Source organism: Streptopelia decaocto (assembly GCF_964273445.1).
Source record: "Streptopelia decaocto genome assembly, chromosome: 1".
NCBI classification, from domain to species: Eukaryota; Metazoa; Chordata; class Aves; order Columbiformes; family Columbidae; genus Streptopelia; species Streptopelia decaocto.
In genome coordinates this window covers 72,148,658-72,292,836 of record NC_138663.1, presented here as the reverse complement: position 1 = coordinate 72,292,836, position 144,179 = coordinate 72,148,658, and the positions used below count along the sequence as shown (strand labels likewise).

Sequence of the window (144,179 nt, the reverse complement as noted above, 5' to 3'; positions counted from 1 at the left end):
GGCATTTTAGCTTTGAGAAAAGGAGGCTGAGGGGAGACCTGATCACTGTCTACAACTACCTGAAAGGAGGTTGTAGCATGGAGGGTGTTGGGCTCTTCTGGTGCTGGAGTCACCATCCCTGGAGGTGTTAAAAAGGCGTTTAGACAAGGTTCTCAGGGACATGATTTAGTGCTAGAGTTAGGTTAGGTTAGGTTATGGTTGGACTCAATGATCCTGAGGGTCTCTCCCACCTGAAATTAATTGAAACCAAACAACTTCCACTTGGCTGTCTGGATGCAAGCGGGGAGAACTATGGCAAGCCAAAGACGCTTGTTTTGTGGCACCTAGATTGGTGCTTCTGATTCAGCGGATGGCTGAATTAAGAGTTCTGGTGTAGAGCATGCGGTGGTTTTAGATGCCATCTCATCAACCCGGACAGATATGAGAGGAAGCAGCATGTTTAGCGCAAGTGAGATCTTTGGGAATTTTTCCTGTTAAACTCCAGCAAGTCCCTAGCAAGGGTGCACGAGCTGAAGTTTTCAAATGTTTACAGCCTGGCTAGAAGGAAGCGGCAATATCCACTTCCTTAACAGGCCACCTCCCGTCCTAATCTCTGCTCCAAACACGGGGATGCAGGAGCTTCTCAAATAAAAGGTTTTTGTAATTTGGCGGCACGGACCAAACAGTTGATAGGCACGTTCTTGGAAAGGTCTGAGCTGTTTGGCTGCAGATTTTCAAATAAGTTATCCCTGAGGCTCACACCTGGTGAGGGAAATTTTCAGCCAAACCATTCTAAGTTTGGCAGTTTTTAAGCAACTGAAAATGCAGTCTTATAATAGGAGGCATCTGGCAATCATACCACTTGGCAGTTGGGCTGGCCCCACCTATCATATTTTGGATCACTTAATAATGTAGTGAAGATTTTTAAGGGAGTATTTTTTCCATTTGAATTTAGTAAGATGCAACTGTGCAGCTTCCTCATACTCTGAGCTACAAAGCGTAGAGGGATCATTTCAAGCAAGCATGTCAAGTTTGGAATCACCAGCTAATTCACGTAAGTGTCATAATACTGAGAAGTCTGCAATTGAACATGCATGTAAGAAATGAGAAAAAACAGACTAAAATTGTTGCTGACTTTTCCAATTTTAACACCCATAGTATACCTTTAATTATTTTTAAAACATATTTTCGCTAGTTCTAAAAAATATTTTTGAAACGAGAAATTAAGTCCTACTGATGTTCCATCCATGCAGGTCAATTTGGTTAGTATTAGCTCTGACAATGTCATGCTGCTTTAAACAAGAGAAAAGCAATAAATATACAAGAAAGCTGCTGATAAAGAATGTCTTTACATAGGCAATTTTCACTTGTTTTAACAAAATATTTGGTATCTGTTTTTGTGACTACACTTAGCAAACTTCATAAGAGAGAACAGCAAGTTTTTTTATTCATTTTAAGCCAAGTACTTATTACCATTTTTACAGGTAAAAGATTATATCCTCCAAAGAATTCTGTAGTCTCTAAAAGAAATACATACCTAAACAGTTTGGGCCTGCCTTCATAAGCCCTCATGGGCTAGGATTTGCTCGGTATGCTTTTTGTTTGTTTATTTACTTTTAGGTGCCAACTCAAATGCAAAACATTTTCTCTTTGTACTGCATGGCAGAATAGACTTTATTCTGATCTGTGAAGGGGTGAAACTTTTCTCGATGGTGGTAGTTATGGAATCATGTTGGTAAGTTGCCCAGTGTGGCTTCACATATTACAAGGATAAACAGATTACACCCAGTAAAAACTTTTAGAGAATGTTGGTAGCAGGAAGGCAAACACTAAAATTTTTCATCCCTGGTCAGACCACTGGTGTTTCAGCTCTCTCCCTAATCTCTGTCATCGGAGCAATTACCAAATGCTTTAGAGGAAATAGAGGGACTCTGCTAGATGTGTGTATGCTAATACGTAGATGGGGGAAAGTTCTTCCTAATACCAAGCATCTAGTGGGTGGTAACAGGGTCCTAAAACTGGGGCCCTGTAAATTAATTTGTTTCATTTAGCAGCGTCTCCTTTCTGTCCTTGCTCAGAACATTAATTAATATGCTGAATAATACCAATGGGATTACAGCTTGTCAGGACAAACTTGGTACCAGGTTCTGAATTGATCACACTGAGGAAATAAAGACTAACTAGCCTAGTTCATACAAGGATCAACTCAGCTTGTTGGAGCTGCCTGGCAAGAAATATCCAGAATTCATACTCTGTGAAAAAGGTTTTTAATAAGTCAAATGAACCACAGAATCAGAGAATGTTAGGGATTGGAAGGGACCTCGAAAGATCAGCTAGTCTAGTTCCTGCTGGAGCAGGAACACCCAGATGAGGTCACACGGGAATGTGTCCAGGCGGGTTTTGAATGTCTTCAGAGATGGAGACTCCACAACCTCCCTGGGCAGCCTGTTCAGTGCTCTGGCACCCTCACTGAGAAGAAGTTTCTTCTCAAGTTTAAGTGGAACCTCCCATGTTCCAGTTTGTATCCATTGCCCCTTGTCCTACCATTGGTTGTCACCGAGAAGAGCCTGGCTCCATCCTCGCCACACTCACCCTTTACATATTTGTAACCATTAATAAGGTCACCCCTCAGTCTCCTCCAAGCTAAAGAGACCCAGCTCCCTCAGCCTTTCCTCATACAGGAGATGCTCCACTCCCTTCATCATCTTTGTGGCTCTGCACTGGACTCTCTCCAGCAGGTCCCTGTCCTTCTTGAACTGAGGGGCCCAGAACTGGACACAATAATGAATATGTCCGTGGCTTAAGAAGAAGAAGATAGCTTCAGTTTAGTACATGGTCCATCTATTTTGCATGTCCCCTAGCCAAATAAAGTGCTCATCTGCAGAAAAAAAAAAAAAAAAATCATAAGGCTTTGCTTCTGCTGTGCCACACTAACTATTAATGAAGGAAATTGAGGATTAAATGGGCATGAATAACCAAACGGATGTAGATGAAACGCCGGGATAAGTGCATTTAAAACCAGGGATATAATTTTGTTAAAAAGGTTTGAAAAACGCCAGCACGGGCTGGGCAGGAGTCCGAACGGGGCCGGCGGCAGCATCCGCAGGGCCGGCAGAGCGGCGAGATGTGTTTTCCATGATGACTGACACTGCAGCCGCTGCTGCATCACGCCGGTCACGTGACCGGGGGGGTGGTGTGTGTGGTGGTGGTGCGGGGGTACCCGCAGCGGCGGGGCCGCGCTCCCGCCACGCCGGGCGCGCTCCCGGCACCATCAGCTTCCACACAGATCGGGATCGCCCCGGGCCCATCGCCCCGGGCCCACTTGCCCCAGCCTGGCGGCCGCTCCCGGCCACCCAAGGGCCACGACCGAGGGGAGATGCTCGAAGAGAAGGAGCCGGGTAGTGGGTGCGCAAGTGGCCCCTGAGCGCAGGGGCAGCTCATCGCACCCGCGCTCCGCGTCACTCACGGAGGGGCTGGTTGCTGGAACGGGGGTTGTCACAGCCGGAGTTTGCGTAGAGTGAATCTTGCAGGATATTTCGGTAACTAAATAGTAGTTAGAAATACAGCCTTTTTCCCTTTTGAGACAAAACAAACAAACCAACCCCCCAACCCAAAACAACAGCAACAACAACAAAAAACCCAAACAAAAAAAAAAAAACCAAAACACAAACAAACCCTCCCAAACAAAACAAAAACGGGAAAAAATAATAATTAAAAAAACCCAGGCATCTGTTACAGTTAGAACTGAAAAACAAGTGCTTGGGAGAAAAAAAAAAAACAGAATAATCTGAAGTTTAAGCTCTCTCTGATAGATTATTGTTAAATATTTTGATTACTGTATACAGCGTATTTATTACTTGTCTTCATTTGTGTTTGAGGATCTGAGGCTCTGCAAGTTAATCACAGCGTTTCAATGTGAAATATTTTCATAGTTTGGAGCACTTGGATTAGTTTAAATTACACATTTTACTGGATCTTAATTGCAATATTTCTTTATATAAATTACTTTGTAAATATTCTTTTAACCTCGCTGCGCGAAAATACATTAATTTGCAATGACGCTAAAATTTATAAGCAATTTTATTTTTATTTTTTTTTTCCCCCAAATGAAAAGCTAATGATGAGTGGATTGCAGCAAACTCCCTTCAATAGTTTGTGGCTATTCAGGGCCTCGCAAAAGGACTCACGTGGTTGCCTAACTACACAAAAATAGCAGAATTAATATTCACTCCGAGTTCCCAGGCACCAGCCCGGGGAGGGGGGGCATCCTGCGAGCCCCGAAGCCGTGGGAAAGAAGGAGTTAAAGCAGGGCAGCCTCTCCAGCCAGGCAGTTTGGACACACAGCGCAGGCCTTGCCTCTTTTCGCCCCTTTTTTTTTTTTTCCCCCCCTCCCTTCTTCTTCTTAATTAATCATACGCTGCTTCACAATTTAAATATGGAAATGGCGAGCCATTCGCAATTATTAATGAGCCTCCAGGCTGTCCTGTGGCGCTTCCAGACAAGCTGTGTCAGCCCGCGGGGAAGCAGCGCGGCATCGCCCTTTCTTGATGCGTGTGTGAAATTTATGTGCACAAAAGGCTCCTCCTTATCTATGCGCAGGCTAAATAAATAAATAAAGGCTTTTGTTCGCCGGGCCACTCGCACATGACTGTTTTGACTAAAAAAAAAAAAAAAAAAACGCCCGCTCCGCGTTATTTGTACATTACAGTGGCTGGAGAAGCGGGGGGGGGGGAGCGGGGTGGGGAAGGAGGGGGGCGACGTCCCTGGGCCTGCGCTACCTGCTCCGTGCGGCTGCTGCGTCCCGCTGTAACCAGCCTGCTGGGCCCGCCGGGGGAGAGGGGGCGCCTTGACGAATTAAATAAAATAAAGATACCCCCCCCCCACAAACACACATACACACGCACCCACCCACCCACACCACCCTGCGAGACAGAAATAAGAGCGCCGAACAATAAAACTTTGCCCTCGCCTGACACCCGCTTCGCTGCCAGCGCCGCCACCCGAGCCCGGCAGCCCGGGCGCTGCGGACAACATGGCCGATGCTCGGGCTCCGCGCCCCGGGACGGAGCGGAGCGGAGCGGAGCGGAGCGGAGCGGGGCGGTTCTCCAGCGCCCGGCCGGAGGGGGTGGCTCGGAGGATTCAAGCGGCAGCATCCCTATTTATTTATTTCTAACCCCTCTCTTTTCTTTTTTTTTTTTTTTTTTTCCTGCCGGTATGTCAACTCTCCATTCAATAATGCAGTGTACGACTAGGTAAAAAAAAAAAAAAAAAAAAAAAAGAAAATACACCCAAACTGTAACGGGCAACTAGTTTAATTAGCCTAGTTTTGAATTTGTTATTTATTTATTTATTTATTTGTAGAGCTTTTATAAATGAGGAGCGGCGCAAGGTGGGAGGAGGAAGCGAGGAGCGGAAGGGACAGGGAATGAATGGTGAGGGATAACAAAGAGTCAGGTGCAGTGCTGGATGGGCGTCCTCACTATTGCTCATAGAGGGACTTTTTTATTTTTTATATATATATATATATATATATATATATATTTAATCACTCCTATAGCGATTAAATGAGAAAACTGAATAGCTGTGGAAGGAAAAGCCAGGTTCCTAAACGGCAGCTATAGGCTTTGAAAGAAGCTTAAGCATTGTGTCAGGGAGAGCCTGTTCGTGTAGTGATGGAGAAGAAGGTACCATCCCGTCCTGCGGGACAGCAGTACGTACAGACACGGCTGACTTTGGTTTTCCCGCTCCAAAATAGTCCGCTGCTTCACTGGGTGAAGGTAAAAAAACCAAACCAACAAAAACCCTCTAACGCGTTTTTTGCAAGTTTGCCATGTTAGATAAGAGCGTGACTTTGATGTCTTGATGCAGTTGCAAAGCGAGACAAAGCGGGGCAAAGACAGGGATTTCAGCTGCAGCGGGGGGGTGCGGTGGGGTGTGGGGGGTGTGTGTGGGGGGGTAAGATCAGGATCTGATAAACACCGCTGAAAAATGGCAGGAGAATAATGTTTACTTTTGAATATATGGCCTGCTGCCAGGTTGGCGCTGGTTTTTAGGTTAGCAGAGGTTGGAGGAAGGGCCAGACTGAGGCGTGGCTAGCTGCTGTCAAGGAAAGGAAAAAAAAAAGGGCTGCAAATTGCTGTTCTCAGCTTTTTTTCTCTCCATCCACCTCCCTTCCTCCCCCCCCACCTCCCCTCCCCCCCCCCCGAAAAAAAAAAAAGGCAGTGCTTTCTCTTAAGGCTATTAAAAATGATGCAGAATTTTAACCATCTGCTGTACCAGTTTCTCTTTGCTGGTGCTGCAAAGCTGTATTTTTGTGAAGGGAAGAAACTGCAAAGCTTTCCAAATAGAAAGCTACTTTTTTAAGCACTTAAATATTTCACGAAATAGTGTCTTTAAAGAAAGATTCTTTTTTAATTGTGAGTTGATAAAGGGTTATGAACAGAACCGAACCGTTTTTAGCCTGTCGTGATGGGGTTTTTCTCTAAAAGGGACACAAGTGTACAGCTACAGCACGGCATCCCGCTGCTTTAGAAATGTTGCGTGGGCAATAGAAGACTCAAGAAACGGACAGTGATAGAGTCTGATAATTTTCGTAGATTATGATTTTTTTTTTTCCCCCCACAAAGCTTTTTGTGGAAGTGTGTGAGATATAGCTGAATGCAGCAAAGTCATTTCTTGCACTTGACCAGCTGTGTATGCACGAATGGCAGTGAAATTATTTAATGAGTAGCAGGGAGACTGGCAAGGGAATCTTGTAGCTGATGCGGCCCCCTGAACTCTAGTAATATGTCCAGTGCATGAAGGAAGAATATTTCTTAATAATAATAATAATAATAATAATAATAATAGATGGGAAAAATGCTTTTGAAGTGGTGAAGCTTAAAGAAGAAAATCGCAGGAATCTTTAATGTGGTATTCTTACTTCTCATAAATTAGATTAACTGTTTGAGTGCCACGAACAGCAAATTAAATCTTTCAGATATTCATAAATCAGAACTTAGTGTTTGTCTGGAGTCAGAGCTAAGAGAATTGAAGGTTATTGCCTCATAATTCATCTACATATTTAAAATCAATTAGCAAGTTATTGGAAAAAGAGATTGTAGTGAAGTATTTGAGGCATGCAGTTCCTTTGAAAATGCAGTATGGGTTTTCTCTTTTAAGATCTGTCAATACCAGATTGTTACCTAAAGCCACTGGTTATTATTTGTAACTGAGAGGGCTGTATTTTCTTTACATGAAACATCTACAATCTACGAGTATATGCTAAGGAAGGCATTTACTTTCTGAAGCCCATGTAGAGGCCCAATTAAACCTTTTCATTCAATTTTAATTAAAGAGGGGAAAAAAAGATACTATATTATAGATATGTTGTAAATTTTCTTATTTTTAAAGCTGAAGATGGAGGGCTGTATTTTGTCACCTGTTGCCTACCACAGAAAGAAAAGGGGGGGGAAACATTTGCTGATCATGCAAGCTTTTGCATGGAACTTGCTGTTTGTCATTTTATTACCGTACAGTAGAGAAAATAGCCTCTTTTTTTCCCCTATGTTCTGAGGTGCCACATAAAATTATACAACATGTTTGCTTCACATAGTGCCAGAGAAGCATAATGAGGTGTTTAGTCACAGCTTGGATGCGGTATTGGTAGAAAACAGCGCAGGAACTGTGGGCTAGATTTTCAAGGGAATAGTCCTTGTAATGCAAGGCTGCCTAAATCCCAAGCTGGTATCCAGGCAATACCAAGACACTAAATTCTCTGTTCGCTTTTTGTTAGGCTGTTGTCTGCTGATCATCTTCCTTTTCTTGATTTTGGTGTTGCTTTTTCTTTTCTTTTCCCTCTTTTCCTGTGTTAACCCTCGGATTTCTATTTGCTCCCCTTCTTGCAGAGCACCTTCATAAATACGAATGCAAACAGCCTGGAGTAAGTGTGCTTTTCTGACATGGAATATGTGGATGGGAGGGCTTTGTTGAGTGACTGTTATAAAGCAGTAAAATACTAGCGTGCTAACATTTTTTCGTACTATGTATTTGGATTTAAAAGTCAGTGTTGTGTATCGGAGCACTCCGGTATGATGAAAGGTACACATATCACCTAATATTCTGCAGTTCAGAGAAAAAAAGGTTTCTGCATGAATAAACATGTCTACAAATACTATAGTATTGATATTATTCTTCAGGTTAATTGTATTTTTCTGTCCGTGTGCAAAATATAGCACGTGGACTTTATCTAACCCTGCATTATGCAGGCTTTGAGATTTCAAAATTGTGTATTTGAAACCTCTTAGGATCTAGGATTATTTGAAACTGTGAACATCCTTACTGATAGGGTATCATTTGTTTGTAAGAGTGTTTTTCTGTGGTTGTGGGATCGTACATGAATAAACATGTAGTAGGTGCTGGGAGTACAAAATTATTTTGGCTTTGGCATTATTTAATAAACTGTCTGTAATATATGTCATCATCCCCTAACGCACATCTCAATATAACCATAACGTTTTTATTTTAATATCAATTTGCACTTTCAGCAAACATAATAATATGAGATTGTGGATTCAGGTTACATATTTAGTTCTAAATTAAAAAAAAAAAAAACAAAAAACAAAAAACAAGCAGCTTAATATTAATTTCATGGTCCTAATGACAGCTGAACAATATCTTTCTTTGTGCATTTGTTTGCAAAAAATTGAGCTTAAGTTGCCGAACCTTAAATACTGTATTTTTGCTTTGTTTTCAAATGATGGAGCTGATTATTTGAAAATAAATGGGTGTTTTTGGAGATACTGGAAAAAGTTGGTTTTATCACTTTGTATTCATATTCAATATTCTCCTGTTAAATAGAATATGAAATGTAGTATAATTACAGTGGCATTTAAATAATGAATTAAAGCCAGCAGATGATACAATATGCAAAACAGTTTATAGCAACAATCAATTTCCATATAGTTCTATGTACTGCTGAATTATTGATAAAATAAATTGTATGAAACATAGTAAGAATAAGGACATATTGGGGGATACTTGCTATGCAGTAGCATTATTAACTGTGCAAAAGATACTGTGATCCAGATAATTTGATAGTCTGGGTGAGGTTATGAGTGAGAGACATAAACTGGGAAAGTTTTACTCAAATTCTATTTTTTTAAAATTTAGTGGGGTGTTGTTTTGTTTGTTTTGGTTTTGTTTATAATAAACTCAGGGTTAAACAGATCTGCTTGAGTTTCAAATCGGTAGCACCCCACAGGCTGAAGAGAGAACCTCTGGAACATCCTTCTACGCTTGTCTTGTGTTGGCATCTGTTACTATTATAAAATACATCGGCTTGTCTGGAGATACTCTGAAAAGCCTCTGATTTGTGAATTATTCCAGTACCAGTGGAAAACATATTATATTAAATTCTAAAAAGACAGAGAGGGCTTGATTCTGTAGAACACTTTTAAATGATGTTTCCTGTGATTTGAGCAGAGAGCCGATTCCGGCCTACCCAATGTGTTAGAAATGAAATGGAAAATACAAATGTATGTGTGCAAATACATCTACTTGTTTCTAATCTGCCTAATTAAATCAGCAGTGTGGTATCTGGTGTCCATTAAAAATGTTTGTTTTTTGTTTTTTGTTTTTTTCCAGGGCCTGTCTTAGAAAGTATTTCATGGTCAGTGGGAAAAAATGAGGAAGAGGAGGGTGGGGCTGCCACATAGAGGATCTGGCCCTGCAAAAGGGCACCGGCTTGTGGAGATGCAGCCCTTCATGGTGACAGAATTAAGACTTCTTTTAGGTAAAACAATTGTTTTATTTATTTCTTTTAAATCAGAAATCAATTCAGCATGTAATCCTGTTATTTCATAATGCATATTTCTGAAGGAACGGTCAGTTGTCCTCACTGAGGCTGGCTTTATTTGCGCTTTGCTTTGCCCCAGATTTCTCATCTTTTTCACTGATCGTGACCAAACCCATGAAAACTTGTTCCAGCTGTATGCGGTTATAAGGAGAGTGGTTTGTTTTGTTTATTTTGAATGTCCAACAAGGGATTGATCCTGTAGACTCTGGAATGTATATGAACCCACTTCTTAAGTTTTACTTTCATGCAGTATGCTGAAGCTTTAGCCTCTGAAATAGAACATATACACACAGCTAGTTTAATCTACAGTTCTTTATATTATGACAGCAATTACAAGATCATAAAAGGCTGGAATGAGACTTTGAGAATATTTTCAGGTAAAAATTGTTGTGGGATGCGATTTTGACAGTATTTATCATAAAACTGTATATTTTTTTTAAGATGTAGTCTACACTTGTTACAAGAGCTATTTGTCAATAATGCTTATTTACAGTCTTAATTCTGAGTAATTTGTGTTAAAGCTTTTTTCCTCTGCTGCTGCAACTGTATTTTGAAAATGTGTGTGACTTTTACTGAGACCGTGAGTGAAGACGGAGCTGAAGAAACTTCTTCAGTAGTACATAACCACTCACAGGTGTGGTTACAGAATCTGCTCCCTCATCTCCTGTCTTATATTTGAGCTCATCATCTCTTAATTATGCACCCTTGTTTTCCTTTGAAGAGCAGCAGCATGTGGGTTGTGGTGAGGTATTATCACAGTCTGGGTGAATTGTTAGCCACAAGACTGAAGGCGAAGTATAGCAAACCACCATACGATCTGACACACATCTTGGAATCTCTTATAATTATTAAATGGCATTTGCAAATAGCGATGTGTGGATGGGGAAAAAGATAATAAAGTAAGCAAGGAAACACATTTGTATAGTAACTCAATATCTTGCAATTTAAATTCTTGCAAATGATTTGTGGGGAGGGGAAAAACAGGTGGCAAAGTAAACATGCATGTTTTTAAGTATTTTTGTGAAGTTTGAGCAATGCATTGATAGCATTGTATCAAGCACAGTAACAAGCTTAAAGTATGAATGATTTTGCTTTAGTTCAAGTGAACTTGTCTGTTTTTTTGCCATTGCTTTTGGCCACAGGAAAACATTTAAAAGTAGAAACTACTGCATTGGATCAGATCCACAGTCTAATTAATGCTAAGTCTACCCCGACAGTTCTTACAAAGGATTGATTGGTAAGAGAATGTAGGGTGAAGACAACCAACATTTGATCCTTTTGGAATACCCTGTCCTTGTCAGAAAGTGGGCCAGCCAGATCCCTTGGCCAATGCCTTTATCATGCCTTTGCGCAAAGGTCTTTACGGTCTTTCCAGCAAACAATCGCATTGAATCCTATATTTTTGTAGGCTATGAATAGAACCGTATTCTTTCAGAATCCTGCTGATGTCCCTTAATGATGGGCTGTGGCGCTGATTTTCACATGCTCAGCCTGCACATTGTAAAATAATGTATTCCCATAGTTTGAATTTGCTATTATTTAATTTAACTAAATAATCTCCCATTCAAGACCAGAAGTAGGCAAGAAAGTCAGACTGCACTTCGCAGTTCCTGACTTTCAAAGTACATATATCTGTTGTGTTCCCTGTTGCTTATGCTCTCCCTAACATGAGCACATGATTTAATGGTTTAATCTCTTTATGTCTTTGTATATGGCAGTCTTTTTGTAAGTCAAATCATTTGAGTCACTTGCCCTTGCACTCCTGTTACTTCCTTCGTTTTAATGAGGCAAGGTAAAAAGAACCATAGACGGCATTCTCCATGAAGGCATTTCCCTGGCAGGTATATATTAGAAGGGTGATGTTTTCAATACGTTATTCCGTGGTTTTTTGCATGCATCATAAAACTTGGCTTGTTTGGCATTGCTGCATATACATGAAAGCTTTCGTCAGCTTCTTATGATGACACCCAGGTCTTTTCCCTTGTCTGAGAATGTTGCAATATGATTGCCTTTTCAATTATTAAAAAAAATATATATTCTGTTTCACATTCACTCAACTTTGTTAAAACCTTCAGCAATCCAAATACGCTCCCCTCGCTTGTCAGTTTTGCCGCTCCGTTTTACAGCTGATCTTTCTAGACCGCTAACTAAAGTTAAAAGCTGATACCGGCAAGGCCTCTGCCTGCAACGAGTATTAACTTTTTATTTTTAAAACGTCTTTTTATTCCTACATTTTACTTTTGGCTGCTTAGCTCATTTTTAATCGTGACTCCAACTTTCAGTCATGATTACTCTGTTTTCTTTGTGGTCTTTATGAGTCACATTATCAAAGCCCTTTTGAAAGGCCAAATTAATAATTTCTTCTGCAGATGCACTCCAAAGTTAAAAAAGACATATTTTTCATTGTGTTAGCAGTGGTGTTTTTCTCTCCATTATGTAATCTCTGCTTAGGCATTAAAGTTATAATCTTTTAAAGTAGCCATCCAGATGGTTTACTAAATGCTAGAATTCATTGCCATGTAATCTGGATCATCATTTGTGGCTATTTTTAAGGAGTGCTACCCTTTCATTCCTGATAGGAAGGTGCATAGATTTGTTGGAAACCCTGCCTCCAACCTTGAGCTGCTTCAGAACTCCTCCTGATATGTGTATCTGGTCCTCAGAATGGCTTGCCTTTTAATTTATCCAGTTATTTCAGCACTTGCTGTTTAGGTATCTCTGCTCTTTCACCCTTTACTTGCAAAATAATAGATCAGTGGCATTTGCTGTCTAGAAAGACCAGAGGAGACAATTTGATGACTTGAATATCATGGATTTTTCCACCCGTATTGAGCCTGGCAACTTCTTTTTAAGTTAAAACGTACCTTTGGGTTTGTCTGGATTTCTAGGCATCAGTAGATAAGGAAGTATATCTGGGAAGATGAGGTAGGATCAATATTGCTCCACACCACGCTCCCCCCCCCAAAAAAATGGACTGCGTAAGAATTTTGCGTCACAAAGTCACGTTTCCTCTGTTTTCCTGTTCAAGAGAAGCGACGTCTTATTCCTTAACTTTCTAGAGTGTGGCTTTTATTTCCCATCTTGGAGGGAGAGCGTTGTTGGCCAGTGTGAAGGTGAAAAAGAACTGGAAAATACAAGACTGGGAGGTATAACCTTGAGTTTCCACTGGAAGAAGTACTGGGTATACAGCTTTTTTTTTTTTTCCTTTTTTTTTTTCTTTTAATACCACAGATCAGGAACACAGCTAAGAAGAAATGCTAATATGGCCATACAGGGAAAGAAAGGGCAAATTTACTCTTTTGCATGACCCGATATCTCAAGGTCATAATTGGCAGTTATCTTTTCTGAAGTGTTCTTCCTCCTTTTTTGGAAAGGTACGTCTTTGCCTCAACCGTTTAAAAGCTTTTCTCAGTACTCAGATTGCCCTTGTCCACCCACTTCTGTGTCTAGAGATTTTGTTACTTTTTTTCTGATGGATATGCTATGCCTGCATAATCTTTCATGCATAAAAGCAGAATGTTCCCACCAAAGTCAATGGGAAGACCTGATAAACATACAGTGTAACAATATGGCACTCTGTTTCCAGGTGCTTTTAATACCTGCCATACATTTTTGTTTTTCCCTAGGTGCTTGTTTTGCTCTGGATACGGGGTTTCCTAAACTCATCATCTGTCAAGGCTTTCTGAATCCACTGTTCTTTCTTTGACTCCTGGTATATAATAAAAAGCCAAGTACTTTTATATTAGATTTTGGAGAACAGCAATCACTGGAAATGTTATTATTAGAATTGATTGTTACAGACACAGAAGTGGACGGGTGAGAAAATGTAGAAGAGAGTTCTAACGGGTGCCAGTCTTTCAGTGCCCATCGCAGTGCAAACACATGGTTTGGAAGTTTCTTCTTTACGCATGGGCACGTTGGAATCGGTTGTGAGCGATCTGGGCTGAACCCTGTGCTCATCAGTGGGACGTGTATGCTAAGAAGGCTTTCTCCTTTGGGTTTTCCTGATGACAATAAGTTTCCCTTTCTTTGTACTGGGGTGAGGAAAGATCAGAAACCATACGAGTAAGGAACAGCAATGGCAGGTGAAGAAGGAAGTGGTTCTTCTGACAAACAGAGAGAACATGATAAGGCAAATGTTATTCTTAATGGAGTCTTGATTTCCGTTGTCTGTTCAGATCCTTTTAAAAAAAATCTGAAATGCATGAGCTCCTGCTACGGAGAAGCCTGCAAACAGGGAAAGTGACTTCTCAAATGTCCTGAAGAGGAGCGCAAAGAATCTTCCTTCCTTGTCCTGCCTGATGCTTGAGGATGCAGAGCTAGCAGAAGAGATGGGAAGGGGCAGAGCGTACCAGTGTGAAAGCAGTCTGTGTATAATGAGACCCCAGCTTCCCACGCTTTGTGCATTAATTCATGTTGCTAGAGACTAGAAAGCTGCCCGTATTATTGTGGATTGAAAAATGGCTATTTTGCACAAAGATCTGAGAATCGAAGGACAACCTCTAACTCCTGTAGTGGGCTGCTCTAGGGCCTTAGTTTTTGGAATCTGGCACTCCCGCTCCTCCTTTCAAAGTTGCTGCCATAAAGGGTGATCTAGTGCTGATTTCACCCCTTTGGAGTTTGTCTGTGGTGCTGAGCTCCCACCACCAAAGACTGTGGGCAGCTTGGACCCCTGCCTGACCTTATTTCTACTATGTTCTTCTGGGACCTCTAGCAATGTTCAGCTTCGTCACAAGTGCTACTGCCCGAGAGTAGTGAGGGGAAAATATCTTAGTCTAGACCACCTCCTTCCACATGCTCTTCTTCTCCCATCCTGGCCGTGTAACTGGTGATAACATCTACATCCCAGTGAGTGACATTGTGGCAGATGAGGAAACTGAGGCAGAAAGGAAAAGCTGGGATCATCCAGCAGGCCGGTGGATTAGAGGTGAGCATGGAAAGGAGACAATCCAGCATGCTGTCTTAGTTGGCCACATTGCCTCCCGTATGTGGCCAAAGCAGCATTAATTTAGCTGTTTCAAGAGATGCTTCTGTTAATATATTTTGTATTAATGATGTTCTAAGCTATTATTAAAAAGTTGATAGCAGAAAGCTTAACAGACAAAATAAGTGCTTATTTAGCCTGATGAAGCCTAACCATCAGCATACATGAATTCTCACATGAATTTTCACTCTGTTTTCCTTGGTTTCTTCTTTGCAAGTGAACCATTCCGAAATGAGCCATTGACTACAGCAACAGGCAACTTTTCTGCCTATCCACATGCTATAGGGTATTTTAAGATTCACATTTATGATAGTACAAAAGATTACACTTTTTAGTAACCGTTTCGAGAGCCAAACAATTTTATAAATCAACTCAGAACATTTCAGAAGAAGACATAAAGGAAAAAAAGAATGAGGTGATGGTTTTCACTTAAAATATTTTGCTACCTTTAAAAATAACTTCCAAACAGCTGGCTAGCTGTGTAGAAATTAACCCGCTTTTGGAAGGAAGACCACATAAAGTTTGTACAGACTTTCGGTCTGGAAATAATGTGCCATTGAGCCTTGGCAGCTGAAGGTGTCTCTATTTTGAAAGCTGGGGTTGGGGGGGGGGTAAGGGGGAAGTCAAATGATTTAGTGACTGAAGAGAGTTGCCACTTGCGTGAGCTCCATCCCTAGGGATATGACCTTTTTAATCCTCTTTAGTTAATGTATTGGTGATCTTTACTTAGGCAGAGTAAACAGTGCTGTTGGGAACAAAGGGGAGGTCATGCTTCCTGCATTACACTCTGACCCCGGGGTCGCGGCCTTTGTTCACTTCTCAATGGGAATTGCTCTCCGAGGGCCACCGCAAAATGGAGAACTAATTTAGGCGCGTGCGGGCAGAGAATGGCAGAGTATCGGGTTTGCCTCTACCCCAAACCTCCCAGCCCGCCGCCGGCACGGAGAGAGCCAAAGTCAATCTCCTGCAACCGGGACGTATTAGCTCGTTACTTACCAATGGCTGCGGCGCCTCGTCCCTCTTTGGACTAAATATATTGCTGGGGTCTTCCCCGCTGTGCTGACAATAGTTCAAGTTCTCCATTTTCAGCCTTTAAACTCTTTTTTTAGCCCCCTCACTGGACTGTTCCAAATGAAGAAGCGTTAGCCTAGTGAAAATTAGAGACTTTTTAAGAGAGAAACCGCACGGCAGTTGCAGCATTGAACTTGGGCCTGTGAGGTTTCAAAGTAAGCGTTGTTTCTCAGCCTGTAAGGAAACGTGGTGCTGTGTCCCAGCAGATTGTATTCGTCACCTTTTTCATAACATTTTCTTTGTGTTGCACCGAGAAAATATACAAATGGGCACACACGCAGAGCCTTGTGAAGCTGAGCGTGGTAAGTGTGGGGTACTAAGCCAAAGTGAACTAGGCCGTCCTCGCATTTAGCACTAATCTTGTGAAAAAACAATGATTTTATTTTGTTTTCTTGGCTTCAGAAGTAACTGGTGGCAGAATGTGATGCATCTCATTCTGAGTTGTTGTGACCAGGGAGCATATATAAACGTGGTAGCCAAAATAAATTATCTAGAAGACTCACATATAGGAAACATCACCTCTCACTGAAATATGTGTATTATTTTCCATTTATATACTGTTCTTTGCTCAGCATTAAAATCTATGAAATACAATATTAGATAATAAAATAATTAAACTGTAAACACATATCTTCAGTCAAAATACTGCTTTTCCACATTTCTTTGTTACATATAAAAATAAAAAGACCTTAATTGCTGATGTTGGCCAAGTTTTGTAAAACACAGCAGAGTTAAAACTGAGCACAGTATATTGGGGGAACGTACAACACTGCCATCCCCCAAATAAGTAATACTATGATAATAAGCTTGGAGGCTTCTGTGGCTGTAGACATGAACAGGATCAAGGTAAAAATGTAAATTTTAGCTCTCCAACTTGGGTATTTTTGGGCTTACTGGTTTGGTTGGTTTGTAGTTGTGGGGGTTTTTTGCCTGATCTAGAATACTGTAACTCTCTTTTGTGTACGAGACAGCAAAATTGTCTCTCCTTTTCTCTCTCTCATCCCTCCTTTTCATTTGTTTTATTTGCATTCCAGTCATTTAAGGTAAAATGTTATGCTTTTCCCTTATTTTTCTCAAAGTTGTATTGTTTAAACAAACACTTCCAATCACTTACTCTTAGATTTAAAAGGGCATTCTGTAATACAGCGAAACAAGCTATTTGAACAAAAGAAGGAGCCAAACAACTCAAACATCTTTCCCTTTTAATGAAAACTTGCATCCAAAGCTGAGCCAAACATGAACAGAAGAGAGTTGGTACATGAGCAGCAAGTGATGCTGATTACAGCAATATTGACAACAACTCTTCTGTGTCCTTTATTTGTTACTTGAGATTCCCAAAGTCCACCAGCTTTAGATTTTAATGTGAGCCAGAAGGGAAATTTATACTTACTATCCTTGTTATCCAATAAAAATAATATTGTCAGGTTAGCATATGTATATTCCTCAGTTGTGTTAATTAGTTATAATTAGTGTGTTTACTAATGAAAATACAAGGTCTATCCCCTTTCACCATGTGAAAGTAGTAGCATTGCATTTCTGTTAATCTGCAGGATTTTAAAGACTAAAGAGAGTGTGAAGGCAATGTCAGTTGTGTAATTTTTTTTCCCTTAAAGCATTGATACAGTTGTGCTTTGTTTGGAGGTGATGAGCTGTAAGAGAATTTTAAAATGTGGACAGCTGCTTAGAGAAAAAAAAGGAAAAAATAAAAGTGAAGAAAATATTCAGCCAATATTAACATTTCAAAATATTATTTTTGTTCAAAAAGATATTGTAATCTTACAATAAATACAGTGTCTGCTTGAAAGGAAAACTAATTTTTATGAGTGCATGTCAAATATTTCAATATGATAACCTAAGGTGTGGTAGTCGAAGTGCCTCTTCTGAAAGCTTCTTACTAAGTGGGGCCATTTGGAGATTTTTTGCTTTGGACGTTCCTGACTCAAAACTCTCAGGATTTTTTTTTTCTTCTTTTGTTTCACCTTTTAAAAGAGCTTTATCCCTAGCAAAGTTTGGATTAATAGATTGGGCAGAGAATGGTCTATTTTACTGCATGAACTTGATTCCTCAGCATTACTATTCCTAGCAGCGATTTCTTCAGCTATTGTACCTGGTAAAGCTTAATGGTGGTTAAGACTCTTCTCATTTCCTAGACAAAGATGTTACTGAAATTAGAAATAGGAAAGCTTGTATTGTTTTTCTAAATTTGCTTTATCAAAATTTTTTTCCAAATGTGACCCCTGCAGTGAAAACTAAATAAGAACCATTCATATTTAACAGTCTCCTCTGTTAAGCAACTGTTGTACACCTGTCTATTCCACTTTCAGCATTAAGCCATTTCTGTTACCCTGTTGATTTCCTTGATCCTTTGGACAATGATTTACAATATGTCAGTTTATCTAAGGAGAGAAAAAATGAAAAATTAAAAAATAGTCTCACAGAACATGGGTTGGGTCAGGCTTCAGATGCACTGTGGAAATTACTGAGTCTATTCTTTAATTTTTGAAGATACACATTTTTCTAAACACCGGACTGGCAAAGATATATTTAGGCCCAGTGTAACTGAGCAAAATTGATTTGAACAAAATGCTTGTTTTCCCCATTTGTCTTCTGGTAAAATCTCTTTGTCTGCCTCTTCCCATTGAATACTTGAATTATATGTGAAAGTTTAAAAACGCTACATGGATACAGATAGCTGCATCTCATCCATTTATGTGCGTGTGGTTTTAAAATTAATATTAGGGTGAGCAGAAAATGCAAGACAGACTTCAGTTGCACCTGTAAAAATAAAAATGCTACTGCTCTGTGAAACTGCTTTGCTATATTTTTCTCCGGTATGAGGATACCATCCTTATGTTTTCCACTGGCGTTATCCGCTTTGGAAAGAAAAATGCGTGACAGCCTCAAAATGGCGTTCTCTGTCAGGGAAAGGCAAAGACTGGAATAGTGTAGTAGTTCCAGCACAAAATGTCCTTTTTCCAACAGATTTCCAATAAATTTCTTAGACCGATTGAGGTTTTGGCCATTAGCTGGCCAGTAAAAACTGAATAATAATACAGTAAATCTGATATTCCTATAAAAATCTTCTCCTGCATGTCTGAGGTACCCATTTGTTATACAAGCATGTAAGTACAGTATTAAAGCAAAGTTGCGTCTTGCAAGTCCCCACAACGAATCGTAAGTATCTATTTTGCTTTCCCCTCGGTGCTGAAAACTCGGAGCACTGCCAGCTGAGGGCTGGAACAGTATTTTGGTGTGCGGGTGCGGTGCTTTATTAGACGAAATCCCTGATGTTTATTGTCAGTCTCCCAGATCGTTTCAGGTCTAATAGAGGAACAGGGTCTCACATTCAGGTGGTCACAGAGCAGTTAGTTAGTTGCATTTGTTTTCCGATTGTAGGGATGAGGTGCTATGATAATGTTAAGGGATAAATGCTGCGGTAGTGCTGTTGTGATCAGCTTCTTTTGTAAAGTTCTTACTCTGCATTTTAGATATATTAACATCTAAATGCTGTGTTTATTTGTATAACGAGAAAAAAATCAATCCTGAACCATGTCGTCCATGATTTTCCTGTTATAATTCAAATGTAACCCTTTGTTGTTAACCTTTAGGCAGCATTATTAAAATATTCTGACTTCTATTGAGCCATATTATGTAAACTGAATATTAATTTACAGTCTTACTCTAATAGTATTCATACTTACTGGGCTGTTGTAACACGAGACCATAAATGCATACATAGCTATCTCATGTATAGGTCCACTATAACGCACAGAAGTATGTGTGTGGGCATATACATGGAGAAGAGATGAAGTATGTGATTCTGTTAAAACAGTTGTTGGGGGAAGAGGGAATTGTTTAATTTTTTTACAAATAAATGTGAGAAGTCATATGGGCTTCAGATGACAACTTTGAATTTTGCTATTTGGCTTCAAAGGTTTTGAAAATCAGCTATATTTCTAATTAAGTCAGGGAGAGGTCTCGATCTTGAATCAAGTCTCACTGTCCCATTGCCAAGAGGCAAAATGTCCGCCTTTTTTTCCATGCTCGATTTTCTTATTAAATTACTTCTTAGCACTAGAAAAAAAACACTGCAGTTTTCTTGAAATTTTTGGTGGACCAAGAAAAATTAATTGGTTTCTATTTCTGTTGATGGCATTTTCTGGGACTACAAAATTAGGAGTTGAACTTATCCATTTTCAGTGCTTTTAGTATCCATCTCAAATCTCTAGTAAAACGCATTTATGTCCTAGGAAAAAAAACGGTTAAATTCGAATCTAGAAATTTCTGTGGATTAGTCACTGATATCCCCTGGGAATTTTCACTATTCTGAAAAGGAAGTGTTTTTAAACAACTGAAAAACATAGTTCACTGAAGAAGGCTGGAAGCAGTTTTCACAATTCTCTCTCCCCCCCCCTTTTTTTTTGTGATGCCAGTGTTATCATTCACACTGTACTTTATTAGTGTAGATAGCATAGTAAAAAACCTACATGTTTTCCTTATTAGAGTGTGTGTATTGGTTTTGTCAGGTTGCAATAAAAGTCATTAAAATAACCTTTATTAAATTATGGCATACATTTAACCTGCATGGATGCAGATTCATCTTTTGAAAAGCAAAATTGTTAAAAAAAAAAAAAAAAAAAAGAGATCTTTTGCAAGAAACTTCTGGTTTGCTGCCAACACCGAAATGACCCTCTCTTTTTAAAAGCCATTATACATGCAATGCAATGCAAAGGTAATATAATGTGAAAGTCTTTTCTCTCTATATGAACGGGAATGGTTTCTTTCAGAGGGGGATGCTCTGAGGCCTTGCTGCTGCTGCTGCATCTGCTTTGGAGTCCCAGGGCCGTCGCTCCACCAGTGCAGCTGCTGCTGGTGGGGTGAGTTTGAACTTGGATTTGAAAGGCACGCTGCCGAATGCCGTGCCTGCTTCACGGCCTGTGTCCAGGAGCGGGGCAGCTTCCCCTTCACATTTTCTAACATCCTTTCTGTGTGTTACACACAATCACAGAATGTTAGGGATTGGAAGGGACCTCGAAAGATCATCTAGTCCAGTCCCCCTCTGCTATTCCTGTGAAATGCGAAAACGCGTGCGTATAGATCGTGGAATGCTCGAATGTACATCTCTGTCTGTGGGAATACATCTTTCTGGACAAAGGAAATGCAGAATCACATGTGTGTGTGACATTTTGTTTACTGAAACTGAAAAGTAGCAGAATACTGTTAAAGCTGAATATGTAAATTTAGGCATCCCTTCAAAATGTAAGAAATCTAATAATGCACGTGTGACAACTTTAGTAAGTATAACATGACAGACAGGAAGAAAAAACCCAAATGATTCGCAGGAAGACACTTCATGGAACACAAATTCTGTGAAGTATTGAACTGAAGGCGGTGTTCTTTTTTCACAGCCATAATTTGTACCTGCAACTGATATAAAGAATGTAGAAAAACCTGTATTATCTGTCCAGATAAATATATTAACACATGCAGTAGGTTAATTATTCTCTTAGCATTATATTTTATGATAGAAACGATAGTGTCAATATCGTTCCTGTTAGGATTTTTTTTTTCAAGAGGAGGGATTTAGATTTACCAATGCAAATATGCTCTGTTACAGTGTGAGATTTCAGTGATATTTTAGATAGCAAAGCTAGATAGATCAATCTGAGATGCACCTTATGTACCATATATTTTAGTTTTAGAAATATTAACGTGAACAGTAAACCTGAAGGTGAATATGTGAAACAGATATGATACTAATAGTCAGCTCATTAACAGATCGTGTCCCTGTGAATTCTGTATCTGCAACCATTTTGGATTAAGTATCTCTGTGTGTACTAAATAATTGCAACTATGCTATGAATGTGTTGCCATAGTGGACATCCCTTTTTATTTTCTTACAGTTTCTGTAATTTTTTTCATCCCTAATAACATTTCACTGCCAAAAAAACGCTGAGGAATTTCTGCTGTATGTGATTCTTGTTCCCATTACAATACAATTTGTTCAGGATTGTAGCACTCTATTGTAATTAAAAAACAGAAAAACAGAAACTCTTAATATCACAGAACTTGGTCACTGGACATCTCTTGACTAGTTTAAATGCCTTTAAGTAATTTGCAATGTAAAGGTATTTTAATCCCCTTTTAGTGATATGAAATTTTCAGTTTTCCCTTACAGCTTTCGTCCCATACATTTGCTTCGTTTTTGCAGCTTATTGTTCTGTATTTTTTCTTTTTTATTTTACATTGTGGTTTTTACCATTTTGTTATTTATTTTTCTTTTCTTCTCTCACTTTTTTTTCTTCCTCCAGTAGCTATTTCTGCAGGCCGTGCCCGTTTAAATAAACGGGAGGGGGCTGCGTTTTAAAAACCCAATAGCTCGTTTTTTTAACTCTGTGCTCCGAAGTGCTAACAAGCCAAAAGCACTGCAAGGACACAGTATTTACAGCAGGAGAACTAGAAATACCAGTCACTGCTGAAGGTACAGAAATACCAGATACGAAAAAGAAGAATCTCTTTATGGTTTTAGCTTCTAAACTTCGCCTATGCAGCAGAGGGTTTTTCCCCGGGGTGGGGGACTCTGGGCAGAGGTCGAAGCGCTGCTTTGGGGGCAAAAAGCTGCAGCTTTCGCCGTGGCCGGTCGGTGCCGGGTCGTTGCGGGCCCTCCCCGCTGCCGCCGGGAGCTGCCGAGCTGCTGCCCCGGGTGGGGCTGAGGGCTCGGGCCGGCGGGGCAGCCGCCGTCGTGCACCTGGTAGGAGCGGGGCCGGGGCCGAGGCCGAGGCCGAGGCCGGGGCGGCGGCACCTGCGGCGGGGCTGGGCCGGGGCCGCCGTGAGGGAGCGAGTGATCCAGAGCTGTAATGTCAGGAAGCGACTTCCATCCTGTCAGGGGACGCCCGAGCAGTGCCAGGGGAAACCGGCTGCGTTGTAAAACTTAGTTATTACCTTTTCAGTTAAATAAAATCCGTGGTGTTTTACAGCTGAGGAGCTCGCTGCTTATCTGGCTGTAAAACCAGAGGTGACAAGTGTCACTGCTTAGTTTCCAGCTTGCACCTCTGTCGCAAACAGTTCTGTGAACCTTCAGGAACTCAGCAATGTGTTTGTGATAAATAACTAGAAGCCAGTAAATAAAATCTTGTCCTGGGCTTGCTGCTGATGTAAATTTTCATCAGTAAGCATGGTATATGAGCAAAATATTAAAACCCTCGGTTTCAAGTGTACAGCTCCGTACCAGGAAAAAAAAAAAAAAAAGGAGAAAAAATTACAGTTGCAAGATAAAATCGTGTGGTAACACCCTTTAAAAACTGCTGTTGCAATGCACTGTTTAATGCCTCCTTTCTTAAAAAAAAAAAATAAAATAAAATAAAAACAAAACACTTGTCCTACTGCCAGAGTTTCATTTGTGTTGATACCAGTTAAATGCCAAGTTTGCTATAAAACATTACAGTTAAAATACAGTGTGCTGAAGGAAGTGTTTTTGCAAAATGCTTCATTATGTTTTAAAGGGGAGAATGTATATACCCTTGTTCAGCTTGCATTTGCAGTTTGGAATCACTTACTTCAAAATTGTCTTTTATTTGGTATTTAAATGTTTTTTCCCCATAATTTGATACACCACTGATCCACTGGAATTAATGTGAGTCGTTCAACAGTAGAATGGAACTCTCCCATGTAACCCTCACAATGTGTAATTACTGTCCTTTCTATGGAGTGTACACCAGCTGTAATCCCACAGAGCACCTTCGGTCCCTTTAGGGAACGATGTGCTAGACTGCTTTGCTTTTATTTATTTTTTATTCATTATTATTTTTAATCCCTAGAGAGTGTCTTTAAAAAGAAAAGCTCTCTAAATGTTAAGGTACTATCGCTAATGTTTTAATAACTTGTACTGAAATTATTTTAATGATATGATTTAAAAAATAAAAATGTGAATTTACACTTTTCTGGATAGCTTAATGCTAAAAAAGAAATATGTTTGCTTGGATTATTTTTTTAAAAATCAGATACCTGATCATTTTTTATTAAACATTTCTGGAGGTTGGTAGGTTAGAAACCACCCCATATTGAAAATGAGCTATATTCTTTAGAAAGACAAAAATCACAAATCTGCTTAGAGCTGACCTTAGTCTTGATGACTGTATCAAGTAAAACCGAGACGAAAGAACAAGAGATACCACTCTGAGTTAAAATACAAGCAAATGAATTAGTGTACAGCAGGAGTATCTATAATGAATTTTGCACAGACAGAACTTGTGATAAGGGGAAAGAGAGAGGTTATAAAATTATGTAATAGTATAAACTGTGGTGAGAAAATATTGGCTTGCAACTATTTGCATAATTTAAATTTATTCAGGCATAATGAATCTTAAAATAATTCCTCCACTTCCCTTTTCGGAATTCCATTTCTATTAAGTGAAGCTTACAAGTTGGACTTCACTTAATTGTTTTCCTCTTTCCTGAATCCTTATTTTTTATTACTGCAGTAACCTAAAGTTAGATGGCTTTCAATCTTATTTTACAACTATGGTGACAGATATAATGCATTTATATATCTCCTTGAAGAAGGATAACTTTCAGTGAATGAATCTGAGCCATAACTGTGTAAAGGCGATGTACTTTTAACCCTCCAAATGCACCAGAATCATCCCAGTAAAGAGACAGGCAAAAGGAGAGATGAAACTCAGCTGTTTTCACATTTATACAAAAAGTGAGAAAGGAAGGGATAGGTATCGAGAGTAAAGAACAAGCAGATCTGTATTTTTGTATAAAAAGTACAAAAATAGCTAAGGAGCTAAAAATAGCGTCTGAGAAAAAAGGGGGAAAGCCATTCAGAAAACCTGTTAAATGCAAGTAAAACACTATTAAATAAGGTCTTCATATACTTGAGTCTGATCCTTCTCTAAAAAAAAAAACGGTCTGTCTTTTATATTACATTGGCATTAAAAGATGTTGAATGCACTATCGCATAGAATCTCTCCTGTGGAGGGTTAACATTCTCATCTGTGCCTGTTCTGTTAAAATAAATATTATCACAAATGTCATGCCATTATTTTTAAACAAAAATGATAAGAGTTTTAGCTGGACATTATGGCTGTCTGCTGCTAAGTCTGTTATCTAGAAATTTTGCTTGCTTTTACTTTTTATCCACACAGGATTTATGCATACACATCCTCTGCATCCACAGTCTGTATGCAATAGATATCAAAGTTATTAGAAGAGGTCAGAATTACTAGGTGTCACTTTACCAAAATAAAAATTTGTGGGAAAGTTACTGTTTAAATATCTTGTCAACTATGTCCTAATAATCTCTAGCATGCTTTTACTATAATTCCCCGAAAATAAATATTAAAAACATTTTGTGGTTTCACACCATTAAAAAAAAAAAAAAAAGTTGGTAAGCATAAACCATAAAACATATATTTGGCTTACAAAAGAATTGTTTATTCTCCTCAGAATGCCAGTGGTTGGGCATTTTCTTGAGATTTGAGGCTGCATAAAAATGTGTAACAGAGGTTCCTTAAATATGCCACTGCAGTATTTGTTGGAGATGTGGCACAGCCAGCCAGTTCCGAGAAACCCACATGTGCCACACTATGCTTAATACATGTGGCTAATACAGTGCATTTTAATAGAGTAAATCTGATTAAAGTCAGGCCTGAAAACAATGAGATGGGTCTTGATGATGTATAGGTAGAAAGTATGTTACATCAAATACCATATATGCTGTTTGTAGTAGTGCTTGCTTTTGCCAGCCTTACCGGTTAGGCAGAGTACGTACAGCTCTTGGAACGGCTGTATTACAAGCTATAATATATTGTAAATAGTGTTAAGTCTTTGTCGTTATCATTACCACAGCTGATCATCCAAATACTGCGTTTTTAAAAATCGTGTGAGTTTATGTAAGAAGGAAATAAATCTTGGAAATAACCTACGACTCTAAAAGACCTCTGGTCCATTTTGCAGGACCGTGCATTTTTAAGCAGAAGGTTGGAGAGCAGCCTCTTCGGATGGGATCTGAGAGTTGCAAGGGACAGAAACTCACATCCACCAGTTTTCTTTTTTCCATTGCATTTTTTTTTTCTATCACCTCATGATCAACATTTAGAGGAATAACATATCAATTAATGTATTTTTTTTCCTGAGGAATATTTTACAAAGCCTTAGAAACACATGGTAGTGACTTTTCCAGTTAGTTGAAACTATCTAGCTGTTTTAAAAGTACATCAGGAAAGCAATGATAGTATAAGCAAAATAAATATTAAATGAGAGGGACAACTATGACTTTCCTTAAGTAAACATATAATCCCTTTTTTTCTTATGGTAGCATATTTTCCACAAAGAAGACTCTTCAAGACTGAATCCTGTACAGTCTCCTCCCCCCCCCAACCCCCCCCACATAGGGCAAATCAAATGCTCGACAACGTTTTTTGTTAGGAAAGCACGTAAAAAAATTTGAATATACCAATAACAGAAAAAGTATATATATTTTTATTGCAACAAGGAGATTTCATTGGTTGAGTGAAATGGCGAGATGTGACGCAAAAGGACACTTGGACGGGTAGAAATGCTGATGTATGCCAAAGCAGGCGTACCAAGAAATGCTGTTGCTATGAGAGAAACAGAGGGAGAGAGAGAGAGGGAGAGAGAGATCGTGAGAGAGCAAGTTGTGGAGGCCTTATTTTTTCCTTTTTGCCTTACAGTACAGAGACTGCAACATCTCCCATTGCTAGCAGGAGGGGTTTAGAAGCTTTCGGTGGGTATTTTCATTAGACAGAGCATTTAGAGGAGGGGAGGAAGACAAGGGAGATGCAGGTCACCTTAGAGTACAAAAGCAATTGGAAAGTAGGAGGCTGTATATACTAAGCCAATGATCTGTGCTATGATAGATATACAAATTAGTACGACAGATGAAGCAGCTTAGCTCATTATCCACCTGATGGTATTAAGACTTAGAATTCAAAATGACAAAATTAAAATGCACGCACACACACACACATACACACACATAGATTTATAATGACCCCACCTTTTCAGCTTATGAATTATCCAGCTGGGATACCGACGTCTCTTGTGTAACATTCTTAAAGAGCTGCAATAAATTCACCTTGTGAGTCCATTAGCCAGAAAAGGGGGAAAAATAATTTGCAGGATTTTTTTATTATTATTATTTTTTTTGTCTCTCTTCTTCGGCAAGGGGGAGAAAAGTTTGTGCTGTGAACTTAGCCTAGCAGCTTCTGGAACGTGAGCCAAAAGGGGCAGGAAGTTGTTTTACAATAGCGTTACAGTGATCTGCCACAAATGGAAAAAGCCAAATGTTGGACTCGGCAAAGAGAAAAAATATCCTTCTCCCCCTCGTTTCCCTCCTTTTGCCCCTTAAGAGAGAAAAAAAGAGAAAGGCACGTTGAGCTAGAAGTTCTTTTTCTTTTTTAATTACTTCTGGTAAGTAATGGAAAGATTATCTTACTTGCATATTCCATGGCAAGCACGAGGGAAAGAAGTATCAAAGGGACGTTTAAAAAAATGCACTTGGTAACTAGCAACGGGACTTTTGGCACAATTCCTTGAGTTTGCTTGAGGTTATGGAGGGGGGATGGGAAGAAGAAAAGCAAGTCGACGCAGTACGTTTTCTTTAAAAAAAGGGGAGGGAGGGATGGATGGAGGAAAAACCATATAAAACTTTTTTTTTTTTTTTTTAAGGAAATGTGTGTTGATCCTCTGAAGCTGAATCCTCAGGCATTTGTGGCCCGTCTTTGCAGTCCGATATGTTTTTTTGTGAGTGTGTGTAAGCGCTCTCAATCAAACAGCAATCATGGCAGCTGTTTTTCTTCCAGCACAGCAGTTGAGCTGTCTCGCCCAAATGCTTATCAGCTTTTGACTCGGTGCCAAGATAGTTAGAAGGGCCAAGCAGCCTGAGCTTGGCTGTGCAGCTGGTTTAGAAGTAAGGGGCATGAGAAAAGAAAATCACAAAGTTTTTTTGTCACATATTTACTTTTTAAAAGATCCATTTTCAGTTCGGTGAGCTTGGGGTTGGGTTGGTTTTTTTTGGTGTGTGTGTGTCTGTGCTGCAGTTCTGTGGTCCTTGTGGACTGCTTTGCTACAGAGACACGTCTAGGTACGTGTAAATATAAAGACGAGCTCTCTTCTCTCCCGTTTTAATCCCGGAAGATATTTCCGTAGGACCTTCCTCTCTCTATTCTCCTCCTCCTCCCCCCCCCCTCCAAATTAAAGGCTTCATTAACCGCGCTGTACTGTCAAGCATATTGCCATAGCGTGGGTGCATTTACATTCCAGCGCAGCACCTTTCCCCCTAGTTGCTCTTTTTCTCCCTTGGTTCTCCCCCCGTCCCCATCCCAACCCCCGGGCTCCCTGCCCGCGGGGCGAACCCGCTCCCGCCGCGCCTGGGGCGGCCGCAGGGTGGATGGGGAGGGAAGAGGGGGCCGGGGTGGGTGTCGCCGGGGCGGGTGTCACCGGGTTGGTGGCGGTGTGTGTGTGCGCGGCTGTGTCTGTGTGTGTGTGTGTCTCTTGTTCTGCCCGTGATGGAAAACGAGCCTTCTCACGCAGGGCCGTGCCTCTCTTTCATCATCAGCTCTAGCCCTCTGCGTTTCGCTAGCTCACGTCCTCCTCCTCTTCCCTTAGCCAGATTGCTCCAGTCGCTCACAAGGGGGAGGCTGGACTCTGAGAGAGAGGAAAAAAAAAAAAAAAAGAGAAAAAAAAAAAAAAAAGGTTGCTGCTGCTGCTCGCATTCCTGCTGCAAGGGCCTCCCCTTCAGACGGCCTTCGCCAGAGCAGAACTTTTAAAGATGCTGCAAATAGGATCTTCTTTTTCTCCTCTGCTTTATTTAACCCTCCTCTCCCACCGTTTAAGAACGGGGCTCGTTTTCCGTCTCTCCTGCGCTGTGCTCGGCTGTACTGTATATCGCAATGCTGAGGTTAAAGCTCCCAAGTATTTTCCCCTCGGCTGATCCCTTTCTCTCGCTCTCCTCTCTCTCTTTTTCCTCCGTTAAAGAAATTGATTTCTTTGACTGAGCGATGAATCGGGCTTCGCTAGTTTGTATGCTGTGAGAACGAAGGCTTTTATTTGTGGTTTTTCTCTCCCGAGTATCAGTGCACAGTGCTGCTTATGGAACGAGGCTCTCGCTGGCTTTCTCTTTCTCTTTAATAGAAATATATTTTTAATGGCTTTAGGTATCTGCGCCATGTGAAATAGGGCGGATGATATCCCTCCAAACCCCCTTGTAATTTGACCATGGCTGAAATGGAAATGGGGGGTGGGGGAGAGGCAGGGGGCTGGGTGTGGGGTAGGGGGTGCACAGGCTGTTTCGTCCTTGCAAACCTCTCCCCCCTTTTTTCCTCTCTGAGGAGGGAAAAGGGGATGTGCAGTAAAATGCCGTCTCTGGGACAGGTGCCAGCTCCTAGACAAAAGAAGTAAAATAGGCGGTAAAGAGGGACGTGGAGGGGGGGGGGGGGGAAATTAATAGCCAGCAAAAATAGGAATCGAAAATCTCTGAGAGGCAGCACTGGCGACACTGATGGTGCCTGACTGGCCTTTTTGCCGAATATTTTCTTAGCGATGGGTGGAAAGGAGAAAGTTGCAGCATACTTTTTATTCTCGTCTTCTCTGCAGACGTTTTTGAAAGCGTGAAGGGAGGGTGGAGGTTGCCTTTTTTTCCTCTTTTTTTTTTTTCCTTCTTCTTTTCCCTCCTTTCTACTGAATTATTCATAGTGTCAGTGGTGAAGCCAGGACTATTAGCATGCATCAGACATGCTGTTTGTCTGTTTGCTAACATTCTTCATTCAAGACTTGTTAACTACCAGACAAGCTTAACACGATTCTCTTTTTTTTTACCCCTCCCCTCCTCTCTCCCTCCGTGTCTCTCTCTCTCTCTCCCTTCCCTCCCTCCCTCCCTCCCCTCGCTTCTCCTTTCCTTTCCCTTCCCTCCCTTTCATGCCAGCCCTCGCAGCCGCCCATTGTTGCTGCCGGGCGCTGGCAGCCGGGGGCAGTTTGTGGCAGGGGAGCGGGCGGAGGAGAAGCCGCCGCCGGTTGCTAGGTAAGGACCGCCTTTCCCCTCCTCTCCCAGGCCTGCGTGCACTTGCAAGGGCGAGAAATGCCACAGAGCTCGCTCACCGCCTATCTGCCTGCTTCTTTCCTTTTTTTTTTTTTTTTCTTTTTTTTTTTTTTTTTTTTTTCTCCTTCAGGAGACTGCAGAGCCTGCAAGGTGAACACCAACCAACCACCCAAACCACCGGCTCCCCGAGGCTGGCTTCCCAAACCCCTGCGCCCAGGGTAAGCTGCTTCCCCTTCTCGACGCGCACCAGCGTTTCGTGTTTATGTGGCCGCTGCAATGGCGTGAGCGGCGGGTAATTACCGAGTTGGGGGGGGGTGGAAAATGAAGTTTCAGAAACTACGTGGGGTATGGGCGAATTGGCTCGCGTCTGCCTATTAATTCATTATTAACCAGTAGTACGTTATCAGCCTGGCGAGGTTTAGGCTCATTCAGGGATGTTCGCTTGCTGGCTATTAGGGACGTGATATACTAATATTTGCTATTGTTGCTATTTTTTAGGTTCTCTTCTCCCTCTCTATCAAGTCTGCCCCTCCCTTTGCTAGTCTGTTTAAATCCAGCAAGCTTCATTTTCTTAGCAGACAAAGGTCGATCACAGCTTTTATTTCTGAATGCAAATGTTCTAGGACTTGTGCCAGTCTTGCCTTCATTGATTACAATATAGCTTCTCTCTTGAATGGCATTACCCCCCCTTCCCTTTAAGAAAAAAGAAAATAGAAACTCAAGAAAAGAAACAAAGTTGGGTGGTTCAAGTTTTGATATTTATTTAATATTTCGACATGTTTGGAACATTATTAAACATCCATGTGCAGTGCAGTCCTGACGCAGCTGCTAACAAGTACATAGGGTTTTATGCCATTTGTGTGTGTATACACAAGGGTATGTGTTTGCATTTCTCAACTCATATTTTCTTAAGGTAACTATGTGATGATCTTCAGTAATTGTATCTGTACATTTCCTGATTGTCTTATCGACATGAATCTGGACATAAATATTTTCAGTGTTCATACTTAAATTTAATAATACCTGGAATTGTTCGGGATTAGTTTATAATTACTATTTTTATCATATATATTTTAAAATATTATTTTGATGGCCTTTAAAGGTCCATGAGTGCAGTAAGTATATTTTCTTATTTATCTTTTAAGTGCGCGCACGGGCACATGCTCACGCACACTCCCACCCTTTCTCTTGCTTTTCGGATGTTAATGAAGGAATTTATTTTAAGTTTAATTCTTTAATATTACACTGAAGCCATTTATAGATCAAAGTAGCATGTGGATATAGATGTACTGAGGCACAATTTGGCAGACGGTTATACACTTAAGAGTTATTAACTACTATGAAATTGCCAGACCTATTATAATACTTACTCTGTATTCTTTATATAGAGAGGTGCATGTGCAAATTAAATTATCTGGAAATAAATATATTTTAAAGATACTTTATGAGAAAACTAGTCCTTTCATATATATTTGTAAAACAAAATGCTTTCCTCTACACTGAAAAAAATGGGGTGCTTATGTAAAATATTTTAATGTTTTCCTTTTAATTTTATTTATATCCAGGAATGAAAGTAAATAACAAAACAAATCCAAATAAGTTTGAGGGTTTTTTTCTCCACAAAAAAACCCCATGAAATAATTAGAAAACACGTAGTGACTTGTACAAAAGTAGTTTTTAATGCAGGCCACTGACAGCCTTGTATCAAAACCATCTCCGTATTGGCGTTGCATTTGAACTGTTTTATGACAACATAAACTGAAAAACAACTCATAACTTTAAGTAGTAAAGCAGTATTTATTGGCCAATCAAGCTCAAAGTAAGTAGAGAATGTTTTAGTGAACTGTGTAGATTAAGAAAGGAATTTAGGAATGCATGGTTTGGTGATAGCTAAAATTAATTTATTCAGAGTACTTTTTAGAGACCTGTAGTAGCTGCACGGTACAATGCAAATAAAATATTGGTTGAGGGTTTTAACTTGTAGTAGTTGTTATAAAATCACACGCTGCTAAACACTCATCATTGAGTACTCTGAAATTTCTCAGTGAGATTGCTCCTAATGATGCTGTTTATCTGAAGAAGATTTTGGTTTTTTTTCTTAGGTTGTAATACTTGTTGGGGTTGTTTTGTTAATGAGGACTGACAAAGGAATATAAAATTGCTTCTGGTCTATTAGTTCTTTATTTTGTGGTAGCCTGCTAGAAATGATCACCGTGAAAGAAGCAGAATTGCCTTATTACTGGTTTATTTCACAGTGAGGATTCCTATAAGCATGCTGAAAATGAACATAGCAGTGGGTAAAGATCATGTGTATGTTAATTGAAGAAGGATTAAAATCTGCTGATTAGATTGGCAAATTTCAGGGTTTAAATTTAAAATTATTTTTAGTCTGTAACTTGAAATATAACTGCTGATAGGAATATTCAGCCCCTCGGATGAATGCCTTCAGGAATTATGCACGTGAGCTAGAGAATTTACATTTTGCAAGTGGTTTGTGTTGAACTGCCAAGATTTTTGTACAAAATGTTTGGTGCATGGAATGAAAAATTAAAAGCGTAAACAATACTTTGCTTAATTAAAAGATTTTTTTATAGCTGGCTAGGATGAAGTTTTGCATATTTTCAGATAATGATTGAGTAAAACACGGTGGGGAAAAAAACCCCACCAAAACCTAAGGTGCACTGATTTTGCTCCAAACTCCGTCTTTTTCCCTCACCCCCATCCTCCAAATGGATTTTTAGCCTCCAAAAGGATATTTAAGGTGTTGCTGATAAATGAACAGTCTATTCTTAAACTCCCACCTATCTTGACTAAAAATATGGCTTTTACCGAATGATACTGAGGCAGAGAGAGCGGGGAACAGGAGGGAAAGGTACATCTGTTCTAGGCCTGTGAGTAATCCCGAGTGCTCAACAGAGAGCACTGTTCCGTGCAAGGCAGGGAGCAGCTTGCAGGGAGGCGAGGGGAGCGCAGTCCACACGGCGTGTAGCGCAAATATAGGTGGGTTACGACGTGATGATGACTTTCACAGATAATAAATGGGACGTGTGGCGCCCTCATTCAGGGCTGAACTTTTTGAAATTAATTGGAGTTTTGCCTGGATGGGCGCTGCCAGGTTTGGATCAGGTTAAGGGAGATTTTTATTGTGAGTAAAGGAGAGGGGAGAGGGAGGAGGTGGAGAGAAGAAAGGGAACGGAGCAGGAGTTACCACTTTCAGATGTGGGTGCAGTCCAGACTCCTTGTCTTCCTTGAATATAGAAGATAACATAAGATTCTAAGGCTGGATTATATTTTTGTATGGCTGTACTGGTACAGCACTGCTTTCTCTTAGTATGTGCCAAGTATTCATAAACATTTTGTAGCAGCTAAGGCGGCAAAATAAAAGGAGTGGAAGGAATGCCTTGTTTCATCCAGATTTCTTTTGATTTTTTTTTTTAATTACTATTTTTGGAGGGGGGGGGGGTGTGTATAATTCACCTCCACTTACTGTTTCAGCAGGTCCCTTGCAGGCAGAATTGCTTTCACTGTAATCGGCTTTCGTCCATGTGCCATATATTCCCATGGCGTGATAAACCTCGGCAGGGCCTTCTACCTCGTCCGGCAGCGTTCCAAGCCTCCTGTGCACAAGGGCGCTCAGGGCATGGGCAGGCCTGTGACGGTGACACCTTCCCTCCAGAAAATGGAAATGCGCTCTAATTAGGCGTTTTCCCTCCTAACTGCATCAGTCGCTCTCAGCTCAAAACAGGTGCAGGTAATCAGCCCTCCCTCCTCCTCCTCCTCCTCCCCTCCCCGCAATTGTGGTTGTTGTGGAGGTCTGATATATAGAACAAAGCAATACTGCCATACAGTTCTAATTCTGATTTATGGTGCCTGTACCTGTCTGAGGAGAAAAAAAATAATGATTTAGAAGCACAATTACATGTCTTTGTTTCTCAAATAAGACATGCTGTAGAACGTGTTTCTTCATAGCTGCATACGTGTTCATACGGTGTGCGTGCTTGTACGATGCATTTGATTTTTGCGAAGATACTATTAATTTATTCAATATGCATATGGCTAGCTAGACTTACGATTGCAGCCAGAAGACAAAAAAGTTGAAATCCCTGTAGCCAGCACAACAGACGTTCAGAAGTAGAGTGATCCCAGTAGATATAAAATGGCGGGGTAGAGATTTTCAAGTGCACAGGCGCTTTTGCAAGTCCTGAGTTTATACTACTGTAAACTGTCCTGGCTCTGCAAATCCGTACTTGTTTATGCATTTGACTCCGTGCCTGATCCACAATAGGATGAATTCAGCAGAGTTTGATTGGCTTTAGAGCAATCCCTCTCTACCTAGATATCCACTAACGTAGTATGAATGCACATTTGTGAAATCATTAATAAATCTGTCCTGTTTCTCACTAGCAAGCAAACCAAATTTGTGATTTTCCAAGGAACAATGCAGAACTTTGTCCACAGCTATTCCTGCACTCATGTAGAATATTTTAAATCTCCTAGTGACCCCACTACTACTAGATTTTCATTAAAATTTAACTTACCATCTCCAAACCAGAATATAATTCTGTTTAAGATGCTTTGATTCATAGGTGGATATGCAGGAATTAAATGCCCAGAATCAGCCTCTTTGCTGCTCGTCTTTTAAAGATAAATACCGTCAAATATCAGATCTCATCTTTTTGAGTTGCCCTTTGTAAATACAGCCCTTTTTTTTTTTACAGAAGATTAGTGTTACTAGTTGTTTAGTAGTTGTACATTCTTTCCTCTTGCATACTTTTGAAATTTGCTATGCCGTACCTCTGGAAACAAAGGATTTGATCCAAAGGCCTCTGAAAGCGATGGGGGGTTTTCCATCACCTTCAAATGGGGTTTGGATTAAGCCTATATACATAATATACGTAACAGTTTGCAATGATGATTTGACAGCTATAGTGGTTTTCAGGGCCTTCCACAAAACTTTTCAAAACTCTCATAAAAACTGTCCAGGCATGATACTCCAAAATACATGTGTAAGCATTGATTTTATTTATTTATTGATTTATTTTTTAAACAAGGGAGGGTGGGCTCGAAAGAGCTTCATCTTACTGATGCTCCAAATGAGACTTTTATGAATAAAAGAAGAGTGAATGTTGGTTCCATATTTGGTGTGTAGTTGATGCATCACCTTATGCATTCTTTATTTAAATTAGGCAGTCTTTCTGGAACGAGTCTGTAGGTTTAAGATGGCAACGTACTACCTATTTGTTTTTATATACGTAAGTTTAAATTAACCTCAACCGTTGTATCCTGTTGTCTGCCAAGGAAAACATTTAGCTCCTGTCCAGTCTCTCTGGAGTTTCAAAGTGATTTGCTCCTTTCAAACTTATTAAAACACAAATAGAAAAGTAAATTGCTTTGGATGCTGATTGAAGATTTTGTGAAGGGGAAGGAAGAGGACCTAAGGAAAAATTTATTATTATAATAACCAATGTACCTTTATTAAATATTAGTTAAGTCATTTTCTGTAGCCTTTTACTGATTGTGTTTGAATTGCTCGCTGATATTTTGCAACAGTTTAAATCTGAGGCACACTTAGCATGTTGCCCATGTGTTCAGATATGTTTACTGTGGCATTCATTCAGCTCTTGAAATTCTTTTGACAATATAAGCGGGCATTTTCAGAAGGCCACTTCAGTTTTAATAATTAAAGACTTCACGTGCTTTTACAAATACAGATGCAAATATTTTTAGAATGCCAAATTAAAAAAAAGTATTATTTGAAACTAGTCTTGTTCTCTTTATTTTTCTCAGTTTTAATTTTTTTCTGGCTTTAGGTAATTTCAAAAATAGGACAGTACACTGGAAACAGTTGATCTCAGGAGCTAGAAAACAAGCAGCAGCCCCATCAGGTCTATTTATTTTAGTGCTGAGGGGGGGAGGTGGTGGCACTGAGTAGCTCAGAGAAATACGTGGTAGCACTTTTGTGTTTTACAACCATGGTAGGCCAAGATACTTCACACCGAAGTTAATTCATCAGAGAGAGAGATCAGCTGGGGGTTTCTGTAAAGGTGCTACACTTCATACTGAGTTTTCAGCACAAGTTATATTATTATTTCTAATACATTGCTCACAGTAACTGGTTTTACAGAGTCGCAATAGGATGGATGATAGAAAATACTTTATTCTGGCCGGAAGATAAAGATGTAGAAGAATTCATTTACACTTTCATTTGCAAGGTACAATAGCCATAAAGAAGCTACAAATATTCACAGTGTTTTAAGATGGATAGTTACTTGTTTCAGTTCAGGAAGTACTGAGTTGGCGAACACAAAGCTTTGACATGGACTTTTAAACACATTGGCAATCTTTTGAGAATTAGTCTTGCTTTTTATTGGACTTCAGTGTGCAGAAGGGTAGGAAAGCTCTTTAATTATATCCAAGAGATTTTGATCACTGTATTTATTTTGCTACCCATATACAAAGAGCTCTGGTATATTTACTTCTACATTTGTATATACAACAGGTAGTATTTTCAAAAGATTTTACTCTCTTATAAATATTCTTTTTCCTTCTTTTTTTTTTTTATATTTGTTTTTCTCTCTGGTTGCAGGTTTTTTGTTTGTTTTGATTTGGTGTTTTTTTTGCTTTTTTTTTGTTTGTTTGTTTTTTAAAGAAGGGAGAGTTCTCATGATATTTTTGTTACCTTTGACAGATGAGATGTATTGTTTTATTTGTCTGTTAGAAGCAAAATAGTATATCCAGTCCTGAGTCAGTGGAAAGTCTCCCACAAATATCAGAGAGTTTTGGATTATGCTCTCAAGCCAAAGTAACACTAATTTAAAAACCTGATACAGGAAGCCTGAACTCAAATGACTCTTAAGATGCATTTAAAGAATGCTGCATTCTGCATGACCTTACGGACTTACTCAGTTAGTTTTTTTACCTTCTTACTTTGTCTAATTTAAACCGAGGAGTGTCAGTCTTGCTTTCTTGTTTTAACGGACACAGCACTGGTATTCTTCCTACTCTGGCATGCACTTGTGAATTGCAGGGTGCATGGGAAAAAAATTGATCATATTATCCCAAAATGGAGGGAAACTCTTTTACAGGCCCAAAGGGCACACACATACAAATTTTGCCGCAGGGTTTCGTCATGGGATTTGGTTTTGTTTTTAATGCAGTGTGAATATTGGGTTTTTTTGTTGCTTAGTTATTATGTGAATAAACCACTTACATCCTTAAATCTATTTTTATTAGTAACTGATTTTTTTAAAATAGTTTTTCCAACTCAGTCTGTTAGGGAGATAGATAGTTACCAGTTTTTTAATGGAAGGTTATACATTTCTCATTCTATAATTATTATAGAAGGAGGAATTAACATGATCACATGGAAATTTTGTTTCTTAAATGGAGATTTACATTGATGGATTGAAGGTTTAAGGTGCAGATTTACATTTAAATTACGTATTGCATGATATTTACATTTTAAATTATACTAAAACAATTATTTCTACTGTCTCCTTGGTGCCTCTTGAATGCCTCTATAAAATTATTTCATTTAAAGTATGAGCCACTCTGCAATATGTATGTTTCATGTGTGAGATTATTTGTATGGATGCATTCCTATCTGATGTAACTAAAAGGTTGCACATGTAATATTCACGTGTACACATTAAGGTACTATTTAGTGGCAGTTGCTTTCTTCTCTGTGACATAAAATGCTCTTGGGGGTTATGTTTAACAGGATAAAAAGTGGTATCCATGAGGTGCTTGTATTTTTTTGCCCCAAAATGCTTTCAGGAGTCAAAACTTACAGTGTTGCTTAAGGCGAGCAAGTAAGGAATGGCACTTGCCTGCAGATAGAGCCAGCAGGGAACAAGGTGGTCTGGAGTTTCTAGAAAAAGAGGACTGGTTTGGGAGAGAAAACCAAACTGGAAGGTCCTTGTGCCTCCTGTAAAGAACAGGCCAGTGTGGAAGTCAGGAGTGACAGCAAAAAAATAGTTGTAGCTTTATGGAGATACTTCCATACTTATGGAAGGTACTGTATGTGCATATGTATGCTTGCTGGTGAATTATTTCTTCAGTCTGTGACACTGCAGTCCGCATCTTGCAATCAGTTGTAGCAAGTTGAAGGAACTTTAAGTATGAGCATAATTCTTTTCCCAAAATAGATTTCTTTACACTGGCAGTTTATATGGCAGTTTTGCACCCATATAAGGTTCTGGGTTGGACACAGAAGCACTAAAATTCCATTATTGTCAGAATAATTGCTGCAAGCCTTTTAACTTTCGATGCCTGCCGAGCTGAATAGGTGGAAGAGTACACACCCACCTGCTGGTGCCTTGAACTTGGCCTAGAAAAGGGGCTAGAGTGAGCCAGTATCAAATCCCTGAGTTTTGTAACTTTTCTTCTCCTCCGTGTGATACAATCTAACCTAAAATACAGATTAATTGACGGTTCAGCCGGAAGAGCTAACAAGCTTTTCAATCCGTGAAAAACAAGGCCTACTCCTTAACTGTGTATTATTGAAGTTGCAAGTAGTGGAAGAACAAACAGAAAAGTCTCACGATTCAATTAACATCAAGAGATCAAGCTGAAAAATTACTTTGCTGGTGCAATTGCAGACTTCTTTGCAGCTCTAAGTATTTTTGAAAAAGGCTTATAGTGAAAACGTTTATCCAGGTGATCAGTGGCTGTGTTTCACATTGCTGTCTAGTGGGTATTACTTCTAATGGCAATTAAAAAAAAGTAAAGCTATTCTTCACAGGGTGTATTTCACCTCTTTGCAGATGACTAGTTCAAGGCCTACATGGAGTTTAAGTCCCACTCAAACCACTTCAGATAGCACACGGCTTTTTTCCTGTCCTTTATGTTCTGTGAACTGCTGCTGTAGAAGCCACTGTGAGAAATACTGGGTGCAAAGAATAATTTTTATTGTGCCATTGAAATCAATGATGTTAACTCTTTCTGATCAAGATAATCCGCAGTCCCAAGAGTTTGTCTAGTTACTCTTCTGACCTTTAATATAATATAATATAATTTAATTTGTAAATTTTGTATCTTAGGCATGCTATTGTCCAGAAACTAGGCCTTCATGAAGTATCCGTATGTGGGAGTCGTGGTGCCCTCATCTGGAAAAATGAGTAAGAAGTTGGGCGATTCTTTTACACTCAGCCTTGGTTGTAACAGTAAGAGCCTCTTCAAGTTTCCTCCTCCTTCTCTGCCTCAGCACCTCCCCTTGTGCTTTGGAGATAACTCCGACGTTGCCCACAAGGTTTCTTCTGTGAGAAACAGTTCATGTCTGAATAAGTCAGGTACAGCAAACACCTGGAGAACACTGAGCTGAAAAGGGGGAAGCTGTGAACAGTTTGGAAATGCAGTGCCTGCAGAATTTGAGGGGTTAAATACGTCTTCACACAAGTCGGCATCTCATAGTCTAGATCTGTGTTGCAGCTGCTGTTCCAGTCCTCGACTTCCTTTGATTGGAGACTTTCACTCATAGCTTTAGGAGGCGACTCCTCTGCTCCCAAAATTCGGTAGTATTCTCTACTAAAGCGGAAGGTTATGTGCTCTCATGCTTGCTTGCCGTGAGGTTTCTTTCATCAGCACCATCTTGTAAATCTGTCACTCTGTTTTATTCATTCATAAGTAATAGGAGGGATTGCAACACACACAGCATCTGCATAGATATACCCCAAATCAAAGTCTAAGTCTAATCAGACTCAATAGAAATATGCTGTGAAATTGCCTGCTCTGTTGCCCTTCCAGTTTAGGATTCTACTGTGCAAGTAATTAAAATGCAGTATGTTGATACCATCTTAAGATTGTACAGGAAAATCAATTAGATCATAGACTTAAAGAAAAAAAAGTCAAAAATCCAAACCTTTACACAATACTAGACAATGACAGTGCAAACTAAAACTTACAAATCCTAACATTTTATGTACTTCCTGCAGAATAGAAAACTGGGAGGGAACATTTTAAAATACAGACACTGACATATTTTAAATTTTTTATTTGCTGACTTTTTTTTTTTTTCCTGATAATTCCATTCTTTATATCCTATTGCTTGCCTGAATGTAGTTGAGTTTAGGATTTATTTCTTTTTACAGCAATGTATCCTCCGTTCTAAGAGTTCAGTTTCTAGAAGACAGGCAAGCGTGCCTGGTTCGTGCAGCATTGGCGTTGTGTAGCAAATTACAGTCAGCTCAAGCGAGCAGGCTTTCTCTGTCACCCTGTCTACAATTTTCATTCCCAGCAAGGGCAGAGCTGCACTGGAGGGTGCCCCAGACATGCACGTGATGCTCAGAGTTGGGAAGCAGATGAGGGTTTAACCAAGCAGAGAGAGCCACACTGGTTCCACCATGTGGACAGCTTCAAGCCAGCTAAAGCCATGCTACTTCAGTTCCTGCAGAAGGCCGGCTCCGTTTTAATGAATACTGCAAAAACTGTTTTGTTTTTTTCCCCCCACCCCACCTACATTTTAAATAAGTGTGCCTACAACAATCAAATCCTGCAGATGCTTATGCATGGGACTTTTGCACCCGCTGGTAGTTCCAGACTCTGTTGCTTCCATGTCCTCTCCCCCTCCTACCACCGTTTCCCCCTCTCCTCTGCAAATGGTAATGGCTGTGTGAAAAACAGTGCTTAGAACCAAAAGGGAAAATACAGGAAACCTACAACCAGGGTGTTCTGAAATATTTCCTGGTAATCCTCTGCCCAATGTGAGAGCTTTATAGGCTCATTATTAATGGTGCTGAAAATCTTTGCGTGAGCACCACTGGGTCCCAGGTATGTTCTAGTGCTTGTGTTTAGGTGTCTGTAGCGGGGTCCTGAGTGACGCTGGTAACCTGTGGTCTTTTATTCTCATTATCTGTGGTGTGAGGGCACTTCCAGGCCAAGCTGGATGTCGGCATCCTGAGCACTGAGGAGTGCAAGCTGGCCAGGGCAGGCAGTTTCCCTCTTAGTTTACAGTATCGTTTGAGATCAAATCGGAAACAGTAGTGTAATAAACCTGAGAATAAAAAGAGGAGGGACAAATGTTCTAGTTTGCACTGTTATGTTGGGCAGGGTTTGTAACTGTTTAATAGGAGTAAGTGCTCCAGTTTTTTCATACTGTTTGCATGAGATTTTAAAACTTGTGTTTCTTTTTTTTGGGAGGGGAGGGGGGTTTCACCACTTTTTCTTTCTTTACTCTTTAGGTTAGTTCACATCCAGTCTTTCCAAAATTACTGGTAGGCAAGGCTATGGTTGCAGGAGTTTTGGCTTGTGAATCCCCTGTGTAGTCAGTACCTGCCTTTGCCTGGTGCTCAGATCAGAGAGGAAGATAAAACGAGAAGTTCCCCTTTCCTTCAGCTCAGTAAATAATAGACTCAAAATGATGAGCAAGTTTCAGCACACTGAAGCAAAGACATGGGAACTCCTTGTGTCACAGACGAACTGACATATTTTGAATGCACTTTTTGAGAAACAGAGGTGTTGATTGCTCCAGGAGTTCATTGCCAGAGATAATGAGATCTACAAGTACATTAGAAATTTTCGCTAGGAGGAAAATCAATAGTAAAACAATGTTTCGAGCTGTAGTCTCAGTAAGTCATCTACTTCTGAAAATCTAATTCTTCTCAGAGGTGAAAAATTTTCTGGTGGTGTTTTATTGAAGCACAGTATTTGAATAGCAAGTCAGTGTTAAGAAGATTTTTGTTTTGTTTTAAGAAGTCCTTCTAAAAACTCTTTGAAGATCTTTTATTTGTGAGTGATTTTTTTAAAAATGAGAGTTTTTACAAGACACATTTAAAATTGCCTCACAATCGGTAAATGTTCCTGTTTAGCTTGGAATGTGCACATTACAGACTGTGTTTAACTGGAAGCCAACTTTTCGTTTTGAGTACGTATTTTATGAATAAATTACTGTTATTGCTTACTCTTACTGTGGATGTACTGCTGCAAATAATGTGATGACTTGTACCTCTGTAGGAGTTTTGCAGAGAGTAACACCATGAGGCATTAAACCTCTCCCTAAAAATATCTGGGCACTGAACAAGAGTAACGACATAACAAAATTTTTCTGAGAAACAGAGACAGGAAAAAGAGAAACAAGACAGCTGGCTGAAACATGCCTTTCTGTCGATTTAAGAGTTCATATTTTATTTTGTCTAGCAATCAAGATGCATTTTTTCTCTTTAGAAAATAAAAATGCATCGTTTTGCCTTCCAGTTTGAAAAAACAGAAGCCCTAAGTTTACATATTCCGCACGATTTCATTTTTCACTAGTATTTTAATTTTGCATTTGTATGTCATATTTTCAATTTTGCTGTTGAAACCAATTCCTCTTGTAAATTATCCTTTAAAAAGGAGAAAAAGATATATTTAAGTTCAGATACATAAAGTGAATGACTTGACTCCGTGGCTTTGTCTGGTCAAAGAAAAAGCACGATGCCTTCTATAACTGCAGCATCAGACCCTGAGTAGTTGTCTCTGTAGTAGCATTGCGTTAGTGCAAATATTGCCGGTGCTTGTACTTTTTAGCAGGCTTCTGTTGTGTCAAAAGGTGAGAGAGGCTGCTATAAATAACTATGATTGATCGCATGGTAGCTAGGGATTTTTTTGGAGTTGCTACAGAAGTCAGCATGCTTTGGGTTTTGCTTTTTTTTTCCCCTTCCATCTTAAATAGCATGCAATGCTATACCATTTAGTGTATACCTTTATTTAATTTGTCTCATCTGTGACACAGTCTCTTCTAAAGAGCTCAAGCTTTAGATTAAAATGTAGTTCTCAGGCAGAAAGAAACTGCAGTAAAAGTAGTTGTACTACTAGTTCGTCCTATGATTAATAGCAAGACTTGCTTAGAAGTTAGTCTTTGATTTCCTCTGTTTAATTGTAGCCCTAAGTGAAATGGGTTTTTGATTTATAGAAAATGCAAAATTGGGTACAGAAAGTTTTAAATTACAGTAACAGTAAAAAAATTCCCACAATAATCATCCCATATTGTTTCAATTCAAAAGAGCTAAGGCTTGATTTGTGTGGGAAAGAACCCATAGCAGCCAAGTTCCACATTTGAAACTGGGGAGAGGGGAGGATCAATTACCCTCTTTTGAGGGTATAAAAATATGCCTGAACTTCACTATGTAATACTTCTGTCATATATTCTCTCTCTGGAAGGGTGCATGCTAATTAATTAATTTAGAATAGCGATATCCTTTCATGGATACCATGTAAAAGTAAGTAGAAAAATTGTGTCAGGACATAAAAGCACATTGGTAAAAAAAGCAGAAGCTTTAGGAAAAGTGATGAAAATGAATCTATTTTTTAATGTAATATTTGCATTATACAGAATGGTTCAGTATACTGTTAAAGCTTTAATAACAGTAACTTTAATAACAGTAGTTTATTCTTAAACTACTTTTTGGAAGTTCTGCATGGCTGATCTTGCTTTTGCTTCGTCGTGTTTATGTTGACTTTTTCTTTCATTAGACCACAATCGCTGTACATTTTTACAGTATTAATCCTAGATGTTGAAATTTGTGATAGTTAGAGTAGATTTGGTATCATTGAAGCTATTCTGGGAAACAACTTTGCTTTAACAGAGTGAGACCAGATTCCGTGCTGTTTACAGGGGTAAATGCAGAAAAACACTGTTCTGACTCATGGAGGTTTACATGAACGTTCCTGAGAATGACTTTTGTCCTTTCATATTTGGTGTTTTGTGTACCAAAACACAGTTAAGAGTAATTTTGAAAAGAAAAATGCTGCTGTTATTCTCTTGGCCAATTTGCTGATTTTAAAAATCCTGCTTCACAGTCTCTCTTCACATGCAGTATTTATTTGGAACACACAGAGTTTACGGTTTGAATATAAAATGCTGCTTTTATTCCATTTGATTTGGCATGAGCAAAATTCAAAATCTAAACACAAAGTGCAATATTGATGCATTTCTAAGCATTTTCAAATTGTACTGCGTTTCTCAGATAATTTATTGTAGTAGCATTTTAAAGTCAGGTAAGCTCTGGTTTTGTACTTTTCTACTCTGACAGTTTAATCAAGATACAAATTTAGAAACAAATCAGCGCTGTCTTTTATATAGTGCCTCTAAATCCATGGTAATTGGTCCCAGACCTTGGTAAAAGAAGAGGATCGCCGTTTCATGCTACCAGTACCAGTGGGTGTTGCTCCACAGCTGCATCTTATAAGGACAGAAGATGCAAGAAAAATTAAAGGATCCCCACATGCATTTTTCTGTAATATACCTTTTCCAGAGTACAAGGTTGATGGAAAATTCCCTTGAATTCAGTGTGTTAGCCTGCTGTAAATAGTGCCATATGTTCTGCATGCTTTAACTCTTACCTTTTGATAGCACTGGACAATTTTTGTCAGCTTTCTTTACTTTGTAGTTTTGAAACATTAAAAGAAAAAAAAAAAAAAGCCTAAAAAGCCTGTATGTAATAAAATCAGAACAGGGAGGGTAGAAGAAAAGTTCTGCTGGTGCATTTGGCTTATATTGATGTAAAATGGCTATCTTTGGACTCTCTACAAAGGCCCATTTTGGGTAGTTTTGCCATGTCAGAACATACCTTGCTATATGAGCTGCAGTGCAGGTTGCGTTCCTGCTCTCTCCGCTTTTTGAGGATTCGTGCTCAGCTCGAGCATATACGAGCTATAGACTGAGGCTGTATGCTCTGGCAGCACAGATGGAGTATTCTGTCATTAGGACTGTTTGTTGCCTGTTGGAACACACAGCATATTTCTACCGTGGCATCAACAGTTTCTTAGAACTGAGGTCAAAATAAACAGGTTGCAGTTGGATACAGGAACAGTCTGGGAAACAACTTAAAATTCCCTGCTTTTAGGCATAAGCATATTCCTAGATACATGGATAAAAAGGCATTTTTACAGCAAGGGCTCATCTTAATTTATGCTACTGTATACAGATTAGCATAGATTTACAGAACTGTAGTTGGTAAGTTTTCTATGGATATTGGGATATGCAAAATTGACCCTATTTTAAATAAATAAGCAAAGTTAAGCACAATGATCTCGCCCTATTCTCAACAGTATTTATAGTACTTTAGCAAAGCAAGAGTCATGTCACTATGCACATTTAAAAAAATACATATTTTAATTAGGCTTCAGCCTTCTCTGCAAGCGTGGATGTCACTAATTGCACTGGTGCACACAGTCCCTTTGAAGTCGATAGGATTCTTTGCAGGAGTAAAGCTCAAGCGCTGACAGACAAGCTCTGGCAAACTCCTTGAAGTGGTTTAAGTTGCTGCTGCCCCAAACTCCCTGCTCCACCCTTTTACTAGGGATTAGTGCTTCCTCAGCAGAATCCGCAGAAGGGAACGTGTGCCCGCACCTCAGCTGCTTTGTTGCAAAACCCACAGGTTCAGCTCAAGCCCTTCGAAACGCATCGCTTTCTGCTGAGCTGCTGGAGCGTTGCCGTGGGGCCGCGTGTGCTGATTCAGCGTGGGGAGCACTAATCTCCAGCGGCCAGGTGGAGCAGACTGCTGGGAAAAGTGACTTAGCTGTGTGACAGCGAGATTCGCCAGAGCTCAAATGTCAATGCCCTTTCCATCCTGGGTAAGTATTTCCAGGATCAGCCCGTATACAGGCTCAAATTCCAGGTGAAATCCTGGCCGCAGAGAGTTGAGCAGAGTTTTAGGCAGGTATGTCAGTGAAACCAGGGTTTAATTTGCAGAGCTTTAAAAGCCAGCAAATTTTACATGACAGCACAAACACTTGTCATGATTTTGACTTGAACAGAGATGTGAATAGATTTGCTTCCTGACAGAACCAGCAACAGTCACTTCGAAAGGTTTACTCATATTTACCTAGTCACAGTTCATTTATAGCTAATGTAACTATCTCCTGTTTATTGAACTGCAAACACATAAATGCATAACAAGCTGGTAGAAGTTAGAAAATGTTCTCATGTTGGTTTTTTTTTTCGTGGGAGAGTTAAATGTAACTCAAGTTTCAGTGGTTAAAGTTAAAAAAAAAGGTTATTTTTTCATTTTCAGAAATGAAACATTATCGAGCCGTATGGCATGCATAATGGTAGATAGATAATATGGATATGTGCAGTGTCAGTAGTGAAAAGAGGTGTCAAGAGAATTGCAAAAATTTTTAAGACTAATATGGAAAGATGTGTTTAATTCTTTAAAAGACAGAGTAGAAAAGAAAGCCTCCCCACATTTTTTTTTGCTACCAGTTTACCGTCATTACCATTCCCTTGTCATAAGGAATTCAGTGGCCCACATTACAAGACTAATAGCATTATCTTCCCTTCTCACTTTCTGTGTGCACCTTCCACCACAGTGACAGGGAGAGGGCTCTTCTAGAAAACCTTTTTTATGGGCCGATCTTTTCTCCTCACCACGTTTCCTTTGTTGTTGATCTTTTCCATAGAACCCCTACGCACACTACATATAAACCAACACTTTATTCCCATCCTTTGCAATGGCAAGTCTTGTACATCCTTCATCTTAATGTGCAGTCTCCTTCCAACTCATAAGCAGCCCCTGAGTCTTTTTTTGCTGACTGTGGATGCAGCTGGGAATGCTCCCCCCCCCCCCCTACTTCTTTTAAGTTGGCTCTCAGAGCCCACCGCAGATGGTTGTACCTCATACATAATAAAGATTTTTTTGATTTTTTCCCCCCTTCTGAGGCAGGTTTCTATGAATGTAAGAGACAGACACTCTGGCAAGCTGAGGCCTGTGTTTTTATATTTCTCTTTTTCTAAGCGAGCCTTGGGGGACTTGCTTGCCATAGTTTGGAACTCCTGAATAGCTTATGGAGCTCAGTAATATCTTGGTGCCCCAAGTAGGAACCTGATTTGTCCGCTTGATCATTTCTTAGGGAAAATTATATATGTTAGCAGAAGGAAGTTAGGGCACGGCTCAACAAAAACAAACAAAAAACAAGACAGAAAAAGCACTCCAGGAACTGATGAAAATCGGTTGCTTTAGGAAGATGGTCTTCTAATAAAAGCATAGCAGGTTTGTGCTGTGTTTAGAAGTACTGCGGGGTGGCCTGTTATAACTGTGTGTTTCTTACTACTCCTACTAAATTTTCTTCCAGTGAGTTCACTCTACACTATTTTTAGACTTGGATAATGAACTCTGTGCACCAAAATGCACCCAGGACCTCATTAAAGAGCCAAACGAGCCTTTTCAGATGTCAGATAGTTGAAGTTCTAGGTAGCTCAACACTGTGGCTTCCCAGTTACTTTGCATGTTGTCATATTTATGTGTTTATGCTCGGTGTTATGGTAGTCATAAAAACAGGTACATATGTGGGGATCTGTTTCATGGGTCTTGCTGTGCATGTGCTTTGATTTTCTGCTATGTGTGGAAGCTGCCTGCTTGCTCAGGGCTGTTCTTGATCTCAGCGGTATGCTTTGGGAGCTGAAAATGTAGAACATATGCAGGAAAAAAATAGTGGAAATACATTTATAGCAGCAGTTTTAGCAGCTGATTTGACCCCATGAGAAAAGTTATGTCAAGGTCAGGTATGGGGTTGTATTTTTTGAAAAGATAAGGGAAAAGTGTCCTGAACTAAGTTGGATTTTCTTCATGATCAGGAAAAAGTTTTACAGGTATTTTGGTCCTTCTCTGTTTTTCATGTTGATACTGTGGAAGGGTTACTCATTATGTAGTAACAACTGCAGTCCAGAATCAACTCATGGATTTCTGAATATTTGCTAAAATAACTTTGGGATTCAACTGTCTGAAAGAATCATTGGCTCTTAAAGAAAACACTGGTGTCAGATAAGACACTCTTTTTGGGCCTGAAGGGTGTAAGAGTAAGGGCTCTTAGGAGTGAGGACAGCAAATAAAATCTTGAGAGAAGAGACTAGCTCCAGAAAACATGGCAGTGAGGCAGCAATGATCAGCAACACAGAGTTATCGTAGGATCGTCCTTCAGGTTAGAAGTGACCTCAGGAGGTATCTAGTCCAACCTCCTGCTCAAAGCAGGGTCAACTGTGAGATTAGGCCACATTGCTCAGAGCTTCATCCACTTGGGTCATGAAAGCCTCCAAGCATGGATACTGGGCAGCCTCTTCCATTGCTTGGCTGATCTCAAGGCAGGAGAGTCTTTCCTTATTTCCATCCTCAACCTCTCGTATTTCAACTTACGTCTGTTGTCTCTTGTTCTCCCACCACACCCCACTTAGAACAACCTGGCTCTGACTTCTCAATAACCTTCCCTCAGGAACGGAAAGGCCACCACCACCAAAACCTTCTCTTCTCCAGGCTGAACAAACTCAGTTCCCTTGGCCTCTTCTCACTGGGCTAATGCTCCAGCCCCCCCCCCCCCGACCATCTTGGGGGTTCTCCTTCTTAATCTACATTACAGTAACGTCAGCAAGCTGATGAATGACGCGGGAGGGCTATCTGGATGTGGCTGGGGCTATCACGTGCAAGTCCATGTGATAGTTGTAGCCAGGACAGGCTTGGTGGCCCCACGTGAGCCATCCTTCTCGTTCCTGGGTTAATGTTGTGGCATTACTAATCTCAGGTATTAATTTAGAAAAAATATCAGCCTGGATTCGAAAATCAGGGCATAGTTTAAATGCCGTAAGATGTTAAAATGGTGTAGAGATTCTTTTACATGGCTGGGTGTTTTTTGAGCTGCCGAGATACACATTTTAAGCGTAAAGCATGAGGGTTAGAGATATACTTAGTCTTAAAAATTGTTAAGTGTCTTGTAATTGCATAACTGCAGGAGCCAAGGCTTTAAGAACTATACTGAATATCATGAAATTTGTGATTTGATTTTAAAATTAAGCAACATTGATAAGATCAAGAGTCTGTTGCTTTTGTGAAGCAAATGTTCATCTAAGAAGGGTTTTTTCAAATAGTGAACCATATCTGTAAAGTTCTAAAATGATAACTGCTATTATGTGCTCATCTGCTTGGTGCAGTAATTAAAGCATACATTATTGCTCTAAGACACGCATTTAGAAGTATGGATTGAAATTAATCACCCTGACGCTATATAAATTGCTTGCCGAGTGCAACAGCATGTATGTTTCTATAGACAGTTGTATGTTTGTGTATTATACGTGGGTAGAGTTGAATTTGATATTTCATATATTTAATGTAATTTAAATATTAAAATAAATTTAATTTTATTAAACGTATGTTGGCGGTTATTTAGATATTTAACCCGTCCAGGACAAGCGTTTTTAAAGGTAAATCTTGCACTGCGATAACCACGAAAGATTAAATTGCCAGGATACTCAGATACCGCTCAAGGAGCCTTTGAGTTGTCCAAAAGCATCTGTGTGAGCAGGGCAGCAGGAATTCCTGTCTCTGCAAGATTTGAATCATCCGCGATGGCTCGTTTCCACATACCCAGCACAGATGGGGATGAGCCTCACAGCACACCAGGCCTGGCCCCTCTCTCGCAAACTGCAGAAGGGATTTTTACCAAGAGACTGAGCTTTGTGGAGGAGGCCCTTCTCTAGTTAGAAAAAAAAAGAAAGTGTGATATTTCTTCAGCCATTGATTATTTTTATCCGAGGTTTAAGCTTGCAGTGTTGATTCCATCTCTGGCTTCCTGAACGCTATGCAGTATCCTTAGGAAGTCTCCAGTGTGAATTTGCAGGCTGTACAGTTACAAAGTGAGGTAACATGGCTACTAGAAAACCTTTATAATAAATAATCCACAAGATGTTTGAGAAGCTGTTAATGTTACTCCTATACTGGACAATTCATCAGATCAGGTTTGCTCTGTTATTTTACAGACTACGTGACTTGTAAGTCAAAAAGCAGGTGTCTGTCCTTTTCGCGCCGCTGAAATGCGTGCGGCCTACAGTTCGAAACAATACTGCTGTCCTGCTTTACAATGCAGATAACTTCTTTTCTTTTACAGTTTGTCTCACTGTATAGAGAGCACTTGGAAATATATGTGCACGCTGCTCGATCTGTTGCTTTTTTCCTCGTGGTACAGTGCAGTCTCTTGACAAAGAGTGTCGTTCTGTGCAATGCAGTCATTAAACTAATGGATTAAGAGAGAGAAGTATCTAGCAGCACGTTGATAAAAAGGGCACAAAAAGAATTGTTGGAGAATTACTGCCCTTGCAAAGTTAAAATGCATGCACTGAAAATGTTTTGTTCTTCCCCGCCTACACTCTGGTGTAGGACCTGATTTTTAAAAACTGATATTTCTGTAAAACTTTGATTTGTAGACTTGCACTTCTGTCTGTACCTCTTTATATGTTGGAGATCTAAATGCAGTGTTGAGGCATCCTTTCTTGTACGGCTGATATTGGTGATCCCGCTCAAGAGTTACAAAAGCAGAAAAAACCCCAAACCTTGCAGACATTTGCTTCTTCACTTGTTACATATTTACATGTTTCTGCATGGTGAAAGATTTCCTCTTTTTTTTCTTAATTATTTTTTCAGTGTACCAGCCTGGATGTCGTCTCCCTGTGGTGAGTGCAAAATTTACAGCAGAAAAATTACAATTTTACACTGAAAAAGCACTTTTTCATCTGAACCATCACGCAAAATGCAGGATGAAAGTAGCTGAAGTTTTCTGTCACATCGGCTGCAGGACTCCTGGAAGATTCTTCTGAAACTTGGGGTAAGGTTTTTTAAAAATCCAAACAATTTAGCTGTAAAGTAGGAGCTGATATGAACTGTGAAGGTATAATTGTAGGGCTGAGAAGAAGATACTGTTTGTGGACTGAGCTCTGTGCTAAAATGTCTACAGGAGCAATTTCATGTAAGAAAATTTCAATGCAATATTTGTTAAAATAACGAAAACAGTAACAACAGTGAGCCCAAGTTTATTACCAAGATTAAATAGCAAACAAGTTGTTTGCTATTCAAAAATGAAACGTATTATATTTTTGGGGTGTTTTTTTTTTTCATAATCCATGCCAAAGTACAGAAATATTTAACTTTGAAAAATGAGTTTTAGTATAAGTATTGAAAGTATGAATCACTAAGCAGCACAATATATATTTGGATTGCTTAGCTCCTGAGAAGTAGCTGAAATATTTGCACTGTATACAGTTAACGTTGTTGCCTTGTTCTTAGTGGTTTTGTTTTGCGTTCAGTAGTGGTATCCATTATCTTACATTTGGTGAATTAAATCCTTCCAGTTTATTTCCTTATTGCTATACCAATTTAGTGCAGTTAGTTGAAGTGTCATTAGGATACCTTCTCTGTGACTGCAGTCATAGTATTTCATATATAGAGCATCTTGCAAGGGATACCAGTACTTTCTCATAGACATGAATCTTTTTCTCCTGCTTCAGGTTGTATGTATAACTAAAATTCATGCCAAAGACCTTGTTGTCTAAATGTGTATTAGATACAGTTCCTAATATTGCAGGTGTTTACATTCATGGCAATTTAAAATGCTGCTTATGAAAATTAATGGAATGCTTACTTTATAGCCTTAGGAATTTGGCCAGGGCACACAAACAATTTATTTTTCATTTGTTTGTAGTCAGACAAGTTTATAATTAAGACGGTAATGGGCATAAGCATTCTTGCACCCTTTGCATCTCATCTTTCTTGTTAACATCAAAGAGAAAATTTGTGGTAGAAAACATAGCAGTCAGTATTAAGTGTGAGAGAATCAACAGCATGTGGAATTTTTTAATTTTTTCTGGTTTAAATCTGGTTATCCCCTGTCCTCCTATCTTCTGTATATCTGCAATCAAGGAAAAGCATGCATACTCTTTTTTGTTACTATTCCAAATACTGTAGATACAAATGATAGCTATACACTGGTACCACATTCAGTGCACACCCCAGACCACCGGAGATATTAATGAAAATGTGCAAAGACTTATATAACCATTACATCAGTGTCTTATTTCTAGAAATGTAAATTACCCTTTGCTGATGAATCCATTGCACTGATCTGTAGCCTGCATGATCTAACTACGGATTAAATCAAGAACGTGATAAAGCTGAACAGGAATCCTTGCAGGCATAGGATGATATTACTTTGTTTTCCATAGGAAACATCTGTGTTCATGCATACATGTGTGTGAAGTGTTTTGGATTTACCGTGTCTGAGGACAAAGCCATATATGTGACGGACCTTTTAACTTAAGGGGTTGTGCATCTTTTATGTCAGTTCTGAGACAGATGAGAGAGATGAAATGTCAGTCGTGGGGGTCACTGGTGTGTAAGAAAAAAAAAGACTTGCCAGCAACAGACTTTCTCCAAGGGCCCCTTGAGTCTGTGATTTGATTCCTCCCAGAGATTGGTCCAAAATAACATATATTTGTTGGCTATGAAGCCCCTTTATCTCTGCAAAAACTAGGGACCGTGCATATCTACTGAAAGGTACTGGAGGGTTATGAGTTTCAAGGCCTTAAAATAATTAATATAGAGCAATGACTTTCATTGATGAAATGTTACCAGTTTGCTGATTTTTGTTTTGGCTTATGTCTTGAATGATGTGCCAGTGGTGTTAGAAAGCTGAGATGTGGGTGTCCACATGTTTTGCACTGAATTTAAACCATAAATATTGCACCATAAGAATCTTCTTATAAAAAAATCAGTCTGCTTAAGAGGTCATTGTTCTTATTAATAAAATAGTTGTTATTGCTACCTCTGATGTACATAAGGCTAGTAATAGTCTCTGTAGGACTAGACCTCAGAATAAATTGCAAGATCAGAGACTAAATTAGAATCTCCTAAAACTTGATCCTGATGTACTTTTAAGGAAGTGGTCTATTCCAAGAGCTCTAATATATGAAGCCTTGTTAAGGTTAAAGTCTCTGCGGGTTAAAATTCGTTTTTTGAGCAAGAAACCCAGCTAACAATAAGATTAGGTAATGTCCAAATATATTGTCATGAATAGGTAACTAAAATAAATGTTGTAGTCAGAACATCTTCAATGTATACAATAAATACTAGCCTCTCTTTTTATTACTGTGTTGTTTCACAGTAATAATATAGTATATTTTGGAAAAACTAACTTTTGTGTCTTGAGCTAACATTCAATACTCTTCTTACTGTTTTCTCATTGTGTTAGTTCTCATTTAAGTATTCGTAGGAGGAATTTTTGAAACATACCTTAGAAGTCTTTTAATGCCTGATAAACCTTCCTCCAAATATGCATGCTCTGGATACTCTCAGAGGAGGGAAAACTGTTCTCCTGTGCCTCCCATGTACTGGATATGTGCAGTTGACTTTTCAGCTGATGCTGCATTGCTCCAGATATAAATAGAAAGAGGAATCAGTAAATCTGGCCTTGTCTCACCTGTTTCATAGTAGGAAATGAGGCATTTTGAAGACAGATGCGAACACAGATTCAAAGTTCGCTTATTCTGATTTCTCAGTTTCTCGCCCAGTGAACGTGGTCATCTCAAATCTTCAAACCAACAGGAGCAAAAGGCTGACCCCATGCTTGTTATTTCTTGGAAGTTAATTTACGTGTGTTCAGGTGAAGAAGGAGGTTTGGTTTTGGGTTGGTTTTTGTTTGGCTTTGTTTGCTTGTTTATTTGTTTTTTAAATCAGCTGCAGTTTTCTTTGTAATTCCACAAGAAATTGAATAATTTGGATTTTTCCTACCAAAAGCTTTAGACCCACCTGTGAAAAGCAGATTCCATTGTACACAAGAGATCTTAACTCAGCTGGTAACAAATGAATACAGGAAGTGGATGGTGCAGTTGCTCCAATATTAAATTGCTCTTGCAAGCCTTTCAAGTCTGGATTTCTTTCCAGTCCACAGGAAATGACTGATAATCCTATTTTTTTTCAGAGAGGGATTGTTCTGGAATAGAAATAGTATGTAACATAAAGACTAAGACATATTCTCAAGTTAGTTAATTCATTGGAAAGGTATTGACTTTCTCCTTCCAGCTAAAATCATAGTCATAAAAAAGGGAAAGTTACCTGTATGAGAAGCTGCTTGCCTTGTATTTGCATTGTTATCAGTTCCTTAGAATACTACCATGCTTAAAATATTTGGGATGAACTTTCAGTGCTGAGCAATATTGTTCAGCCTTGCTGTGGTGGGGCAATTTCAGTCAAAACAGCATTTTCTGAGAAGGCGGCTGTCATACCATTTGGTTTTCTAAATTTTAAGGACTTTATGCTTTAACTGCAACCCGTTTCTGTTAAATCCTCTAATATAAATCTTTGTTTGTACACTCAGTTGGCTGGTTGAATCTCCAGCTGAAAAGTGACTGTGAGATGAATGTACGCTCCTTATAATTGAAACCGTTTTCTGATAGGTACTAAAAAATGTCTGCAGACTTAAGTAAATATGGTAGTGGTCTTCAGCGTGTAGCTCTTTGTACATAATTCCTGTGCGAGAGGTCCTGTAAGAAAAAGTGGCTCAGCTCTAGCTAACGAAGAAAGGAATTTTATTTGGAAGATTTAAGGAGCAAAAGAAACTTGCAAGGAATAGTGTAAAAAGGTAATTAAATTCCCTGGGTAACCAGGATAAAGGTAGAAAGACAGTAATGTTACTTTGGAGTATTTTGGGTAAGCCAATCTTTCTTTTACTTGGTCTGAGTCATATTCCCTATTTTCCATAAGTACTATATTTTTACAATTTGCCAAACAGGTCACCAAATGATTTCATGGTCTTATAATATTACCTGAATACTTCCAATAACTTGCTTATATTGGTGATCAGTGAAACTGAATTTTTAAACAAACAATGATTAGCACATGTGACTTCTCATCATTGGAAGCTACAAACCCAGCTAAAGCAAAATCTGAGACAGACATCAAATGAGTTGATGATTCCTATGTTTAAAGCGTTAGAAGCATTATTTCTCTGTAGGTGATGTGTAGGTTTCCCACAGTGATGATATGAGATAGATTATTTTTTCCCACCTACTTTAAAAACCTGTTCTGGATGGAAGGGTTGTTTCTATAAGTGCCTATGTCCTCTTCATGAGGTATGGTCAGTGCCTGCTCCTGGATGCCCTGTGTCTAGCAGGTTGAAGTCGCAGGAGATGACCCACAATCCCATATTGCTTGGGACTGGAACCAGTGCCTGTTAAATTCACTGGGAAGAGGTGTGCTGCTTGTAACAAGAGAATTCAGGATGCGTGTGTCACATGCATAAATGTCTACGTTCTTGCTTTGGAAAACGCATCAGGAATTATTCTTTCTAATAAAAAGAAGTTTCTTCGTTTCGCTGTCAGAAATAAGAATAGCCTAGTTATTAAAAACTGTTAAACATATGCAAGCAGAAAATCAAAATTCAACCTTATCCATGGGTTTTATTAAAAATGTTGACATTGAAGGAAATAAAATGGTCATCATATACTCCAGATACATTATCCAGTGCTGAATTTTGAAGAGTCTTGGTGTTGAAGCTCTGTATTTTTAGTTACACCAGCAGCCTCATCTCTAAAGTTCAGAAGAGGATTAGCAATGTGTGGCTATTCCTGACAGATGCCACACTGGAGATCAAATTACTTGGGTGATTGCTAATAATGTTTTGTACCTGTCCGTGCAATTGGTGGCAAAACATTCTCAACCAGCTAGTGCAAGCAGAACTGTATAAATCCAAAGCATAGAGTCATTTTTCTGTTTTGGCACCTAAAGCTCTTTCACAATGGACATCTATATTATTTCTGAATTAAACACATTGGTATTTCAGCTTGTTCCTTTTGGAACAGGTCTTGAAATAGCAGGATAGCAGATTGACTCCTGTTGCAATTTTTTAAAAATTATTTTTTAAATTATCTCTGCTAAAAAAGCTAATTAAAACCTGGAAGTCAGTTTTCCCTTTCTGTCAGGTATCATAATTAATTAATGTCATAGTTTTTAATGTGTATGTGTTAGTGTATTTATTTCTTTACAGAGAGTGGTCAAAACTGTGGTAAAAGGAGGATGTGGAAAAAAATGCCAGTATTTAATTTGAAATGTTAGTATGACATTGCTGTTCATCAGCGACAGACAAATCTGTTCATACAATTCTGTCTTTTTATTGTATCTGACATTATGTTACTTAGTCTTTGGGCTTCTGTGTGGTTTTGATACTTTCAGAGAAACGGGTTTGAGAAGCATGCCTTTTTTTAGTGAATTAAATGCATTTCAGAGAATCAATAAATGGATCTTAGAGGTGCCTGCTGTCTTCTCCCTTAAGAAGTAGCCACACTTTTCAATACAGTAATTCTGGACTTAGGTCTGTGGTGAGGAATGCCTCTGTTAGGTATTTGCCACGCAGTGGGGTATGCTGGATTGTATCTCACAGTGACTTCTACTCTGACTTGAGGTGTAGCATTGTACTAGTGCTAAACTGGGCACATCCACTTGAATGGACTGCACAGCTTTCCTTAACAGTGCAGTCTCTCATCTAATGATTCTTACGGCTCCCAGTGTTTCCTTCACCCTTGCTCACAGTAGTTTGGAGGCACGGTCAGTGACATGGCTGGGTGACACGACGAGTTTTCTTTTCCATCGAACAAGTCACAGGTATGAAACCGAATCCCAGCATTGGTATTGCTGCTGCAGAACAGATCAGGTGAGTTATAAAAGCTGATTTAAAACTCACTGTTGATTTTCAGCGCTTCCTAGAGGTCTAAAATAGCTCTCTCAGCCCCCCTGGCTGGGCAGCGTGGATGTAGCACCCACATGGCCTGTAGTGCAGCCACGGAAACGTGTGATTAGGAACCCCAGCTTTGCCCTCATGTACCGGTCGGTGCTCAGCACTGACACTTGCTTCTGACAATCTGGGCCATAATAACTGCTCAGAGGCTAGTCTTTAATTTTTCCTTTCCATTGGACCTTGAATGAAGAAGAATCTTTATTTTCACGTGGCCTGAGAGGAGGGATGCTTGAGGTGTGCTTCTAAGAAACCAGGTTTAGATGGTGGGTAAACCTCTATGGATTTTGAGGTGATTATCTCTCCTGTCTCATGCTCTTGAAGACTTTGCACAGCTCCATGTGTGCTGCCTATCAGGGGGCCGTAGCAGTTCTTGAGACTGATGGCAGAATAGCAGAAGGTGGTATGTTGAAGGTATTGGGGCCCTTCTATCTCATATTCTTTGATAGAATCGAAACGTGATATACAGAATACGGTTATTATATTTTGTTGTGTGTGTTTGTTTTTTTTTAATTAGGTTGTTGTGGGTTTTTTTGTTTTGTGTTTGGTTTTTGTTTTTGTTTTTTAAATTGGAGAGAACTGTTTCTGCTATATGAAGGCTCCAGAGTCCACACTGTTGGTCAAAAGTAAATTTAAGGGCATGTTATTTCTTATGTAAATGTAGAACTGCTGTGGTCACGGGCCAACAAACTGTTTTAAATTCATGGGCTCCTGCTGTACTACTGCTCTGACTACAAATACTGATTTTAGGATAACAGTATAAAGAAAGTGCAATGTGGCCTTTTCCCAATTTTAGATATGGTTTAGCAGCTAGAAATGAAATTAATCAATGCCGTTTGACCACTCAGCTCTCTGTGGAAGAGCTCCACAAATCACAAGTGAGTCTAGGGCCACTAAGATGGTTGACATAATCAGAATGTACATCTATAAAACTGGTTTTGCACAACCTGGGTTCAAGCAATTGTCTGGCCTTTCACTCTTTTTTTCTTTAATTTCAGTTCTCTAGAGTATTATTAGACAATGAAATAGTGTGCCCACAAAATTGGGATTTAGTAAGCTGGACACAATAAATAATTATTTATAAATAAAAGCATGGAAGAATAAATAATTTTAAGTGCATATTAGATTTAATTGTAACAGCTGTGTGATATATTATTCTCAGACTCCGGAATGAGGCACTGGGACTGATGTAAGTTGCTCTGAGTATTCCCTGGAGTAAAAATTCTTGCTGTTTGGATTCTGTCATGAAATGGTTGGCATCCCAACAATCACGACAAGTGTATATGTTGGCAAGGAATTAAAAATGGTGATGTCTCTGAAGTTTTGCAGGAGGTTTACTGCCTGGGGATGGTAGACAGTTGTAGCGGTTACTAATGCCATTCTGTCGTCTGTGTTGCAGCTAATTTTTAAAACAAAGCAAGACTGGTCACACATTCCACTTGGTAAAAGGAACTGCTGCATTTGGTTTTCTTTGAGCGTTTTCTGACACTGGCATTTCATTTTCATGTTCCCTCTTCTTTCTTTTTTAGTTGTTGTTTTGATAATAAATCTGACTAGAAGACCTCTCTGCCTTTAAACCACAGTGAGGGCTGCTTGATTTTTCAAGCATGACCCTCCTAAAATTTGTACCCTCAAGAGGAAATATGTGATTTTTCGTTTGTCTTTGATCCGCTCTCATCAATGCAATTTTACTTCTTCAAACAATTGAGCCTGCAGTTCATTATAGCGCGAGACCGGAACCCTTCTGTTACCTTATTTTTAGCAACCATTGCACTGAGCCTTAAAATCGCATTTGCAAAAAGAAAGGCCTGCACCAGTGCCTTATTTTAGCCCTTAAAATTTGCTGTCACACTTCCAAGAGAGGCACCGGAGGACTGAATTCCAGCACCTTTCTCTCCTGAGAGAAGAGCAGTTGGATGTGAGGCGTTGTGTGGTGGTGCGGCTTGATGATATTTCTCTATTGGCTAAATTGAATTAAGCATGTAGTAACCTCACAATACTATTTTGCTTCTCATTGCCTTTGTTTGCAGTATTTTCACTTACTCTCCTAAAGTACACTCAACAACGTTTTTCCTTCTTTGAAGTGTAGCGTCGTTTGGCTCCTGTACCTGACCCGAGGGTGCTGTGTCTGTTTTACAGTCCCCGTCCCTCCTGGGGGGTGACTGTGTGTGACCCATTTTGAAGTGCTGGCTGTCATGTGAGTGTTAATGGCCACCTCCACCTGGGAGATCAGGGGCGGATGGTCGGAGAGGACTTTGATGCTGTGCCTCGGGCAGGAGCACCTGTGGTGGGGACTCTGCGGAGCTTCTCAACCCGAGGCAGCGAGACGCTCCGCACCTGTGAAGCGATTCAGCCCAGCAGAAAGGACTGCAGGGGAGCTCTGTTCCTGCGGGTTTTAGCATCTTCCCAGAGCAGAGCCTCTGACTACTTCGCAGAGCTTATGTGCTTGATTAAAACATAATTTCCCTTCAGCTTATGGAGCTGAGAAGCTCTTAGAGGCACGAATTAATGGGGAGACAGGTTGTGTCTGCTACGGAGTCGAGGAGCTGTGCTGCAGAAGAGAAAAATCGTTCTTCTGGGTGATTTGTTAGATTTAAGCGATGCTTCCAGAAATTTTCAAGCAAGAATGTTTATCTGCAGTTGGGACTGACTGACACCACTGCTGCTTCTTAAGAAACTCTCCATTAGAAATGTTGTAGTTTTCTTAAATGTAGTCATTAGAAGTCTAGGAAAAGAAACATAATATTTTGCTTGGGGAGGAGTGAGGCGAGGAAGAATACTTCAGAATATTTGGAGGTATCTGCCAGGCTTATCAGAACAACCTCCTGTCCCTGTGGCTGTGGCAACCCAACTTGAAGTTAGAAAGAAGAGCCTAGTTTTGCCAGTTTGAAAAACTGGATATTTTGTTCTCATTGCACCTGACTGAAATATCCACGTTACTTGTAGTAAAGCTCTCCAAATACCTGTATTAAAGGTGGCTGAAAAAATGTGGAGCCCTTGTGTTATTTACCTAGTATACTGTGCATGGAAACACAGCATCAGGGGGGTTGAGAGACATCCACAGAGAGAAGAAAAAATCTGATTAACAGCACCTAGAAATGGGCAGATGAATCCCCTGCAAGGAACTAGACCACTAGGAATGTAAAACTTCCAGGACAAGAAGATTTCATGCATATGTGGAAGAATGAATTGTGTCTATATACGAGTCTGACAAAGGCAATAAAAATGTCAAAATGTAGGTGCAACTTTTTTACATCTTCACAGCACAAAATGAAAGATGAAATAATAGTGCCAGGAATGAACACAGAAACTCTGGAACAGCTGAGGAAAATATTTGAGGAATATATACACAAGGTATCAGAGGGATACTTCTCTCTAAATCCCAAAAGCAAGAAGCAGGGAAGAGGATAGATGCTTGCATCGCATTGCTGAGAATTCTGGCATGCACATGTACTTCAGAGACATAAAAGATCTCCTAATTAGACACAGGATCATTTGTGGGACATGTGATTTTAGTTTATAGCAGGAATTGCTGAGAAAAAGACATCTAACCCTAAAGGAATGAATCAAAGAATGAAAGCAGCTGAACTGTCCGTGGAAAGGAGCAAGATGATGGCCGCACTTGCAGTACATAAGCTACACTTGACATGAATCCAGGAAACGGGGCAGAGACGGGCTTATGAAGGATGCTGCTGCGGCAGCGTGTGGCTACCGGTGCGCTCTTCTGAACACACACTGGAAGGAACGTGGAAATCATTGTTACTGAGGTCTCAGTGCTGCATGCAGCTTCTTTTGTGAGAAAGCAGCCATACTTAGAGTTACTGAGAAATTTCCAGGGTGTGTCAGGAAATTTACAGCAAGGCTTGAGCAAATTCAATATCTCATAGCACATGTCCACTGCAGAAGGTGGTCGCCACGTATGTTTTCAGCTACTGATTTTAACGTCCATCCATGCGCTCTGCTCGCCGCAGTGGGAATGTGGAGCCGGCCAGCAGCAATGGGAAGAAGAGGGCAGGATATGTGTGGCCAGGTCATGGGAATGGCAGTGGAATGAAGGCTCTGGGCAACGTATGAAAGCAAAGTAGCATTTAGGAGCTGGTAGAAGCAGAGTTGCAGGAGCATAATACAGGAGTGAGCAGCAGGATGGTGCAGCGTGCATCTGGCGGATGCCACATGGGCTCTCCCGTCCTCCACCAGAGGTAGAGGAGGCAGAAGGAAACCAAAAGGCAGCGAGACGGGGCTTTGGCAGGCGGAGAGCAATGTCTATTTCATCAGAACGGGAAACAAAGGGCTGTTCTGGAGTGCAACGTGTGTGAAGGAATATGAAATCCAACTGGTCCAAGTGGGCTGGTGGTGAAGGCCAGCCTTTAGGTGTCTGTGGGTTAGTAACCTCTAGTTAGTCACCAAAGGTTTGCGTGAAAAGCACAACAGCAGCTGTCAAAAGGAGAGTTGTAGTGGCCCGCCTGCAGTTCAGAGAAGAGAATTAGGAAGATAATGTTTGAAAGAGGCACCAGGAAGTTAACTGAGCATGACCTGAATGTTACCCCCATTTTTTTGTGTGTTTCTGTCCACCGTTCTCTAAAGAAAAGCCAATTATATTTTAGAAGAATAGGGGCCTCTCATGTTGTTATTCACCATGTGGTACAGGAAACACTAACAGTTACTCAGAAATTGTGAGTTAACCTTGTCCTTTCATCACGTAGGAACGTCTCATCACTAGACTGGTGACTGCTCAAAGCTGCCTGGAAATGGTTGGGCCCCAGACAACTAAACTTTTATACATCAGTACAAAAGCGGTAAAGAAGATGAGAAGGAAAACTGATTGTCCCAAGGGACGCAGCACAGTGGTTTGGGTAGTCCTGCTTAGAAAGTCACTTGTGGCTTTTATAATGAGGAACTTAAGGTTTGAGTTTTCAGACTTATTAGCTGTACATTTGTTTGTTTTTTATTAACTTAATATACTATGCGTCACATTTTCTTTGGGGTATGGAGTCAAGTGATGGATTCATGCAGTTTAGCTCTAGATCCATGGGCTTTCTTTTTTCATAAAACTTTGAAGAGACTTGGGTCTCAAATTTCCTGAATTATTTTATTTTATGCCTGTATATTTTTGGTACAGCAGCTAACATTTTCTCTCCAGTTTCCTTTCTGAGAATATGTGCTTCTGGCTAACGTAGAAAGGTAACGTAGCTTTTGCTTGTTCTCTTTCTTGACTTGTGGGAATTGGAGTTGCCTTCTGACATGAGCAGACACAGTTAAACCTCTTCAGTCTACGAAAGAATCACTGGAAGTTTTTAAAAGTCTGAGGAAGATCTGGTTGTTAAGCTAATACAGTATACTTCATCTAGCTTCTGAAAGTCTTGCCTGTTAACAGTGATTAAACGTAATTGCATCAGTGAAAGTAGTGTGAAAAACAAAACAAAACAAACCCTGACTTTCATTAGAAACTGTCTATAGGAAACCCTGGTGCCTTGAGTTAAAAAGTTTCACGTAACATTGCAATTTTATTTTGAGTAGTGCTTTAAAGGTTTCTTAAACCCAGGAATATGTAAAAAGGATAAATAAACCATAGCAGAATAAATACACAGTTCTGAAGTATTCTGCAAGGTTTCGTTATATATTTGCCATACATGTGGTTTATTCAAAAACAAAAACTGAGCATAAACCTGGAAAGTCAATGGCAAGATATTCAACCATCTTAAAGACCTGGCCGGATATTAAAGGTATTTGCAAGAAGAAACAAATGAACAAACCACCAGCTATGAGCCAGATCAAATTTTCATTGAGTGGAATGGAAGGACTCCCAGTAATTTCAGTTAAAGCGATTGAATTAATTTTTTTTAATGGCTACTCTTCAGTTTGGAAGCAAATCTATTCGTGATTTTAAGAGCTGAAAAACAAAGTTGCTAAACTTGTATTTTCGTATATTTAAAATCTGAGCTGTGTCGTGTGCTTAACTCTCCACAATATTTATAGCGATTGTAAAATTTCTCCAAGTTATTTGATCTGAAAAAGCTCTTCCTAGACAGTAAGATGTTAACAAATTAAGCAGTTTTGGTGTAATGCGGAATACTACGTGCTGTTCTGTGTCCTCGGAGCTGAACTCGATAATTGCAGATTTGGTTTTATTCTGTAGATTATGAGAAATGATGTAGACTGAAAGAGAACTGTAAAACCTGCTTCACTGAAATACTGAAAATGATAAAATAACCTAATTCTTACACAGCTTTGTCACTGCCAATGTTAAATATGACTGCAGGTTTTTATTGCAAGAGCATCAGTTACTACTGAAACGAAAGTGTAACAGTGAGCCCTGTTGGCTTAGAGAAATCATATACTCCAAGTGTGTTCCAGAGCAATAATAATTTTTTTTTTGTGGGTATTCAGGAGAAGTGATAATTCTGAAGCAGGGAATGCTATTGATAATGGTTCTACTGGGAAACACAGTTAAAACATATTTACCCATTCCCCTAAACCAGCAAAGTTTAAGTCCAGATCTTGAGGTGGCCTGTGGTGAGGCGCTGAACTAAACGTAACATTTATGTGTCTTCTCCACATGTAGGTGCTTTCAACTTTTAAGTTTTTAAAGATATTAAAACCATGAAAATGTGTTTATATTTAGGGCATTTAATGAAATCTTCAAAGAATGTAGGTGTGTAGAGGCAAGGTAGATACGCACTATACAAAACAAAGATAGGGTGGATGATGAGAAATGAGTCCCTTGTGAATTTTGTATTCCTATTCTGCTTACTCTTTGCCTTTTGTTTTGATATCCCAATGTGGAAAAACATTTTTATAATCTGTTTGGCATTTTTGGCCCTCATGCGACTTTGATTCATGAGTTGAAATCCTGTTTCCATGGAAATCAGCTACATTGTTGATCAGCTTTGAATTTCTCCCACAAATTAAGGCGACTGGGGGATACCATCCAGGCTGATTCTGTCCGTAATGTTGGCCGTAATTTCTGTTTTATCCTGTGTGAATGGGAGCTGTATGGCAGTGATTATTTCAAGCAAGAATCCCACATGTAACTGCAACAAATTCTCTTGTATCAAGAGAAATTTACCCAAAATGGGGGGGGAAAAAAATAGTGTGACATGTACACATGTGCTTGGCACCCTGGCAACGTACGCTCAAAAAACCCACAGGGGCGGCTGCAGTCATTGTCACAATTACCTTTTCAGTTTCTACAACCAACCTGCCTCATTTTTAGTGAGGCTGAGTTGAGTTGTATAATCTTCATTTATAGCCTGTTTCTCTTCCAGGTACTGCCAGGGTATTTGACAGACATGCTTAAGTCGAAAGGGACTAGGTGTCATCTACATAAATGCCCGCTGGACATAAACCTTCCTTGTTATGTTCCAACCGTTCTGAGAAGGAGGAAAAGCAGAATGTGACCGAGACTTGTTGAGGAGAATAGCAGATGTATTTTCTAGAAGAGGAAAAGCAAGTCAGCAACTCTAAGATAGCTAGAGGACAAGGAAGTGTCCGCAGTGTCTCCTGATGATCAGTGTGTAAAAGTGGATAGATAATAGCTGATAGATAGATCACGTAACACCTGACTGTCACAAGTTCTCAGGAGGATACCAGGGTGATCATAACAGAGCACTGTGATCTCCCCACATCTCTGCTTTGATCAGCTTGGGCAAATAGAGCTGCTCTGTTCAGATACTTGAACCTGACAGCATTCTCAGTAATTTTGTCTAAAAGTGGAAGTTCAGTTTGTGGGCAGTTATGTCCAGTTGTCAGCATCGAGTGACTTCTTGTGCGACAGCTGTCAACAACTTATTCGGCAGGAGCCAGCAGATCTGCCCCTGCTCTGTGCTATTGCCGCTAGTAATGGGTGTAGTTTTTCTTTCAGAAAAAGCTTGCTTTCAGAACAGCTGAAATAAAAATAAACACTTTGATATTTTAGAAAGTTGTTGTTTTTTTTTTTTTAAAAAAAAAAAAAAACAGCGCTTGATATATAGCTTGGGGAGGGGGGCTTAAACTAAACTTATTTTAATTGGAATAGTAAGGAGAAGGGAAGCTCAAAATGCCAGCTCGGTTGTTTCCTTAGCCCTAACTCATAACTCAAAGAAACGGATGCAGTGGGAATTGGCTACTGTGGGGAGGGTGGGACAAAAATACGATTGTTTGCTGCTTTGGAAGTGTTTGTTTGTCAGGCATTTGGGTGGGAGGGTAGCAGTGAAAACAGACCCTTCCCCGCACTGGAAATGCCAGGTGCTGCACTTCTGCAATATTCAGATTCTGAGTGTATTTCTGGCTTTCCTAATCTTTGATCCTGCCATTGAATCCGCGGGGGTGCAAAAATCCACCCACACAGATCCGATTTCAAAATCCTGGCCTTAATTATTTATGGTTTGGTTTGGACAAATTACTGTTCTCTGTGCAATAACCACAGTTATTACCAGAAATATAGAACTGTCTAAAGCATACATATATACATTATATATGTATGTACGTCTTTTTTAAGATGTTGCCTTTATTAATGTTGTTTCGAGGCTTAGCTGAAATTCTCATTACTCAGCCTTGCCCTGTGCTGCTTTGCAGCTGACCACATTGGCCTGGATCCATAGCAATTAATTTTCAGAAAAAGCAGCTCATAGTGTTTATAACCTAAAAGCAGCCCTAGGACTAAAAGAAGAACATTTAGCTTTATACACCTTGCAACAAGATCCTAGTGTTTTGTTAAACTGCAAATGGACTGTGCTCGTTTTTCTGCACAAAACAGGCCCCTTTTTCTTTAATGTCCCTGGGCCCTCTTCAGAAGACTAATCCATCTCAAGTTATACCATTTTCATCTGCGTATAAATAGAAGGTGGATCCCTTATGAAAAACAAAACAACTTTTGACCAAAGACAGTAAATTTCATGAAACAAAAGTAAAATCAGAATTTTACAGCAAAGTCAGACACACCAGTGCCATTACAAAGCCTGGAAATAGCAGCCAGGACCATTCTTTAATTCGAGCAAGCCAGCCTGGTGACATTTATGTGTTTCCCAAAGTCATTTTTTTCCTTCCTTTTGCCTTTTTCCCGAATTTTTAATAATAAATTAATGCTGATATATAATTTAATAATAAATTAATGCTGATATATTCATAATGCTTATGAATAGGTTCCCAGCACTTAAGTGTTGCTGCAAATTAGGATTCTTGTTTTCCTTTTTGTCTCTTAGTAGACTCAAGTTGAAGAAACATACTCTCTTCAAGTGTTCATAGGTAGGATATGGCAAGCCAGGCAATTTCAGCCGTCATGTGTTCTCAGTTGGAAGTCAACTGAAAAATAGCAGAAGCTTTCAGGTAATTCCTGTGCCTGCTTAGAATTGCGTAAAACCCATTTTTAGTTGAAGTTAGAAACGTGTGCTCCTGCTTCCGATGAGGTGCCATAAAAACCCATTCCTGAATTCCCAACCGGCTCGTCAGGTTTGAGATTGGCAACCAAACCTGGTAACAGCCGGACGTGTTTTTCTCTTCATCGGATCTCAGTTGTCCTCCTAGAAGGTGGGGTAAGAAGACTTTGCCATAGCTCCCACATGCTTCTCCAGCCAGGGAAGCTGAGCTCATGCCTAAAGCAGAGGGCTTGGGCCGGGCTTTGTGCTGGGTCGTGGCCTCACTGGGTGGCCTCGGTCAGTCACTCTGTACCTTCCCGTCACCATCACGTAACACACCACTGCCTCCTGAAAGGTCTCTTTGTTTGTGTTCGTTGAGCACGCAAGTGTTTCAGGTGGTGGAAGACGATAGAAATATAAAATAACGTTCCTACCTGTTCTTTGCTGCCCACAGTGCATTGAGAAATCACGTGCAAGGTGGATGTTTGCGTTTTATCTAAGGAGATAGGAGCTCTAGTTTTGATTTTCATCGAGTTAACATATACATTATGATCTGAGATTTCAGTCCAGTGTGTTTTGGATGTGGATTGCAATTCTGGTCTCGATGCCCAAAGCAGTTGCTATATTTGTTTTGCACGTGTTGTTATTGAGAAAAAACAAATGGCAATAAAAGTATTCTAGAATAGAAAAGAAATTTCCTAGTAAAAATCGTGTTTGTACAAGTGACCTATCTGAAAATTATAGAACCTCACAAAGTGCTGTATCTTTGTCTCCTAGAAAATAGTACACCTGCCTTTCAATAACTATTTATAATTTTAAAAAATAGAATAGCATTAGCATTTTGCCAGGTTATTAAATAATGGAAAATACTTTTTCTGGTTTGGTACAGTTTGTTCGTGTTTTCAAGTCATGGTTGTGTTTAGTGCTTCTTTAAAAATAATTTCTCAAGCTTTCAGAATTGCCTGTTCCGGAGCTTTCATTCTCTGTTGCAGCCTGTGTTGGAACTAACTGTTTTCTAAGCCTTAAATAAACCTCTTGAAGGGACAGTCTTCTTTTGATAGAAAGTAATAGTAAGCTAAAGCAGAGGGTCTATTTAAGGCCTTTAAAGCCAGTTACACAATGGGGAAGAATTTTGCCCTTAATATATGTGTACAATATTTTTTTCCCTACAGAATTACCAGATTCTATCATAGATTGCATGGATATTACGTAACTTTTGGGGTTTTTTTTGTTTTTTTTTAAGATTGTGAGCCAAAGTTTAAAAATTACTGGTAATTCTAGAAATGTCGACATTGAGGAACCAAACTGGAGACCTTGCCGATACCCCTTCCAAAAGTTTCAAAGCGTTCAGCTCTGCGCAGGAGATTCACCTGTAACGTGTCTCAGGTTGGGTCAGAGAAGTCCAAACTTGTCATATTTCAGCATTTGACCTACTTTAATTTTTATAAGAAAGCACTGTAAATATATACTTGTCCCTTAATACATAAGTGATGTCTTCTATACATAATAGTTTCCCACAGTAAAAAATTGTCTGCGCATATTTCTGTAAGGGAACCATGGGGAATGTTATACAAACAAAAAACGTGTTTCGTCTTTCAAGCTACAAGTAGATTATGGCTTTTTCAAAATCTGCAGATTTTCTCTGTAAATTAATCTCCCACTATCTTTTGTTGGTGTCTTTCAAATTCTATCAGCTTCCAGCTAGAGAGCTGATGATAAGGCATCGGAATCGCACCCTTTTAAAAGAACAAAAGCAGGGTACACGTCTGTAATAACAGTGTAATGACACCAAATCTGTGCATGTATGGTTTAGTATTATTTACCTAAATGCTCGTTCATTGGCGTGTAACAATTTCTTTGACGCTTTATCTCCATATTACATTTTGCCACACCAGTCTGGCATCATTAGACATCCACCCGCAAGCATTTTAAAGATTTTTCCACACAGCCATAAAATTGCACCTTCCTCGCTGAATATAAAATCAAGTACACCTGTAAAAACAAAGCACTGGAATAGTATTGCATCTCTTCCTGGATGTTTGACTGCATTGCAGCAGGGCTGTAGTGGTTTGCCTTCACAGACTCAGTAAAATTAAAGGTCGTGTCCGAATGTTATGTCTTCCTGTTTAAAATGAATAGCTTGTAAATGTTTATCTCAACTAGAAGTGAGAACGTGGTCTACATTTGTGCTTTCCAATTCCCATTTTGAGAAACTGTGCAGCAAAACAGCTGCGTATCCTTTCATGTCCTTCTCTGCTGTTAAACATTTACATCTTCGATTTTAGTTCTTTGCCAGGTTTCTCCCTCCGTGCATTTGGATTTCTGGTTGAAGCTTGCAGTGCTGCTGTCTAGATTTATAGTGGGTTACATTGTTTTCTGCAGAAGAGAGTGAGAGAAAGAAATAAATCCAACGCAGCAGTACTGAGAATTCATGTACAGCGTCATACAGTATATAGTTTCTTTGTGTTCTGCCAGTATGTATTTCAGTTTAAAACGTCTTGAGGCTGGTTGGGACTATTTCTATAGAGAGAGGACCAAAGTATACAGCATATTGGCTTCCATTTTGCTGGTTTTGGACAGTCAGGGCTGCTTTCCATTTCCTACAATGTTCCAATATAACTAAATCACATAGACTCCGTAATGGAGGCTTCTGAGACCTGGGGCTTCTGTAAAATGTGAAAGAGCAAAAGTAGTATTTATACAGTATAATATTTTGATTTGCTAATGAGCTGTGAGGTGGGTGTTATCATGAACTACTGTGCAGCAAGAAAGGTTCCTAAAACATGCATCAACTTACTCCATCTCCGAATCGCTGCAGATAACACAGTGTTTAGTTTCTAATTAGACTTGCGTTGTGCTAATTCTCTTTAGTAGTGTGATTGACATTCTGCGTTTTAGTGGCAAGTAGCAGAGCAGCTGACTTCAGGATGAAGCCAGAATCCAGCTGCTGAGGAAAGCAAGCTGTTCCCAGAAACTGATTTGCAAGATTAACACACGCTGATTGGGATGGCCTCACTTGGAGGGGGAAGGAGGAAATAAGGCGCATAGTCTTGAATTAGACTGATGATATTATAGTCCTAAAAGGATTAAGAGAGAAATATTTACCTGAAAAAAATATACTATGTGTAATAGTTCACAATTTTTTTATTTAGTTTGCTTAGTCTTTTGCACTATTTCTTAGGAGAGAATGAACATTCTTCTTCTTCCATGTCTCAGTCCCCTGTGTTTAAAGTACAGGTGTTTTGTTCTAAGTCCTGTTTTCTATACATGTGAGTAATAAGTGGAACCTTCAAGGCAAAATCTTGTCAACTATTTCTTGATTGGAACATGCCAGAGCAGTATAGGCACTTTATGTGGCTAACATTACTTCTGAGTAATTTTTGTTAGCCTGTTTTCTTTGTGGCCATCTCAAGTCAGTATTTTTGTTAGCGCAGTTCCACTGTGGAAATAAAAATAGCAGTACGGATTTGATATCAGCAGTCTCATTGAACTAGATTGGGTTATTATAAGGTACATCTTCTAACTTAAACTCTCCAATCAGGTTCAAATCCCTTTGGTCAGATTGTAAATGTTAAGAAGTTTGTCTTTTTCAAATCATCATCATCATTGCAGTCAGGATTAATAAAGACTGTGCCTGTGGCTCTTGGAAGTTATTCCTGTAGTGTTTGAGTTTTTCGCAGCCTTTGAAGCTGTACTTGTTTCAACCACTGAAAGTACCTGTGAGGTAGAGCAGCGCTATTATTCCACTTTATGGACTGGAGACAAATGGTAAGGGGTGATGTTTTCTCAGGATGATCAAGCTGTGGCTTGCTGCAAATCCCATCTGCCCTCTCTGCATGCAGCGTGGGAGGCCCTTCCTGGAACAAGCTCCTCAGGTGATTTATCTGCGTGAGGTTGCCGGTACAGAATGACTGGAAAGGCAGATGGGACACATGATGGCAGACTTGAACTAGTTGCGTTTGGCAGAGGACCGATCCATGGACTATGATATAGTCACTTTGTGGGTCAGAATTTCTGTTTATGTGGCATTCCTTGCGGATTTCATCCCCAGGCTAGTATGAATATCAGTGGCACTGTGCAGCTGTTAGATTTTCAGAATTGCTAGGTGTGCACTAGAGGCTGCAAAGGGTGTGTTTGAACAGTTCATGAAACAAATAAAGGTATTCGCTTTTGCCTGTGTGCTTCAGCCTGCTAATAATACTGTTTCGCAAGCTATGTAAACAAAGGTCTGATTTTGCTTTATCAGTTGATGTTGGAGTGAATTAAGCTAGACTTGAAAGCTTCAACAATATCTCAGGTAATAAAATTTCATAATGAACTAAGAATGATAAAATTTGTCATCTGCTTGATGGTATAGGGTAACCCAGACCTCCCATTCACTTCCCCTCTGAACTCCTTTCTTTTTTGTCTCTCTCAGAAAATGCAAAAAGAAGGCTCTGTACCCTGTGAGAGCACCAGGAAACTTGGAAAAAAATCGTGTGACATAAACACTCGCTTGACCCAACTATGGTCAACATGTTTTAACTATATGAAATTGCAAACTGCTCACACTTTATTATACTGAGTAAAGACCTTCTGCTTCTTTCTTTGAAGATGAAACTTGTCTTGGACTTCACTAGCAGTGGAATCAGGCTCGCTACAGATCCATGTTGTAGATTAGGTCATTTGCTTATATTTCAGTTACGGTGTTTTTTCCAGTTGCTCTTCCACCACTGTTCTGTTAAAGTGGTACAGCTGGCTGGCAGGCTGTAGACATTGAAAGGGCTTGGGCATTAAAAATAGAAGCTTTGGGCCCTTTTTCACAGTCAAACAAATTTTTATATCCTGAGTGCAGTATTTTATGTTGCCCAAGGAAAAGGATATTGTTTGCTGCACTTTAAAATAGTACAAAAGCCATTCCAACTCTCCTTGAAGCCAGTGGCAAAATTCCATTTGCTTTCAATGGGAATCTGCAGAACACCCATGATGCAATTTCTGTCAGAGCAGAAGAAAGCTGTGAGTCCCTAGTACCATGCAAATGTAAAATGCATACATTCCCTTTTGGTTTTAGTATAACTAATTCTTTGATTAGTTTCTTCAGAGGACAGAGAAGTGGTTGGTCACAGAAAACAGCTGTAACAAGGATTGCTGAAACACCCCTATTCCTCCAGACAGTTGAAAGGATGGCCCATGAAACAAGAATTTGCTGTCTGTAGAAAAGTAGCCTAAAGTCTGCATAGGACATTGCAGTTAAAACATCGCCCTGCCTGTTTAGCAAGACATTTATGCAAAAAGAAAGCAACTGTGAACGTTAGGAAGAAGCGATCACATCATGTCTATTCTAGTTACCACCATGTCTTAAAATAGAAGGACAATAAAACTTAAATTTTACAGGTAGAGATATATGATCCCTATCAACTTGGTGCCATATAATTTTGCACATTTCAGGGAGATACTGCTCTGGTTTTGCAGGAGTCCTATAAACCTGTTACTCTGGCACCTTCATGTCATCCAGAGAAAGACATGAAGTGTGTGACTGCATTCCTACCTGTCAGTATTTTGAGTTTGTATTAGAGCATAGGGAAGGAAGGTCCACCTTCTTTTCCTAGATGTTTCCTTCAGTTTGGAATATGAACTGTCAGCTACTGTGTAATAATCACCAATAGATCTCTAAATCTAAATATTTGCATTAATGTACTAAAGTATCCTGAATAAGTCTTATGCAAAGCAGAGATTGAAATGTACAAACTTCAAGGAGAACACCTCTCTCTTTAAAGTGAATTTTCCCTTGGCAGATGTTGGGCTGCCCCAGCGGCTGTTCTTTGTGCACCTCACTGTGCGTGAGCAGCTCTGTAAAGGGGAGCCCAACAGCGAACCTTCAGCATTGCTGTGGCTTGTGTGAAGGGAAAAGTGTGTAGATGAATGTGCCTTCCAGATACCCACATCCGCAGCATGGCAGGAAAAAGAAATTCCTCATGTTCTCGCCATGTGAGATCAGCCTTAAAATTCTCCAGAACAATGAGGCTTCTCTGCAGCTGTGAAGAGCCCCAGGGCCTTGTCAGGCATTCTTGCACTTCTCAGCTTATTCTGGTGCACCTTGATAGAGATAAGACTAATTATTAGATCCTCAGCTTTAGACTCCCTGCAGTTACTCAGTGCACAGATTCATCTTTATCTATGCTTTTCCACTCTAGCCTTACGTTTACTTTAGTGAGAATATATACTTGCTGCTAATGACAGAATTTGGCTACCGGGAAAGGATGTGGTTTTGAACTTCTTGGGATGTTAATGATGTGTAAATCTTTCTGTTCTTTTCCATATAGTGGTCACTCCATCACTTTTCACAATATGCCTTGCCTTAAGATTGGAAAATAATAAGTGATTTTGGGTGGTCAACTTCAGGAATCTTCAAAGGGACTCAAAATCTTCAGAAATTGCTGTTAGGAAAGATTGCATCTTCTAAAATCGCATTGCCCAAAGTTTCAGGCTTGCACCAATATTCATGGGAGATCTGATGTCAGTGATATTTAATGAAAGAATGCCTTTATGGAACGCACTTTACATGCACGGTAGATGCCTTTTAGAACCCACTTGAAATTTACATGTGGACTATGATGTTACCAGAAAGGCAGAACTCAGCAAAGTGAAACATTGAAAACTGGGAAATAATGTATCAGTCTTCTGCTACTGGAACTGGATTGGAATTAGAACTATATGCTGCTGTGTGACCTTTGGCCACGTAACACATCAGTCTACCATGTCCTGTCACCAATATCTAATGATAAGGAGAGGTAGAGACCTGAAGAAGGAGGGGGTAGTGGAGATTTGGACTTGTGACTGTTACAGGCCCATGGTAGTGTGCGACTGGTGGAGCTGCTTATATTTGATGACCACTGACTTTCATCCAGCTGGTTGTTGAAGGCAGAAGCAGCTAACTATTGTACACATAATCACAGCATGTTAGGGATTGGAAGGGATCTCGAAAGATCACCTAGTCCAATCCTCCTGCCAGAGCAGGAACACCTGGATGAGGTTACACAGGAATGTGTCCAGGCGAGTTTTGAATGTCTCCAGAGAAGGAGACTCCACAACCTGCCTGGGCAGCCTGTTCCAGTGCTCTGGCACCCTCACTGAGAAGAACTTTACTCTCAAATTTAAGTGGAACCTCCTGTGTTCCAGTCTAAACCCATTACCCCTTGTCCTACCATTGTTTGTCATCGAGAAGAGCCTGGCTCCACCGTCGTGACACTCACCCTTTATATATTTCTAAACATTAATAAGGTCACCCCTCAGTCTCCTCTGCTCCAAACTAAAGAGACCCAACTACTACTACTACACAACTACTAATTGTAATTTAGAATGTGTTTTTAAACATGCATTCACTTGCGGCAGATAGGACAGTAAGGAGTGTTAAAACTCAGATTATACCAATTGCTATTTTTTAAGGTAAATGTGAACCTTAAATTGAGACAGCACGTAAGCAATGGCAGCTGGTGTAGGTAAATTAACATGAGCCGTCTAGAGCAGTTATGATGCATAGGTGGTGACTGGCCTAGAGGGTGGCCTTCAGTGAGAGAATGTTCCAGGCCTGCACCAGGTACGTCTGCTGTGTACTCCGTACCACAGGCTAGCAGGATTTGGAAGAAGCAGTGAGAAGAAGAATGCATTTTATTAGATGTTCAAAAATTTGTTTTCAGAAGGCGGTATCCAAGTCGCTTGAGCCAGGGAAAGGCTTACAGTGGCCTGAGGTCTGAGGATGTTAGAGGAGAAGACAGGCTTTTGTTTGGGTTTTTGAAAGATGAGGAAAATACAGAAGAACTGAGGTATACTTTGGACATTCTGTAACATTTTCATTCTCTTCTAGATCTACGTCAAGTTGCAATATTTATGTGTGTATGTTGATTTATCTTTACATTAATGTCAGTGACCTGACTTTAACAAAAATAGAACAAACATTTTCTTACTGGTCTAGAGAGAAAAGGCTTTTCTGCTGTTTATTCTGATGTATTTAAAGATATTTCACAGAGATTTTCACACATGCAGTGACCAAATCTCTGCTTGTATGAACTGGCACAGCATCACTCTACTCAATGCAAGCTTATGCCAGTTTATGTGACAGCTGATTTGGCCTCAGTGTACAACAAATAGTTTTTATTTTTCCCAATTCCTGAGTAACCCATAGAGGGAAAGGTTTCATTAGGTTTTAGTGTAGTCTTGCCATAATGTGTATACTCTGGGTGAGTAGTCCCAAGCCAATGAGGTGTCTGTGTATCATAAAGGAGACGATGTACTCAAGCTAATATGCTTTTCTGGTTCATCTGAAGAAGGGGAGGAGGAGGGGGATTGGCAAAGAAGCCACTAAATCCAACAAAGCATCAAGCATTGCCAATAGTCTTGAGCACAGCTCAGTTCAAAAAGTTGAAAACCACTGCTTAAAGGAACAGTGCAAATATTTTCCATTCTTTTCTATGAAATGACATGGTTTGTTTACTGTTTCTTGTTTATCTTCTCTACACCATATGTCACATTTATTGGTAAAACATACTGTAGGGGGTAACAGTACTTAAATGTTTATTTTATGATGTTTTGGCTTTTGCTGTGTTTATTCTGTGTTTTCTGACTGAATTCATACTCAGATAGCTTTTTCTTTTGCCTTTACAGCATATCCGTCTCAGGCTGCTCCTGAAAAGATGAAGTAGTAATCTGGTAAAATGAGCTCAAGACGCACAAAAGGGAAGACATTGGAGACTAATCTGCAAAGTGTTCAGGTATTTGCACTTTTTTTACATACACCAGTAATTGGTGCACGATGTGGAGTACTCTGCAGTTTATGCACTGGAAGGAAAACATTCTTGTCAACTCACACAAGGTGGTGATAAAATGACATAAAATAAACTAAAAAGTTACAAGAAATATTAAAGAATGCCACCACATGGCTTGAGGATGAAGCTAGGGTTGACGAGGTCATATGTCAGAGTTGCAGCTCCAAGTTCAACACACGTTGATGTTTCTGGATGTTCCATCCCGTCTGTTAGCGAAGTCAGACCATCTATTATTACCCAGAGCACTGATGACCATCTGAGGAACAGTGGAGAAAGCAGATTCTTTTCTGATATTCACTGGAGCAAAGCAAATGGACTCTAATAATGGGGTAAAGCACTATAAAACTCCCTGGGACCGCAGGAATTAGATCCTGGGAACTACGTAAGCCCTGGGTTAGGTCTACAGTGAGGGTGAAATTCACTTTGGTTCCCAGAGATGGCAGAAGGTCCTGTGGAAGGTCCTCTTGCCAGACCTCGAGGATTTTAGTGAGATTTAAATAGTGTGTATGTCCTGTATACAGCTGAAAGGAAATAAGGCGTTTGCAGTTCTTTCCAGCGCACAAATGGGACTTTCTAGTTGGAGAGCATGTGCAATCTAGAGAAACATCGTGAATTTCCAGATTATAAGAAAAGAGATTTGTGTTTTATGAGTACATATAGGGAAAAAGCAGTAGAGGTGTTTTTAGTCTATCTTATGTGTCTCTGAAGTAAGGAGAACAGTTGTGTGATGACTTTTGAAAGCTCCTTGTGAGCAAGTGATGACAGACACACTATAGATGTGCAAGCTGATAACTTAATAGCAACAAGTAATTATGTACATTTTTGTATTATGATAGTAGTGTAGAAATATTGACTGTACACAGCTAGATCACTTTATAGCTGATTAATTCAGTGAAGCAAATGAGATTGCTAAGAGGCATCAAGGTAAGAGTGGTGTGTGCAGAATGCATTAATACAAAGTGCATTCAGAGAAAACATTTCACTTGTATAGTCATTACAATCTTAAGGTATCTTGTTACAGTCATTAAATTGTTATAATTAATGCTGTGAACTATTGTTCGTAATTAAACATTTTAAACAAAAGCATAAAAGCAGAGGTACCTCCTAAGGGTATATATTTAACAGTTATGTCACTAATATGTGAAAAATCACTCTTGTTAGCTGTTATATCACATGTGACTGTCTGAAGAGCAAGTATGAGTCAAAGCAAAGTCACTCAGTATTTTTTAATTCCTGAACTATACACTGTATCTTCTTCCAGATATATATTCAAGTTCGTGTTTTATTACGTGTGCGTTCCTGTGGTTTTGGCAGTGTGTCCGTAGACAGTATTGATGTACTTTTTCAGATTTTGCTACTAAACTGCTTCTTTGACTTTGTGCCATTTGCTTCATCTAAGTGAGTCTCAGAAAACTCATACACTAAATTGATATTAAATCCCAGAGCACCAGGTTTTTCCACACATAATACAGATGTAACACATGGGACCAGTGAATGATGGTGTGGCATTAGTAGTACTTTTCATTGCACTGTTTTGTCTTCATCGGATGATTTTTTGTAACATTGATCCTTCCATGCGAGTAATTGCTAGCAGCAGCATCACAAAATGTAAAGTCCGTGGTGGAAACCCTCGTTTTTCTTCCAGGTGTTTTTGAACCTTGAGTCAGATCATTTGCCTTCAGAAACATCCTTGTTCTCTCCTTGGAGCTACAGTTTTCTCTGTAAGAACAGGAAACTGCTGTCAGAATCTCCTAACAAGAGGAATCTTTAGGAAAGGTTTCTCTTCAACTTTGAAGAGTGATGCTATTTTCCTGTAAGAAGGTTAATTGTATCTAAGTCATTTTAACTTCTAAGCCTTTTGAAAATAAGTACACTGGAGATTAAAAAGTGTTTAACGACTCAGTTATGCAGTTCCTTCAGAAGAATTAACAGTCTTAAGACAGGAGAAATGAGCCTTACACAAATTTTATTGACAATAGATAGGAAGAGTAGTGCCTGAGAACGTTCTGGAACGTGAAATTAAGCACTAATTCTGTACCCAAAGGTGATGGTCAAATAAAAAACCCCAGTATTTTAGATGTGAATTACTGACTTTACTTAACGTTCTAAAACCTCGTAGTTATGGGTAAAATAAGCTTAACTTCAAATTTCATGTTGTGATCGTTCAGTACTGCTAATTTCCTCAAACTAAGAAAAATCTAAAAGTCAGATTTTCCTCTTAGAAATCTCATACTAGATATAATTTGAATAAGTATGAGTAATAAGCTACTTTAGAAAGGAAGAGGGGTTTTTTTCCTTCTTTGGGGAAAAAAATGCACTTAATACTCATTGGAAACCTTTCATATTTCTAACAGTAACATGATACACTATTTTCTAAATAAATTATAATTATAATGTAAAAAAGCTACTTACAAGTGTTGCTATATTCAAGAGATGCAGATTTTCATAGAAGGAGAAATTCTGTTTCACAAATTTTCTGTAATTTTGGGACCTGAAAAACTTGAAGTCAGTATATGATCACATTATTGCTAGAAGATAGTAGCATTTCAAAAGGAACTTCTCCTAACTGGAAAACTTTGGTCAGCTCTTAGAGCCCTTATCCTTCTCATCCCAAAACACTCTACACAGAGTATAGGAAAAATTACTGTCAAAATACTAACAGAAGATGTGACGCAGGATTATTCCAGTTAATTGTGTTAACTACTTCTTTAATTCCTGTTTGCTGCATCTTGTAACCAAGGCAATTATTTCAGAAAGTGCAGGAGTATTGATCACATTTTTGAACATTGATTCTGCATTGAGTGATGTCTGGGTGCTGGTAAGTTGATGGTGATGTTTGTGCCTATTATGCAGCCCAGGCCTGAGCAGCTCCTACTGCAAAATGAAGACTAGATAGCAGTGGTTAGTTGGACATCAGCTGTAAAATCTAAATGCAATGGAGACACTGGGGAGGAAGAAAATAAATAAATAAGATGTAATGATGATTTAGTTGACAGCCTTCATGTTGGCAGTTCCTGAACTAGTGGATTAAAAGTTTAGTTTCCTTGATAATGTACAAAAACATTAATTGATTTTATTTAGTATATATTGCATTTTATAAAGCGTTTTAGATGTGAATTAAGCCTGACTTCTAATGACTCATAGCTGACAACAGAACACCCAAGAGGAGACATGAGACAGGATGAGTTGGAATGAGACAAGGCATGAAAGAAGGGGTAGATTTATGAGTTATCGGCCTCCAGATGGAATGTGAAGATATATGAGTGGAGGATGAGATCATCATGGAGAGTGTGCTAGGGGAAAAGGAGGAGATTCACAGGACAGATCCCAGTAGCCTCTTGCAGATAGTGGTAGGATTGATTTAAGCCACAAGAAAATTAGCCTTAAAAATTATATAAAGATGGGTTATATCCCGAACCTCAGAAGGGCTTTATTTTTCTCTCACTACACTTCAAAAAACAAAGAAATTAAAATTAGGATGATCCCGAGTCTCCAACAGTATGTGGAGACCATGCACCTTGACGGTAAGCCCACCTAGCTAAAATCACATCGACATACTTTCAATTCTGGTAATTCAAGTCAATTTTCAGCATTTCAAGGAAATTGCTGGATTGCTTTGAGTAAAGACAGGAAGCAAAATTCTCACCTTCAATCTAAATAATGCAGTAGTTTTCTTAAAACCTTAACATTTGCCTTTCATTCCTGAAACTGAAAGCATGTTTCCAAGTAACTACGTCCATTGTGCTACACTGCAGCCAAAGCATTTCTGATGGATTATAAGTGGTGGAATTGATTGCCAAGTCTATTTGAATGAAATTTCAGTTGGCACAATTATAACCCATTTCAAGATTCCGCATCTTAAAATTTCCACCTAAAAGATGAAAATAAATACGTGGCTGCTCCCAAAGTATTAAATGGCACATACAGATCTGTGAAGTTTCTGTGCTACTTTAGTTGCATCCCCTGACCCTTTTCTAATTTTGTTCTCATATCCTGTAAAGAGCGATTAGGAGGATCTGTTCAGAGAAGTGCACAGAAGTCTGTTATTTAGCTGAATCTGCAGAATCAGTTGGCAATCTCACGAGTAAAACTTTTCTGGTAGAATTTCTTCTTACGCCTGATTCTTTTAGGAATAGATAGGAACTGTGAAGAGGCAAAAGTGCATTTCTTACAGATTCAGTAATTATTGCACTGTGTCTCAGGTAAGAATACTGGGGGCAGCTGTGCTGCTGGTCAGATAGAATTAAAAGTCATTAAACTTGGTAATTGATGGGTAGAATTTGAGGTAGTCGATAAAGCAGTTCTGATTTTGTTGAATATCATTACCTTTTTGTTTGAAATTTAATTTTGAATATAAAAGTGGACTACATTAAAAAATCATGAAACCGCTATTATTCTAAAACTGTATCTGGAGCTATTTGGTTTTGGGTGGAATAAGCTGGATAGTTTTTTTCCTTAAAATAAGAAAATTTACAAATGCTGAGCCACCTCTGCTCTATTTGGGCCAGTAGGCCAAAACAGGATTTGGTTAAGCCTCAGTCTGTCATATTTTACATTTTGTTTAACTGTTGCTGATCATTCACTCAAGAGCAGTGTCCAAGGAGTAGGAGTTCCCTTTAGGATGGGCTGGAACGCCTGAGCTTAGGAATGAGCACGTGAGCTTAGTCCCAGGACTCACCCAGCAGCGCTCGGGCTGTCACCTGTCCTCAGCATTGGCCAAAACCGAATGCCTAAGGAAGTGTGTAAGAACAAGGAAATTGTATATCATATTTCTACTAAGTAATCCCTTGGTGTTCAGCCGTCCCAGAGATATACACAGCCAGGCATAGTTTCTTTCTGTTTAGTAACCACAGTGGATTTCTGTTCTGTGAACTTGTGCCGTCTCCCTTTGAGCCCTGCAACCTCCGAGCAGCCACGTTATTCTGTAACAAGGAGTCCCGCAGTTTAACATGTGTGCTATGAAGAGCCACTTTTTTGTTTGTTTTGAAACCACCTCCTGCTAGTTCATGATGGAAGGATACTTTATGGAATCTGACAGCAAAGCTGGTAGAGGATTACGGAGATTATATTTTTGAAATGTGATTCATTTTTTGAAGTTAGAGTGGTAGATAGAACACAGTTAAATAATCCAGGGCAGGCTAGGCTTGTAAATGACATAACTACTAACCTGAAAGGTCTGTACTTCAAGAGAAATTACATTTTAGCAGCCATATCAGTTATAAGCATAGGCGTATTTCGTAACAGCAGAAAAACTCATGAGAGATTCCAGGTAAAGGAAGCGTTTAAGCATATGTTTAAATCGACTGCCATGTTTCAGACTAAGTATATGCTAGGGTACTTTACTGAGTCTGGGTGTTTTCCTTAAGACACATGGCTATTTCTAAAATTTAATGCTGCTGAAACATGTATATATATATTTTTTTTAAATATTTGCTTGATAATACCCATATGCTTTTGGCTTTGCTAGCATTTTATGTGTGTTGGACATCTTCATTTTGTGTAGAGCACTGATCCTAATTGGGATCTCATTGAGATCAACATGTTCAGTGATATCCAGCTTTCCAGTGATAAGAGAGATGAATGAGAGAGTGAAGTGGGGAGGGAAAAGGTGCGTGATGAACTCTACCATTTAAAGAAGACAGGAAGAACAGGAATCATCACGCTGTTACGTATTGAGACACAAGATCTCCTTGGAATGGGCTAATAAATGCTTAAATACTACCTAAAAAGACAAAGGAGATCAGAAAAACTTGAGGAGTCAAATTGTCAAATTTTCCACCCTGTAAGAGTTTGATGGTACCTTTTCTTTGCTGGTAGAACCAGTGTTTTATAAACACACCAGCGGTTAATGCGTTCAACATTGCCAAAAGTCACAAGGTGCATTTAAGGTTAGACTGATTTTAAGCTCTCTCGGGCATAACAGTCGAACACATATAATGTATGACAGGTTCCATGTAGCCTCTGCCCATCACCAAACCCCCAGGTTATGGCATGAAAGAGTGAGCAGATTTATCTGTCCTTCCGAATGGGCACAGAGGGCAGAGCTGGAAAGGAGCAAATTGCAACTGCCTCAGCTGCTCTTTGTCCTCAGATGCAGTTGCCCCTTTGTAGCGTTTTCTGTTAATAAAGGGTCCTTTGCTGTGTCTGTAAAACACATTAAGAGCTTCAAATGGAAAGCAATGGAAAAAAAAAAAAAAAACAAAGTATTAAAATTACTATTTACTCACTAAGTTTTGCAGACTGCTAAGATTACTCCTGCAAAACCAAACAACCAGCCAAACAAACGTGCAAAATCATGATATTGAGAGACTGATTTTAACTAAGTCACCGTAAAGTCTTTCTGCCTGTGGGAGTTTTTCCTTACTAGATTTCATTTTGAGAATGTTTCTTAATGCAAACAGACTGCACGTTTTAGTCCACTGAAACGGAGCTGTTTTAAATGTCAAATCTTCTTCTTAGGAAATTATTATTGTAAATATAATGTATGACATTATATTACATACCCATGGAGTTCTTAAATGAGTCTTACAGTAGAGTTCCAGGTTAAAATTCAATACAAGCTGTGTATAGTACAATATTCGGTCATGTATATCCTAAATGCCTTTTATGCGAAGATAAAGCTTGGGATAAGACAAATACCTTTTCTTTTTCATATGACGTACTGAGGCACAGAAAAATTGGGGCCAGAATGTCAAAAAATTGTGAGGTCCTATTTAGGCAGAAGAACAGAAGGGCTGGACTTTCAAGAATGTTCAGCTCTGTTGGCCCTGAGTTAGTTTATGCTGAGCTCACTTGAAAATTTGACATCAGTGGTGGGCTTTTAGCACTGGAGAGTAGAGAAACTGTTCTGAAAATCTTCTAGTGCAGGAAATAAACCTGGATGCTCAAACTTAATCCAGTGTTTTAAATAAAACAAGTTTCTTGGGTTTGGTAGTTTGTTTTTTCTTTTAAGAGGCAGAGAGTAAAGGCGAAGGAAACAGAAAAAATAAAAAGCCTTCATAACAATGGAGAGGAATAAAGACAACAAGTGAGAAGATGTAGGAAAATGCCATGGACAGTATATTGCTGGCAGTGAAAGATGGAACCCATCAAAAGAAATGTCAGAAGTAGCTTGAGATGCCAGAAGAGGTAAAAAATGGGAATTATTATTCCTGCCATGTGTTCCTGTTGAGCAGAAGTTGGAAGAAAACTGGGAGGATCAATGCATTCAGAAAATGGTACTGCCCATCAAGACGTTGTAAAATGACACCATAAACCCCAGCATTATGGGATTGGTGTGGACCACCTTTGTTGTATTAAGAAGATCACTAATAGCTGTATTTTTCAGACAGGGTAGGAAATCAGTTTATTTCTAAATTGAATTGGCAGAATACAGTTTATAATCAAAATAAATGCATCCTAAGCAAAAAATCTCAAATATAAACTTCTAAAATCAATGACTTCATACATCTTCCAGAGGGCATATATGTCTTGTGTATACTCAAGGTTCGTACTGATACAATAGAAGTATCTCAAGACAGAATACTTAAGTAATTCTGTCTGTTCATTTTCTTTCTTGAAGCTGTTTGCTGCATTTCAGACAGGTTAAAATGGAGTGTTTTTCTGACTCTTGGGACTGACATTCAGCTTTCCTATTATGTCTTATTAAAGGCTCTGTCAAGTTTGAAAATCAGTAATGTTAAAATAAAAACAGTGTCTAGAGAGGGAGGCACAATATGCTTTAGTTTTCCAGCCTGATAATAAGTGAAGAGTGGGAGGGAAGGCAGCGTTCACCACAGGACTGAAGGCTACTTTAGTCCCTTCTTTAACTGAAAAGGGGAAAAGGTCTTTCTTTTTTAAGAGAACAGCCTGTATTTGTATGTACTCAAAATACTGATTGATTTGCTGATCCTATTGACAGACATGGCATGCATTTCAAGTCGCTGTACAACAGTTTGCAGCAATTCTGTTTTCCTTTGTGGGGATAATTAAGCCACACAGCAGCTGCCTGGCAAACATTAGTGCTCCACTACCTGTTCCCAGGGGAGCAGAGGCAACGCAGGAGCGATTTGGCCAAGCGACTGCACTTACTAGATGGCAGAACTGGGGTGAGAATCGAATCTTAACCACCCCCTTTATCCTAAAGTGATGTATGTTATGGCTGAGGAGGATGGACTCCTAGTGGTTATATTTACAGCATCTCATGCAGCATGCTACACAAATGCACAGGAGAAAGTCATTTTATGTGTAGAGAAAAAAAAGATACAGCTGTGCTAAATGCTCTACAAACCATAAGAGAAATCCTCATTTCGGCACTGCTCAATCTAACTATCTAAAAGAGACAGAAGTCTCCCGTAAATTTCTTTTAAACCGTAAAGCAAGGTAAGCTCTTTCCCAGCTGAGCAAGAATTAAGCACGTCTTGATTTTCTTCTTGAATCAAGACCATGTAAGAGTTAAAGAGGACACCTTTCAGTTATAGGTGTACTTTAATGCCATTTCTCAAAATGCAGTGTACGCTGCATTATTTCACAGAATCGTTTAGGTTAGAAGTAGAAGCTTCTTAAAACCTCATATGGTTTGTACAGTATCCCCCTTGTCTATAAATAAATAATATATGACCTTTGTACTCTAGAAGCCTAGTAAAGCCCCTGGCAGGACATCACACAACCTCTTAATATAACTTCCCGGCTATTTGTGGAACTCTGCCTCCGTGTCACTGAGAAACAGAGTTGGAGGTGACAGTTCAGATTTTGCATCCTCCTTCCGGAGGCCGGTTCAGTCATGCAGCCAGTTATGTATCTTACTTTGCATTTATAGCTTAAGGAATCATTTGCAGTTGAACATAGTCCTGGGCACAGCAAAGATGGGCATAGAGTGAACACAAAGGTACAGCTCTGTTATTGCTTTAAGGTACTGAAATTAAATGTATGTTTACTAGGTTTCTGTTTCAGTGAAAATGATAATAATGAAGGTGATTATGTACAGTTCAGTAAAGATGCAATTTAGAATGTTAAAATATTTATGTGAACTCTCAAATACCATCCTAACTAGGTGTTACATTAAAATTGCATATTAAAACAAAATACAAATTTCCCTTCCCTACCTAATGTTAGTTCATTTTGGTGACTGAAGCTATTTTTCAGTTATTTTTCAGTGTGCTCATTTTTCTGTGTTTAGATAAACTTACAAGTTTAATGAATTTAAACATAACCTTTGATACTTCTTTCTGCTTTCATAATTCATAAAAATGTGTAAAATGCAGGCATACCGTTTTCACATAGGCATGCTGTTTTCAGATGTTCATCCATGTTGCATTGGTCTGGATTAACATATTAATATTGAAAGGAAATATGCATCCAGCTATATGAAGGCTTTGTTAAATCTTTTTGTTGGGTGCCAGGGCTCAAGTAAGCTGTTTAGCCTGGGAGTATGAAGTGAGCATCCTCTCACATGTGCTGGTGGATTAGCTTTTGTTCAGGCTTGTGGCTGCTAAACAAATTCCAAAAAAGAAGAGTGGATATTTAGATCCTCTTAAGTCTTTAGAAAGGTTGGGTTTCTGTCCAGCATGTATGAACTTGCTCTCCAAGTGTTTTTTTGGTGTTCACTGTAGGCTTCTCTGAGATGAGGAGAACCGCTCACATGCATTGTGTTACTGATGAAAAGTACAAAGTACACTGAATTTGTCACATGCATTCTACTTTTTCAGGCCAGGAGTACAATTTAGAAGTAGAGGTAAGAATACAACTTCTGTTCACATTGCGCTACTCCAGTGATGCTGAAATAATAGTTAAAGTGCATGTGGTAAAGCAGCCACTTCATTCAATGTAGGATTCTGGAAAATACAACAATATTGCAGGTGAACCAGCATATACCATTAGCTAATAAAAAGCAAAGATAGTGATCTTTTTGTAAACTGTCTTTTGCTGGATTATAGATGTGTATAGATGTATAGATGTGAATTTGTGTTTTTCAAGGTTATATCTGCCTTAGCAATACGTATTGGTTGGTACATCATTTAGTTTACATATTCCATTTGCATCCTCAGAGCTAGATATGGGTCTGATAGTGTCTAGTGTCTACTCTGAGGATATTTTTATCAACAGTTGGACAAGAAAATTGAAATTAAAGACTTCCTCTTAGACCAGGGGTGTCCAACTCATTTTCACTGGGGGCCACATCAGCCTCACAGTCACCTTCAAAGGGACGAATGTAATTTCAGGACTGTATAAATGTAGTATTTACTGGCCCCCAGTGAAAATGAGTTTGACACCCCTGGCTTAGACTTTGCAATTCCTCCATTGTTTTGCTGTTGAACTAAAGAATGCTCGGTGCAAAACTGCAGCTGAAAACTTACATGCTATTGAAAGGGAAACTCAAATACGTTTTATGGATAGTTAGTTTTCCTTGCTTCCTTGTGATTGCACAAACACTGTATTTTGGGGAAAGTAAGATAAAATTCTAAGGGCAAGCCTCCAGAACAGGACAGAGACTTGCTTTAGTCACTGGTCTTCATGCAAATTGACTTCTCTTGTCTTCCTCCTTCCCTGCTGCTGGAGCTAAAAATGGTTTACAGCATTTTGGAGTCCCAGAGCTGGAGACCTCAGTTATGTGGGTCTATTCTGTGAGAATTAATAGAGCCAGTGGAATTCAGAGTTGATAAATGCTACTATTATTCTGCAATTATATATTAAATGTTACCTGTATTACCCTCTCAGGACAACACTCTGCACTTCCAGAGAAGAAACACATAACATGACATGGAGAAAATGAGAACATATTTAAATGGAATGTCTCCAGGATAGTCTAGGGAGAGATTAAACTGGAATTCAGCTGAAGTGTTTTGTAGGCATTTGCACTAGTGAAGAATTAACAAAATAGGAGAGCTAAAGGGATATGCCTAGCTTGCCATTTTTTCCCCAGCTGGTAAAATTTGATATATCATTTCTAATATTATGTCGTTTGAATATTGCGTCCTGGTTTGGTTTGCTTTTAGTTTCTTTGAGAAACTAATTCCAAGGCTTCTTTTCTTTCCCTGCTGTTGTTGGACAAGGTTTTTTTCAGCAATGTGTAACTGGTTGACTTCTGATAGGAAAAAAATGCTGTGAAATACGGTGTATAAATAAACCAAACAGAAAGTTTTTGTGTATGTTTGTTCCCCACTTTCTGTGAGGATAATCTCAGTGATTATTTATAACTATGAAAACAGTGCCTATCTGCATGAATACTGAGAAGACACACCTGATTTAGTTGTGCATATGAAGAAAGGGAACTACATAAAATATTTTTCATTCCTCATGTTAATTCTTGATCGAAATCCATTGAGCATTGTTATTCTTTTGCTGGTAACACACAGACAAAAGAGCAGACTGTCACCAAAGACAATTCTTATATTCATATTTCAGAGGTTAAAAATATAGAACATATAATCTTATTTTATGGATATGTATATGAATAGGTAAATACACATCAGTTATAATGGATAGTGATATAGTAAAGCTCTGGATCGAGTAAAGCAGAAAGTAATCCCTAGTGGCACTGCAATACATAGATTGTGCTTACGGTTAGAGGAAACCTGTTTAATCTGTGAAATTAGCACTTGCTGGTTGTAGGCTTGCAAAACACGGTGTAAGCGCTGGCACCGTCTTTTCCAGGGGAGGCACGAAGTGGTGTCGCTTAATGTGCTGTAGGACACATGGCGTGTGAAGGAGATAACCAGAACTTAGCTGGCTTGGAGAGCTTGGAGCAAAAGCAAAGCATTCCATGTGCAAAGGATCAGGCTCATATTGGATTCTCAGTATTGGCGGCATAAAATTTTAATTTCCTTCCAGAAGCAGAGCAGTTTGAAGTGATAGGTTTGATGGTGAAAGCTGAGCGTTGGTTTCCTTTTTAATTTATTATTTATAATTTAGAAAGATATTGGTATTTGTTTTATTTTACGCCATGTTTTAACAACATTATTTAAAATAATGGAGTAGCACTTGCAGTACAGATATAGGCAAATATGTGTGTATCCATTCTAGAACAAAAAATCTGTGAAGAAGATAAAATAGATTAGATGTTGATCTGTTCAGTTTGACATTGTATGTGTAACAAAGCAGTCTATTCTTGGGAACCTAATTTGTACCGATTATCATAAAAATAATTTTGGGGAGGGAAAGAATGTATCCAGTTTCTGGCAAATGTCATCTGCAAGACTAAACACTGCTCCTCCCTTGAAAATCAAATTGCAGTAAAGCACCCTACAGAGAGTTTTGCTCTTTGTAGCCAAACCATAAGCGTGCACAGGCAACTGTCAGAGCCCAGGCAAAGAACATACTCGTCTCTGCGTGAGGGCAACCCGAGTTAGGCACAGACACAACTTGGCATAATTCTTTAATTCATAGCTGCATTTTTGGTGCAGCCCTTTGAGGAATAACAGATTTCGGGCCTATTCAGTACCTCTGGCAGCAGGTGCTTAATGAAGACTATACCATGAACTATACTTTAGAGCTCAGCTTCCTGCTCTACTCGCTTTAACTTGAAGGACACAATTGGGCTAATTGTGAATGGATTTAATACACTCTTATCTGTATCAGAACATTTTTTTTCTGTTGGATAATTATTACAGCAGCTGCTATTTGGAGTATTTTATTAATACTGCTTTATGTCTTTAGAAAGGCAGAAATCTGAGAAACAGAAATATGAGAGAAGTTATATTTTGTTGCTGTAGTGTTATTTAAACCTTTTTCTTCAAGATAGCAAGCCCCATCGAAACTCCTTTTTTATGAGCTTTATTTGGGGAAAAGCAAAAGAATATGTGAATAATAAAGCAACTACAGCTAGCTGGTGATGTGTTAAAAAGCTGCGCTTCCATACCAAAATGGTAGGCAAATTGTTACTTGGAATTAGAAAGTTGTGAAGTTTTAAAAGCAGTAAAACACAAATCAGATTCCACCATGGGTGTGCTTTGCTTCTTAATTAAAATATATTTTGCCAGTGACATTTACAGGCTTTTTCACTGTTGGATGTGCTGCTGCTTTTGTCAGCAGTAGATTTTTGCACGGCCCTTGCACTGGAAGAAAGAGGAAACGTATTTCTGCATAACTTTCTGAAGAGGTATAAAGTGAGAGTTCAACAACCCAAAAGGTTGATTTGATTGATAGTCCTGAGATAAAAAAGCATAGCGTAAAAGGAAGATGAATTTTTTCCCCCAGTTAGTTTCTTGCATTTCATGCAACAGGATTTCCTTGCTTCACACTATTTTATGGGATCTTATGGCAACTGAGAAACAGTTGATGATAAAAACCAGAAGGTACAAGTTATGTAATTGTTGCAGAGATCATCAGAATACTGTATTCTTTCTGTACAGCATGATGTTGCAGTGCAGTGATGGAGATTCATTATTCCATTACCAAGTCATATTAACTCTTTCTTGATTTTGATAAAAATAGCTATCAGATTATTAATGTATAAAATCAAGACCATAGAGATTAATTAGATTGATACTTTGGGTTGCTGCCTTGCATGCTCACCAGATTGAGCTACAAAAAGCGAGAGCTTTTTGCTTTTATTAAAGTATTCCTGTCAGTATGAAAGTGCATGAGCCATGCTGTTCATAAATACAAATGTGGCATTCTTTCGAAAGGGAGAGTTTTGGAAATGGTCGCAGTGAAAATCTGAGACTCGCAATATGTTCCAGTTTGTTTAAGCAATGGTCATATTTTGAACAGCATGCCAATGAAAACAGGCCTAACACGGAAAAATTAAGTGGTCTTCCTGGGCATCAGCTGAACTATAAGTGTTATGGGTAAGAAGCTTTTGTGGATGAAGACCTTATTTTAAAATTGCCTCCACTTCTATGGAATCATTTGGTTCTGGCTTCTGATGAGTTGGGATGTTGTCTTTGACAGCTCAGTGCAATTTTCAGGTGTGTCAGTACTGAAGTTTGATAGTGCTTGTGTTCCTTGAGGCGTGGAGAATAAAAGTAATTCTGAACAAAATTATTTCCTTTATTCCAGATTCACTGATAACATGCAAACCAATGTCTGCTTATCATTGTGTGTTCCAGATACGATGTCAAAGCAAGCAAGGGAGACTTAGAAGTAGCGTGACTCAAAAAAACAAAAAAGCAGCATTTTGGTAAGTCATCTAATGTGCATTAAGAAGTTGAGAAAGTGGTCTTTCACTTTAACAGATTTTTTTTTTCTGCTCCTTTGTAGTTACAGAATGCTTTAAAGAAACATTGCTAAAAACACAGTAGGCTGTTCAAATTTTGGGAAGTGTTTATTCTTTCAGAAGGCTAGCAAATCAAAAGCAGTACCTTCCGCAAGTTATGCTTAATTAGAACATCCTGCCACAGCCTAAACTTCTTGAAAACTTTCCAGTCCCTCAGTGTTGCATTCTGGTTTTGGTCAAGTGTAGCACAGGGCTCTTCTTATCTATGCAGCTTCCACATTCTTTCAGAGTTAATTATTCACGTTTCAGTTATAACATCTTTCTTGGTAAGCCTACATTCCCTCAGCATGTCAGAGGAATATTCTCATATTCAAATTCCACTTAATAGTATCATCTGCTTGAAGAGTTTCTCATTGCCTTCAAAAATATGTACTGATTACAAAACAATTTAAATAAAGCAAGTCCCGAAACACACACCTAATTCTTGTGTAGTTGCTAAATACACTTTACAGGCTTTTAGTCTCCTTCCCAAACTCTTAAAAGCGTGTTTTTTAATTTGATAACCATATGGCTTTAATACTATTAGTTCTTAAATTTACTGATACTCTCATTCTAGTATGCAGAGTTCTCTTATCCCTCAAGGACTGTTTAGTTGTGTTAATATAGCTAACAATATTGCTTGACTTTATTAAAGCCTACTAATGTGTTTAAATGGAATTGAGAGGTCACACAGTTTCCCTTCATACCAGTAGCAGTCACTTCTTAGCTGTATTTTTGCATGCTTACATTAACATATGTTGCAGAATATCTATGTAGGTGTTTAAAAGAAAAAGCTGTGTAGCTCTTCTGTGTCCCTGGAAAGCAGGGTACAGGTATGTACCTTACTCAGGTCAGGCTGCATATGAACACACAGATATTGCCTAAAGAAAGATTGTGTATACATCTACAAGACAGTTTCTGAAGAGAAAATTATTTTATATCGTCTGGGTTCCTGTCCTATTTTTATTAATGTCCCAAATTTGAGAATCCTAACTGAAACAGAAGATAGGTTGTTATTATAATGCTTGGGCGTGAGACAGAGAGTGCCCTTTCTGAAGCAAAATAACACTGTTTAAGAATCATTTGGATAAATTCTTCCTTATTTTTCCACTCTGTAGAACTCTTCTGTCTACCTCCCCCGCCTTTTTTTTTTTCAGAGTTTCTTATGATCTGCTGTTTCAGGAACTGCTGCACTTTCTTGTGTTCCTTATCCCACTTGGGCCCAAGTTATAAGTAGAGACTAGAGCCTTTCCCTTAATCATTATATCTTACTGCTGACATCTTTTTAAGGAACAGATTATGGCTGGCGTTGCACCACTGTTAAGGCATGGGAGTGTCTTCCTTCGCTTTCTAGCCTTCTTGATGTGACGGTGTTCCCTAACCAATTCTAGCTGACATTACATGTCATCTGGAGTGGTGTGCACATGCAGTTCCCTGCCTTGACATGATTTATCTGCTTAATTAGGGCCATGGAAGACATCCTGTGCCCCTCAAAATACTGCTTCTTGGTGCTGCAGTTGGAGGAACATACCTGACATCTACCACAATCTGGGATGAGACAAGAAGAGCAGAGGCTAGCTAAAAGGAGGGATTTCGAAAATCTCAGGTGTAGTTCTCATGGTATGCACATGAGAAAAAGACATATGAAAAATGTATCCAAGAGTATTTCTCTTCTGCAAATGCAGAGCCTGAGACAGAACTGGAACCAGCTGTAATCCCTGCCTCAGTGAGGTACAATACAGCTCTATTTCTTTAGGGATGCTATCCCAGCAAAATAAATTGGGAAAGTCATGATCTAAGCCATTAGTATTTTATTATCATGATGTTCTTCTGACACCCACACATAAGCATTTACATGACCAGCGCATCAAGAAAGGTCATAGTTGGTTAAATAAATAACATTGATATTTTGCAAATGAGCAATTAAGTTCTGAAAGAAGCTTTTTTTCATATAGCTGCTGTCTTTGATCCTTCTTTGCATTATTTAACACCTAAGACCCCGGACTGAATTCCTTTTGTTAGTTATGGGGTGCAGCTTTGCTGTGACAACATCTTGCATGAATCAAGAAGGGACAGAGCAGACTTGAAGGCTGATAGAAGTGGGTGCTGCATTTCCCTGCAATGGAATTTCCTTGGTTGTCTCTCTCTTCACTCGCTCCCGTCATTTCCCACACCATTCCTTCAGCACTGGTTTCCTCTGGTTCCTGGCACAAAAGTCTATGGTCTCAGCACAATATGTGCCCTCTGCAGTAGCTGATTTCTGTCTCAATTGGCTTTTCCAAGGCTCTTAGAACATTTGCTGCCTTCCCCACACCTCCTTGTGGGGATTTGTATCTCCAAGTCAGAACACTACCTGCATAAAATACATGGCTTGACCTAGGTGCCCTTATATAAGCCACCACAGACAGGAGACTGGTGAGCCTAACCTCTGAAGCTCTAAAAAAGAAAGCTGACAAATTATAATGTCCCTTTATATTGCAGTTTATCAGAAGAGATTCCATGAGGGAAAAAGTTAAAAAATAATTCCTGTGAAATTCAGAATTACATTTGTTGTTTTCTTTTTTTTTAAAAAAAAAACAAAACAAAAAACAACGAGTTAATGTTTACTGTAAAGTTCTTTTTTGACTCCAGACTGAACAAGGAAGGAAACAAAACATTTGAGTTCTCGCTGTAAGACAGCTACTTTCTCTGTGCCTTTTTCTTTCCTCTGTTTAATTCTTAATACCCTAGAGACAGAGTTTCCTCCCTTAGCAGGGACTGTGACCTTAAAAATAGCCAGCTCCAAAATAAACACAGAAAAAAACCCACTTCAATTGTTTCAAATTCGTGGTAAGTAACCAAAACTGCGTCCGTGCTAAAGCTGAGATTCATAATCTTTTGAAGCTGCAACTGGGACTTTTGTTCTCTGCGAGTCAGCATTGATTATTATGCGTTCAAGCTGCGTGCCCGCCTCTCGCTCCAAATAAATTTGTTAAAACTTAGGATGCCATTTGTAAGTAATTTGTCACTACTTTTACCAGTCTTGCAAAATTTCTAGAGGGGATGCCTTCGCTTTGGCCGAGGGCCAGGTGGGGCACCGAGCACCTGAGGACGTGGCGGTCCCAGGTGCTTTCATGGCGCTCTCCTGATGGGCTCTTTTCGTGCTGGTAGACATGACAGCTGCCTGGGGCCAGCTGGAGGAGCTGATGATTTATCGAACAGAAAGCTTGTTCTGTCACTTTTGCTTCTAGTTTTAAGACTCCATTCTCTGATTGAGCTGCATGAAGAGGAAGGCGGTCCAGCCTGGACCTCCCCTCTGGCTTGAGGCCACAGAATAAACCCCTCCATAAGCTGTCCTGTCGCTCCCATCCACAACTGGACCAGAGTTCACAGTTTATACAAAAGCTGTTTCCAGGAAAAGGACTTATCATCAAACAAATGCGTTTCATTGAGGAGCCCTTGGTCATATATAACCAGTAAGGACAAAAGGACAGGAGGAGGGACATTCAAGTCCTCAGACAAGCAGGTATTGCAGAGAATATTTTCAGAGTCTGACCAGGACCCTTGCGTGGAAAAGTTAGTCTTGCAAATACCCCTTGCTGAGCAGAAATGTCTTCTGACCTTGCTTAGGAAGGTTTAAAACTGGTGCAGATTCAAGCGTAACAACCCATTGTGTCTTCAAAGGCATTTCAAACCCTTCTCCCACAAACAGACACCAAGTAGTGCCTATGTAGACTGTCTCAAAATGTGGTTATTCGCTCTCCTTTTCAAAGGCCGAGTTCATGTTGCAGGGAGGAATTTTCTGCCTCCTCCCACATGAATATGCCATGTATATATGTGTGGTGCAGCAAATATTTAGGCACTTGAGTATTCGCCTCTGAATATTATCTTAAGTCCTTAATTTATTTAGAAAGTATGTGTTGTAGTATTTTTCGCAGAATAGTATATGGAACTTTTATTATTAACGCAGACAGTTTGGTCTTTAGGTGCAGGGGAAAGAGGAATAGTTAGAAAATGAGCAGCGGGAAACAGCAGAAGAACATTTTGTGTAATTTTCCATCTAAGATATGGCAGGATTTGGGAGGGTTTTTTTAGTCTGTCATGTTAGCCTAATCCGCAGGGAACTCATTTTGAAATTAAATATACCAAAGCATTTATGATTTACAAAGAGGGAAAAAATAAAAGCCTTAAAAAATATCTTGTGTTTGATCTGTTTGCCACTATGAAAATATTGACAAAAGGCAAAAGAATGGCCTTCATTTAGGTTGTTATTGTTGGCTTGCTTTAATGCTTTCTTATTAAGGGCAAACTCCTATTAAGATGCGAGATTAACTCTTTCACAGTTGTGAAGGAATAAAAGATGGAAACTCTGAACGTAAAACTCCTGTAAACAATTATTTTAAACCAGGTAATCTGTATGTGAAATATGTAATGTGTCAGAGGGAAGCTTTTAAAAGTAAAAAATTATATGGAATAGTTTGTGCAGAATTTATGCTTCAAAACATCTTTAAAAAGCAGCCCCCATGTAAAATCAGAAACATGGTGTTAATGACACAGTTCTAAACTTATTTCAGAAAAATAAATACTTTGTGGGGGAAAAAAGAGCATAAAAATCTTATAAACTTTGAGCGTGCATGTGTAAAATAAAGATCTGTCTTCACTGAAGTGTTAACTACAGACCCAACTCAAGCGTTACTGGGGCCTTAACTTTATTCACCCACAAAAACCTCTGTTTTTGTGGAGCGGTGCTTTTCACTTGAGTCAGCCAGTCCTTTGGGAGCCTTTTTTTGAAGAACAAGTGCTACTGATGTTTAAATTGGTAATGCAATAGAGAAGTGGCGAGAGACTTCAAACTTGAGTTAACACAGTGCATCAGCTGCTAATCCAGTCATGCTGTGCCGCTAATCAAATCATCCTGCTAGTCCGAGTGCTGTTATTCGCTGTAGTCACTGTCATATAAGTAAGAACTGCGTTGAAGCCCGTGCTAGAACCGTATCTTAGCAGAACGTGCCCAAACCAGCTGCTGGCTGGCTGGTCTGGGTCCCAGACACTGTCTAGATGTGACAGTACAAGAGATCAGCTTCTAAGGCAGGTAAATCAGTCCCTTGCGAACACCACGCTGCGGTGGCTGTGCTGCTGCTAATACTAGCCGTGCCTGTTAGTTTGAAGACCACTTAGGTAGCTGAAAGCTCATTAAGGTTGGCAGGAGAATGATTACCTCGCTCTGGGTTAGTAATGTGATGCCTAATGTTGCAGAGGAGGCAGATCTGAAGTTTAAGTTGTCTGTTGTTGCTTTACGGGGAGATAGACGTTGGTGTTGCCAGCCCAGAATTCCTAAAAGAAATTGCTAATCTGAACTATTTATTCCATTAAATTCTCATTGAATTAGCATTAATAATGAAACTAATTGTATTGTTATCACCGAAGTATCTGAGGAAGCCTGTTGGCCAGAATGTCGTATGAACAGGAATGTCTGCTGGGATATTTAATTTCATCTCCCTTGACAATGTGTGATTGTTCCCTTCTGTACGTTTTCTGTTAACTATTAGTGGTCCGGATAACTGTGCAGAATAGGTAGAAGTCACGCCAGGCCAGCACAAAGCACAGAGAAGTCCCTGTCTGAAGAGTGCCAACATGCAGGGAGAATTCGGAGAGTTATCATTTCACTCCAGTGAACCAAGATGTTCACGTTTTCCTTGCCAGCATTTCCCGCCAGGCTCTGGTTATTTGTGCTGACCGGTACACCTCCATGCCTCTGTAATTAAGAGTAAACTTTAGGATTGCTACTTACACTACAATGACCTGATCCTTCAAAGACATGCCTCCTTTGGGCCATCTGTGTAGTCTTGTTTGAAGACTTTGCTCAGATGTACAGGATCTGCTCTCCCTTGGCACTTCACGAGCCTTTCATCTCTACCTCACATCAGATTTTAACTGATGCCTTGCTCTCAGTAGGTATAGAGCTCTAGCATTTAAGACTGTATCCTCGTAATACTGGCATTGTGTTATGCTTATTTTATTGGAGTCCAATTAAGAGAGACAGATTTTGATCGGTTTGCCATGGGGACACAGAGGGAAGTTATGGATGTAGGAGGTATGGGTAATAATTCTTATAATAAGCAGTAAGCTTGTGCTTGGAGTTGTGGACCAGAAATGCTACTTCCATGCAAAAATCGTTTGGTGTGCAGGGTTCTGCTTTCCTTTTTTCTTAGCTTCTTTTTATGTTGCACTATTTTGTATCTTTGGAGTTGGGGAGTGGATTTCTTTGTCTTGGGAACCTGCAGTATTTAAAGTATAGGGGGACATGGCCTTATTAAAACAATTCTTTTAGTTGTCATGGCAACTGGTCTTACATAAATGATGAAGAGAAAAGGAATGTATATAAAGGGATACATTAGGTCATAATGGTAAATCCAGTACTTTTTAAACTAACAAGAAAGCACTCTTGGGTCTGTTGTTGCTGTAGTTCATGTTATTCCAGATGATTTTTTACAACTTCAGTATTATCCAGGTTCATAATCAAAAACCACAGCACTTGTACGCTCACAACTGTATCAATTTGACTCTCTCTTGTCTATACAACTATTAAGCTCCTCCATTAGGAAACAGATTTGTCAAAATGTTTGACACAAAACTATAGGGAACATCACTAAAAAGCCAGATGTGATACTTCGTGATTCTCCACAAGATATTTTTCTGACCTTCTTTTCCAAAACTTCTCTCAGTCAGATAGACAGCAAGTACAGTGTTAGGGAAGATGCTCCAGTGACTCTGAGGTGAACTTTCTGTACAAATGGTTAATTTTCTTAAAACTTGGCTGTGTTAAAGGATAATTGGAAATTGGGGATGGGGAGTGTTATTCCAGGATCAGCATATGTAATTTCCAGCATTTACAGGTGATTAAGAAATAGTTCACCAAAGTTCACCGAAGAAGTAGAACCCCAAAGACCAAATTTGTGCTGACAAAATGTAGGATTTTTTTTCTCTTTCTCTAGTGATTAAACAGTGGAATAAAAATTAAATAGTACTAGTGTTTCTCCACTGCTCAAAAAGTTTACTACACGTCAAAAAAAAAAGTGTCAAAGAACTGTGCCATAATGAATATGCTTCGTTTTTTATCCCTGTTACCTTATTGTCAGTATTATTTCTAAACCTTTCTCCCAATTTTTGTGAGTTGTTTTTTAGTCTTTATTCCCATCTGTCTGTAATCGTCTCATTTTTTTTCTTTGCTATTTTACCTTTTTCTTTGCAATGGTTACAGTCCTTTATTCTTCTTTGTTTCCTGCATGCCTAAATTAATTTTCACTTTTTCCCTTACAACTGATTGTGGTGCATGTAGATTCTCCTGTTTTCTGTGCTATTAAGAAAAGCCCTTTCAAAATATACAATATTATAAATTCCCTACGGGATATAATCATTTCTATTCTAACATACAGCAGTCCAAAGCTGTTAAGTTATTAATATATGGGTGTAGACCACGGGTGCTCATGCAAATGGTATTCTACCACACTGGTTTCCCTGTTGTGCTTACAAGATGCTCTTTATTGTGACCAGAAGACTATATCAGCTACCTAACAAATGCCAAATAGCACAGAGATTTACCCTGTCATGAACTAATACAATACCCCTCATGGAAGTGACTCCAAGACGTTTGTTTCATCACCCGTGAAAGCTTGCCGTTTTAGAGGAGATGACTGGAAAGAGCTATTTGAAGAAAAATACCACTTCAGACCTCAAATCCCTGTGATTGTTTTCTCTTTTTAATTCCAGTTCTCCAAATGTAAGGGCTAGAACCAAGCTCTCTTTCATTCCCTCCTGATTGTTGAAACTAAGCCTTGGTAGCTTTGGTGGTTCTAGGAAAGGGTCTGTGATCCAGCCCATGGAACAGGCTGCCCAGGGGTGTTGTGGATTCTCCTTCTCTGGAGACATTCAAAACCCGCCTGGACACATTGCTGCGTAGCCTCATCCAGGTGTTCTTGCTCCGGTAGGGGGATTGGACTAGATCATCTTTTGAGGCCCCTTCCAATCCCTGACATTCTGTGATTCTGTGATGGCGGTACATAACGTCTAGAAATCACTGTGAGTGTTTGCAAGAGCAGCAGTGGGCAGCAACATTAACAGGGACTCTGCAGTCCACCCACAGGTTCCTTACTTAGGTAAGTCAAAAGTGTAATGCAACTGTGCCACTAACATACCTCCCTATATGTTTTATTTAGATTAAAGTTGAACAGTATGGTGCGTAGACTTTTGGTTTTTCAAGTGTCAGCAGGTGAAACTCAGTACATTCTTCCCAAGAGCTCATGCGAGCGTTTTTTTCTTAATCTTTGTCTTGCTGTGTTTAAGTTTGCAGCTGCTGGATTCTGCTTTGAGTTTCAAGTTCAAAGGCACCCAGACACTCTTTGTGAAATATCACAGAAACCACAGAACTTCACCTGGCTTTGCAAGGAAATCTTGTCAAACCACGGGTTTCCCACACTTCCTGTGCGAAACCTTGTGTTAACTCAGAGCTTTTAGTTCCCAGCTTAGACTGAAGTTAGCTTAACTCTGAAGGATCATGACCCTTAGGGAACTTCTTCATGAGCTTTGGCCCGTTTTCAAGTTTGTAACACAACTCAGAATTGTTTCCACGATTTTGAGGTTTTGTAACGAAAGAGAAGGACGACTGTAATCAACATTGCTTTTAAATCAGTTGGTTTAGAGACGGGTCATAACCTTTGAACATAACGCCTGTGTAGCGAGCTTGGCAGGCATCCGCATTTTGGCAGGTTTGTTCAAGTTTTGAAAGAGCTGTCCCACCTGTTGTCACAGCAGCTCGGCAGATTGCTAGCCCCGCCACAAAGACACGGGACGCTGCGAAATATGGCTCGGAAGAAATAACATCTCCCGTCAAACACAGAGGGCTGCATTGTGCTGGCGGACGCAGCCTCTGGGCCAGCGCCGGAGGGGGTCGCGGAGCAGCTGGACCCTTCAGACGCGTCTCCCAGGGCTTGCTGCAGCACGGTCTGGAGCGGGACCTCCACCATATGTTAACAGCATCACACATGTGCCTGTGCCGGGCAGCTCTGGTTCCGCCGAGGGTACAGGCTGTGGTAATAATTCTCCTCCTGTACCTTTATATATATATACACATACTACAGGTCTAGGTGGCCCAAACAAATCGCCTTTCACTTGATGTATTTCGTACTGGCTTGTAAGGGAAGGTTTGGTGTGTAGCTTGAAAATTTCTCACATGTAAAGGCACAGAGAGATACAGCATTACTGGCAAATGTGCCACAGTCATATGTAAGCTGGAAGCTAAATTCTTCCCTTTCCTGAGAACATTTTACCCTGCTCTCTCTGGGGGCTTGAAGTAGTTTAATTTCAAGTAGTTTTATTTCAATGCAGTCAGGCACAACAGTGTTCTTCCATTTCATACCAAGAGATAAAATTTCAAAATAAGCTTCTCCAGACCATTTGTGCTCACTCTGCCACCTACACTCTGGGAAGGAGTCCCTAACTTTGGCTTTTGGGGGCCAGCCATTTCTGCCCATTCAGTTGCCCGTTTCATTACCTGGTTCATTGACTATCAAGCAGCAGCACTGCACTAGAGTGTGAGTATTTGTGAGAAGAGAGAAGCAGGAACAGAGATGCATTGCTTTAACCTAATCTCTTCTAATGTCAGTGTAGCTATATAATGCCTGTGTTTTCAGCAGGTCTATGTAATTATTCCTTACCTGGCTTTTTTTAAGTTCTATATTAGAAGTCCTTGAAAAACAAAGCTGCATTAAAATTAATAATGATGGTTTTTTCATTATGCAATTCCAGGGTGCTTTTTTTTAAACCTATATCCCCCTTTTCAAATACATTAGTCCAACCACTTTGCTCATTTTGTATCGTTGAAAATGTAAGCAAAATCCCCTCAGCCATTTTTTATTTATAGGAAGGTGACAAAAACATAGTTAAAAGTTGTTGTAGGTTTGTGGGGGTTTTGTTTGTTTGTTGTTTTTGTTGTTGTTTGGGGTTTTGTGTATGTGGTTGGTTACTTCGGGGTTTTTTGTTTGTTTTCCACAGCAAACAGTGTAAAAATGTCTGAATTTCTAAACCAGAAATTTGGCAGGTGCCTAAATCTTTAATGAGTAGCATGTGCTTTGCAGTTTTTCTTAAAGATTTGTGTATTTGCGTCTTAGGATACATCAGTTGCTAATTCTTCTATGAGCAGTCTGGTGGGCACACAATTTAAACAAAATAAAATAAAGGAACACACTTCTTTATTCTTGGGGCTTTTTGCTTTTATCAGCTACGGTATTAACTTTGTTCTACTTTTGCTGTGCTTAGCCTATGACACATTAGGTAGTCAAATTTGAATGAAAAGTTATCTGCAGCGATGGAGGCTCCATTCTTTAGACGTTCGTTCGCTGATTTTGTTGCAAGTGCTTTAAAAGCTTTGCCGAAGACCGTAAAGTTTCTGTAGCTGTAATAGAAAACATTAGTGTCTGGACTTTCAAGGGAAGAATGTGGTTAAGATTATAGTGACTGAGTCACTGTCAATGGGTGGTCTTGAAGCCCATATGGCACACAGTAGACAGAGGCACAGAAGAGTCTTTGCTCCGATGGGCGACGAGCTGCACTCGCCGAAGTGAAAGTGTTTGAAAAGGGCCGCCCTAGACTATATTTTGCCTGCACGGAGGTAAAATACCGTCAGGTTGCTTCTCGGCGTGGCTTTGTTTTAACTTTGCTACAAAATAAGATAAAGGGTTTGCTTAAAAGCTCGGTCGTCATAGTGCTACATGCTCCTTTTGGCTCCTCGGGTTGCTTCTTTTCATTCGGCGCATTTTCATTGTTCTGTTAGGCTTTTAATGAGACAGTTACAAAATGTCTGCCTGCCTCTGACCGCCATTTTGTAGCCTGATTGTTGGATAATGAAGACTGTGAGAAACAGAAAATAAACAGCGTGGCATGGAGGAGATTTCAAAAGGAGTACAAAATCTGCATGTTTTATTTAGACGCTTAATTGTTGCCGACTGGCTGCATTTAAACAAGCAACTTTACAGTGCCTGGAAGAAAACCAGCTCCCGAATTCGAGGAGCTGACCTTGGGTAGATGCCATCAACTGTTCTTTTCTATTGGCACGAACGTGCTGCTGGCAGGGTCTCCCTGTAGCTGAGCCGTTCACCCAGCTCTGAATCAGAACGTGCTTACACGGTACTAGGCCACCAAATCACCCTATTTATTCCCAATATTGTTCACAGCCCCTTCGATAACCAAGATTTGATCTAGAATATATAGGATATTTAAACATAAGGACCTTCAAAATAGCTATGATTAAGCTTCTGCCATGGAGCAGCACAGAATGTTGTTCATAAAAAGAGGCGGGGGGGCTACAAGTTCACTGAAAGCAAATGAAAAACGCACAAAGGGAATTGAAAGGACACTACAGAGTTGTTACTGTGGTCCTGTGGACGTGGCACTGACTGTGTGAGGAGTGAAGGTAGTGGCATTTACTCGCTTCCTTTATGAAAGACTGTTTTGTGTGTATAACGTGGGGAAGGGGGGAAGGGGAAGGGTGCTTTACATTCACGGTAGGGTGCAGCTTCAAAGCTGTTTAAAATTCTGCCATATCTTAATGATAATAGTTCATCCCAGTATCAGAACAGTGCTTCTATTTTTAAAATGCAATCAATCAATCATTTTAATACATTGCACCCTTAGTGCCAAACACCTCAGAAAACGGTGTGTACGGCAGTAAAAATAAAGCATCTGAAACTTCTGTGGAGTCGTTCTTCCTTTCTTTCTCACCCATACATGTAAAGTGAAATCTCAAAGCTGCAAGAAAAGTCTAGAATTACATAACAGGAAGTAAATCCTCCAAACAAGACTGATTGCCAGGTAGGGATTGCTGTCATGGACTGAGCCAAGAAGGGACAGAGAAGTTACCCCACCTGACTAAAGTTCTCTCTAGAAATACAGCATGCACTGGTTTGTTCTTGGATTTTGCTGGGTTTTCGTTTTAGCTTTTGAGATGGGAGTTGCACACAGATGCTAGACTTTCTGTTAAGAGGTTTACACTGAAAATGACTTATTTCTGTTTTCTTCTCAGGACAGCTTCCTATGTTTACCATGCTCTTTCAGAAAGCTGTTCGTATAGATGTGATAGAGGTCGTAGTTAATTCAAGTTCAGTTTCTGCTGCAGTGATTCACACAAAAGCACAGAAGTGTCTTGTACATGTGTTCTTCACCTGCAAAATAAGGATTCAGGCTTCCTTACCATTAGTGCTTGTAAATTACTTTGAAGTTCTTCCAATATGCTGCAAATGTACCTATCACTGTTGTTAGTGATAAAAATGTGAACTGCATGACTCAGTCATGCTAATGGTGAGTTAACTGGGAGGATTTTTAACATAACTTGAATATAAAAGTATCAGCACCATGTTCCAGCAAATAACCAACTACAGTGAGAGGATATCTCTGTAAGTATATTACCTCTATTTTCACCTCCATGTGGATTTTCTCATGAGTGAGGTTTTTCTTGAGTGTCTAGTTTTCTGAGACTGACCCTCACCCATTGTATTGATCAAAGGCTTTCATTTTTTTAAAGGATCAGCAAGAAACAGTGATGTTTTCAGTCATCAGACTGGTAGGACCGTGGCATTGGATCAAAAATGCTGAAAATCATCTCAAGTGAATCAGGAATTAATTTCAAACATTCTAGTTGCCTCAACAATAAAGAAAAGGGGATGTTCTGAAAGGGATTTTCAATTTCAGTTGAATGGTAGCCTCCACAAATAGATATTTATGTAACAAAAAATAACTCAATGAAAAGCAAGTTTAATTGAGGTGAGATTGGAGACAATGGTGCAAATGATGTGGGCTCAGATCATAGGTTACAGAGATAACACATCTGGACTTCCAGTCCATTCTCTGAAGGTGTATCTAGGAGCTGGGAAGGTTTGTTTTCCTCTCACAGAAGAGCACTTTTTACTCAGTTTCTGAAATCTAGATTCCTTGGGGGTTTAATAAGTGTTTTTCCATTAATTCAAAATAACTCCCCTGGAACTACAAGGCAGCTTATGATTGTACTTCCTAGCCTTATACATTCATGAGTTTAACAGCATATTTTTGTGAATTTTATGTATAAATACATCCTTCCTAGGGACAGCTGCCTCAATAAGCAGGACATGAACGTTCATGCCCAGACTTCCTTAAAATGTTTACCACTTGGATAAGCCATATCTTAGGCAGTATCACAAAGCATTTTTTTGTAAGTAGCAATAATGAAGGCTTATATTTTATGTTTGTCCGGTCTTCTAGGTCCCTTCCCATTGAATGTTTCATTTTAACAAACATCAAGCATGTTCCGCTGCTTCCTTGAGATGCATCTGCGTTGCTGACATCTGGAAAGCAGCCATACAGGGTTCCACGCATAGTTTTTGGAAACACCATTTGCTCATTTGCTGGTGGAACGACTCAGAACAGACACCTCTTTTGGCAGAACTTTATTGTCGTCTATTTTTAGTTGAACTCTCGCACATCAGATTACTGTGTGTGAGCCTCAGGAGTGTGGTTTATAGACAGACACTCCCAAGAAGCAGGGAAGACTTCTCTGTGTGGTAGCTAAAGTGCATGGGGGTGTTATCCACATGTACCTTCCATGACCTGCCTCCATCTCATTAGTACAATGTCACAAACTGTATTCAGAGTTGACAAAGAAACCGAAAGGAAAGTGGGACTCGCACTGTCCTTTCTGTTACCCTCATGGCACACAGGAGCATCTAATGAACTTCTGAGGACAACGCTGGCCAGAATACTTCAGTTCTAAACCAGCAGACACGGTGTGCTCCACACCACCAATAATGCATCCCATAGCTGAACAGATGAATAACTCTCTTTTCGGATCCCCTGGCGGAGATCTGCATCTTTCCAATAATTTTAAGAAAGGCTGTTGACTGTTGTTCTGCCCAAAGCAAGGGAAAGGCCTAGAGTTTCCATAAATGCTGGGGCAGTGGAGAGGATTAAAAACTCTGTGGGTTCCCTGCAAAATTCTGCAGTCTGTTTCTGTGCAAAACTGCCTTTCTCGGAGGTTTGCAACAGCAGCTTGATTTTAGTGATGTTGGTGCTCCTCATGTTTTGGCAAGTTGTTGGACATCTGCATGTCAGATGCATTTATAAGTACATATGTTTTTAGTTCATCATACCTAAATACCTATGGCATAAATGGAAGTCTTAACAGGTGTCTTAGTAGGGTGTGTTGTTAGTATATGCTTTGGAATTCATCACACAGTTCCATGTGTTGATTGTGTGATTGCCGACATTCAGCATCACCTATGTTAAGACTTCTTGTGGTCATGAGTTTTTACTTGGGTACTTTTTATCTGATTATTTCTTCTTGACATTGCTTTACCAGCATCATTCATTTTAAAAAAAGGTCTCCCGGAGAACACCTCAATCAAATGCCAGTATTTAAAGGTCATTACCATCGTTTCCCTTTGATATTAGACACATGTTTTCATGTAGCAAAAAGCTTTTTTTGCTTCTAGTTTGTCAGGTCCCAGTTATGTTTACGTGTAGGATGAGTAGATATACTTAAGATCTGTCTGGTATCCAGAGACAGCTATAAACCTTTAAAAATTACATTACATGTTATACCAGTCTTCCTATCTGTATTGACCATTTTTGGATAACTGAGCATTTTGAGAGCACTGGTGTTATTAGAGAAGATATAAATGAATTATTTGTGTATTCTCATATGCCTTATTAAAGCAATCCTGTGTATTATGTTCCCATCTTACTGTAGGTATTGTAAAATACTTAGGTTACTTCATCATTTATCATGCAGTGTGGATAGTTGAAGTCATGACAATCCTATCTATCATTTCTACTTTAATACTTGGTAGTAGGTTATGTTTATGTTAGAAAGATCATAGTTTTTCCTACATGAATTACTAAGTAGGTGAGTGTTATAATTGTTATTCAGAGCTTAATGATTCATTAGTGATAGAAAGTGCTGTTCGTTTTGTAAATGAATGGGCTGTTTGTTTGCAATGTTCAATGTTACCATTGTCTTTCCAATGACGGTGATTTGGCATTTGATTTCTTTTTTAGCAACTAAGGATCGTTCTAGCAAAAAACATCGCTAATCCACCACCAAACTTTGCAGCTTCCTGGTTTTCTACAAGCCCAACCTGTTGTATAGACAATATCAGCTGTCTTTAGAGGAGGCAGATTAGTACCCTGCTAAAGGCAGAAGATTGAAATGTCATTCAAGAATTCAGCGAGTCTGAGAGATCTGAGAGACTTTTGTGCACAATCTCGGCACTTGCAAATTCTCATTCACGTGAAAATTTTCTGTGAAAGTTTATTTACTATTTTAATCGAAGTGTTGTGCATTCAAAACATCTCCTGCTGGACAGGCTCCGTCTGCCTTCACTGAAACAGATCAGCCACACAGTCGAGCTGACAACGCTGCATTTTCAGTATCCAGCAACTAGACAAGAATGTGTTCTGGGTGGTGGGAGGATCATAGCAGCCCAATACATTGATGCTAATGTTCCTAGAAGAAAAATTACTCCACTGTAGACTTGTTATGTCACAGTTTATCATCCACATTTTATTTAAGAGTGTGTGGCTTTTTTGTTTGTTTTCGTAAAGGTGTTTTCTGTGCACTGCTGCTGCTGAAAGACTTGGAAATCAGGAAACTTGTATATTAACATTTTCACAGCACCATAAAAGACTGTGGAAAATGTGCATTTGCCAACATAACTAGTATCCACAAATGATGTGTGTACAATATATGGACAAGGAAATATTTAAACATGAGTAGGGAAGGTTAAGCTTTTAGACTTCTTAGGTACTGTGTGTTTAAATATTCAACTTCGGATTAATTCTGGAAATTTTTATTTATTTATTTTATTTTTTTCTTCCTACTTGCTTATGTGTTTTACAGGCTCTGATTTTCTGGCCACAGTAGAGCAGGCAGAATTACTTGATGTTGAGAACCTTGATAATTTTATGGCCCATTTTCACATGGAGATCAGCTTTTATTTCCCCTCTCACTCTTTATTCCTGATTCAATTGTCAGTAAGGTTTGCTGAGCAAAAACACTGGATGTATTATGGGAAGAAATCTAATCAATGCAGCACCAAGGGACAGTCCCTCAGAGTCCTCCCTAGTGGCTGTGAGCCAGACTAGAGGTTACTACGAGGTTACTCTGTCTGACTTTAACCAAAATACCCATCTACTTCTGAAAAGGCTGCCGGCAGCCTCGTACATGTGTAACAGAAGCCTCATTAATATCAGCTCCCAGTATATATACACCTGTTAGAGTAGCCCCCAGCGCAGAGCCTGTGTTTCCTATTTTAAACACTTTGCGTGTCTGTCTACATTCCCTTCTGTCTGCAGTTGCTCTAGCGCGGTGCTGCAGAGCAACTCGAACGCGGCACCTCCAGGGAATGCAGAAGGCTAAATAAAGTTCTGGCAGATGTCAGTGGACTTCGCCAAGCGCTATTTTTCAAGTTAGATATTTTGAAAGGTTCATTGGCTCATCCAGACTTTGTGATACAGAAGTAAACTCATTAGTAGCCTCATTAAGTCTGCATGTCTTTAGTGCCTGCTTCTTTTTCAGGTATTGATGCAGAGAATTGCATTGCTATATGTGTGGGAAATCTTTGAGTGGCAAAACTCTGCTCCTCAGCTTCCTCCCAAACCCCGACCCTCCTGTTTGTGTAGAGTTTAACTCCTCTTAGAATTGAATTCTCTGGAAGATTCAGCACTTCCTTAGGGCTTTTACCTGTGTTGGCTCTAAATTCTAATAAACCATTTGACAGCAAAATAACTCTGAGATAGACTTTTCCCCTTTTATGAAATATTTGTTCAGCACATTGCAGAACATGGATTTACCTCAAAGGTTACATATCTTCTTTGTTAAAGATGAAATAAAGGATCAAAACAGTATCAGATACAACTGCTGATTCAGCACAGGAACAAAACTTTAGCATAACCTACTGAGCCCTGTACTTTCTGGCTACCTAGCCTGGCTTTCTTGACCAGCACACTGGGAATCCTGTGTCAGTATTCCTTCTAGGCCCTTGCCATATTTTGCATAAATGAGCAGTAAGTTTGCTTCACATGGCTCTCAAGGAAAGTGTATTGTTCCCCCAAGCAGGTCCAAAGACGCTGCGAAGCAGTGATGTTCTGAGGCTCTCGACCAGACACTGGCAACGCACTCTCGGCTGCTCGTGGGTCAGTCCCGGAGGACACCCTTCTGGTAGAAATTTCTGTAAGCAGGCACATCTGCTGCTGCATTCACAGTTTTCATAATTGTTTTCACAAATGCACAGCTGATAATGTCTGTGTTTTCTTTTTGTTGCCAAAGCTTTTTCCATGGAAATTTTTGGGAAGGTACAAATCATAGAATCATTTGGGTTGGAAGAGACCCTCAGGATCATTGAGTCCAATCATAACCAAACTCTAGTGCTTAACCATGTCCCTAAGAACCTCATCTACACACCTTTTAATAACCTCCAGGGGTAGGAAAGGCATTGAGGTAATAGAGGAAGTGCAGAGGAGGGTGAGGAAGCTGGTGAGGGGCCTGGAGCACAAGTCTGATGAGGAGCGGCTGAGGGAACTGGGGCTGTTCAGCCTGGAGAAAAGGAGGCTGAGGGGAGACCTTGTCGCTGTCTGCAGCTACCTGAAAGGAGGCTGTAGCCTGGAGGGGCTACTCTTCTCCCAAGTAGCAAGTGATAGGACGGGAGGAAATGGACTCAAGTTGCATCAGAGAAGGCTCAGATTGTATATTACAAAAAAATTCTTCCCAGAAAGGGTTGTCAGGCACTGGAACAGGCTGCCCAGGGAAGTGGAGTCCCAGCACTATGTATTGATGGCTTACAGTAGCCAGCAGTTTCACTGTGAAATGCTCTACAGTGGATCAGAGAGACACGGGAGGATCTGTATTAGTTATATTTCAGTTTCAGGACTTGTCCATCTGCAGTGATGTTCTTCCTGCTCAGACTGTGTTGCTGCACATAACTGTGAATTATTATAGCCTGAGAAGTACATCGCAATTTCAATATGTACATATATTAAAACAAAACTTTGAGAAATACAGTGTCCTCAGTAAAAACCTGAGAATGACCAGCCTGGACCAGACCAAGGGTCTGTCTGGCCTGCTGTCTTGTTTCCATCACTGATTAGTAGACTGTAGTTATGGAAAAAATATAAGTGGTATGTGTATGGAATAAACAGGCAGAAGTGCTGTGGCCACTCAAGTTAGTCACATTACATGTGGAAGATCACCATGGACTATAGTTGCCATAGGCCAGAGCATTCTTATGCTAAAACCTGCAATTTGTATGATTGGATTCACAATAACATATTTTAGCATGTGGGCCTGCACAGTACATCTTGTCAAACAGCAGACAAGTCTGGGGTTAAGTCCATGTATTCTGGCCATTTGCAAGCGATCTAATTGTATTAGCATTTTTCTATTGTATTTTATTATAAATGTATTCAGCATTTATCTTCAGTTTTGATTTACCTTGATTGTTTCCATCTTACTTCAGCATAAACCGTATTCTTCAAGTCTTTGCAGTTGTTTTGAGGACTTTGATTGTAGAAGCAATTTTCTATTGTTGGTTAATGTGGCATCATGTCACCAAAAAAATGCATTTTGCATAGAAGTAAAGTTGTACCGTCAGGCTGTGGATCCTACAGGCATAGGAAATAGCTGTACTTACTGCACCTAGGATGTCTTTTCAAATATGAAATTATTCAAAAAAAATATTCATAGCCAACACTTTACTAAAATGGGATTAGTGGTGACACTTCATGGAGATTGTACTTCAGCCTTGTCCGTTGCATTTTAGTGGAGTTCACCGCTGAAGTGTCATTCATGTAACTGCATTTGAGCACAACTGCTATTTTATGCTTTTCTTATGTTCTCTTACTTCTACCAAGATTATCTCGAACAGGTGAAGCGGAAATGAGTAATAGTTTTCTAAGATACATTTAGGAGATTCTGACTTCTTTTCTTGAAAGTTGAATGAAGTCCCATAAAGCTGAAAAATAAAAGCATCAAACCCAACAGGCAAACACTGCTGACACTAGATTGTTCAAGCATAATTTAGAGCCCAAATAAGTTTTTATTAAATCAGATTCCTATTTCAAGATAGCATGTATTAGTCAACCATTTTAAAGGACTAAAACTCTAGTCTGGTCATGACGGTAGAGGTGATATCTCTGAAATGGCTGTAGGCCCGTACTACCAGTTGTGGTTAGGTTGCTTTTTAACAGTATGTCTCAGTGAACAAATGCTTTAGCCCCTGTGAAACAGAAGTGAGCATTTGATTCTTTTACGAGTGCTATTAGTTGGGTAAGTTCAGGATTTTTCTTTTCGTATTCTTAGTAGTAGTTGGAGTGAGTCTTTTCCTATGGGAAGACAATCAACAAGGAAGTGACTCTTTGAAAGTTTTGTGTGATATATGTATATTAGACTATTGAAACCTTGTTGCTATAAGCTGTGTTAGTATTGTATGTTTCTGAAAGGAAACAGTTCCCTAAAGAGAACTGCTCAGAGCAAGTGCTTTTAATTCTTCACAGGAATTTGCCACTAGTTTCAGATCTTGGGTTTTCCAGTCAAGAAACGCAAATATTTTCAATCCATGAATCAGGTGGCATACACACAGATCTTTGAATATTGAAGAGGAAGAACGTTAAAACTCCTTAAGAAAGAGTAGTCAGCAGTCTGACCAGTACAGGAGGAGGACAGAAGGAGAGCCAGTAAAAGTTGGGAAAATTAGCACAATAGTCTAGTTAAGGCTCAGTGTAAATTACAGTTCACTAATGTTTTGCTGCGTGGAGGAAATAATTCCTGTAGAAGTGGGACAATGGAGTTCCACTTCCAGAAGACAGCTAAGAGGTAACATAGGTTCAAACTTACTGCTCTTGGTGGCAAGTCCTCAAAAAAAATACTTGCATGCTATTTCAAGTGGTCAAAAAAAACAAAGCAAAACAAAACCACAGCAATGGGGTTCCAATCAGTCATGTTGTTTTGAGAGGCTTTAATCAGTTAAGAAGGATAATTTCTCCTTTTTTTTTTTTCCGTGAAGTAAACATTTTGCATTGCTATACAGTGAACTGTGGCTTTTCCATTTTAGTGGACTTCACATGTCAGCTATACAACGTTTGACACTTTGCATTGCACTACTGTCAGTATGTGTAAGAATCGTATTTCAAAAATAATGAGTTAAAACAGCAATCCTGCTGTACTGAAATCTGCCATGGTAAAAGAGTGGCTTATACCACTGGCCTTCAAAAATACATACTTAGATTAAGCGGAAACAGGTACATTGATTCCCACTGTCAGCCATTAATTCTCCAGGTTATCCTTAGCACCCTTTTTTGGTGTGTTGGATTTGTGAGGAACCACCATCTCTGTGACTTTGGCTAAAACTAGATGTAGATGTGCTTAACTATCTCCATGTGTAGATACTAAGTACAAAGGACAATTTTACTCTCAATTCTAGAGATGAATTATTGTTAGTTCTTTGACTTTCAGGCTGTATCACTTTGCTGTCTCAAATACTGTAGTTAACACACTCCTGCTGTGCGCCTTCTCTTTTTGCTTTTACTCACAATGTTAAAATACAGTTCTTGCTGAAGAATGTCATATTTGTTGCTTGGGGAATAACAGATCTAATGTTTGGTAATGTCCTGATTCAGAGCAACACACAAACACATCTTTAATTTGAATTCCATATTGAAGTAAGGCCTTGAAACCCTTGAAGCACAGGCATAGTACATTTCAGAAAACGGATGCAAGTTTAATATGCTTTTCCTTGTTGTACATTCTCATGTTTCATCTGGCAACTCCTGCTCTTCTGTGATAAATCTAAGAGGGAGAAATTTCTTCCTGACTCTCTGGAGAAGGAATTTAAGACCCAGTCATGAAAACACTGACATGACTGAGTAAAGTTCTTCATGTCTAAACATATGTAGGATTGTAGCCTAGGGTAATAATGGAATAGTCTGAAAACCATGTCTATAAAATCTCGATATGGCACTGTATCAACAGATCTTCTTTACACAGCTTTAAGGCAGTCAAGTTTTGAAGAGTTTCTTTATCTGTAGCAGTTCTGTCCCATCTTGTGTCTGGACTTTTTTCTGCCTGTGGGTTCCCATTGGCCACATGTCTGACAGGCTAAAGATTATTTTCGTGTACATTTTTGTACAGTACCTGTATTCTATTTTAAGGAAAAATATACACATGCATTTTTCTTCTTTACTAATAAACTGAGTGACAATTTAAAATAAATTCTTTCAGCTGTTGTGAATGGTACACAGATGTACTGACACGTTTCAGAGTAAGTCAAATAGAGAGTGAAGTATTGTCTCACTAAAGGAGCAGCAGAAGAGGAGCTGGTCTCTGACCACTAAAGCAAAATAAAGCAGTGCTAAGACAGCGGCTTTCAGAAAAATAAGCCAGACTGTTCTAGTACTTAGGTGAACTATGGAAGCCACAACAAATAAGAGAAAAATCTTACCAAAGGAAAAATGTGGGAGGAGTATAAAGGTATACTGTGGCATGAAAGAACAATACTGAAACAGGTGGGGGAAGGCAATGAGCTATATCCTCTTTGTGTCTATCTTCCTATTCCATAGATGAAGACAATAACTTTTCTGCTGTGCAGTTGTGAGGATAGCGTTCAACAGGAGTTGTGAAGCACTTGCATATTATAAGAAATGCCAAAATAGAAGGTGTCTCCTTTTTTTTTTTTTTTTTTGAGGAAAACAGTGTTCTAAAGAGATTTGGTGGGCTGTTGCATATATACAAATTTGAAGGACGATGTGGAGAAAAGTAACCTTTCTTCAAAATCAGCAGTGGAATAGGCTGAATAATGCTAGAAGCAATAAGAAGTGAATAGATTTAGCATGCGGTCTGACAAATAGGCAGAGAACAGTCATAGCATCACTTTTTTGGGATCACCCGGAATAATGATCTAAAGTATTGTTTTTCCTCCTCTGTAGTTCTATCACTATTACCATACAAGAAAACAAAATTGTTATTTCACCGTACTGTATATATTTTTATACATAATCAATTATTTCTGTATTTGACTATGATTTCAAAGCATATGCAAAGGTATTACTGACACAAATGCATTATCAAAAAATGTTAGTATCACTGGCTACTGAGGCTAAACTGCCAAATACTACTTTTTATGAATAATTTATACCTGATGTATTGATGTCCATGCTTGGTTGATTAGTCAGAGCACAGTTAATCTTTCTACTCTGAATCGATACAGTAATTTTAAAGGACTAAAAGCAAGGCCGATATTCAGGAGTAAAGGTTGAAATATATTTATCTGGTAACTTTTCTTTAAAATTGCTTAGCTGTGAAAGTAGAGGAGACTTCTTTACTTGAAGCTTTCAAGGTTTGTGGCAGCTAAACTGTGTAGTCTCAAAAATCTTAATCATCTTACTTCTATGAGGGTAAAGTCATCCCTCTGCAAAGTGCCATTCATGCCCCACTTACGCTTGATTAAGGCTTTCAAACTAAGTTTGAAGTGAGACGCTGGCCTTCTACTGAAGCACATTTTTCACCTGCAGAAAAGCCTTTGGAAGCCCTGCATTTAATATCTGTATGTCTGTTTCTCACTTCCCCGCCCCCCCCCTCATAATGATAACATAATTTTAATTATTTTTTCTTCTTTCTTTTTTTGAAACAGAAAGAATGACTTACTGGAGAACCAAGTTAGTGGATGAAAGTGAAGATGGGTCACCTATGCAGAGGAAATGACAAGGTATACCTAGCAGTCACACTGGAGATTCATTTCTTGCTGGTGCTTAGGTCTTCATGGTAGATTACTTCTGGAAACAGATTTTTGAAATGGTCCTCAGAAACCTCGAAAAAGGTGTTTTGACAAGAACTTTTTTCTTCAGTTCGATTGCCAGAGTAAGCAAAGTAAGTATTTATATATTTATAAATATCTTTAAGATACACCTTTAAACTCTTTACTATGCTGAATTGTAGCTGCATTTCTACAGGTAAAGGGCAGTCACATTAATGAATTTGTTTTTTGGCAGAGACCAGCAAAAACAACCCTTCTCCAAACACCAAACTGAAATCCCTCCAGACACTATAAGTGATCATTCCTGAAACTTTAAAATAATAATTTCATGGATTCATTGAAATCATTGTACTCTCAGTGCAGGAGTTCTACTATTTTCTCCTTTTTTAAAAAATTTTTGTCATTTATAACCATTACAGGGGGTTGTCCTAGTACCTGTTCTGCACTGCATTTGAAGAACATGGTTTTTTACAGTTGTCATCCCACAGATTTGTAACTTGAGGAATGCTAAATCAGCACTACTAACAACTCGTGTCTCTCAAATATTATCGGTAATGTGAAAATCCCTCCAGGCACTATCAATGATCATTCCTGACTGGCACAGGGCTATACGCCACTTAAGTTCTGAGGTTAAATGTTACTTCAGTGATGCATAAAATTTGTACTGACCATCTGCCCAGCATTGAGTTTAACCCATTAATGAATAAGCCTCACAGTATCACTGCGAGATAGGGAATTATGATCTCCATTTAACAAGTGATAAAACTGAGCCTCGAAGGGCTTGTGTAATCATTTCAAGTCGTACAGGAACTATATAATAGACCCAGCAATGAAAGCCAGATCTCACCTGACCTGCCATCTTTCCTCCTTGGACATCCCTGAATTTGGTATCCTTTTCACTATGTTCTGTCATGTGTGGAATGTGTACATCAACAGCTATGCATTCTTTATGCACAGTTTTAACTGTCAAATTCTTATGCAAAGAAACTTAAAAGACACAGTCAACGTGAACCGTGAACCACACTTGTCCATAAAGAACAACATTAGACACAATGCAAAAAGGTCAGCATAAACAGCACCAGATGGCCTTCAAAAATTGAGCAAGTAAGCACAAAATGCCAAAAGGGAGATCTGTTATTGTGACCTCTTTTTCTATTTTTTTGCATTACGTTGAGAGGGAAGACTGTGCAGATCTTTCTGTAGTACAGAGAGGAACTGCTGGTATAGGACAATTAATGCTTTTCCTTTCCTTTTGTAATCTTGCTGAACATCTCTTTGATTTCCTTTGGTAAATGTCAGGTCACATGTCGGCTGCTTGCATTCTAAAACTGAGGTATAAATCATCTTCTCAAGTGACAGAAACTGTCATTTTTCCTTGCAAAATATTTTTCTAGCTATATCTTATGTAACTGTTACAGTTGTTGACATTTTCCTTAAAAGCCCTGTTCGTTTGACACTCGAGATTCAGTATAAAGCTATAGGCTGGAACAGAGAATTCTTTTGCCTTTACTTGTATCTATTTCCTTTACCATGCGTTGAAGAAAGGAATATTTTGCATTTCTGAGTCATGCTGTGGAAAGGTATTTTATTTTTAATATCATTAGAATTTTAAAAGAAGGATAAACTAGGTGAAACATAGGTGAAACCAAGAGTTAGTAGGTGAAACCAAGAGTTAATATGCTTCAGTTGTAGAAAGTGGCTATTAAATTTTGATGGGATGCTGTCGCTGATACTTCAAATAAAATGTTGATGTGGTGATGGAGGTAGTGTGGCTAATGAGTTGAATGCTAGAGACAGGCTGTTGATTTTTATGGAAAATGTATATAAAAAATACATGATCCTCAACCAGACATTCATGTGGATATATCCATAGGAACGTATCAGGTTATAGACTTCTTCTGGCTGTCTTGAGTTATGTCTACAAGAGTATAGCCCTATATAGCTGTGTCTTGGCATAGATAAAGACTGAAAATACTTACCCGCACCCCATGTTTTATCGTGCCTGATTCCTGCCCAGTTTAGGAGCGATATTCTAGCTTTAATAATCTGCTTTCTCTCTATTCTTACATGTCTACAGGAAACTACTGGTACATCTTCCTGATGGGTCTTCTAGATCAAACTTAACAAATATAATAATTTCTTAGAAGAAATGACAGCAGAATGTGGAGTCAATTGGTGTGAAGTTCTTGCTGGCAAGGCCTTCAAGTTGAAGCTTCTACTGGACCCAGCTGAGGGATGAAAGAGAGAACTTTAGCAGGTATTTCAGGTTGTTACCTGTACCAATCTCACCCTAATGCACAGTGAATTAAAGTGTTTCAAAGTTGTTCTGGAAGAATAAGTTCAAGATACACTGTGTTCCTTCTAAGGTAATGCCACAAGGGTGATGTGGAATGTCAGGAGTTTGGTCTTGAGAGCAGATCCTTTAATCGTAACGTGTCCAAGTCCAAATGTTAAATTTTAAGCAAGCTAAAGACCTGCGTAGTAGATGCAGGGTGTTTTAAGACACCTTTAGGAGTTTGAAGACAGATTAAGATGTCCGTATTGACATAGTCTTAATCTCTCAAAACCAGGATCTGATTTCTTTGGTTAAGTATCCTGTTGCTATCAAAGAACAATGCTGAGTTTAGGAAGGGAAGATGGATCTTGATCTAAATATCTCTGCTTTATAATAGGACACTGTATAATAATAATTTACACAGTGAACAGTTGAGCTCAACACAGACACATTAGAGGGACAGGAAAGGAGTGAAAAGTGCCTTCCTCATTCCCATGACAGGCCTGAAAGCAGAGTTTAGAGCAACCTACCCTGCCATCATGTGATTCTGAGTTTGGGGTTTGTAGAATCACAGTTCCCTTCTTGTCAAAGCCAGAAGTAGGAGCTGGGTCTCCAGGAAACAGATTCCCTGTATCAGTCTGCATACTGATGTGATCTTTTCACTGGAGATTCTCAAAGCTGGTTCATGGACATTACAAATTTGTTCTTCTCAGCTCATGAGGTAGGAACATAATATTTTACAGGTGTGGAAGTGAAGCACAGATGTGAGTACTTTAAGATGTATAGCCACAACAGTTGTGCCGGATATTTAAAAGCATTCAGCACGGGTCAGTTTATCTTGTAACGTTTTCAGGGAGACCAACAGCTGCATTGCAGTTTGCCTTTGAAAGTCTGGCTAGTTATTTTGGAGTCTGAAGAAGCCAGGAGAACTGAACTTACTTTTCTGAAAACCCAACCCAAGTATTCACCCAAGATCGTGAAGGAACTATCTGGTACAGTTGTGAAGTGAATCCATCTCTCTCCAATTTCTGCATACCCAAAGCACCTTCCTGCCTCCCAGCTTACTCTCTTTGTTCCAAAGACTTACTTTGATGAGTTTTTGGAAGACAATGCAGCTCTTCTGTGAACTGTTCTCATTAAATCTTTCTTTCTCTTGCTACAAGCTGCAATAGAGGGGGACTCCCCAACAGTACTCTCAGGAACTCCCATAGTGCACATAAGACAATGCTGGGTCCTGAACCCTGAAGCCTCTGAAGACTTACTGGATGATCTCCTTTTAAGACTTCTGTTGGTACCATTTGTCTCAAATTGCAAACCATTGGTAGGTCTCAGAAATTTGCAAGAGTCGGTCTCTCCAGTTGTTATATTTCCCAGGAGATCTGCAAAGAAAAGGAGGATGATTAAAGTTTATGGCCTGAGCAAGAAGAAGTCAGAAGGAACATTTCCCAGTGTTCTTTTTATGAGTTTTTTTTTAAAGAGAAAATGTTTTTCACTGACAGGCCTTCCTAATGATGAAATACGCTGAGTTCTGTATTTGCAAGAAGGCCTAGAGGAGCACACTTTCATTTTATGCTGAAAGACTGCAGTCTTTAGTGCTCTCACTATTAAGATCATTGGAGCCAGAGTTCCCTACTGATGTTACTAAAATGAACTTTAATCAATCTTGAAAACAGACTTTAATAACCTGAATTATGGCCCCCAGTGCTAGATCTTTGGTAGCAGAGTGAGCCTAGCAGTATTGATTTTCTTCTGCTCAGCATTCCGTCTGATATTTTTGCCCCTTGTTAGCAATGTATATTTTAATAAAACCTCAGTTTCTGAAATACCTTTTCCCATTAGTCTTTCCATGTTAAAGTGAAACGTTTTTACATCATTCACATACATTTTTTCCTCATTTTGAAGGAAAGGCTTTTTTGACAAAGATTTTGGGTTCCAAAACCAGTGTAAAAATGGAAACTTCCATCCCTCTCTAATTATGACACAGCTCTTGTCAGTCCCACCAGATGGGGAAGATGAGCCAGAAATTAGCATGGATAGCCCACCAATTTTATTATTTCATTTTCGCTTTTTGCTGTGAGGAGGCAAAGGCTTTTTTTGACTCAACATGGCCTAAAAGGCCTGTGTGTTTAGAAGAACTTTAGAGTTGGCACTGGGCCCTTGTGGCCAGGAAGGCCAATGGCATCCTGGGGTGTATTAGAAGGTGGGTGGTTAGTAGGTCCAGAGAGGTTCTTCTTCCCCTCTACTCCGCCCTGGTGAGACCACATCTGGAACATTGTGTCCAGTTCTGGGCCCCTCAGTTCAAGAAGGACAGGGAACTGCTGGAGAGAGTCCAGCGCAGGGCAGCAAAGGTGCTGAAGGGAGTGTAGCGTCTCCCGTATGAGGAAAGGCTGAGGGAGCTGGGTCTCTTTAGCTTGGAGGAGACTGAGGGTTGAGCTTATTAATGTTTACAAATATATGAAGGGTGAGTGTCACGAGGATGGAGCCAGGCTCTTCTCGGTGACAACCAATGGTAGGACAAGGAGCAGTGGGTGCAAACTGGAACACAAGAGGTTCCACTTAAATTTGAGAAGAAACTTCTCAGTGAGGGTGCCAGAGCACTGGAACAGGCTGCCCAGGGGGGTTGTGGAGTCTCCTCCTCCGGAGACATTAAAAACCCCCCTGGATACCTTCCTGTGTAACCTCATCTGGGTGTTCCTGCTCCAGCAGGGGGATTGGACTAGATGATCTTTCGAGGTCCCTTCCAATCCCTGACGTTCTGTGATTCTGTAATAAAACAGCCTGGAGATGTTTAGTGAATTCAGAGCCTGTCTCAGAGAACTGTAAGTATCTGAAAGGGGCTGCCTTCATTTTTGGCTGGGAAATCTGAAGGGGAGTCACAGGAGCAGTTTACTGTTCAGATGTGAAGAAAGAAGGGGGGCGGGGAGGAAGCTGAAACAAGTGATGTTGCTACTATATCTCTAGGTTTGTGTTTTGTAAATTACAGTAAAGTCCACAAGTGGCATCTTGTATGTGGCCTGCAGCCTTCTGACCTCCTTGTGGAAGGTGACCTTGTGGTTTGGTAGGTTGGCTCTCCGTGAGCAAGTTGTTACTGAGCAGACCGCTAATGCTTCTCCACAGCACTACTGCTGTACCTTTATAGGGACTGCTAAATGATGTGGTATGCACCACAGAGACCACTGTCCAGGGGAAAGTGCTGTCAAAGAGCGAGAGGGGGTTAACCACAAAATATTTACCATTTTAGCGTGCACTGGAAAAAAAAAAAAACATAGCTGAAAACAGGATTTTCCTTTAGCTCTCTTCGTGTGTTGTGGTTTTACACTGACTGCAGAAAAGGTTCTGTATAGTACTGATTCTCCAAAGCAGATGGCAAACAATGATTAACCAGTTCCTTCCAACTACCCACTAATAAGCAGAAACCAAGTTGAACCAGTTATTCATATTGAATTAAGCTTAAAAAATATAATGTAGTTATGACCATAAATGTTCTCATCTAAATCTAAACTTTCCCAGAATAGGGCATTTGGGGCTGAATGTCTTTCTTCAAGCTTATTTCTAGTGGCAGAGAATATGAAAAAGTAAATGATAGTAGAATATGATTATAGTTCTTAATGTAATTTAAAATTATTCCATTTTAAGTGAAATACTGATGCAGAAGGCCAGGACCTCTGAACCACATGCATTTACAAGCCTGTCTTACGCAAAAGTAAGTGCCTTGTATGCTGCTGTTGAGACTTACTATCTTGTCTAAAGCTTCTTTAAGGTTTGAGTAGAAGCACTGCTCTTGCAGTAATATCAAGGATTTTAGATTTATGGCATTAAGAGCTAATGGGAAGCACATTTGCTGTATATTCACGTTCCTAAGCTATTTTACTCATGGCACTTCAAAAACCAAGTGAGGCCTAGGATAGATAAGCTTTCAAATTAAAAAAAAAAAAAAAAAAAGTTTTTAATATTGGTAATTTGAGAAATGGTATATATACTGCCATCAGTGAGATAAATATTGGTAATTTGAGAAATGGTATATATACTGCCATCAGTGAGATAAATATTGGTAATTTGAGAAATGGTATATGTACTGCCATCAGTGAGATAATAATGAAACAGGCTGGAGGCCAACTGTGTAGGAAGCAGCTGTGTAGAAAAGGATCTGGACGTCCTGGTGCACAAGTTGACGTCAGCCAGACGCGTGCCCTTCCAGCAAAGAGCCGGCTGCATCCAGGGCTGCTTTAGCAGAACTACAGCCAGAAGCTCTAGAGAAGTGATTCTCCCTTCTTTCTAGTGCTTGGGAGACTGCTTTCAGAGTACTGTGTCCAGTCTTGGGTGTCCTAATACATGAAGGATACCACCGTACTGGCTTGAGCCCAGTGGAAGGCCACCAATCTGGCCAGGGCTGGAGCACACAGTAACCAAGGAGAAGCTGAGAGAGCTGGGTCTGTCCAGGCTGGGGAAAAAAAAAAAAGAAGGAAAGGGGAGACCTTATTGCTGTCTGCAACAGCCTGATTGCAGGGTAAGGAGAAGATGGAGCCCAACTCAGTGGTGCTCAACAATAGGATGAGGGGCAACGGGCACAGACTGAAGCACAGGAGGTTCCGTCTGAATATGAGGAAAAAATTCTTTACTCTGAGGGTGTCAGAGCCCTGGAACAGGCTGCCCACAGAGGCTGTGGAGTCTCTTTCTCTGGAGACATTCAAAACCCGCCTGGACACATTCCTGTGTGATCTGCTCTGGGTGAACCTGCTTTAGCAGTTGGGTTGGACTAGATGATCTCCAGAGGTCCCTTCCAACCCCAACCAGTCTGTGATTCTGTGACTCTTCTTGGAGGCACACAGCAATAGAAGGAGGGCAAACAGCCACAAGTTGGAATATGAGAAAGACCAGTCAGATACAATGAGAATTTTTTTACCAAAGAGTGGTCAAACATTGAAACAGGTGCCCAGAGAGGCTATAGGTTCTCCATCCTTGGAGGTGTCCAGAATTCAACTGGATATGTGCCTGAGCAACCTGATCTAATTAGATGTGCTTTGAGCGGGAGGTTGGACTAGATATTTCTAGAGTTCCCTTCCAACCTGAATTATTCTGTGGTTCTTTGACTCTATCATAACAAGGACTAAAACAAGAACAATATTGCAGACTTGGACCACTGGAAGATCAAAGAGGAACAACTTATCGAAAATCAGAGTGCAATTAATAATATTGTACATCTGATCAATTCACCTTCTGGCATCAAGAGTCAGGGATTTATGGAATGAATAGTTACCTCAGCGTTTCTTCTGTATGGCTCTGCCTAAAGTGAAACCACAGCTTCATTGAATTTGGATAAGAAAATTCTAATTGACTTCACGAGGCTCTGAATGCTGTCAGCTTAAATGGAGATCACAGGAAGATTCTTTAAAGTCAAATAATAGTTTTAATGTGGAGAGAACTTTAGAGAATGTTTTTCAGTTTTTCTGAAATTGTATTTCACAACCACCAGATTCTTTTAGCATATATGGGTAAAGTTATACTGGTGTTGGAAGGGAAAAGCCAGTATTTCGCCCTCAGCTTCGTATCTGTGTTCCTGTAAGCACAAGCATTTAATTGGTGCGCTAAAAAAGGAGGGGAAATTGGAGGGAAGAAAAGCATCCTTCCCACAATCCCCAAGTTAGAAAGTATTTCAAAGCTTTGAAAACTGTTGGCCCGTTCTGACATTTACAAAGTACATCTTACAAAGAAAGACTATGTAGAAAGTCCAAACCCTATCATGTGAGCTTAATTACACCCTGAAAATGCTTGCTTTTTACAACCAACTGGGATGAAACATAAAATGCAGTATTAACATATAGTGCAGTATGAGGGCAAATGCTCATTCACAGCATTTCTGAAGAAGGGGATGAGTTTTTAACATTGCTTAGTCTGGCTTTATGAAATGGCACTTGTCAGCAGAGTGTATATAGCCCTGTTACTGTTACATTTATACGATTAAAAAAATGCCAAGGGCATGTTTCCTCCTTTTATCTAACCAGCCTATTCTACTTTATAATGTTGCATGTACTATTGACTACAATATTTATAATCGTGTAAATTATATGTGAGAACAGATGATAAATTCACACTGGAGTCTACTTGGCCCTTAAAAATTTTATGCAACTCTGAGGAAAAGCTACTGTTTAAAGAACCATTCTGGAAACCAAAGCCCTTGTTTTAACAGCCCAGCCTTGATCCTTTAATGTGGTCAGTGTTTTGGATGAGTGCAGGTCTACACTTAATTATGAATTTAGAACGATCCAGGAATATTTAAGAACAAAAATACCTCCAGTATAGCGGTTAATTTCTTATGAATAATGGCTTCGTAATGATGTGGTATTTTTCCACCCTAACTTTCACAATATACCCTTCCATAAGAACAGTCTGGATCTAGGGAGTGTCTATCAGCATGTTATTACCAGTTCCAATGTTTGGCATTTGTTGTGATTTTATAGTAATATTAATAACGTATTTTTGTTTCTTTCCCTCATACATCTAAGCCTTCAGAACTTGTTTTCTTTGCAGTGTTTTCCCTGTAGTCATGAGGGATTTTTACATATTTGTAGAGAATCTGACATACTGTAGCTGAAGTATTAAAAAGCAAGAAACATAAGACTTGTGATTCTGAGAACTGGTAATACTGCTTTTAGGATTGAGGAAGACTTTTTTTTAATGGAACATTTATATGCTTGTATGTGAATCCATTACATGACATACACCGTGGTTAGCAACAGCTTTTGTGTATCACGGCTCAGGTTCCCATACACTCCTGACAGTATGTATATTCATGAGATTCATGACATTTTCCTGCATCTGCTCTTATAACAGATTTCATTTCAAAGCAGCATTTCATTGATGTAGTACACTCATGCATTTTACGTATAATTGCTTTCATCTGGTTGTATGATTATTTTGTGACACCTAGTGGATAAATTGATAGTAGTGCCGATTTGAATTTCTTCATTTTGTTGGTTGTTTGGGGTTTTTTTAGATTGTCTTGATAGACTCAATTCTCATTACAAACATGCAGTCTATCTTACTTTCTCTTTCTCTCTTTTTTTTTAGAACTTTGCTTGTGGAATAACCCGCTCGTAGCCAGGTGAACAAACACCCAGAACCAGTTTCGAGGAAGTGCCAAGAGTCCCAAAATAATGCAAGGTAGGAAACGTTTGAAAATTTCATAGTATCGTCAGGATTGCTACATGTGCAGTGTGTGACCTTCACACATCAACTTTTTCTCTTGTATTAGCTTTTCTGTGGTGTGCTTCAAACATGCAGTTCCCTTAGGGATTGATTATACACTGCATAAAGTTGTAAAACGTTACAAAGGAGTACTTATTACCCTATGAGGACTTTTAGAAATACCCATTCCTTTACTGCTCTTAGAGAATGAAATCTGATAAATAATTAAAATATTATTCTATACACACAAGAATGTTTTCAGAATATTTACATCAAGAAACAGAGTCTAGAAATGCCTTAAATGCATGACCTACTTTCACAACTTAGATATATCTTATGAAGTATATCTTAATTTACATGTCATGGATTCTATGCCTGAAGCTTATTTCAGAGTCATTTCTCTTACATGAAAATGTTGAAATACTGTCCAGTTTGTTTGCTATAAATGCTGCAAGATAGAAAAATAGGTGGTTTTATATTACTCTATTTTTATGTTAAGGGGAGGGTAATTAATTATTTCAGTTGCCCCAAGTCTGCTTGCTGTATTGCTGGGTTTATACTATTAGTGTGCACGTTTCTATCTTCAAAGAAGGTATGATATGCTCCTTGCCAAACAGATTTTAAATTCTGAATTCTTCCAGTATCCCAGAGCAGGCATAGGACAGCAGCTTAAGTGATAGCTAAAATAAGATTTTAGTAGTTTTCAAGCAGGAGCTAGAAGGAACTGTAAGGCACATGAATTGGAGGTGAGAGGTTATGTATTTTTCGTATGTGGGGAATTGGAATGAAGTTGTGCAGAGGACATGAAGAAGTTTATTTTAAAGACTGCCTTCAAGATTTTAGATTTCAGCTTTTCACTCCTCAGAGAAAACGTGTTGCATATTTCTACTCCCAAGAAGCTTCAAAATCAGAAAATGTAATACATCTTTAATACCAACCAACAAGGTGCTCTTTGCCTGTGCTCTTCCGAGTTGCTCTTCCTAACAGTTCTCTTGTGACTTTCATTTATGTAGAATTAGGGCCTGTAGCAACAGCATCATGAATAATGGACACAAAGCGTCTAATACACCGCTGAGCTCTGGCACAGACCTGCTCACTCTCTACCACCTGAAGCCCTGCATTAAGTCTATTAATGAATGTTTAACCAGTGAAAGCTTTACTCTTGGGTAAAGAGACTTAACACTACAGGAGGTCTATGGAGAGCCTCAGCCACCTTAGAAAACAGAAGGTGGTGCAGAGGGAGCCGAAACAGGCAGCTCCTCACCCGTAATTCATGAGTGCTCGTTGCGACAACAAGCGCCATGTCATTGTCACTGCTCCACTCATCCCCAGCACTCCAAAAGTCTTTGCACTCTTGGTGCAAATGGCCACAACAATTTTCAGTGGTTCCCCCCTTGCTTTTTTAAGGCCTGTGTCATGTAAACCTGGTGTGGGTCTTAGACTGGGCTTCGCACTGGCTGGCTAATGAGGCTGGTAATCTCATTAGCTGTGCACTGGGTGTATGTATAAGCCTTCTTTTCGGTGTCTTTGTTGTGCCCGCAGCGTGGAATACTCCAAATAGAAAATAACCGATCAGGGCAAAGTAATCGTGACAAAAGCACATGTGTATAATTTTTTTTTTAATCATAACACAACTTGAGACAATATCAAAGGGTGGTAACAAAGCTGTCACTGTGCGCAGAAATCATCTGCTGGTAACCAAAGAAGAACAAAAACTAAAAGGAAAAAGGAATCTCAATAACTAGCAGCGTCGTAAGCAGCAAGTTGACAGAGGTCCCTGGGAGTTAAAGCAGAGCCTGGCGCAGGCTCCAGAAGGAGGATGGAGGAAGAGGGCATGAACTGGGGAGACCCTGCACCCCCAGAGGCAGACAGGCCATCCCAGCTGTGGTCGGTGGAGGCCTGTGCTGCAGGGTGTCCCTTGGCTGGGGAGACCTCTCACTGTCAGCTGCTCTGTGTCCCAACAGGCGCCTGAAAATGTCTGACAGGGTCAATGGAAACACCTCCTTTTGCAAATGGGCTTTTTTGGTCAGGTCTATGGCCTCACATCCTCCTCCCTGCCAAAAAAACCCAAAACAAAACAAGCAAACAAAAACAAAACCACAAACAAACAAAAGCCACCAGAAATAAACAGTCCACTGCAGTTCTGGTTTGCAAGGCCTGTACAGGCATTTTCCCGGTGTTAATGTATGTCAACTTCCAGGGTTCTGCTGCTAGACCGTCAGGTTGAAGCAAACCCAGTGGCTTGAGCCAAATTGCAGTTCAGACCCCAGAACATAATTCTGAAATGGAAACGAATTTTAAGCTTTGAATAATATTTTAAGGCAAACAATCCTATGTGGATTGGTGATTTTATGACAGCTTTTCAATGCTATCCACGATTTCAAATGCTACAGGTCTAAAGTGATCATGACAAACAGAACAGTTTGTAAAGGATGCATTTTGCATGTCTGCATAATAGAAAGCTTATTCTTCATTAGCACTCCAGTAACTTTATCCTGTTTGAGGTGATGGTAAATTTAAGTGTGCATTGATATAAATACAGAATTTTAGGCTAAATCCATGTAACGCCAGGCTATTCAGACCCTTGGTCTAATCCTGGGTCCCAGACTACTAATTTCCTCACTCCTTGTCAGCTGCTTCGTCTCACTGAGGGATAAAATATAAAATAAAAGTGGTATGGAGCAAAGGGCAGAAGACATTTTTCTACCAACGAAAATTATTGGTGCGGTTGTGTTTCTACAGAATGAATTTTGATTTCTTGTTGAGGCTTAGAACATACCTAACAGACATTCCCTCTTGGTGCTTCATTAAGTTGGTACTTGCATATACAGGTTTATTGCATGTCTTTTAAAAAAGAAAGCAATGTCCAAGGATTTAAATCCATTTCAGAGGGAAAATTCAGTTTTCCCAAAAGGAATTTGTGGGTTGAGATTGCGGATAGCGGTTTTTAAGATGTCAGATTGATATTGTTTTCACGATCTTGTGATACTGGTTGGTGTCATTTTCCTAGCTTACATAGGAACTGGAATAAGGAACACTTCCTATCAGTGCTATCACACTATGCTGTCACATAGGTTAGGTGTGATACTCTGTGAATTGCATTTATTAAAAACGTCAAATCTGGTTGACTTATAAGTCAGATAGCTTATTTAAGATTCTCTGTGTAGTGGAGTTTTTTTCTATCAAAAAAATGCTTAAAAATATTATTCAATTGCTTTTGGGATGGCCAAGTATTTAGCAAGGGAGACTGGAAGACTATGATCCTGACTGCTCTCTGCATCAGTGATTGTGCCCAGTTGCATTTATTTTCACAGGGCTCGAGGAGAAGTGAGAAAGGCATGATTTGGAAGAGTTGGACATCACATATCAAATCAAGAATATAGGTGCTCAATTTAAGTGTCTGATGTTTTGTTCAGAGATGTTAAGCAAATCCGGGTGATGCCAGCTGAGTTACGTGAGTTCAACTCTTCCGAAAAAAAGTGAAGATCAGCATCCTAAAATTAGCAAATATTTGCGAGAGGGTGTAATTAATATTTTTTTTGGTGAGTTTGCATTACAATGTAGAGATAAATTGTGAATGTTTAGGAAATGCTTATTGTAAGACGGGTTTTATATACCCGTTCTATTGCTATCTCTGACAAGAGGAAGTAAAGCTGACACATTTTCTTAGCTCTTCTCTTAACAAGAAACAATCTCTAATTTGTCACAGCTTCATCTCCTCTTAGTGCAGACACTCATCTCCCAGATAATCCAGCCCTTTCATTTTTGCTTTTACGTGTGATAAGATATCAAGAGTACCTGCAGCAATTGTTTTCTCGTAAGACGTACCTCACTTGCCCTGGGTGGATTTGCCATATGCACACAGGTTTCATCTCCCCTGGACGTCGGCTTCACCCCGATTTCTGGGCATTAGGATGTGGTAATCGTCATTTCTGCCACAGGGAGCTCAGAAACGCAGCCTGGCGTGATTTCCCCCTCCTGCTGCTGCCGCTCCCGTGTCGCGCCTGGCAGCCATCTTAGGCCTGGGCAGGAGGCCCATCGGGGTGAACACGCCACCTCGGCTGGCGAGTAAGTAGACGGAAAGATTATGCTAGGAAAACACGGAAGATAAATATTTAAGTCCTACAAGACAAATAGCTCATAATACACTGAACGGTTCTGCGTTCCTTTTGGAGTTGTTTTGTTTTTTTTTTTTTAATGTATCTCCTCAAATATTTATTTAGAACACACAGAGCAGCCGGCGATTAGCCCTGGTTTAACTTCTCTTTTTTTGTGGAAGCTCTGAGAGATTCTGAGTGTTTTTGTCATTCTCTTGAATACTAGCTTTTATGGCTTTTTAGCATTCAGAGTATTATGTAAGCAAAACTCAGAAATAAATGCAATGGAAAAGTAAAAATTTTGTCAGTGTAGGTACTGCAGTTTGCAGAAGCAGAAGACGTGATCCCACATCCAAAAAAAATGAGGTGTTGTTTCGATGGAGAACTTTTTCCTAATGTATTCTGTTTTGAAGCATCTGCTTGACATTCAAGGCATTTTACAGCAGTAAGGCTATGAAATGCCTAACATATACGTACAGAACAGGTGCAAAGGTGCAGAATGCCTTTGATGTATACCCAGCCTTAGCTCCTTGTCTTTACTGCTAGTCAGATCTCTGCACACCCATTCAGTTGGTTAAAGCAGCTACCATTAAGCACGTCCCATTTTTTATACTATTGTAAACCTTTTCTGAAACGTGGTATGGGAGTGGTCATTTCTATGGAGGGATTTCCTTGACTTTTGCATGGAGCCACACAAGACTAAGGAAGCTCCTATGCAGGTCTGGGCTGCTAGTCAGGCTACAGTATGTGACATGGAATTATTTAAGCTAATGTATTTGTATGGTTTCAAGTTCTGTTGCCTTTTTTTTTCCTTTTTTTTTTTTTTCCACAGCTGCTCTTTTTCCTCAAATATTTGCAAACAATTAGATAAAGACAGTGCTTTCAGTCAATATGTAAAATTATTTGTTAAATAGAATCATGTTACAGGGCCTATGATGTAATAAAAAGTAGACAAAGGTGAACAAAAATTCTATAACTGATTTTAATAGAATTACTACTCAATGCATGCTCAATGCATGTAATCGTTGGCTTCTACATTCTTTTCTGATTTGTAAGATTTCTAAGGATCTGGAATTGTTGAATTTGACTTCTGTGCACCATAATTTGTGCTCTATTGGATCGTGAGGACTTACTTCAAAACTACTGAGGCCAAGTGAAGGCGTACCATTGATTTCAATAGCGTGCTAATTGCTCCACTTCTTAAAAGAAGTCTCATGTTGACTTTGAGGAAAATGTTTGCACACAAAACTGTCAGTAGGGTTTGTAGAAACCAGAACAGCACACCTGAACATTCTTGCACCAAGTAACCTCACTGATGAGCAAACATCACAACCAAAGTTGATCACCCATTTGGACGTTACCAGTAGGGTAGAGAATGATAAATTTGATCTTCTACTTACAGTCTGGCTATACTAATGTCTAGTTAAAGGTACTATAAAATTAGTATACACAGGCTAACGTTCTTCTGTAGCCAGCTGAGAAAGACAAACACTTGTACAGAGAACTGTCTAGAGCAGGAGCCGATCTGAATCTAATTTTAGAAAAACCTGCACCTGTCCACTGAATGTAGGAGGAGGCTGTGAAGGTTTGGTCCTGCGAGTATTTCCCATTGTGCCTGCCTGAAGTTCCAGCAGAATCTGTCCTGTATTATTAAATACTAACTTACAGCAAAGTTTCACAACTGGGGAAAGAGCTGTCATTTGCCATTTGAGAAGCAGCTGTATTTCAGTAGTGGGTAAGACCATGATATATGTCAGACTTCACAGAAGTCACAGAATCTGTGTTTGTAGAATACTTTTTACTTCTTCAAGGATGCTAGCTAAATGAAGGCAGTGTATCACTTTTGTTATGTTTATTTTTAAATATATTTGAAAATATTGTGTATCGATTTTGTCACACTTAGATCACAGGAAATGGAATCCTTCCCTCCACCAAATAATTTCTGTCTGAAATCCTTGGGAAAAGTTTCCTGCCATGGCACTGCTCTGTCACAACCCTGTTCTGGAAGGATGATGTTGCAGTTCACATCGCTGCCCAGGACCTGTTGAATTCAGTGGGAAAGCTTCCCTTGGCCTCACCGTCCATTGCAGCAGAACCTCAGCCATTTCACCCAACAATGACTCTTGCCAGCAAATGTTTGTGACATTTTCGATAGTGAATAAATAGTCCGTAGGAGCAAGAGTGGTGACTGTATGTCGCTTTGGAAGATAATCATTATATGGAGACATGCTGGAAAGAGCTGATGTGGTCTGCATCCAGACCTGAAGGAAAGTCCTTCCCTTGTCACAAAGCCTCTGAGCCGCCTCCTGCCCTGGAGCAGTCACCGTGTTCCACCTCCAGCCTGCAGGTGGGACATTTACCTTCCTCCTAGGAGCCCAGTGAGGTTTTACATGTGCAAATCATTCTCAGGTTTTTGGGTAGAAGTTGTTGTGAAAATTGCAAAGTGCTTGGTCGGTGTTGTCCCACAGTCTGTAAATTAGTGAGGCTTTTAATTATATAACGACCCTACTTTAAACCTGTCCTCTTTCCTATTACATCATAGGCATCGCAGACTTGGCCCTCTGCCTTTTTAAAAGTGACTGCTGAGGTATTTATTAACATCAGTTCCAAGACATTTTTCAGTGAGTAAGGGAGAGTTGGAATATGGAAATGTCATATTTTTCCTAGTATTAAACAGTTGTTAAACTAGAAACATAACTCTTGCCAGATATTTTGTATGCATGTCGTCTTCAGAGAAAGAAAATGAACATGCGTTTTCTTTTCATTAAGTATTTTAAAGTTCATCCTTGTTTGGTGATCTAGTCAATTAAAATAAGTTTATGAGCAGCTTGTGAAAGCAGAAGATTAATTAATTTTAGATGTTGGATAAAGCACATTCTTTTCCACTTCTGTGAGCTAATGAGTACTACTAATACCCATAATAACAGATCTTACAGGAAATAGTATTACACAAAGTTTATGGTACTTTACAAATAACTATCTCAATATCTTTGTGAATTAACAGACTACTCCTATTTTTGTGGGAAAATATACATTAAGGCAACATGATACCAGAATGGCACATTGATGAAATAACCTTTATCGTTATTATAGTTGGAGAGAATAAGAGAATCCTTTTGAAATGGTTAATCAAAGCTCACCAAGGGTGAACATTTTCCAATCTTCCACCTAGCATTGCACCTAAAAGTGAAAGTCAAGATATATTAGAGATAAGCAGGCAGCATAAATCCCTAAAACATTCAGGCTTTCCAAAATGCTGCCATTGTTTGGATCTATACTTTCACTTCTGTCCCTTAGAGTCACTGGAATCAACTGTAAGGGTAAGATGTTCACCTGAAATTTCGAGTGGCTGGAGGCGTTTGGGTCTGTGGGGTATTTCAGGCTTTTCACTACTGTTTGTTATGGGGAGAGACTGAGAGAGCTGGGTCTTTTCAGCCTGGAGAAGAGAAGGCTGAGAGGGGATCTCATCAATGCTTATAAATATCTCAAGGGTGGGTGTCAAGAGGAGGGACCAGACTCCTTTCAGTGCTGCCCAACAACAGGATAAGGGGCAATGGGCACAGACTGAAGCACAGGAGGTTTCATTTGAACGTGAGGAGAAACTTCTTACTCTGAGGGTGCCAGAACACTGGAACAGGCTGCCCACAGAGGTTGTGGAGTCTCCTTCTCTGGAGACATTCAAAACCCCCCTGGACACATTCCTGTGTGGTCTGCTCCGGGTGAACCTGCTTTAGCAGGTGGGTTGGACTAGATGATCTCCAGAGGTCCCTTCCAACCCCAACCAGTCTGTGATTCTGTGACCCATCCTTTTAATTCTAGATTGGTCCTTTGAACTGTTTTCACCGGACCATCCAACATGAAGAGCTGCTGCACTGAAAGGCTACATTGTTTTTATTCTTCCACTACAAAGCAAACGCTTATACAAAAGTCTCACTTTGAAGTAAATCACACAATACACAGGTTTCCTCCAATTAGATTATGTAATGCTGTTATATTTGTATAAGGATAGGATTTATTTTACACTGCGAGCACGTTATGTGAGGTGACTGAACAATATAAAGGTGTCCACACAGCACTGCTAAAATTCACCAACTTCTGAAAATAATTTTAGCGAAAGCTCCAATACAAATTCTGGGCTTTTTAGAAAAATACTGACATCTCTCACCACACACATGAAGATGATGTTTGATTTTAAATATTTTGTCTAAAAAAACCAGAGGTACCGGGTAGGTTTTTTCTCAGAGGATTATTCAGAGAGTAATTGACCTTGCCAAAAAGCTGACACTCAGAAAATGAAAGCATTTAAAACCCTTAAGTAGAAAAAATTATCGTGCTTTCCGCTGCAGAGCTTTCCAAATAGGTTTCTTTGCTAGTGGATACAGAGAAGCTTCTGCTGCCAGTTTTTACCATGTACATCAATGAGATGTTGAAATCTCTCATGCTGCTCTTTATGTATAGTATACAGAGAATATTTTAATATTTATCCTTTTTGGCCTGCAAGGGCATTGATGTTACAAGACATGAAATCTGGGGCTTTACAGTATTTCCTCCGATACAACGGTCTCAGAATGGACAGAGTGGCACCATTCTTGTTTTGTGCAACAAATATGCACCATGTACAGCTCGCCACAACCTGTAACCTCCTTCTGTGTGCGGCCCAAGTCCACTGCAGTGAAATGATCTTTGCAGTTGATGATGTAACATTGACTTTTATAGATGGCCATGTTGCTGTCTAATTTGGTTAGACATCTACATTCTCCTTTCTTCTCTGCTTCGTTTAAAAGTGTGTTTGTTCCTTGGAGGCAAAGTAGGTCTTCTCTCTGCCCGTCTCTGCAGTGCTCTTAAGATTTAAGTCAATCTAAAAAAATACCCTTTTTTTCACTGTACTTGGTCTCTTGCCTGTCTCTTTCAAACTGGGGGTCCCCATGAGCCATGGTATAATTTTGGTAGTAACAACTGAGTGAGAAAGCTGGTGCTGTGTATGGTTTTCCTTGAGAAAATGCACAGAAAAGCTGCTCTCTGCTTTTGAATGTGCTCTCACTCACCTTCTAATTGTTTCAGTATGCAGTGAAATGAAATAGATACATATGTGTTTTCTCTCACTTCTCTCTTTTTAGGTCTCCATATCAATTTTGCTGAAAGCAGTGGCAGATCACTTCAGTTACCCTGAAATGTGACCTACGTCTTTGGGGTGAGATCTGCTTTATGGCAAAACATGGCTTTAGTTGATCTGTGGGTGGCTGATGCGTCTATAATTTGTCGTTTTCTTTAGTCAACTGTTAAGAAAAAGTTAAGTTAGCTGAATAAGTTAGGCTATTTGCTTTAAAAGTTTGCTTATTTATTAAAGCAGTGTTTATATTACACCATGGGCTGGTATCTAAGTTATTTCCACTTCTTTAGATCTGGCCTGAGTGAGAAGTGCTGTGGTCCGTCAAACCAAGTGGTGGGGAATAACAACCTGCTCAAACTCTAGCGTAAGTGTGAGGTTAGAGTAGATTATAATATAGTGGCAATTTTGCTAGTTGTATTAACCAAAGTCTGTGTAGTATGGTAGGGTGTGTTTTGTTTGGCCATTGTTTCAGAGCTGGGTTACAGTTCACTGGGGAGTGGCATATTGTTTAAGTAGGCCATAACATTTCCTCACAGTCTTGACAGATTCTTGTTCAGTCTTACAAATTTACCTGTGCAGGACTTGGGAAATTCAATTAGAGAAACTCAGCTGTTCCGTGTTAGGATAATAGAGGAATATCTAGAAGCATGTTGAACAATCTGTCTAAGTCAGCATCCATTCTCTAAGTCATAGCGATGCCTTTCTTGAAGTGACAGAACTGGTTTGATAAGATGCAGTCATGTCGGAGCTGGAAGTACAAAAGTACATTTATTAAAAATGAATGCTGTATCCTTCTTTCCCCTCGTGTATCTTATCACTGACATGACTTCACAAGTTGCAAATCTGTTAAATGTTTCAAACATGAAACTAGAGCTCATTAAGCAAAATGTCGACTGGTATATGGCAAACTGTTTCAGACTCAAGACTGTTAATATTTGTCTCTAGAGCTTTTTGTCTTCTAGGTTGTCACAGAGCAGTCCTTTTGTCTGGGAATACAGCTCGTGTTTCATCTGATTGGAGTCTGACTGTCCTTTGGGGTGAGGTAGTAGGTTGTATAGTTTTAGGGCTCTGCCCTGCCTGTCACATAACTATACAATCTACTGTCTTTCCTGAAGTGGCTGTGATATCATCGCTGGACGTGTCTTCAAAATACAAAGCAAAAATTTTTCATCTGTAACATTATCTGTCTCTGTCTACATGTTGGATTTGGTTCTTGTAGCAGCGTTATGAAAGAACACGTGTCCTTATAGTGTTTAGATTCCTGCATTTCTCCTTCACGTTCAAAAACAATTCCCTTTTTGCTATTTTCTCAGAGGAGGTGGAGTGTAAGTGACAGGGCACAGAAGCACCACACAGTCTACAATGCTCAGCTTTCTCAGACTGACACAAGAGTGGCCATTTGGAAACATTTGACCTGTTTCTCCATTACTCTGTGGCATTTGTGTTGATATTCAATGGAAAATGCCACCTTTGATTCAGCAGCTACTTAAATCTGCTTTGCATAGGCTGTTTGAGAAAGTATGAAGTGATGAGTTGCACAAAAACCAAAGAGGATGTCTTCCAGTTGCTTGTGTTCTGCCCTGGAACTGGTAAATGCTGGACCCCTAAGTAAAAAGGTTTCTTTAATCAGTTTTCATACTCTGATTTAACTTGATTTTTATTACATAATGCAAATTTGGGAGAGACAGTGCTTGCCACTGCAGTTCTTATGTCTCTGGAGTCATCCCATGAATTCTGACTGACTCGCAGGTGGAACTGTGAGGAAGGACCAACAGGAGGTAATGATGATCTTTTTAAGGTCATAAAAGTGTGGGCTAGAAGGTGCTGAGAGAGTCTGACTTGCAATTGGTGAAATGTTAGTTTCCTTCAGAAGATGCGCTTGATGCTCTAACAGGATGAGGTAGTAGGTTGTGTGGTTTCAGGGTAGTGATTTTGCCCCAGTCAGGAGATAACTATACAACCTACTGCCTTCCCTGATAAGCAGCATAACATCATCAGTGTCTTAATTCACAGAAAAACAAGGGCTAGAACATACTTCTGTGACCAGCAAAGTAAGTCTACACACAGTTGTTGTTACCCTGTCTCTAATAGCTCTAAATGTAGTGTCGCATTATTTTTTAAAACTGCCTACAGAATAATTACTTTCGTACAAGTCTTTACTATGAAAAATTGAATTAAAGAAGTTTTGCTTATTTCAAAGCTTGTCTGCTCTTGATCTGTTTGATTTCTGGTTCATTTCAGTGGAATGAAGATATGGTGGGAAATTATTCAAAAAATGCTGTGAGCTTGCATTTGAGCTGTTCAGATTTCTGTGACATCTTAGTTTGAATGCAACAAATTTTACTAGCAATGTACTATTCTTGCTCAACCTTATATCCCCCTCGAGAGTCTTCCAGTGTTTTGCAAATAATACCAGATTAAGTCACACAACATCTTCCAGCAGTTCCAAAAAAAAAAAAAATAAAGGGAAAAAAAAACAAAAAACTGTAACTATGAAAATCAAGGGCCAGATTTTTAAAAATAGACATTGATTTGTACCCTCAGTTTCCTGTGAGCAGGCTCATTTCATGACATTTAAACGCCCCCAAAAGAGAATTATCTGCTATCTAAAAGACACAAAATTGCACCTGGAAAACCATTAGGTCCATTAAAGACATTTTGAGAATACACTCTACAGAGTCTTACACCAAAAAAATGTGGGAAAAAAGGAAAAATAACAGCAAGATGCTGGTTTTGATTGTGTACACAGGAATCATTCTTTCACATGCAAAATATACCAGGAAATAGGAATCATGTAAAACTTAAGTTTACATTAAGACCAGAGGTGTCAAAGTGGTTATGTATAATCATTGGTATATATTTTGATTACACAGCATCTCATTACTGTAGATTGGAGTAAAAATCTGGGTTGGTCATAATCCTCTATTCCTGTCTCACATGCTACACAAGTGAGAGACAAGCTGAGATGTCCACGGTGAGAGCACATGCAAAAAATGATGTTACATTCAACAACAAAAACTGGGTATTTATTTTTCCTCGGGTCCAAAAATATCACATATCTGGACTCGGATGGTATTTGAGGGCATCCAACAGCTCCAAGCAGGGCCTTTTGTGAATACCTTTAATGAAAGGTTGGGCTTGTTATTTGAGTTGTGTTCATAGAGAGGGATGAAGGCAGTTGATAGAAGAGGAAAAATTGCTGCGTATCTGAAAAACGTAAAAGAATAGGCGATACTGTGGCTGTTTTTAGCCTTCTCTTTCCTTCGTGCTGTCTGAAGAGGCTCTCTTAATTTAAAACTGCTGTAAGGATACTTACTATGCTGGCCATGTTCAAGGGCTGCGGGACATGCATTGCAGATTCTGAACTCTCTTTCTTCTGCTGAAAATGCAGACTCACAGCTGCAGTGTAAACATCTCCGATGAGCTGAGTAGTGATTGCATTGCGTGCAGCTTAAAACATCCTGCTCCTCTCCAGGATACAAAATTAGCTGGAAATTTCAAGCTTAGCCTTACATTCAGTAAACATGTAGGAATTGTTCTGTATGGGAGAAAGGGGTGAAAAGAGGGAAAATGCTCTCCACATTCTACAACAGCCTGTTAGACCTCGTCTCTGAAGTCGTTTTAAAATCTTTCGGCTCTGCCTGGGTCAGCATTTTGTTCTTGGTAATGAGCTGTGAGTTTTGAGATTCTCATCATTCTGGCAATCCCATTAAACAAAGGGCCAAAAGAATCCGTAGTGTTCTCTTCGCTAGGATATCTACAGTAAATGCAAAAACATGTGCCTATATTTAGCAGCGTGCAAGCCTGCAGTTAATCAGGTCTGTCCTTAGCAGTTGGTGTCATTACAGCTAAGGGGAACTCCAATAGAAACTTTAAAGCATAACTCTGTTGTACCAAATACTTTCCAGAACTGTATACTGAAAATGTTTGTATCAAAAGCTTAAGCAGTAGCTTGGGCTGCTGGAAATGTGATAAAAACCAAGTTGTTGGGGTTTTTTAAACTCAAGTCAGCATTACTTCTTGAGGTCATGCACTGTTGTGTTGTACTCAATAGGTGCGAGGAAAAAGCATAATCCTGAGTACGCATAATATAACATGATAAAAGTATATTATAACATACACTTTTATAATCTGTGTCTGCTTAAACTTTTTTTTTTTCTTAGTGTAACAACAGCATTAATCGATGAGCTTAATACATCTTTGCTGGAAGAAAGCCCATACATGTGCTTATAAAAGACCAGGTAAAAATTGGTAGGCATGTGATTTTCTGTGAGGCCAGGATTTCAGTTGTTAGTTCCTCTTCTGTGCCTTGGAGAAAATATGTGGTGCTTTGGGACAAGGCACAAAAAAGGCATCAAGCAGATCCCTGACATTAAAACCACTGTTGGTGAATTTTAGATCGCTGCTGTATGGATGCATGGAGCTTTGTACCTCTTCTTCTGTTATTCTGTTCAAGGCTGTTACATTTGTGTTGGGTATTTTTAATGTGAGAAAAACATCCATATTCTCCAAAAACAGATGCCCAGCATGAAAATGTTGACTCAATTTGGCAAAGCACTAAAGCAGGGGTGTCAAACTCATTTTCACTGGGGGCCACATCAGCCTCTTGGTTGCCTTCAAAGGGCTGAATGTAATTTTAGGACTGTGTAAAATGTAACTCCTACAACACTTATACAGTGGCTGATGTGGCCCCCGGCGAAAATGAGTTTGACACCCCTGCACTAAAGCAAAAGTAAATGTTTTTAGACAATCCAGGTAACCCTAACAACAGGTTGCGCTACCAGCTCCGCTTGTGAAAATCTGTCATTGCAACTGTGGTAGGTACCAGGACGTGCCAGCTGCTGGGGCTGCTCCTCTGTGGCAGCTCTTGAGAGGGCAAAGACCTTGAACACAGACATGGCTCCTGGGCACTCGGCTGAAAGGGCAAATTACAAAAGGGGATTTATACTGGGAGAGAATCCAAAAGCACAGTGACACCATAGCTGACATGCCAGCCCATGCTGGTGCAGATTCAACGTGACACACCGCATATTGCTAAACAGGAGCGGAGCTTGTGGTTGCAGAGGGAGAGTCGGCGCACATCGGGAAAGAAAAAGTGCCTGCCTTGTGCTCGGAGAGGTTCTCCACAGAGGACCTGGTCCCGGGATTGTGCTCATACTGGGGGATGTTAAATGAGAACAAAATAAAATGTTAGCATCTGTGGTGAAACAGCATGCACCGTTCAGAGAATCAGAGGTCTGAGCACATTGCTGATGTGATTGTGCACAGCAGTTACCTAGAAATAATGTAGCTGAAGCCTGCTTGGGCTTGGAGGGGTGTTTGTAACCAACGCTATGCAGTTCTCATACCAGTTATGGGAATAATCGTTATCAGGATTACTGACGAAATAAAGGCATGAAATACAACAGCAAATCAAAGGTGGGAAGGGAGGGAGGGCACAGAATTGGATTAAAACTGCAAAAGGGACAGGTAAAAGGAGGATGGTGGTCATCTAAAATGGAATTTTACCAGGACTGCAAGGTTAAACTACATATGCTTGAAGAAGGAAAAACAAACAAACAGGAACACCAACAAATTATCGTCTAAGCAGGAAGATGCCACTTCTTGCACTGAATTCACTTTAACTCATTTGTCCACCAGGCGTCGGGTGGGAAGAAGCGGTGCAGCTGCGAGTCCACCAAGTGCTTTTGTGTGGTGGGAGTGCGGGAAGCAGCTCCCTGCTGGTGCTGTCACTGCAGGCGGAGCAGAGTGATGTCAAAGTGCCGCAAGAGATACAGACACCGAGAAGTGTTTGTATCTTCAAGTCTCTGCATGAGAGGTGTTTGCTCTGCAGGGCCTCTCCCCTGTAGCTCTGTGTGTTGGTGTGAATTACTACATTAATTAATACACTTAATGGAAGTGCAAGAGCTGAAGGCCTTTGAGGCACCTACAGGGGCCAGTCAGGAACAGGATGTGCCAGCATGTGCCCCACTTGCTGACATTTGGAAGGTTTTTGAAGCAAAAAGAATGGCACAAGCTTTAAAAACATTTTCTAGGAAAAAGCCCAGACAATGTGATCTTGAGATTCAGAGACTGCACAAGGATGTTGGCTCTAAGAAGGCAACACCCTCTCTGGTTGCACGCAGGAAATCCTGCTGATGCCATAGTTGTTACATGGATGCAACCGAGTGGGGATGTAGCCCATGCAGAAAAAGGCTGTTCAACTATGTGTAAGTCAGCTCCTCTTGGCAGAGAGGACTCCCCCAGGACATGCTCCAGGGCCTTCAAGCACAGCCTCTAGCCCTCATTAAATACAAGCTCAGCTGTCTCCCATAGTGCTTGAACCCAAAGTTGTGTCCGCATTTGGGTTGTAGGACAGCCCAGCTCCTTTATTCCAGACTCACAGATACACCTGCCTGCAGTGACACCAAAGCGCCCAGTTGTGGCTGCCTGGCTTATTCTCTCTGTGCATCGCTGGGGTTTCACCAAGCAACATCAACAGAGCAAGTCTGGGCTCCTGCTAAAAATCCTCCAGCACCGTGGGCTTTGCAGAACTGGGAGAGCTGTGAGCAGCTGAGCTGCAGACAGCTTTGTTGCTGCGGTGCAGATGCAAGAAGTGGAATCGCTGGAGAAAAGTAAAACATAGCCCAGCCCAAAGAGCAGCACACCAAACTTGAATGGTGGGAGTATTAACAAAGCATTTTAAAGCCGTATTGTCATGGCTCTGATACGTGTGGCTCAAAACGATCCATGAAGGTATCCATGTATTAACTTCCATTACAAAAACTGTGAGAGATGGGAGCCTTTGAAGATGTCTGTGAGGATCTGGGATTCAGTGACTTGTATGCCCAGATCCCACCCCCCCCCAAAAAAAAAAAAATCTGTCAGCACTACTTAAAAGAGCAAGACAAAGACATCAAAAAACCTAGGCCAAAAGACCCACTGATTTTCAAATAGATCTGTGTTCCTAAGTCACTTTGGCACTTCTAATTGTTTTACAATTAACAGTAATGATTACCAGCCATGCGAAGCATTTCATGCTATAAAGGCTTTTGTCTGGTTGCGGAATAGAGCCTGTGCCTAGTCTCCAACGCAAATCAAAACCATATGAGTAACCAGGTTAAGAGACAACCAAGTTCCCTGATGTGGCTTATGTTTGTATCCCAGCCAGGGCCTGAGGCTCTTACTCGCGATTTTCCCTGTCCAGCCTGCATATTCAAATGTAAACAATAATATTTCCATCCTTGAGGAGCCCAAGTGAGATTTTATAATGCAAACAAAGGCATTAGTGTGTTAAAAAGGTCTGTCAAGCAGCTGAAAGCATGCAGGAGTTTACATATTAGTGTATGTTTTTAATTAACACTTGGAAGAGAATGACAAACACTTGATGCACTTAGAACTAACACAAATAGAAGTACCTTACTTACATGTTTCTCTGTGTAAACATCTAAACTGAAAATAAAATAATTCCTGATAAGGTAAATTGGAATTTACCTTTTGTGAAAAACGACGGCCTAATCGATTTTTTTACACAGCAAGACGGGTCTTTTGAACATATCGCTTTCGGTGATGAAAACACCTCACTTTTTGTGGAACTGTTAAGAGTAAAACACAGTTTGCAGCAGTCAAGGGTCTAGGTGGTTTCAACATAATCTCGGGCTTTGCTGTCCTTCCTGAGCAGATTATTCCCATGTGGGCCTATACAGGCTCTTCTCTCTGGATTTAGCCTGAATTTGGTACTGTCTCTCTTACATCTGTTAAAAAGCTGCCCTGCGAGCTTGACGAATGGTGCTGCAGCAGTGACTATTTGAAAATCTGATAGGGAATCCCATAGGTCCTCTTTCTATTTAAGCTTGTCTTGCTGGCTCATTCCAGTGACCTCCACTGAGGTTAGACATTTGATACCTATGGTTAGAATATAAAAACATTTTTTGCTCTAAATTTTCAACATGTCCAAGACTTGGGTTATATTACATTACATTTCAGATATGCTCTTCTTGGTGACAACCAATGATAGGACAAGGGATAATGGGTTCAAACTGGAACACAAGAGATTACATTTGAGAAGAAACTTCTTCTCAGTGAGGGTGCCAGAGCACTGGAACAGGCTGCCCAGGGGGGTTGTGGAGTCTCCTTCTCTGGAGACATTCAAACCTGCCTGGACACCTTCCTGTGTAACCTCATCCAGGTGTTCCTGCTCCGGTAGGGGGATTGGACTAGATGATCTTTTGAGGTCCCTTCCAATCCCTGACATTCTGTGATTCTGTGATATTCATGGTATTTTACTAGATGAAAAGGGAAAACAAAACAAAACAAAACTTATCATTCCCAAATTTTATTAAAATTTGAGCAAAACCAGAATTACGAAAATCTCCCTCACAAAGCTTTCGTACTTGAAAGAAGATTTTCCACACTAAAGCAAAGAAAAAGAGATTGCATTATCCAGTATATGGTAGCATATCTCTAGCTCAAGCTCTTTCTAAATTTCTAACGGAGAAGCTACATCTACGTTAGTCTGGGTAAGTGAACACACAATAAGAAATGGTCATTGTTCATGTAAAACCAAAAAAGCTACAAAAGGAAAACTCAGCTGATGATGGCGTATTCCTGCCTACAGCTACTTTAAACCACGCTCAGCATCTGCAGCTGGAAGACAAGATGTGGTTTGCCCATGTGTGAACCAAAACACATGGTAACTTCGTTTTTAGAGATGATGCCAGGTGAAGGTAACCACCTAGGCACACACGACGTGAGCAGTGCCGGGATTTGCTTCAACTTGCTGATACACAAGCCTGCAGCTCTACATACCATTCAGCAAGTTGTCTCCCCCAAAGGTAATAAGGTGCACTTTTTCCCCAAAAAATATTTAGAGCATTTTTATCACTGTCCAAGCACGAAGAACCCTAGGGTTTGGTGGGATTTTTTGCTCTGGGTTGATTGCAGACCATGCTTTTAATCATCAGAAACACGGCAGATGTGGTAGTCATTAGATACTTAGAGTTTCTACCTGAATTTAGGTAGCCTGATGGCTGAGGGAGGGAGAGGCCTAGAAGAAAGATAGGAATGGAATTTTTACCAGGGGCTGTTGTGATAGGACAAGGGGTGATGCTTTTAAACTAAGGAGGAGAGATTCAGGCTAGACATGAGGAAGAAATATTTTACACTGAGGGTGGTGAAACACTGGCCCAGGTTGCCCAGAGAGGTGGTAGATGCCCCATCCCTGGAGACATTCCAGGCCAGGGTGGACAGGGTCTCTGAGCAACCTGATCTAGTTGAAGATGTCCCTGCTCATTGCAGGGGAGCTGGACTAGATGACCTTTGAAGGTCCTTTCCAACCCAAACTATTCTATGAGGGGACCAGAAGGCCAGGAGAGGCCAGGGCAGCCTAGGGAGATACTTGCTGGCAGTGGGCCTGGGGCTTTGGGCACAGCCCTCCGCTAATGGGGAGAGGGCAGGGGCAAACCCCTCCTCAGCAGTGTGGCTGCTGCAGGGGAGAGAAAGGCTTTTTTATCCCCTGGCAAGGGAGCACCAAGGCGGGTGGGCCCATCTCAGCCCAAGGGACCCGGGGTCTGGTGTCTGCTGTGCAGCAGGCAGGGGCCAGGCTGCTGCCACCTTCCCAGCCTCAGCCCCTGCTTCTGCTGGCTAAAGCTTCCCCGTGCTGATTTACAACTCCCTCCGAGTGCCTGGGATGGAGTTATAGCCCCTTGTATTACACGGTGCCTTCTCTGTTATTCTTACTGCACGCCACAGATTTATGACTGCTTTTAAGCCAGGGAGCACGTAAAGAAATATGATCTTAACAAAATATAGAAGGGACCAAAGGAGGTCAAAGTGTGGGAGCTGAACACTATACAGTGATCCAGGATTTCCTTTTATTTACTGCTCACACCTTTTCAATCTCAAGTGGATTTCGGCTGTCTCAGGCAGCCCTACCCAATGGCTGGGGAGGAGGCTGTAATCCGTCGAACTGAGACACTTCACCATCAGTGGATATCTTTTATTATGATTTAGCACATGTAGGAAATCCCAAAATATCATTGGTGAATTAAGCAAATCTTACACCAGAGTGCCAGAAAGAGGCATTGCATCGGGGTAGGTAGGAGTCCCATATTCATCTGAATAGGCTTTCTATCTCGTGCCATCTCTTACTGTGGCACTGACACATGCTTTTCTGGGGTAATGATGTTCTGCAGAGCTCCTCTGCTTCTGATACTAAAGGAGAACAATTTGTGATAGTCTTTCATAGATAAGTGATTTCATTGATACGGTGATGTGACAAGGAAAACAATGCTGTAAGTAATTCTGCCTTATTCCATCATTTACATGTATTCATCAATTATTCCAAAGCTGTAGCGTGTAGGAAAACTACAGGCAGTGCCCTTACTCTGCAGATGGATAAGGTGAGACCTTGCAGCACAGGCAGGGTGACACGAGCAGAAGGGCAGAGCTGCACGGAGTCACCTGCGGGACCAGCGCCTGCATTAAACACGTCAAGATGCAAAAGCAGAACAGCTGGCAGGAGGGAAGAAAGCTGTAATTACAGCCAACAAACGACTCCTGAGCCAACACCTACTGCTGAGGCTCTGGTCTTGAAACAGAAGCCAGGAACAGGAGCTTTTTTCCCTCCTAGGTGAGTGCTGTGATCCCCTCCAGCTACAATATCATTCTCTCCATTAATAAGACAAGCTCTGGTGTGCTCCCTTTCACATAGATTTATTATCATTATTTCTCTATCTCAGGAAAGAGATTTGTCTCCCTTCTGGTTGCAGCCTAGAGCCTAGCAAGGATCCCATGCCATGTGTTTTTTGGCAGCAGGGGTTTTTTTTGTAGCTTTTTGTTTATTTGTTTGTGTAGGTTTTGGGGTTTTGTTTGTTGTTTGTTTTCTGAAAGGCACCCAACAGTCCAAATAATAGCCTGCCTGTTTTTCTAAGCTCCAGAGCAATGGAGTCTCCAACCCTCAGATGTAAGCAGCTGCTTAATGCTGATCACACTGTAAGCCCTTTCTAAAGCAAGGGAAGTTAGAACCGGCCAGGCCCTAGGTGCTCTATAGGAGCTTAACTGGCCACCACTTCACATCTGAAGCACCTTATCTTTGAAAGTCTGGACTCTCATATAGACATCAGAACTGGCAGTCAACACAAAACTACCTGCCTGGGGTCTTCTGGAGGCAAACTAGTTTGCTTGAATCCAGAGGTGCCTCAGGTTTATAAAGTTAGCAGCACCCCTTTTGTTTTCAACACAGAATATCTTTAAAAACATGTAAACGAGCTATCAGAAATAACTTGCAGGCGGTTTGCTACGCTGCTTACTGACCTGCTGCTGCTGCCATTTCTTCCCCAGGTGTAGTGCCCCAAAGCCTGGGGCTTGCCCTAGAGGGTGGCAGCTCCTGAGAGAAGATAGTTTCCTCCAAAATGGCATCCAAACAAGGGTGAGTGATGTAACTTTGCTGGAAGGGGAGATGTGTGCCTTCCCACTAATCCTGGGATCCTCATGTTCCCCAGCTCTCTGTTTTCCCGCTGATTACTGTGCTGTTTATGATGACATCAAAACCAATCTCTTTTTGAAACATTAACACTACCGTGTATACTTAAGTGTAATAGCTACATCAATCCTTGTGTATTTTGAATCTGTTTTATCACTAATAACATGACATATGGCAAGACCTCGTACAATGTGAACATGCTACTTCTTTTGCTTTTTTTCCAATCTTATTTCATGACTCACCTCATCAGAAGATCCTATGTATTTGTTAAGTGGAGTTGTCCTCAGCTTAGTCTTTGATTATTGATGGTGCAGAGAAGGTGAGCAGGGAACAACTGTGTCCTGCCTCATGCAGTAAGAGGCCTAGGGAATGGCAGATCCAAAATGGCATCCAAACAAGGGTGAGTAATGTAACTTTGCTGGAAAGAGATGCTTTTTCCCAAACTGTTATGGTTAAACAGTGAAGAACCTTTCTGTTGGGAGTACCATGGGGCCCTTGGCAGCTCAAAGAGCAGTGAGACTGAGAGGCATATGTGGACGACCACAGCAGATCACTCCTGTCTCAGTTAAGGATGGATCCTTGGAAGGACAGAGTCTAATTTTATGAAGGGATTTTTCACTTAAGTTTGAAAGTTGTTTGAAAGTTGTTTTTGAAAGGCTTTTCTTATGGTAGGAGCATAGGCTCAAAAGGCTTTTGACAAGAAGCTGCCACAGTACTAAACTTGCTTTCTTTTGGGTGGTTTTCCCTCTGATATGCTTGTTTTGCAATGGTGACTTGGCTTGAAAAGAAGATTGTAGAGATAAATATGGTGAAAATAAATCTCAAAGCTGCTGTATTTGTGTAGGTCCCCCACTTTGGCCAGCAGGTAGACTTCCAGCTGAAAGCAGCCTCAATTTGATAGCAGAATTTACTGGGAGTGAAAGTTAGTTAGTTTTGCATTATGTTTCAGTGCCTTTATAATGTAATGTACTTGGCTTATACAAGAATCACGAAGATGTTCCTCAGATACTGTTCTTCCTGTCAGAAGCCTTTTGCCCTTGCACTTGATTTGTGTGTTCAATTATAACCATTCCAGTGGGACATATAACTCAGATTTTATGATAGAATGGAAGCATAAAGTCATAGCTTAAACTGTTTTGCACTTCTTGTTGGGCTGTGCTATACATATTTAAATAAAGACCAAAATACTGCACCACCACAGAAAGGGGCACATGATGTCTTAATCTGTAGAATAGGGATAATACTGTGTGCTTATATACCAAGACATACTGTAAGTTTAAGGGCACAAAACCTGAAGTTTTTATTTAGCTTTGCTGGGATATGTTGTAATGACTGACAGATACTGGTTAACTCTCAAACAGTAGCTGAAGGGACTGAACCTTTTCCACTCGGTGTCGCTTTACATTTAACAGTTTCAGATGAATGCAGCCTCTTGTTTCCCACACAACCTAAAGTTCCAATATAGACCCTACTGCTGACGAAGTAATGACAGAAATTACTGATCAGTTCTAAACTTTGAAAATGTTCATTCTTCTTTTGGTGGCAAATTTAGATCCAGCTTCTATATGTGGAAAGAACCAAAAACTCCTAAATATGGCTTTAGTTTTCTACTTCATAGCTACAAGCAGAAAATACACATGAATCAATGACGAAGGCCTGTAAACACTCTTCTGGCTCTATAGCGTCCTTAATCTCAACCAGGGGCTATAGTAAACCACAATTCCCTAGCTGCAATAAATGCTGCAGAAACCAGAGCCAAGCAAAAAGTTTAATTAAAAGCAAACTGATATATATAAGTCTGCTGATGTGATCTCTCACTCTTGAATCTGAAATACATACAGGCCTCTTCCTGGAGTCACTGGGTGATTTAGACTTCAATTTCACTTAAGAAGCCTCTCAACTAATACTATCTAGCTAGTGTCTGTGCACACACTACATAAAGACTTTCTGTTAGCTAAATGCATTGATCTCCCATTGCTTTACATGCCTCGTGTATCAGCTGTTGAGTTATTTGCCTAATTTAAGAGACTCAGCAGTGTTTTCCTGTACTCTAAATATCCAAGCATCTCTGAACTTTTAGGAGGAACTACATTTGGCAGTTAATGGGTATGACAGGACTCATGCAATAGATTATATTTTGGCTATAAGTAAACTTGGCACCTTTGAGGAAATGTCTCGCTGATGCTTTAGCACCAGACAAGCTCTGCTTATGTTGGCAACGTTTGACAAGCTGTTCTATAAACATTTAATGACATGCAGTTTTGTGTTGATTTGTATCCTAAGTCTCTCCTAGCACTACATACTTCAGCCCGAACTCGCCCCTTCTCCCTCCATAACCCAGTGCCCTGCAGCTGTTTGCTGGACGTGATGCTGCATGTCTTGTAGTTGATGCACAGAAAAGTCTGTGTTAGATGGGACCTCTGAAGATCATCTGGTCCAAACAGCTGCTGAAAGCAGTGCCTTGGATTAGGTTATCCAGGGCATTGTCAAGCCAA

The 144,179-nt window shown here is 39.8% G+C and overlaps 1 long non-coding RNA gene across 3 annotated transcripts; it reads left to right on the top strand.

Moving 5' to 3' along the window:
- The first annotated feature begins 29,136 nt into the window (after positions 1 to 29,136).
- LOC309446003 lies at positions 29,137 to 130,900 on the top strand. Of its 3 annotated transcripts, XR_014185397.1 has the most exons (12): positions 29,137 to 29,913; positions 30,062 to 30,149; positions 50,313 to 50,493; positions 74,421 to 74,527; positions 88,609 to 88,679; positions 111,434 to 111,508; positions 113,634 to 113,813; positions 120,900 to 120,992; positions 124,331 to 124,399; positions 125,427 to 125,479; positions 127,017 to 127,460; positions 130,231 to 130,900. It is a non-coding gene; the product is annotated as an uncharacterized lncRNA (long non-coding RNA). The 3 variants fall into 3 exon arrangements; XR_014185396.1 differs by lacking the exon at positions 125,427 to 125,479; XR_014185395.1 differs by lacking the exons at positions 124,331 to 124,399; positions 125,427 to 125,479.
- Positions 130,901 to 144,179: the final 13,279 nt, after the last annotated feature.